Source organism: Pleurodeles waltl, chromosome 12 (genome assembly GCF_031143425.1).
Source record: "Pleurodeles waltl isolate 20211129_DDA chromosome 12, aPleWal1.hap1.20221129, whole genome shotgun sequence".
Classification (NCBI taxonomy): Eukaryota; Metazoa; Chordata; class Amphibia; order Caudata; family Salamandridae; genus Pleurodeles; species Pleurodeles waltl.
Genome location: NC_090451.1, coordinates 524953760 through 525097938, shown reverse-complemented (window position 1 = coordinate 525097938; position 144179 = coordinate 524953760). Strand labels below are relative to the sequence as shown.

General features: G+C 44.0%; 1 pseudogene; it reads left to right on the top strand.

The window, feature by feature from the left end:
- Window positions 1-39886: 39886 nt before the first annotated feature.
- On the top strand, window positions 39887-119078 carry LOC138267145 (sodium-coupled neutral amino acid transporter 7-like; annotated as a pseudogene).
- Window positions 119079-144179: the final 25101 nt, after the last annotated feature.

Here is a 144179-nt window from a genome sequence, read left to right as displayed (position 1 = left end):
CTTTTCAAGTTATTGACAAATAGCTGTTTTAAAAGTGGACACTTAGTGCAATTTTCACTGTTCCTAGGGGAGGTAAGTTTTGGTTAGTTTTACCAGGTAAGTAAGACACTTACAGGGTTCAGTTCTTGGTCCAAGGTAGCCCACCGTTGGGGGTTCAGAGCAAAGTGTGGCTCAATGGTTAGAGTGGCAGACCCTGAAGCAGAGATCTGGCTCAAGACCAGGGTTCAAGTCCCGCTTCGGCAGGTCTTGGGCTCAATTCCCCTTGACCAGATAATTCTCGCCTCGGTGCCTAATCTAATTCATGGGTCCCACTCTGCAACTCTGGGCAATAGCTTGCTTAATCTCCACAACGGCCCCAACAGCGCTTGGATGCCTGGCTTCACCCTGGGGGTGCTCAGGAGTGGGCGCCTCACAGGGAAAAGCCAGGAGGGGTTCCATAGCGGTATGAGTACAGCGCCTTGAGACCCTAACGGGTGAGTAGTGCGCTATACAAGTGCTAATTTACATTTACATTTACCCCAAAGTCACCACACCAGCAGCTCAGGGCCGGTCAGGTGCAGAGTTCAAAGTGGTGCCCAAAACACATAGGCTAGAATGGAGAGAAGGGGGTGCCCCGGTTCCGGTCTGCTTGCAGGTAAGTACCCGCGTCTTCGGAGGGCAGACCAGGGGGGTTTTGTAGGGCACCGGGGGGGACACAAGCCCACACAGAAATTTCACCCTCAGCAGCGCGGGGGCGGCCGGGTGCAGTGTAGAAACAAGCGTCGGGTTGGTAATGGAAGTCAATGGGAGATCTAGGGATCTCTTCAGCGCTGCAGGCAGGCAAGGGGGGGGTTCCTCGGGGAAACCTCCACTTGGTCAAGGGAGAGGGACTCCTGGGGGTCACTCCTCCAGTGAAAGTCCGGTCCTTCAGGTCCTGGGGGCTGCGGGTGCAGGGTCTCTCCCAGGTGTCGGGACTTAGGATTCAAAGAGTCGCGGTCAGGGGAAGCCTCGGGATTCCCTCTGCAGGCGGCGCTGTGGGGGCTCAGGGGGGACAGGTTTTTGTACTCACAGTCTTAGAGTAGTCCTGGGGTCCCTCCTGAGGTGTTGGATCGCCACCAGCCGAGTCGGGGTCGCCAGGTGCAGTGTTGCAAGTCTCACGCTTCTTGCGGGGAGTTTGCAGGGTTCTTTAAAGCTGCTGGAAACAAAGTTGCAGCTTTTCTTGGAGCAGGTCCGCTGTCCTCGGGAGTTTCTTGTCTTTTCGAAGCAGGGGCAGTCCTCAGAGGATGTCGAGGTCGCTGGTCCCTTTGGAAGGCGTCGCTGGAGCAGGATCTTTGGAAGGCAGGAGACAGGCCGGTGAGTTTCTGGAGCCAAGGCAGTTGTCGTCTTCTGGTCTTCCTCTGCAGGGGTTTTCAGCTAGGCAGTCCTTCTTCTTGTAGTTGCAGGAATCTAATTTTCTAGGGTTCAGGGTAGCCCTTAAATACTAAATTTAAGGGCGTGTTTAGGTCTGGGGGGTTAGTAGCCAATGGCTACTAGCCCTGAGGGTGGGTACACCCTCTTTGTGCCTCCTCCCAAGGGGAGGGGGTCACAATCCTAACCCTATTGGGGGAATCCTCCATCTGCAAGATGGAGGATTTCTAAAAGTTAGAGTCACCTCAGCTCAGGACACCTTAGGGGCTGTCCTGACTGGCCAGTGACTCCTCCTTGTTGCTTTCTTTGTTCCCTCCAGCCTTGCCGCCAAAAGTGGGGGCCGTGGCCGGAGGGGGCGGGCAACTCCACTAAGCTGGAGTGCCCTGCTGGGCTGTGACAAAGGGGTGAGCCTTTGAGGCTCACCGCCAGGTGTCACAGCTCCTGCCTGGGGGAGGTGTTAGCATCTCCACCCAGTGCAGGCTTTGTTACTGGCCTCAGAGTGACAAAGGCACTCTCCCCATGGGGCCAGCAACATGTCTCTAGTGTGGCAGGCTGCTGGAACTAGTCAGCCTACACAGACAGTCGGCTAAGTTTCAGGGGGCACCTCTAAGGTGCCCTCTGGGGTGTATTTTGCAATAAAATGTACACTGGCATCAGTGTGCATTTATTGTGCTGAGAAGTTTGATACCAAACTTCCCAGTTTTCAGTGTAGCCATTATGGTGCTGTGGAGTTCGTGTTTGACAGACTCCCAGACCATATACTCTTATGGCTACCCTGCACTTACAATGTCTAAGGTTTTGTTTAGACACTGTAGGGGTACCATGCTCATGCACTGGTACCCTCACCTATGGTATAGTGCACCCTGCCTTAGGGCTGAAAGGCCTGCTAGAGGGGTGTCTTACCTATACTGCATAGGCAGTGAGAGGCTGGCATGGCACCCTGAGGGGAGTGCCATGTCGACTTACTCGTTTTGTCCTCACTAGCACACACAAGCTGGCAAGCAGTGTGTCTGTGCTGAGTGAGAGGTCTCCAGGGTGGCATAAGACATGCTGCAGCCCTTAGAGACCTTCCTTGGCATCAGGGCCCTTGGTACTAGAAGTACCAGTTACAAGGGACTTATCTGGATGCCAGGGTCTGCCAATTGTGGATACAAAAGTACAGGTTAGGGAAAGAACACTGGTGCTGGGGCCTGGTTAGCAGGCCTCAGCACACTTTCAATTGTAAACATAGCATCAGCAAAGGCAAAAAGTCAGGGGGCAACCATGCCAAGGAGGCATTTCCTTACAGCGAGCAAATGTCATCTGTGGCGGGCAGGAGGGCAGTCTCCTTGCTGTGATTGCTCCTGAAGCCTGAATAGGAGGTGTCCTGGATGTTGTTGTCCTCAATGTGCTTACAGAGCTGAGTGTTGATGGCCTTTTTGATGACTTTGGCTGGGAACTGCAGCAAAGAGATGGGGTGGTAATTCTTGAGGTCCTGGGGGTCGGACGTGAGTTTCTGCAAGTGCGGGCGGATCTCAATGTGCTTCCAGTTCTCTGGGAAGGTGGCTGTCTCTATGGACCAGTTGAGGGTGTGTCGGAACTAGGTGCGATGGATGTGTTGGCCTTGTTGAAAATGTGGTGAGGACAGTGGTACGTGGGTGGTCCAGAGTGGATGCTAGTCATGATGTTGCAGGTCTAGTCTATTGTAAGGTGGTCCAGCGATGCAGGGTCTGTGGTAGTTTGATGGGTCGGATCTGGGTGATTGTTGGAGGGCTTGAAGGGTCTTGGGATCCGAAGCTGTTGTATATGTCTTTGATTTTCCGGTGGAAGAATTTGGCTAGCCTGTCGCAGAGATCTTGAGATGGAAGTATGCTTGCCGCTTCTGAGTGGGGATTGGCAAACTCTTTGACCATGGCAAAGAGTTCTTTGGTGTTGTGAGCGGTGGTGCTGATATGGTCCTGCAGGGTGGCTTTCCTTGTGATTCTGATGAGGTGGTGGTGGGATTTGGTGGCAGCTTTGAAAGCCTAGAAATCTTCCAGGGACTTGCTGTTCCTCCATCTTTCCTCTAGCCATCTGCCAGTGCACCTGGAGTCCTGGAGTGCGGGGGCGAACCAGCTGGCCTTCTTTTGGTGGTGTTTTGCTATGGTTTCACGGAGAGGTGCTAGGGAGTTGGTGCATTCGGAGATCCATTGGTGGAAGTTCCATGCTGAGATGTTGGCATCTGCGGTGGGGGGCGGAGGGGATTTGCTAAGGGTGTTGGAGAGCTGTTCCTCAGTGATCAGGTCCCATTTTTTGCTTGGAGTTCGGAGAATGTGGAGGAGGATGGTCGGTGAGGTGATGGTGAAATGGATGCAGTGGTGGTCAGTCCAGTGAAGTCTGGAGGTGTTGTCGATGGTGATGTTGTTGCTGGTGGAGAAGATGGCGTTGAGTGTGTGTCTAGCGGTGTGTGCTGATGAGGTGACTAGTTGCTTTAGTCTTATTGTGGTGAGGTTGTCGAGCAGGGAGGCGGTGTTGTTGCAGTTGTCAATATGGTAGTTTAGGTCACTGAGGAGGAAGTAGTTCAAGGAGGCGAGAGCGTGAGGAGAGATGATATGGACGATGGAGCCACTGAAGGCTGGACAGGGTCCGGGAGGCCTGTGGATGAGAGTGCCACGAAAGGTTGACTTGGATGTGGATTGTATCTGGAAGTGGAGGTGCTTCATGAGGGGGGAGTGTTCTTCTTCATTGGATGTCAAGTGGAGGGAGGATTTGTGTACGATAGCCAGGCTGCCACCTGGGCGAGAAGGTCAGTCTTTTCAGGGCAGTTTGTAGTCACTGGTGATGGTGATGGCGATGTTCAGTGAAGTTGCTGGGTTTGTCCAAGTTTCAGTGAGGAAGGAGATGTCCTGGCAGGTGGAGTCCAGTAGGTCCCAGAGTTCGGTGGTGTGTTTGTGGAGGGAACAACTGTTGAGGAGGATGCAGCTAAGACGCTCCGTGTTGGTGTTTGATGGCTCAGTGACGGGAGGGTCCAATGCTTGCTGCAGGGTGAGGGTGTGGTGGCAGTGGAGGCAGGAGAATGGTCATGGGATTTTATGGGTGATGTGTGATGGCACGCGATGTATCGTCTTGTGTTCAGCGCATGGAGAGACTCCTCGTTGTAGCGATGGAAGGTCATAAGACCAGGGTTCGTGGCACGAGGCACAGTCCAGGCGTGGTCCACCCAGACGGACAGCCTTTAGCACGCCAGCAGTGCAACCGCCATTAAGAAGCAGAGTGAGGTGGGGGTTCAGTCAGCTGGGAGGTGGGAGGGTGGGAACGCGCTTCACACAGAGGGGGTGAGGGGGGAGGGAAGCAGGGGCAGCAGCGGCACGGGAAGCATGGGGAGAGTGAAAGCCTGAAGAAGAGAGAAAGAGACAAGAAAGAAAGAAAAGAATAAATAAAGATGACAGAAAATTTCAAAAAGTGAAAGAGACAGCAAGATACTTACATGCAGATGTCCACCAGGTCACCAGGGATGAGGCGTAGGTGGGAGCATGCGGGTGTAGGTGGGCCTCAAACTGAGAGTGAGGCAGGCTCTCAGTTTGAAATGGCAGCAGCAACAGGTGGAGCTAGCAGAGGAGAGCGAGCAGACGCTGACCAGGAGGTCAAAGAAGTCGCTATTGTACTCAATGTAACAGCACTCTGTGCCACTTTACTCTACTCTGCACCACTAAGCTCTATGTCACTTTACTCTGCACCACTCTATGCCACTGCACTCCACTCCAAGCCACTGCACTCTATGCCACTCTACTAAATATCACAGCACTCTATGATGGTCTACTCTGCAACTCTGCACTGTCTGCTGCTAAACTCTATGTAACTGCACTCTACGCTTTGGCACTGTATGCCACTCTACTTTATTCTGCACCACTCCATGTCGCTCTACTCTAAATCACTACACTCTACTACAGTGCACTAAACACCACTTTACTCACAACCAATGTAATCTATGCCTCTCCTCACTATACTCTACAACTCTCTATGCCGCTGCAAGCAATGTCACTGCACGCTAAGCCACTCTATTCTACTCTGCACTACTGTACCCCATGCACCTGATCTCTGAATCACTGTACTCTGTACCTGTCTACTTTGTGCCATGCTACTCTACGCCACTGCATTCTGCAACACTGTACTTTGCAAGACTGCACTGTCCGATACTGAACTCAATGCCGCTCTACTCTGCATCCCTCCACTCTAAGTTACTGCATGTTATGCCGCTCTACACTATTGCGCTCTGTCACTGCACAATACACCACCCTATTTTACTCTGCAACACTGAACTCTAAGCCACTGCCCAGTGCACTGCTCTACGCTGCACTACTTTACTCTGCGCCAATTTATTCTGTGCCACTTTACTCTGCGACACTGCACTGCATTTTACAACCCTCTACTCTCCAAGACTGCACTATGTCACTGAACTCAATCCCATTCTACTCTGTACCACTGTACTCTATGCCACTGCACACTATGCCACTCTACACCATTGTGCACTGTCATGCCACTCTATTCTAGTTTGCACCACTGTACTCTACGCCACTGTTCTCTGCAGCACTCTGTGCAACTGCACGCTGTGCCCCTGCACTTTCTGCCATTGCATTATACACCACTGCAATCTTCTCTGCACCATTCTTCTGGACACTGCTCCACACCACTCTTCTCTACGTCACTGCATCCTATGCCAATGCACTCTACACTACTTTACTCAAAACCAATGCACTTTGCCACTACACTCCATGCCAATCTACTCTGCACCACTGTACTTTATACCACTTCACTTTAGGCATTCTAGACCACTTTAAAACATTTCACTCTATGATACTCCACTCTCTGCTGCTCTACTCGGTTAAACTCTACTCCACTTCATGACACTCTATGCCACTTCAAGCTACCACATACCACTCCACTCTATGCCATTCTACAACACCACTTTACTTTATTATGCTCTTTGCAACTCCCTCTATGCCAACCCATGCCATTTTACTCTATTCTATGACACATTACTTCACTCCACTCCAATCATGACACTCTATGCACACTCAACTATACTCAATGCTGCTTCACTCTACAACTCTTTACTTCACTTTGCCATTACACTCTTCTACACTACTCCACTCTATGGCACTCCACTCTGTGACAATCTACTCCGCTCTACACCACTCTACTCTACAACACATTACTTAACTCTAAGCAACACCCTCTACGCCACTCCACAATAGTCTATGCCACTCCACTCTACGCCACTCAACTTCACTCTATGGCCATTGACTCTATGACACTTTATTCCTGTCACACCACTCCAAAACACTCCATGCCAATCTATATCAATCCACTCTACTCCACTGTACGACACTCACTCCACGCCACTATATAAGCTGGTGTGCGACATGGCTAAAACATTGATAAAGCCAATAGCGCTTGCATAGGTGCAACCTATTGGTTTTGCCAATGCTTGCTTTTTTTGAGGAAGCAGAGGGTGTATTAGGATGAGTTGCCATGTTACAATGTGGCAAGGAATTTGGCTTGAGACAAAGGACTAGTTTGCAGATTTGATTCATTTGGAGGCACTAGTTATAAGGAATAAGAATTCTCAATTGGTTCTTGCAGGGCATGCTGATAAGAAGGTCTTGAAAAGTAGGGCAAAGATGGGCTTTTGGCTGCTGGGTGTTGCACAAGTGTTTTGCAAAAGAGGTGAGAGATTGTGTAGGCTGAGGACTGAGTGACCAGTGCAAAAGGGCAATGGGTTACCCAGTGAGTGATAAAAATTTCAGAAAAGCTATGGGAGATTATTGCATTGGATAGTTTACGACATTTAGACCTAATATGGCTTTGTAAACATAGATTATTGCTCAGAATCGCCTGATGTGAAATTTGAGATCTGGGTCAGACCTTGCATAATGATTGACTTAATAAGAGGAAGAGCTTGTTTATACATGTGGGATAGTCGGTAGCTATAGTCACGGGCGATGGGTGCAATTGGTATCTAGTGAAATGAAAGAGCAAAGAAATTTGAAGGAAGTATTTTTATTTCATTTCGTACAAGGGAGGCCACTGAAAAAGGTTGCTTGTAATTTGTAAAGGTCGTAATGCAATACCCAACATAGTTGCAATGGAAGATTGTCATTTAAGGTGAAGTACAGTAGGATAGCTTTCCAAAAGTTGAACCGCTGAGTAAAGATGAATCAAAACATGCAGTAGAATAGGTGTGATATAGACAATAACAGGTTTCTAAATGTCTTATCCTGTAGAAGTATTAGCGGGTGTGAGGCATTACTGTAGTCGAGTGATGGTAATTTTTGGAATGTGCCAAACTGGGTAAAAACTTTCGAAATTAAAAAAAATTGTAACGCAATCGTTTTTTGAAAGTCCACTTGTGAAATGCTGAATCTAGGCAGCAATTTAACATTCAACGCTAAAGGGCTTTATTTTAAATTGAAATCCCCTGCAATCACAATTAAATTTCCTGGAAATAATCACATAACTTTAGTTAAATCGCTTTCGAAGAGTAATAGCTTTTGTTACATTAGCCACAATGATCGAATTTACTTTGGCCAGTGCTTAATTTGTGCTTGTTGTTTCCCGTGCTGAGCACCGGCACTTATTTTTGAGGGACGGCGCTTATTTTTCTACCTCAAGCATTTACTGCGAGCAAAATACACATATGGGAAAGATGGAGGAAAGGAAAAACGAAAAAACGTCACAAAGGGAGAAAGCAGAAAGCTGCAAGAGTGAGCGGAATGGGCAGAGAGTGGCTTCAAATGGATTGAAGAGGCCCGAGATGGCTTCTGGATTACGCTGCCTCACTACTCCGTGCTCGCACATTTAATTGCAGCAGCCGCGTGTTTAAGAGGAGGGCTTTGAGCACCGGCACGTCTTTATTTACAAATTAGGCACTGCTTTGGCCTTATTTTCGTACAGTTGAATATGTCTATTTAAAATTCAGTTGCACTTTGAAGGCAAAATGGTTTTATCTCCTGCTGTTCTTGCTGAGGCTGCGGTTAATTATTCCTCAGAGACACGACCTGAAGGGTTACAGATGCGGACTTTCGAGCCTGTAAAAATCCTTTTAATACCATGATTTCTCTGCACTAGCAGTCTCCAAAAAATAAGGCAACGAGGGTACATGCGGGTAGACTCGTCTATCCATTATTTTCAAAGCCCATGAGGTTGGCCCACCACAGAAAAATGTTAAACTTGTCCCGGTGTGATTTTCAGGCACTGGGGCACATTCGGTAGCGCCGGCATTTTGTCTGCTTTCCTTTCAAGCAGCAGCGTGCAGGGGGGAGGGGAGCTATCCGGTTACAGCTGTGCCCATAACAAAGGCCGAAGTCAAGGGGCCATCAAGCTGGGAGCTATCTGGAGCTCACGCCAAGCAGCAAATGCAATGGAGGGAAAGAAAAGGCTCAGCTTGGTATTATTTCACAACTATTTAAGAGAAGCACGCTTTTGATGCTTTTGACTTTGCACAGTCCCTGTATAAACGAGATATGCATGCATTGTAAAAATGTCGTGCCAGAGCACTTTACATCACGCACACATTCTACGTTAACAATAAAGCATATAAATGTGGAAAACGATGTACAGAATTTGTTACATAAAACAGTAAGAATCTCAAGGTGTAGGAGCCACAAGTCCTTCATAGCTCACTGTGCTTATGAGAAGGATTATAATTTATGAACTGCAGATAACAAAGGGATCTCTGTGTTAAGGAAAGTAACTCTTTCACCCAGCTACATAACATAAAAATCTGTCATCTGCATGGTACATGATATGCTTTGCAGAAGACACATTAACCCTCTGTGCTTCTTTGATTCAAAACTGGCTCTAGACCAAACATAGATCTCTCCAGCAAATACATTAACCTCCAGAGTTATGTTACCATTGTTATTATTCTGTGAAATTTAGTTGGTACACAAAGATCTCTTCAGCCAGTTGCCTTAACCCCATAAGACATTTTAAAATGCAGAATTTGTAACCAATTAAGCAGAAGAGATTTACTGCCACATTTTTTCTTTCTGGCAGAGTGTTACCACATAAATGTATTGAGGTAGGCCTACATTTTGAGTCACTTTTTTTGCATAACCCAACACAAAATCTAATTTGTTAAATATTATAATGCTCTCAAATGTATTCATGATAAACCTGATAAACATATGTATGAGGTCTTAGGATCTGATGTCACCTCGTGTGATGTCACTTCCTGTGAGGTCATGGGTTTGTGATGCCACTTCGTGTGATTCCATTGTGCGATGTCACATGCTGTGATGTCACGCAAGGCGATGTCACACGCCATGATGTTATTTGCATGCTGCCTAACTTGGCAAGCTCCCACACTTATTTTTTAGGACTTTTGCCCTGCCTATAAACATATAATTCTATTATCATACAAAACCTTTTTAAGGCTGTTTGACTATAACATTCTTTTTCGACCCTGGATAGTCCAACAAATCGTTATGACATTTTGCGGGGAAACCGTGCCCTAGTCTGCCTTGCTTGATAACGAACTAACTCTAAGAGGTTCGTTGTTTCCCAGACACGGAAAGCGCTTCTCACTCAAGAATACAACAATCTGGGGGCATGGCTTTTACAGAGAACGTACTGGCTGGCAGCTTAGAAGCGGGGCTGGGCCCTCTGGGCCCTCCCCTTCCCCCCTCCCATTGATTTTCCACAATTATATCAGCGGAACTACTGAAAAAGTCTCTCTCAAAACTAGGACTACGATACGTGAATAACGTCCAACTGCTCCAGTGGGCTCTTTCCGATGAAAGAAACACTTTTACTGTCTGAATCTAGTACCATCGTTGCTTGGAAATGCCCCAGAGACCGAATCCATCCAAAATGATGGTGCGGATACACACAACAGCCTATATCCAGACTCTACAACAACTGTACAACCCTGTCATTGCAACCATCCATGCACCGTCAAAGACCAGACCAAAACAGCAAGATGCTTTCTGGCTATTGTGACCAGACGTCCCGGATTTCCCCGGACAGTCCCGGTTTTTAGAGGACTGTCCCGGTGTCCCGAAGCTTCTCTTAATTTTAAATAAATGTCCCGGTTTTGGGGACAACGATCAGATCATCTGGGGAAGCATAAGTTAAAGAGGGCTACAAAGTATGAAATAATTAAAGTATTTTATCCCCTGTGACAGGTGGGTGGAGGCGGGTTGAGGGTGCAGGGTGGGAGGTCAAGACATAGCTAATTTTATATATGTAGTCTTGTAAATGTGTGTGCGTATATGTGTGTGTGTCTGTGTGTGTGTGTGTATATATATGTATACACACCCACACACACACACACGTATAGGCACACATTCTCAAAGCTACGAAAAGAAGTGACAGTCCAGATATAAAAGTGACAGTAATGTCTTTAGTCCTTCTTTTATGTCTGACCTGTCCCGGATTTTGCTCCTCAAAATCTGGTCACCCTATTTCTGGCCCCTGATGTGAAATGAGTAACACTGTTGCTTACGTTCATTGCATGCCACAACAAGAATCTGAAGCTTTGCACAGCACTGCTCACAGGAACAGGAAATAAAGACATTGATACTTCCCAGCCTCATGTCCACAATTAAATTACAAGCATTGGCAAATCCAATAGGTCTTACCTGTTCAAGAGCTATAGGTTTTGGCAATGTGTTTTGCCATGTTGTACACCAGTGAGGCCGCTGTTCAGCATGGGTACAATTTAGTGGTGTAGAGTGTTGTAGTCGATTTGTTTGAATGTCTTAGAGTGGAGTAGAAGGAGTAGAGTGTCAGAGTTTAGTAGAGCGGAGCAGAGTTCAGTGGTTCAGTGGCAGAGAGTGTCGTAGAGTGGAGTGGGATAGGTTGGAGTGGATTGAGGTAGTGGGCTGGATTGGGTTGGAGTAGAATGGGGTGGTTTTGATTGGGATGGGATGGGGTGGATTAGATTGGACTGGAGTGCGGTGAATTGTATTTGAACTGGGTGCACTGGGTTGGGCTGGGCTGGATGGACTGGAGTGGGGAAGACTAAACGGGGTGGGTGAATAGAATTGGGATAGAGTGGGTGGATTGGAGCGAGTGGGCTGTATTGAAGTGGGGTGGATTGGATTGGGGTGGGGTGGGCTGGATTGGATTGAGGTGGGGTGTGTTGGATTGGTCTGGGGTGGATTAAATTGGGGAGTATTGGAGTGGGGCGGATTGCATGGAGGTGGGGTGGATTAGAGTGCGGTGGGGAGGATAGATTGGATTGGTATGGGGTGGACTGAATTGGAATGGGTGGGGTGGATTGGATTGGGCTGAGTGGATTGTAGTGGGGTGGACTGGAGTTGAGTGGATTGAATTTGATTGAGGCAGATTTGAGTGGTGTAGGCTGGATGGATTGGATTGGAGTGTGATGGATTGAACTGGGATGGGGTGGGGTACAGTGGGTTGAATTGGAGTGGAGTGAGGTGGATTGGAGTGGGGTCAAGTGAAGTGTAGTGAAATGGGGTTGGGTGGATTGGGGTGGCGTGGACTGGAGGGGTGGTTTGAGGTGGGATGGATTGGGGTGGGGTGGGGTGGCATGGGGTGAATTGCATTGAGGTGAAGGTGGATTGGATTGATGTGAGGTGAACCGGACTGCAGTGGGGTGGACTTGAGTGGGGTGTATCAGATTGGGGTGGAGTGGAGTTAACTGGCATGATGAGGATTGGATTAAGTGGGGTGGATTGGTTTGAGTAAGGTGGATTAGGGTGTGGTGGGCTGGTTTGGATTGAGTGTGGAGGATTGGATTGAGGTGGCCTGGGGTGGGTTGGACTGGACTGGATTGGGGTGGGTGGATTGGGTTGGAGTGGATTGGATTGAATTGGGTTGGATTGGAGTGGATTGGATTGGACTGGACTGGGTGGATTGGATCGGAGTGGGGTGGGATGGACTGGATTGGCATGGGGAGGATTGGATTGGTGTGGGGTGGATTGATTGGACAGGGGTGAACTCAGTAGATTAAAGTGGTCTGTAGTGAGATGAATTGGACTGGAATAGGGTGAATTCATGTGGACTGGAATGGACTGGAGTAGGGTGGATTAAAGTGGATTGTATTGGAGTAGGTGGATTGTATTGGAGTGAGGTGGATTGGGTAGTGGTGGACTTGAGTGGGGTGGGGTGGATTGGACTGTATTTGCGTGGGGTGGGCTGGGTTGTATTGGAGTGGGGTGGATTGGATTGGAGTGGGGTGGATTGGACTGAGTGGGGTGGATTGGATTGGGGTGAGGTGTATTGAACTGGAGTGGGGTAGATTGGAATGGGCTGGATTGGGGTGATTTGGATTGGTGGGGGTGAATTGGATTGGTGTGAGGTGGGCAGGATCATAGTGGGGCGGATTGTGGTGGATTCGAGTGGGGTGAATTGGGATGGAGTGGGATGGATTGGATTGGTGTGAGTTTAGGTGAGGTGGATTGGACTGGGGTCAAGTGAAGTGTAGTGAAATGGGGATGGGTGGATTGGGGTGGAGTGGACTGGAGAGGTGGTTTGAGGTGGGACAGATTGGGGTGGGGTGAGTTGGCGTGGGGTGGCATGGGGTGGATTGCATTGAGGTGAAGGTGGATTAGATTGATGTGAGGTGAACTGGGCTGCAGTGGGGTGGACGTGAGTGGGGTGTATCAGATTGGGGTGTATCAGATTGGGGTGGATTGGAGTTAACTGGCATGAGGAGGATTGGATTAAGTGGGGTGGATTGGTTTGAGTAAGGTGGATTAGGGTGTGATGGGCTGGTTTGGATTGAGTGTGAAGGATTGGACTGAGGTGGCCTGGGGTGGGATGGACTGGATTGGGGTGGGTGGATTGGGTTGGAGTGGATTGGATTGAATTGGGTTGGATTGGAGTGGATTGGATTGGACTGGACTGGGTGGATTGGATTGGATTGGAGTGGGGTGGGGTGGACTCGACTGGCGTGGGGAGGATTGGATTGGTGTGGGGTGGATTGATTGGACAGGGATGAACTCAGTAGATTAAAGTGGTCTGTAGTGGGATGAATTGGACTGGAATAGGGTGAATTCATGTGGACTGGAATGGACTGGAGAAGGGTGGAATAAAGTGGATTGGAGTAGGTGGATTGGATTGGAGTGAGGTGTATTGGGTAGTGGTGGACTTGATTGGGGTGGGGTGGATTGGACTGGATTTGAGTGGGGTGGGCTGGGTTGTATTGGAGAGGGGTGGATTGGAGTGGGGTGGATTGGATTGGAGTGGGGTGGGGTGGATTGGAATGGAGTGGGGTGGATTGGATTAGGGTGAGGTGTATTGAACTGGAGTGGGGTAGATTGGAATGGGCTGGATTGGGGTGAATTGGATTGGTGGGGGTGAATTGGATTGGTGTGGGGTGGGCAGGATCATAGTGGGGCGGATTGTGGTGGATTGGAGTGGTGTGAATTGGGATGGAGTGGGATGGATTGGATTGGGGTGAGTTAAAGTGAGGTGGATTGGATTGGATTAGATTGGAGTAGGGAGGATTGTTTTGGATTTAAGTGGGTTGTTTGGGATTGTAGTGGTGCAGGTTGGAGTGGGGCACTGGATTGAGTGGGGTGGATTGGATTGAGTAGGGTAGGGTAGATTAGGGTGTAGTTGGCTGGACTGGAATGAGCGTGGTGGATTGAATTGGGGTGGATAGGGGGTGGGGTGGGGTGGGGTTGATTGGAGTGGGGAGGATTGGATTGGTGTGGGGTGGGGTGGATTGATTGGACAGGGGTGTACTGAGTAGATTAAGGTGGTCAGTAGTGGGATGGATTGGACTGGAGTAGGTTGGATTAATGTGGACTGGACTGGAATGGGGTGGATTACAGTGGATTGTATTGGAGTGGGTGGATTGGAGTGAGGTGAATTGGTTAGTGGTGGACCTGATTGGAGTGTGGTGGATTGGATTGTTTTGGATTGGAGAAGGGTGGATTGGATTGAGGGGGGTGGGGTGGGGTCGGTTGGGTTGGGCTGGATTGGAGTAGGGTGGGATGGGTTGGATTGGAGTGGGGTAAAGTGGATTGGACTGGAGAGGAGTGAATTGGACTGGAGTATCCTGGAGTGGTGTGGGGTGAACTGGATAAGGGTGAGGTGTATTGGACTGGACTAGGCAGATTGAAATGGACTGAAAAGGGGTGGATTGGATTGGTTGGGGTGTATTGTTTTGGATTGGAATTGGTTGTTTGGGATTCTAGTGGGGTTTTGTTGGAGTGGGACAGGTTGTTTTGGATTAAAGTGGGGCAGATTGAAGTGGGGCACATTGAAATGGACTGGTGTGGGGCAGGTTGTTTTGGACTGAAGTGGGGCATACTGAACCAGGGCAGATTGTTTTGGATTGGAGTGGTGCAGACTCCTTTGGACTGGAGCAGATTAGAGTGGGGCATATTGTTTTGGACTGGAGTGGGGCAGATTGTGTTGTATTGGAGTTGGGCATATTGTTTTGGATTGGAGTAGTGCAGATCGTTTTTGACTAGAGTAGGGCAAATTGGTGTGGGGCAGATTAGAATGGGGTGGGTTGGGAGGATTGGAGTGGGGTGGGTTGGAGTGGATTAGATTGGGGTGAGTGGTTTGGGCTGGAGTGGGGTGGATTGTTGTGGAATAAAATGGGGTGGATTGGGGTGGATTGTAGTGGGACGAATTGGAGGGGGTGGATTGAGGTGTACTGCACGACTATGTTAAAGTATCAACTCAGAAATTACACATAATAAAGAAACAATGTCGCCTTCCAATATTTAGAACAAGTTAATCATAATCTTTTGAAAAGAGCGCCCACAAGCAAAAACAAAAGAAAACATGACTGAAACGTGAGAAAAGACAACTTGGCAAAATAAAAGTAAGGTAGCTTTAATAAATACAACTTTGCAATTTTATTTGTTCTCTTGTGCATGTTTTTGCCAGCCACAAGCCTTCTGTTTGCAGGGCACTAGAATTTAAAAAGAACAAAATAGTACCTCGATCACGTCGGGAACAGCGGGCAGGCACTAATCAACTTGAATCAATCAGTACTTGGTTCCTGCTCAACAGAGAAACACGCAAATGATGCTAGGCATGCCTTGACGAATTGCGAGGCTGTAAAGAAGAGTGCCATGTAAACCAGCAATAGTGAGCGATAGACGGGCTCTAAGCCCTTTATTGTACACAACAGAGTCTCGCAAGCGACACGCATGTACTAGCACACACACTCCCAGGCTCCACCTTAAAAAGCGTTGAACATTTATCCACTTCACCTTACAGCGAAAAATTACCTATACACCTTCAAACTTATCCATTAGACATATCAGACCCAACCATTTTAACCCACTGAAGTGCCAAATGGTGACACCACCAAGGACGCTTACTTTATGCTCCCCGAAGAATGTCTCAAATCGCTATTCCTAGGCAGAGAATCGCACACCTGTGGCCCAAGTGCGGCCTGCAGCAAATTACATCACTCCTCAGGCTAAAATTAAACCATTAACTGCACTGGAATGCTGGTCAGCCTCACATGGTTTTTTGATCACTTAACAGACTTCAGTGCACTCCAAATCTCCATTGACTACAAAAATTAGAGTATTTGGAAATCAACGAAGAAAGACTATTAGCATATCAGTTCTTACTGCTGTAGGCACGCCCAAGTGATAGAATTCAAAGTCACCAAAGCACAAAATGGCAACCTGTCCAAGTCCATACATTTGCCATGCAACATGGCTGAAACTAAAGGAATAAAATACTGACACAGCCAGCATTGACCGAGTAATATTGTTTTTTTTTCTCCATTAAGCCATGCTGCACAGCAACCTGTGTTGCTGTGCAATATGTCTAAAAAAATTACGCCAAATAGGTCTTGAGTATGCAAGTGGTATTTGGCTTTGTTAATGTTTTTGTGGTAGATGGAAGGGTTGGATGGGGCAGCAGGAAGTGTGGTGAGGGGACAGTACCATAGCAGACAGTGGGAGGAGGGCAAGCAACATGGGGGAGGTGCAGGAAAGGAGGGAGAAAGCAGCAACACAATGGACTGTGGGAGGAGGACAAGGGGACAAGCAACACAAAGGAGTTGGGGAGGGAGGGGACAGCAACAGAACAAACAGTGGGAGAAGCACAGGGGGCAAGCAACTTGAGGGAGGTGCGGAGAAAGAGGAGCAACAATACAACTGAGAGCGGGAAGAGGGTCAGGGTCAAGCAACATGAAGGAAGGGTGGGTGAGTGAGTGTAGGAAAATAGCTCCATTTTGCAGTTACCCCGCCCTTTTTGCCTGATACTGATGCTGACTTGACTGAGAAGTGTGCTGGGACCCTGCTAACCAGGCCCCAGCACCAGTGTTGTTTCACTACAAATGTACCATTGTTCCACAATTGGCACACCCCTGGCACACAGATAAGTCCCTTGTAAAAGGTACCAGTGGTACCAAGGGCCCTGTGACCCGAGAAGGTCCTTAAGGGCTGCAGCATGTGTCGTGCCACCCTAAGGGACCCTTCACCTAACACATGCACACTGCCATTGCAGATTGTGTGTGTTGGTGGGGAGAAAAAGGCAAAGTCGACATGGCATCCCTCTCAGGATGCCATGCACACAAAATACTGCCTGTGGCATAGGTAAGTCACCCCACTAGCAGGCCTTACAGCCCTAAGGCAGGGTTCACTATACCACAGGTGAGGGCATAGCTGCATGAGCAATATGCCCCTACAGAGTCTAAGTCTATTCTTAGACATTGTAAGTACAGTGTGGCCATATTGAGTATATGGTCTGGGAAGTTGTCAAAACGAACTCCACAGCTATATAATGGCTACACTGAATACTGGGAAGTTTGGTATCTAACTTCTCAGAATAATAAACCCACACTGATGCCAGTGTTGGGTTTATTACAAAATGCACACAGAAGGCATCTTAGAAGATGTCCCCTGTATTTTACCCAATCCTTCAGTGCAGGACTGACAGGTCTGTGCCAGCCTGCCACTGAGACAAGTTTCTGCCCCCCTGGGGTGAGAGCCTTTGTGCTCTCTGAGGACAGAAACAAAGCCTGCACTGGGTGGAGGTGCTTCTCACCTCCCCCTGCAGGAACTGTAACACATGGCGGTGGGCCTCAAAGGCTCATGCCTTTTTTTACAGCGCCCCAGGGCATCCGAGCTAGTGGAGATGCCAGCCCCTCCGGCCACTGCCCCCACTTTTGGTGGCAAGGCTGGAGGAGATAATGAGAAAAACAAGGAGGAGCCACCCACCAGTCAGGACAGCCCCTAAGGTGCCCTGAGCTGACGTGACTCCTCCCTTTAGAAATCCTCCATATTGGTTTTGGAGGATTCCCCCAATAGGAATAGGGATGTGCCCCCCTCCCCTCAGGGAGGAGGCACAAGGAGGGTGTAACCACCCTCAAGGACAGTAGCCATTGGCTACTGCCCCCAGACCTAAACACACCCCTCAATTTAGTATTTAAGGGCGACCCAGAACCCAGGAAATCAGATTCCTGCAACCTACAATAAGAAGAAGGACTGCTGACCTTAAAGCCCCGCAGATGCGACGGACACACCAACTGACTTGGCCCCAGCCCTACCGGCCTGTCTCTAGACTCAAAGAACCTGCACAGCAACGCATCCGACAGGGACCAACGACCTCTGAACCCTTAGAGGACTGCCCTGAACCGAAGGACCAAGAAACTCCAGAGAACAGAGGCACTGTTCAAGAACAGCAACAACTTTGCAACGTTTTAGCAACTTTCAAAGACCTCACTCTTCCCGCCGGAAGCGTGAGACTTCACCCTCTGCACCCGATGCCCCTGGCTCGAGTTCCAGAGAACTAACACCGCAGAGAGGACTCCCAGGTGACTGCAACTCCGTGAGTAACCTGAGACGACCCCCCTGCACCCCCACAGCGACGCATGCAGAGAGGATCCAGAGGCTCCACCTGACCGTGACTGCCTGGAACAACGAACCCGATGCCTGGACCAAGCACTGCACCCGCAGCCCCCAGGATCAAAAGGAACCGAACTCCAGCGCAGGAGCGACCTTCAGGCGACCCTCTGCCTAGCCCAGTTGGTGGCTGGCCCGAGAAGCCCCCTGTGCCCTGTCTGCACCGCTAGAGTGACCCCCAGGTCCCTCCATGGACTTCTATTGAAAACCCGACACCTGCTAAGAACACTGCACCCAGCCGCCCCTGTGCCGCTGAGGGGGTGTTTTGTGTGCCTACTTGTGTGTCCCCCAGTACTTTACAAAACCCCGTGGTCTGCCCTCTGAAGACGCAGGTACTTACCTGTTGGCAGACTGGAACCGGAGCACCCCTGTCCTCCATAGTCCTCTATGTGTTTTGGGCCCTCCTTTGACCTCTGCACCTGACCGGCCCTGTGTTGATGGTGTGGTGACTTTGGGGTTGCCTTGAACCCCCAATGGTAGGCTTCCTATGCCCAGGAAACTGAACTTATAAGTGCCTTACTTACCTGAAAAACTAACCAATACTTCCCTCCCACAGGAACTGTTGGTTTTTGCACTGTGTCCACTTTTAAAATATCTTATTGCCATTTTAACTAAAACTGTATATGTCACTGCTCTAATTCAAAGTTCCTTACTTACCTGTGTGGAGTACCTTGCATTTTATGTATTTACTTCAAATCTTGAATCTTGTGGTTCTAAAATAAATTAAGAAAATATATTTTTCTATATAAAAACTATTGGCCTGGAGTTAAGTCTTTGAGTATGTGTGCCTCATTTATTGCCTGTGTGTGTACAACAAATGCTTAACACTACCCTCTGATAAGCCTACTGCTCGACCACACTACCACAAAATAGAGCATTAGTATTATCTAATTTTGCCACCATCAACCTCTAAGGGGAACCCTTGGACTCTGTGCACACTATCTCTCACTTTGAGATAGTATATACAGAGCCAACTTCCTACAGTAAGGAAGTTAAGGGCAAGAGCACAGTTGGTCGGAAAGGGGAGGGGTATGGAAGGGAGGGGGACAGACACATGCACTCTAGTGGAATGCACTCTAGTAAAGTGCATTAAAAAACGTAAAAGAACAAGGACCTGCAGGACCGCATGGCCAGTGTAAGGATACTGGCCGCAGACAAGAAGCTGAGCAAGGTACATGCTCCACGACAGGGACAAACACTGGAAGAACCTAGAGGAAGCAGGAGGCACTGACCAATAAGGAGTAAGGGAATGAGAGTGATGTCAAAGCTAGCCAGTGGTAAGTAACGGGTGGGGTCTAACCTTGTTGTCAGTTATTTTAACATTTTACACTGGCAGTGCATGCACAGTCTGAGTTGAATCATACTGTGTCTGCTATTAACTTCTCCAAATAATTTGAACTAGAAGGCGCCAACTGAGTCCTCGCCACAGAATTCTAGGCACAATTACAGCTAGAGTGATTATATAGATTGTATGTAAGCCTTTATGATTTCAACTGACCAAAAGAATATTGGATGTTTTAAGGAAGAACAACCACATTACCTGGAATTGTACAATGATCTACATATTCCAGGATTACTCTAAAAAGACAGTGGAAAAGGCTTCTGAGCTTTACAATTAAAATTCAAAGTAATTAATCTACAGTTTCCGTTTGAAAGTCCAACATGATTTTGCCTCACCACAGGTGACGAAACTCACCTGTTTTCTGACCATGTGTAAACATGTGATTCGAGGAAAGGATAGAGTCAGAGATTGACACTTCCTCAATTAAAACTCCAGCTAAATGCACAACAACCCAAAAAACATCTCTAGTCACATGGCTCATGCCCTGTAAACTTTTCATACCTTTGCTTAAATCGGCATCAGGCCGTTTGCGACCAGGAAAAGGCTTTTCCCCATGAAACAATCCTATTCTGCGATTCGGTAACCTGTTACCAACTCACAGAATAGGTCTGCGAGTCACTATTAGGAAAGGGTGTACCAAGGGTGTCCCTATCTCATAGCTAGTCGCAGGGAGGTGTAAGAATTGTTTTGCAAGCGTGAATGCACTGCAAAACAATCGCAGTTACCACCAACCTCAAGTTGGTGGTAACCCATTCGCAAATGGGAAGGGGTCCCCAGGGACTCCTTCCCCTTTGTGAAATGAAGATTAAATATTTTTTCAGAGCAGGTGGTGGTCCTATGGACCATTGCCTACTCTGAAAAAATGAAAAGAAAACTTTAATTTTTTTTGTTTGAAATGCATCCTGTTTCCCTTTATGGGAAACGGGCTGAATTAAAAAAAGACTGCTTAATTTAAAAGCAGTCACAGACATGCTCGTCTGCTGTCCCCAACAGCCCACCATCCCTGTGAGTGTGGCTATTTCCAACGGGGTCGCGACCTACCTCATGAATATTGATGAGGTAGGTCTTTGCGCCCCTATTGGGAATCGCTAAATGTGTCTAAGACACATTTGTACATTTGACTTTGTGAGTCTCTAATTGTGACTCGCAAAAAGTTGCAATCAGAGACTGGCAAAAGGAAATGGACATACATCTTGCCCATTGCCCCTCAAAAACAACTGAATAAGGGAGAAGACCGTGCTCTCCTTCAAATAAACAAAAAAACAGTTTGCTCAAATTGTAAAAAAAGCTAACTTCAGCGTAGTTGACCACATCACTAACGAAAAAGTGCATTTGATTATCTCTAAGTTCAACAAGGGCGGAAAATTACTTTTATACAGCAAACATATGTGGTCCAAATGGTGATGATCCTGCGTTTTGGCATAACCTTTCACATAGGCTTCAAGAAATACCGAGTACAACCATGCTCTTACTGGGGTATGATTTCAATCTCTCAATGGATACCTTGTTACACAGAAACTCCTTATACCACATCCCAAAAAAACAATTACATTTAACCTCAAGGATGTTTGAAGAGTGCAAAGCCCAGACACATGATTCCTTTTCAAGAATTGACTACATCCTTATATCAGGCAACTATATAAAACAGTTGACCAAACATCAGTTCTAACAAAATGTTTATCTGATCATTCATGTATTATCACTAACTGGATTTCCCCTGAAAACTGAGCGCAAACAATGGAGACTTAACGACAAAATCATATCACATTCTGACAATGTTGAGATAATAAAACTATCCACCTTGAACTATTTTAACGAAAACTCTAACCCGGGTCTCTCCCCCATTACTAGATGGGAAGCCTGCAAGGGAAATATTAGAGGACTACTAATAAGTATCAGATCTAAAACTAACAAAAAAATAAAATAACGATCTTTCAAAGTTAGGGAAAGAAATTAAAAGCCTTGAAACCCAAAATATGAAATTTAAGATACCACTACTTTAAATTCACTCACAAATAGAAAACGATGAATACAACTTTGAGTTGCTATGAGGGGCCAGGGCTACTATGCCCACAAACCCTTTTCTGCAAGCGGATGAGTACTGTAGCCCCTGCCCTACATAGCACACTGTTTTATCATGCGGCAATGGACTCTGAGTTTCTATGAGCCAACAACTGCCAGGCCCACAAATCCTTTGCTGCAGGAGGGACAGGAGGAGGGGCACTGTAGCCCCATCACTAAATAGCACAGTGTGTTATCCCATGGCACAGGACACTGAGTTGCTGTGAAGGGCCAGGAACTACTGGGCCCACAAAGCCTTTGCTGGAGGAGGAGGAGCACTGTAGCCCCAATGCTACATAGCGTTCTGCTTTCTCCTGTGTTGCGGGACACGCTCGGGTGAAGAGCGTGCCCATCCGCAACTGTTCGAGACTGGGCTACCCGTCTTGGCCCAAGGTCTTTTGCGTCACTGAGAGTCCCTATAGCAAGGAGGTAGCCCATTAAAGAATTGCTTTTGGTGTGACTATGGGAAAAGGAAAGGCTTTGTCATCCAAAAGTAATGAACAATTTCTGCTTAAAGATGGAAGCCAAGATTACTGATATAGTAAATCAGTCACTCACTAACATAAACCTACCTTTTATATGAGCCAAGTGTAATGAGGATGTAGGCAGACCTAACCACCCTGAGGCATTGCCCTTTGTCCCACCGGTTATGCAAGATCCTGTCATTGAAAATGTGGAGAGAAGTCCAATACATGAGGCCCTTGTGAATTCACCAAAACCTGTTTCCAAGAGGGTTCAGCATACTTTTTCACCGTATGATTGTCACCCCTCTAACTTCTCGAGAGATGTAAAAGGAAAACTTAAATTATCTATATTGTAAAGACGCCCTGCACCTGCCGCTAGAATGCATGCCCTATGTTGTTGTTCTGGAGGGTGTTCCCCTGGTTTGTGCAGGATCAAAGGAGGATGGGCCGACACTAAAACGTAAGGTAGTGCATTTGCTAGGGTCAAAATTGAGAGGTTGTGATGATCTTTATGAAGAAATTCTTCTAGTCAGAAGGGTGGGCTGGATTGGCCTAAATAAGAAGGGAATTAAGGGGGGTTGTGCTGTTATTTTTAAAGATCAGATGCTCATAAGGCACGTACTACATCGTTTCAGCCATTTGATCTTGAATCAGTATAGGATCCAGGCCCTTCCACTGGGGTACTATTATAGGCCAAACCCCTGATAAATACCATTCTCACACTTTCTGAGAGGGGGAAAAATATACAGATGGGAACGCAAAGCTGTTTTAAGGTGCCTGAAGGAACTGTTTTGAGCCTTCGAACGAGTATAATGCTAATGAGTGACTTATGTCTCTTTATCGATTCCTTTCTCAGACTCAGAGGTTAAAGTGGGTGGGATCGGAGGGGCACGATGTGACCCTATTTTTTTAATTTATGAAAAAACGTTCACCCTACTTTTTATGAAAAGACAACCATCCCGGGACAGTAAACTTCAATTGTGCAAATGCTTCAGCTTAAGTTTCAATCAGGGAGTTTTCTGTGCTATGAGATCGAGGGAAGGGGTAAAAGCTTAACAAGGAAAATGCCTTTTTGCCAGTGTGCCCCCTCGCCTGAAAGAAATGTAAATTAGCACAACTGGTTAATCTGCAAATGTAAAGGGAGTTCGGGAGCAGGTACTGGTTGAATTGATTGAATCACATGAGCTTTGTGATGACAAAGGTTTATTCTTTCGGACTGTCAGTGCAAAGGAGTTACCAGCTGAGCTGTGCAGTGTGTGCTTTTCAGGGCAGTTATGTAAAAATAAATCATTATGTACTGTCTGGGTGTTAGAAATGGGGTCTCTAGTTGGCAGAGGTATACACCCTTGTCCAAGTATGGACCTCAATCCTAGTCAGGGTAAATCACATACAATCCAAATTATCCTGTGCTTTTCTCTGGTAGCTTGGCACTTGGCACTGAGCAGTCAGGCTTAACTTAGAAGGCAATGTGTAAAGTAGTTGTGCAATAAATCATGCAATAACACAGTGAAAAAACCACAAAAATACACCACACAGGTTTAGAAAAATATAAGATATTTATCTGAGCAAACTAAGATAAAAAAGAACAAGATTTGATAAGCACAATTTGAAATATCACTTTTGCAAAGATAAGAAGAGACTTAAGTCTTTAGAAATCAACAAATGCCTCTTGTGAGCACAAAGTAACCGGTATGCGTCAAAATTACACGCACGAAGACCCCAGTGGAGGAGATGTGTGGAAAAAGGAAGGTGTGCGTCAGATTTTCCGATGCGGCAGAGAAGATGCGTCGATTCTTCCCACGCTGCAAGGGCTTTGCGTCAATTTCTGGCATGCATTCTTGGATTCTCACTGTGATGTGGGGTCTTTTGACACCCAGCGATGATGCATGGAAATCCTAGGGGTACAGGACGAAGTCACAGGAGCTGCGTTGATCCAGTGTGGCGATACAACAGAGTTTCTGTCGCATGGCAGACTCTGTGTCGATTCCTCAAGCAGGAAGTCAGGCTGCATAGTTCCAGTTCGGCGATGCGATGATTCTTTCATAACTGGGCTGGCTTTGCATTGATTCCGGCAGGCTGTGCATCGATTTTCACCACACAAGGAGTTTCCTTGAAGAGTAGAAGTCTTTTTGGCCCCGAGGAACAGGAACAGGATACAAACTCAATCCAAGCCCTTGGAGAGCACGTCTCAGCAGAGTCAGAGGCCAGCAAGGCAGCAGGGCAACATCAAGGCAGCCGTCCTTCACAGCAAAGCAGTCCAGGTGAGTCCTTTGGGCAGCCAGGTAGCTCCTCTTTGTAGGTTGCAGGATCTGTTTCACAGTGTCTGTCCCAGTGTCTGAGTTGAGTTGGCAGCGTCAGGACCCCCGTTATATACCCAAAAGTGACTTTGAAGTGGGGGAGACTTCAAAGAGTGGTTTTGAAGTGCACAAGGACCCCTTTCAGTACAGGTCTGACTGTCAGGGTCCCAGTAGGAGGTTTTCAGGCCATTGTGTAAGGGCAGGCCACTAGCCTTGTGTCAGGCCCCTCCACCCTTCCAGCCCACGAAGACCCATTCAGTATGCAGATGAGTGCAGATGTGGCTGAGTATCCTGTGTTTGTGGTTGTCTGGGTGAAATGCACAAGGGAGCTGTCAACCAGCCCAGATGTGGATTGGAGACAGGCTATAAGGCATTGATGGATTTTAAGTGCAGAGAAATGCTCACTTTCTAAAAGTGGCATTTCTAAAATAGTAATATAAAATCCAACCTCACCAATAATCAGGATTTTGTATTACCATTCTGGCCATATTAAACATGACCTGTTTACCCTCTTCTAATCAGAATATACCACTCAAACAGTATATGAGCGTAGCCTTAATGTTAGCCTTTGAAAGGAGCAGGCCTCACAGTAGTGGAAAACAAATTTAGGAGTTTTCCACTACCAGAGCATATAAAACACACATGTACATGTCCTGCCTTTCACCTACACAGTACCCTGCCCTATGGGTTACCTAGGACCTATCTTAGGTGTAACTTATATGTAGAAAAAGGGGAGTTGAAGGCTTGGCAAGTACTTTTAAATGCCAGATCGAAGTGGCAGTGAAACTGCACACACAGGCCTTGCAAGGGCAGGTCTGAGTCATGGTTAAGGGGCTAATTATGTAGGTGGCACAATCAGTGCTGCAGGCCCATTAGTAGCATTAATTTACAGACCCTTGGCACATGTAGTGCATTTTACTAGGGACTTACAAGTAGATTAAATATGCGAATTGGGTATGAGCCAATGTTACCATGGTTTGGGGAGAAAGCATTTGCCCTTTAGCACTGATTATCAGTGGTAAAGTGGGCAGAGTTCTAAAGCCAGCAAAAATGAGGTCAGAAAAAGAGAAGGATGAAGGCAAAACGTTTGGGGGTGACCCTGTAGAGAGGCCACTTCCAACACTGGACATTACTAAAACCTATATTTTGGAAGCACCATTTTATCTGAAACCTTTTTGCACATTTAGTAGCAGTCTGTCCTTATCCATGTGTAATGCAAGTTTAACAAAATGACTTACACATTCTCAGTGCTTTCTGTCACAGGCTGGGCCCTCGTAGCACTAACAATACACAAGCCAGTATTCTTCATTGCACCAACCAAGATTTTATTCTGTCGCTTTCTGTTTACACACAGACCTCTCAGTGCATTAACTAATAGAGGTTTCATAATACAAAATAGTGCACTTACCACTTATTAACTTAACTTTTTGAAATGTATTTTTCATTTAAGCCGTGACTTATTTTATATGTAGCTACCTGAAGGAGAATATTTAGGTTGTTTTTTTTGCCACACCATTGACCCCGCCCCCACACTCATTGACCCCGCCCCATTGCATGCAACATCACAGTTCCCATACCTTTTTTAGGTTGAGCATAGCAGCGCGCAAGTGCTGCTGTCCGGTGTCTTGGTATCTATGTGGGCTTTTAACCACACCCACCTCACTCCCATTACTTTCACTCGTTTGCGGCCTTGCCTTTCAAAAATCTTTAGCTATTATTGGTAAATGCTTTACGTTTGTCCCTCCTTTGGGCGGTTTTGTTACCGCCTTGGGGGCCGACCCTGTTACATGGATAATTGCATGTTTGCCGATATGTTTAACTGCAAGCGAATTCCTTTTTCTTTTTGTGTCTCTCCTTCGCGCTCACGCTCATGGTGGCTGTGGTGCTTTCAATCGGCTCACTTATGTCAACTGTTTTACTTTTCATTTTCAATCTATGTGGCAAGAAAAGTCCATTTAGGAATTTACAACACCAATAGCTCTAACTCAAGCAAACGCAAGACCCGTTATAAATGCTTGTTTTAATGCACTTTGACTGCTGCTCAGGCTGACATGGAGACTGGCGTCCCGCCCACAAGTGTTCATCCAGCCAAGAACATGGTGGACTTACCCCGTGCCGCTCAATTCCCATATCCGATAAGGAATTGAGTCTTGTTACGTGAAACATTGCAGGTGCCCACTCAAAAATCTCAAATACAGATTGGTTATCCTTTGTTAGCAATTACAATATCATTTGCGGCCAAGAAACGTGGATGAGGCAGAACTTTTATAATGATAGATTAAACCTTTTTTCAACACACTATTCCTTCCAATACTGGCAGGGCAAGGGGATTCTTGGCAACATTTGTTTCTGAAAAATCCAACCAATTAGAAGAGAGGAAGTCTGTACTTGGCTTCATTGACCAGAAAAACAATGACCTAGCTCATTTTAAACACTCTGCATATGGAGATGCTTTAAATAGACTGATATTGAGTACAACCTAATTTTTTACAAATTGAATAATTGAAAGGGAGGGAAATCAAATTCTACATTTTATAGAAACTCCAAATGGAGTGCAATTGATTTAAGTTTGGTTTCAAGTGACCTTTCCCTTTTGCTCACTGAGTTTAAAATTATTAGCAAATTAATTAGTGACCTTAATCCCTTTGTTGCTTCTTAGAAGGTAAATGTAAGACTACTGATTCCCCAAGAAATTTCGGTTTGTGTGATTGGGGATTCTATGAATAAGAGCCTAAGGATAAAATGGGATAAATTTTCACCCAGATGGTTTTACTCGAAAATGAAGCATTGCTGTAGGAAGTTGGCTCTGTATATACTATTTCAAAGTAAGAAATAGCGTGCACAGAGTCCAAGGGTTCCCCTTAGAGGTAAGATAGTGGCAAAAGTATTTAATTCTAATGCTCTATTTTGTGGTAGTGTGGCCGAGCAGTAGGCTTATCAGAGGGTAGTGTTAAGCATTTGTTGTACACACACAGGCAATAAATGAGGAACACACACTCAAAGACTTACTCCAGGCCAATAGGTTTTTATATTGAAAAATATATTTTCTTAATTTATTTTAAGAACCACAGGTTCAAGATTTACAGTTAATACTTTAAATGTAAGGTACTTCACTTAGATACTTTAGGAACTTTGAATGAAAACAATATCATGTACAGTCTTTGTAAAAATGGCAATAAGCTATTTTCAAAGTGGACACAGTGCAAAAATCCACAGTGCCGGGGGAGGTAAGTAAAGGTTAGATTAGGAGGTAAGTAAAACACTTACAAGTCTCAGTCCTGGGGCATAGGCAGCCCACCGTTGGGGGTTCAAGGCAACCCCAAAGTTACCACACCAGCAGCTCAGTGCTGGTCAGGTGCAGAGGTCAAAGAGGTGCCCAAAACACATAGGCGCCTATGGAGAACAGGGGTGCTCCGGTTCCAGTCTGCCAGCAGGTAAGTACTTGCGTCCTCAGGGGCAGACCAGGGGGGTTTTGTAGAGCACTGGGGGGACACAAGTAGGCACACAAGACACACCCTCAGCGGCACAGGAGCGGCCGGGTGCAGTGTGCAAAGCAGGCGTCGGGTTTCAGGTAGGAAACAATGGAGGGACCCGGGGTCACTCTAGCGGTGCAGGCAGGCACAGAGAGGGCTTCTTGGGACAGCCACCACCTGGGCTAGGCAGAGGGTCACCTGGGGCTCACTCCTGCATCGAAGTTCGGTTCCTTCAGGTCCTGGGGGCTGCGGGTGCAGTGCTTGTTCCAGGCGTCGGGTCCCTTGTTACAGGCAGTCGCGGTCAGGGGGAGCCTCTGGATTCTCTCTGCAAGCGTTGCTGTGGGGGCTCAGGAGGGTCGTCTCCAGTTACTCACGGGCTCGCAGTCGCCGGGGAGTCCTTCCTGAGGTGTTTGTTCTCTGGATCTCGAGCCAGGGATGTCGGGTGCAGAGTGGGAAGTCTCACGCTTTCGGCGGGAAACGTGCAGTCTTTGAAAGTTGCTTCTTTGTTGCAAAGAAGTAGCTGGTTTTGAACAGGGCCGCTGTTCACAGGAGTTTCTTGGTCCTTTAGGCCAGGGAAGTCCTCTGAGGCTTCAGAGGTCGCTGCTCCCTGTCGGATGCATCGCTGGAGCAGGTTTTCGAAGTTGGAGATAGGCCAGTAGGGCTGGGGCCAAAGCAGTTGTCGTCTTCCTCCTTCTCTGCAGGCTTGTAGGTCAGCAGTCCTTCTTGTTTCTTCAGGTTGCAGGAATCTGATTTCCTGGGATCTGGGGAGCCCCTAAATACTGAATTTAGGGATGTGTTTTAGGTCTGGGAGGGCAGTAGCCAATGGCTAATGTCCTTGAGGGTGGCAACACCCTCTTTGTGCCTCCTCCCTGTGGGGAGGCGGGCACATCCCTAATCCTATTGAGGGAATCCTCCAAACTCAAGATGGAGGATTTCTCAAGGCAGTGGTCACCTCAGCTCAGGACATCTTCGGGGCTGTCCTGACTGGTGGGTTACTCCTCCTTGTTTTTCTCATTATCTCCTCCAGCCTTGCCGCCAAAAGTGGGGGCAGTGGCGGGAGGGGCGGGCATCTCCACTAGCTGGGAAGCCCTGGGGCGCTGTAAAAAAAGGGGTGAGCCTTTGAGGCTCACTGCCAGGTGTTACAGTTCCTGCAGGGGGAGGTGAGAAGCACGTCCACCCAGACAGGCTTTGTTTCTGGCCACAGAGTGACAAAGGCACTCTCCCCATGTGGCCAGCAACATGTCTGGTGTGTGGCAGGCTGGCAGAAACTGGTCAGCCTACACTAGAGGTCGGGTAGGTATTCAGGGGGCATCTTTAAGATGCCCTCTGTGTGTATGTTACAATAAATTGCACACTGGCATCAGTGTGCATTTATTGTGCTGATACCAAACTTCCCAGTTTTCAGTTTTCAGTGTAGCCATTATGGAACTGTGGCGTTCGTGTTTGACAAACTCTCAGACCATATACTCTTATGGCTACCCTGCACTTACAATGTCTAAGGTTTTGCTTAGACACTGTAGGGGCATAGTTCTCATGCACATATGCCATCACCTGTGGTATAGTGCACCCTGCCTTAGGGCTGTAAGGCCTGCTAGAGGGCTGACTTACCTATGCCACAGGCAGTGTGAGGTTGGCTTGGCACTCTGAGGGGAGTGCCATGTCGACTTAGTCATTTTCTCCCCACCAGCACACAAAAGCTGTGAAGCAGTGTGCATGTGCTGAGTGAGGGGTCACCAGGGTGGCATAAGACATGCTGCAGCCCTTAGAGACCTTCCCTGGCATCAGGGCCCTTGGTACCAGGGGTACCAGTTACAAGGGACTTACCTGAGTGCCAGGGTTGTGCCAATTGTGGAGACAAAGGTACAGTTTAGGAAAAGAACACTGGTGCTGGGGCCTGGTTAGCAGGGTCCCAGCACACTTTCAAATCATAACTTAGCATCAGCAAAGGCCAAAAGTTAGGGGATAACCATGCCAAGGAGGCATTTCCTTACAATTGCAAATTTGGAATCTTTGTTATCTTGTGTCAACGGCGGTCAGTAATTTTACCAGGGAGTGTGTGTGTGTGTGTGTGTGGGGGGGGGGGGGTGGGGGGGGGCGGGCGGGGGACATGCACACAAACACACTCACTCACACCCATGCATTCACACACACAGACACATTCACGCCACTCACTCGCCAATACATTCATACAAACAGGCAAGCATGCATGCACCAAAAATACATAAAACTTACCTTCACAGCAGCTCTCCAGGAGGGAAGCCTTGAAGGTCCTAGGAGGGATGGGACTGCTGCCTTACCTCACTAGATGACATAAGGTCAGCTAGTGAGGAAAGGCAGCAGTCCCTAACTTGTCACAGAGTGTGATAAGGTCAGTCAGACTGCTGACCACACCCCACTCTGTGACGGGGTGCACTGATTCACACTTCACCCTGGGCACTTCAGGGCTTAAAATTGAAGCACCCAAGTCTGAGGCAATCAGTGACGCTCCACCTCATCACGAAGGGGAGGGTCTCGAGACACTTTTATCAGGCTGAAGAGGTGACACCCACAGGGCTCTGAAATCCTCAGCCTGACAGAGTTCAGCTCAGGCGCCAGTAGCATGCACATTTAGCACATGCGTAGCTTCTGGTTGCCTGACCTGAACAAGAAGGTCTATCTGGCTGACCACTGTTCAGCCTGACAGACACTCTTCTTGCCGGGAAAAAGGTGGGGGCCGTGAATCCTCAGTCCATATGGACGTGCCACGGTTGTCTTTTTTATCTCTTGAGACTTACCCATGCTGTATACGAGATGGTTTTAAATCATTATGTTCCCAGTTTCTGACATGTTAGGTTCCTATCTAGTGCCATTCAAGGTTCAGCCATGTTGATGGCTTAATGCAGCATGTTCAGCGGCCATCATCACCTATGCTAACGCATACAACAGCAGCTAGAGAACCAATATGGGCACCCACCAACTATGCTACGTCAGGCAACACAGCACCCATCACAGTTTTGTACATGCATAGGCTTGAGATAAGGAAACATAAACTATAACTAATAACAAAAAAAATAATTGTGACCAGTGACAGATGCCCAGTGAACCTTGTATATCTGCTAATGCGCATCTGTGCAGGTATGGGCAGGTAAGGGAGAGTCCCTAGATCCCCAAAGCATAGGGGACATTAAGGCCCATATTTATACTTTTTTAGTGCTACATTTGCGCCGCTTTTTGATGCAAAAGCGGTGCAAACTTACAAAATACAACTGTATTTTGTAAGTTTGTGCCGATTTTGCGTCAAAAAGCGGCGCAAATGCGGTGCTAAAAAAGTATAAATATGGGCCTAAATTCTACCCCATACGCTCTTTACTATAACTAACTTTATTCCAACATTGGAAATATCATCCTTAAAGTCTGCTAAGAATATTTGAGCAATTCACATCTCCCCACTATATCAAATGAAGACAGACTTACCTTCAACACGTCATTCACACAAGATCAAATCTAGGTCACAATCCAAAATTTTTAATTGGGTAAAACTCCAGGTCTTGATGGGTTTTTGAACAATTTTGTAAAACATTTAGAACTATGTTAAATAACATCTTCACCACGTACATATGCAGTGCACTGAAACTGGTATTACTAATGCCACCCCAAATGGGGTATTGATAGCTGTGATCCCTAAAGAGGGCAAAGATCTGTTGTAGGCAAAAAACATCAGGCCAATATCTTTTATAAACATCGATTGTAAAATCTATGAAAAAATGTTGGTAACCAGACTTGATTCTATCATTCCAAAACTAATAAGCCAATCCCAGGTGGGCTTTGTGAAGAACTGGGCCTGAACTGACAGTGCTAGAATTCTGTGTCACGCTATTGATAAGGCTAGACTTTGCTCTTTTCCTACACGCGTTATTATATTGGATGTGGACAAAGCATTCAACAAAGTTTCATGGATAGTTTAAGAGCCGCCCGTCTCTGATTTAATCTCGGTGATAGCTTCATTAAAATGCTAATACCCCTATACTCTGATACAAAGCCAGTGTCAGAACATGCAGAACCATGCAGATCCCTTCAGCCTTAAAGAAGGCACAAGTCAGGGGGGTGCCGTCTAACCACTATTACTATACATTAACCACAATGACTAGATCCATGATATAAGCTTCAATAATACCATGGGGAAGGTTGCAGCCTTTGCCAATGACATTATAAGTCACAGAAAATGCATCTCCTTCGATCAGTGCCTTTATGGATTCAATAGAATCATACTCCATTGTACTGGGGTGTAAATTAAACAGAGATAAATTAGAAGTCAAATAATTAAATAATCTAGGTTTCAAATGCAGGAACGTACACTCTTTTTGGCATGGTTACCCCCGCTTTTTGCCTGCTATAAGTGTCCTCACACTTCTAACCAGGACCCCAGTGATTGTGCTCTCTCCCTCTAAATGTGGTTCCCTAAGACCTTTGTGCACCCCACGATTGGCATACAGGTGTCCCCTTATAAGTCTTTAGTATATGGTACTTAGGGGTCTCCCATGGGCTGCAGCATGTATTATGCCACCCATAGGAGCCCATGCAAAATGTGTCCGCAGGCCTGCCATTGCAGCCCGCGTGAAAAGGTGCATGCAACCTTTCACCAAAGGTCACTACACCAGGTCACTATAAGTCACCCATTTGGTATGCCCTCCTAGCCCAGAAGGCAGGGTGCAGGTACTTGTGTGTGAGGGCACCCCTACATGAGCAGAGGTGCCCCTACGAACTCCAGTTCCATTACACTGGACTTTGCAAGTGCAGGAAAGCCATTTTACCAGTGTACTGGACACAGGTCCTGTGTCCAGCTACATAATGGTAACTCCAAACCTGGGCATGTTTGGTATCAAACATGTTGGAATCATACCCCAATGCTGTTGTCAGTATTGGTTGTATGTATAATTCTATGCACTCTGGGGGCTCCTTAGAGGACCCCCAGCATTGCTCCTACTAGTTTCTAGGGTTTTCTAGTCAGCCCACGCTACTGCCATCCATCAGAGAGTTGCCTGCCCTCCTGCTGCTTGACCAGCTCAGGCAGGGGAAGGCAGGACAAAGGTTTTCCTGTGGGAGAGGGAGGCGACACCCTCTCTCTTGGAAATAGGTTACAAAACTTGGGAGGGGTAGCCTCCCCAAGCCACCGGTTTGCTTTGAAGGGCACATTTGGTGCCCTCCTTCCATAAACCGGTTTGCACCAGTCCAGGGGCCCCTGAAACTGAACAAAAAAAGGGGAGTGGCCACTCTCCTGTCCATCACCACCCCAGAGGTGGTGCCCAGAGCTCCTCCAGGTGGCCATTTGATTCTACCATCTTGAAACCAAGATGTGCAGAACACCCTGGGAGCTTCTGAGTGGCCAGGTCTGGTAGGTGATGTCAGAGGGCCCTCCTGATAGGTGGTCACCTTTCAAGGTGGCCAAACCCCCTTTTAGGGCCATTTAGGGACTCCCTTGAGGGTGGGTCCCCAGATTCGACATGGAAAACTCCACCAGGACTCCTCAGGATCATTTGCTTCTACTTCTGGCCACTGTAACTGGATTCTTCAGGAACCGACAAGACTGCAACTCCGGTGACGACTTCACTTTGCAACATTCTTCCTCCGGTTCCTTCCAGCAACTGCAACATTTCCCCAGCTGTGCGTCCCCTGAGGTTGGCGAGACTTTAGCCTGCACCAAGAAGCAAAAAGGAATCTCCCTTGGAGTGAAGGAGTCACTCCCCTGCATCTCCAGGCACCTATAGCAATGATGTCCGGCTGCGTGGATCTGCATTCCTCTAGAACTGCGTGGATACTGCATCACAGCTGGTGGTCTGGAGTGGTCCCCTTGGTCCTTTCTGATAGCTGTCCAACATGGGAAATGGTGAGCCCTTGCCTCTCTTTGCAGGACAGTATCCCTGTGCACTGCAACTCTTGCAGCTACCAAGGCTTGTTGTCTCCTGCTCCAAGGGATCTTCAGGCTCCAAGTAGCTTCAGCCCCCAGCACCTCATCCTCCCAAGCACAGTCTCCTCTCTGCTGTTCCACCGACGTGGGATTCCTCTCAAGGTGTGCTGATTGAGCCTCACTGCTACTTACTGTTCCTGCTGCCAGTGGGTTGCCTGTGGGGGCTGCGACTGCTTCCGTTTGCTCTCCTACTGCTGAGGGTCAGCCAGGACACCCTTTCAAGTGTCGAGTCTCCCGGACCTTGATGGTCCTCTTCAGCCTTGCAACTCTTCTTTTGCTCCTCTTGCATTTGCTAAGGCTTGTTTGTGATTCTCTAACACCACTGACCATCTGCGACGCGACGACCAACGGGACTCCAGCTGCACAACTCCGAGGACTTCTCTACAGCTCTTGAGCTCCACAGCTGGTCTTCTTCCTCCCCGCCAACCTGGTTCTTCATCCACAGACCAGCCACTCCATCGTGGACTGGACTCTGGCCCATTCTTTTACAGGTCCTCTTGTTTCAGAATCCACCTGTGGTTTCTTCTAGACTGGTCCTGTTCTTGCACAGTCCCTTTTCTAAGTTCTCTTGTTAGTCCTTTGGAAGACCTGGTACTTACCTCTGCTCTCCTGGTCGATGGGGTCACTCAGGTACTCACCTCTTGGGGTTCCTATCTCTTCCAGCTCCCCTCTAACACCTCGATATCCTTGGGTGGTGGACTTCACTTTGCATTCCACTTTCTTAGCATATGGTTTGGATGTCCCCTAGGGCCCTAAGTATGTTCTACAGTTTTGCCAGTGCTTGTTGTTTTCTATGCTAATCTCTGATTGCTATTGAGTATATATATATATATATATATATATATATATATATATATATATATATATATACAGTGTATACTTACCTCCAGTTGTGGGGACTGCTTATAAGTAATCTAGTGTTGTGTTACTGTAATAAAGTACCTTTACTTTTGTAACACTGTGTGGTTCTTTCATTTGTGATAAAGTTGCTGTGTGACTATTGTGGTATTGCATACGCTTTGCATGTACCCATGTATTGAATTTACAGACAGTCTTGTAGACACAATCAGATATAATGAAAACATAACACTCCAATCAGATGTATTGGAGGCATGGTTCCAAAAATTCCTGTCTTGTTGGGGTAGGGTAGAAACTCTAAAAGCGATGGGCACGATGGGCATGAGCATGGGGGAGCCCTGGGCTGGCAAAATTGCTTTGGGTATGCCCGAGACACAAGGGCAGGTATAAAGAGCACAAGAAGAGAACAATCAGCAAGAGAAAGACCATGTGCACCATGCATCAAATGCCCAGAGCAGGAGAATCTGGACAGGGGCCCTGATGATAGCAACAGGCGACAGAAGGTAAAGTCATGAAAAGCTCATGGGAGAGCAAGCAGCAGTCCAGTTTATACCACATAGCTGCACTAATCCTACCCTACCTGGTCTGTAGCTTCTCTTGAGCCTCTCGAACCAGGGTGTGCGAGCCTCAGGGAACATGCAAAGGCAGACTGCTATCATTGCAACCAACCTGCAGTATTCAATAGCACCACAGCAACGTTGTGGGCTGTCATGGACTTTTGGCCAAACCCAAACCTCAAGATTTTTCTCTCTCAGTGAGGTTTCAGATTTCTATGTAGCTTACTGAGTGACTGTGACTGGAATGTTCCACAGCTCTGCCTCTGCCTACTGTGTGCTTGTCTGTTGGAAAAAATAAACATGAAAACTTATTGCCCCTGACATAAACCAACATGTCTCGGGTATTGGACAATATGATTTCCGCACACCAATACTCAGTTTTTGCTGTCACCTACAGAGTAGGGAAGAATAGAAGCTCCAGGTTTGACACAGTTAGGATTCTCAAACAAATGTGGAGTCTCCTCCCTCTTTTCCTCTGTCTCTCCCATGATATAAGCACATTTGCAATCCTGAAGAAAATCATGAAAATGGTGGAAAAGGTAATAGAGAGTCTATTAATAGCAGGCTGCGAATTAGGAACACTGGGTGGTCATGGCAACACGGCAGTTCTCACTGGTCATTAGTGTCTGTATCTATTTTACCCTAAATGGGCCCACGTGTGAAAGGAACAAAAATACAAAAAACTCTACATGGAAATATCCAGAATGAAAAAAAAATATGCTGTAGTAAATGTCTAGGTTCTACAAAACATTCCTCAGAAATTCTGAACAGCAAGGCCTTAAATTCTGAACAACATCTTAGTGGCTACAGTGCGCTTAAAGGTGTACAGAACTGCCTAAAATGGCTGCCTAATGCACTGGTCCACTGGAACCTAAACCTACTAAGAACAAGCACTGGCTAAGCCAATAGGTCTCAGCAATGCCCGAGCTGTGATCTATTGGTGTTGTCAGTGTGAATGTCTTTTAACCATATTTGGTCCCCTAACTGATGTGACTGTGTTAGCGTGTTAAAGATAGTGTGTTAGTGTTAATATAAGTGTGGCAGTGCTCACAAGCAAAAACAAAAGAAAACATGAGTGCAAAGTGAGAAAGGAAAACTTGGCAAATCTATAGAAAATAAATCAGTCATGCTGTCGGCAAGGGCTAAAAACAGGAAGTGGCATGATGCATACATGCCATGGACAAATGGGGCGAAAGAATAGGAGAGCAACAATGGAACCAGCAAATGGGAAGCCTGTATGCGGATGATGCCCACAAAGTCTATACAACATCTCTTTCCTGGCACATAAACAATGATCACTGTTATACACTTTCAGAACATTTTAAGCTGACAAAATTCCTCTTGCCATATGATTCTGTATGGACATTTACTCAGTGAGACACACTGGCTCAAATTTTGATGCATGTTCAGTGGGGCAACTCTTTTAGCATTTGACTCTCAGTTTCTACATTGGTACATGCATTAATTTCTGTTTTCGAGAAATAATATAAATACTGTAAATTATAGCAGACCCTGACGTACTGCAATATGTATTTATTGCATTATTTATTTGTTTGTTTATTAAATCCTATCTCTTTTAACCAATATATTTGCTAAATGTGTTGTTATAAACTCTATTTGGACCACTTAAAAATTATTTTCTTTGGCAGTAGAGTGCAGCAGCCCATACAACCGAAGGAAGACAGTCTTGCTCACTATGCTTGGCCACATGGAGCAACAATTCATTAAATGTTTTTCCACAAGGGCAAAATGTTGTTCCTAGTACAGGCAGGTGTGTACACAAGGGTAGAAAGATGCCAGCACAATCTTACATTTGTGCAAAGCAGGAATGAGTCTTTTGTGTCTCTATTTTACAGATCAGTATTTTGTAATTTTCCTCTGCCACCAAAATAACAACTGTAGCATCTCGATTAGTACCACAATAATACCATATCACTCAGCCCGAAGCCTTCCCTGCAACCAAGTTTACTATTGCATCATTATAGCGGCATGAGAAAAATATCACCATCAGAACACCTGCCATTAGTGTGATAATGCCTCCGACAACCCCTGCTTGTTTCTTTTACTCAGAGAAAGGAGTAGGACGTCCGCCAGAATGATTGCATATTTGGATTTTTTGTTGCATGATAATTGATAGTTTATATTGGCCTGTTCATCTAAAGATAGCGTGAAGACTGAAATGGTATACTTTTAATGGGTGCTGGCTAATAATGCAGTCAACAGTCCTACTCTCCAGCTGATTGAGAGGCTGGACAGAGCCAGAGGGCCTGAAACGCACAGATCAATGGAGTGGTAATGAACTGCGTATTTCAACTTACAAACCAACAGCGTCAATCTAGTGTCCTGAAGCTAAGAAAAAGGAAGCAATGGGAGCCTTTCAGACAAGTCAAAATCCTTTGTGGCAACTTTCAGTAACATCAATGCATAGCGGCAAAGGCCCCAAAGCTCTTGTGTCAGCTACTGGTATTGCAAAAAACCTGTTGACACTGCAGAGGCCAAGCACACCCTTCCATTGACACAAAAACATAAACCCTTTGTGGCAACTTTCAGTAACATCTATACACAGCAGCAAAGGCCTCAAAACACTCATTTCAAATACTGGTACTGCAAGAAACTCGTCAACACCGCAGGGGCTAGGCATGCACTTCCATTGACACAGAAACACAATTTAAAACAAGCAGAGCTCAAAGCTAAAACATGAGCACTCATGTAAAGTCCTCTTAACCAAATAAACAAGCTGCAAGGGTGGAGGGGGGCACGGAACAAGTGCCGCCTGAAAACAGCATCTGACATTTGATCTTGGTCTTTGAATGCTCAGCAGATGTGACCAGATAAGAACGAAATTTCCATGCCTGTTTACAGAAACGGAGTGGAGCTCAGAATGAGGGGAAACAGGACGGATCGTGTGAACTGCTTTTCAACAAAATAAAAGTGGTTCCTAAAACAGATGCTAAAATGTAAACAATGGCTTGATATAGTAATTGGTCCATGCGCTTGGTGAGGGCTAAATACAGGAAGAGGCATGGCGCATGCATGTCATGGACAACTGTGGAGAAAGAATGGGAGAACGACGATGGAGCCAGCAAATGGGAAGTCTTTGGGTGTGCTGAAGCCCACAAAATATGTACAACATGTCTTGAAGAGACAGCACAAGTGTTGATTAACCGAGACCTACAAAATGTTGATTGGCTGCTTTGAGATCCACCCCAGATCATGGAATCAGAGGGTCTTGAAACTGGGTCTATAGTAGAGGACTTTGGGGCTCGCTCTTGCATTCTTCAGTATTGTGGCTGCCCCCTCATCACAAGGAAGTAAGTGTAAATTTTAAAAAGTGAGCTAAAGTAGTTTGCTACCAGTGAACAGAGTTGTTTGCAAATGGGAGACTCAAAGTCTGGTTCAGAATTACACATCCTTTTGCCTCATTTTACTATGGTAGATGTTGCAGTTTCGCTCTTGAGATATTTTATTCAGTTCTGAAGACCACAACTAGAATATTGTGTTCAGTTCAGAAGACCATGCCTAAAGCATTGTGTCCATTTCTGCAGACCTCAGCTTGAGTAATATACAGTTTTAGGAGTCTACATCAGGAGTACGCAGTTTTGTGGGGGCTTTTTGAATACTGTATCTAGGACAGTTGGGAACGTCTGAGTACTCTATTAGGTTCTGAAGGCTTCATATATAGGTTTAGGACCAGTACTGGAGGTCACAATGCAAGGCATGTTAACCAGAAATTGTTTACCTTGAAATGCAAAGAATTTAGGTAGTCTGGAAGGAGGGGTGATAAAGACATTTGCAGACATAAGGGTCAAAAATTGAGTAAAGGAACAGAACATTTTCCAACAACAGGGTGGTTGTAGAACAAAGGGATATGAGATAGGAATTGTTGTTTGGGGTCAAAGGTTAGGCTCAAGAGGAGGTCAGTGCAGCTCTACCCAGGGAGCAGGATTAGTGCATGGAACAACCGCCAGCGGTGGGGTAAAGCCAGTAACAGACCTCATCCAAGCATGATGTAGTTGTTGTTGATACAGTGTACATTTGAGGCTAGATTGTGGATAGCTGCTTATGATACATCTGGGATTAGCAGTAGTTCCAGTAATGGGCAACAAGGAGCCTTGCAGCTTGGGGTTTTAATTAAGGAGCTTTGAGGGATAGGGTAGTAGTGTGGGATATATGGAATCTCTTTGTGAGATGGGGATAGGAGATTGCTTTCAGAGCTGGATAGGCTCAGTAATGCATAACTCACAGAGTCTTGAAATTAACCTTGAGGAAGCCACAAAGCTGTGGCAAAATGATGCTCACGGGTACTTTGAAAAACCCTGAAGTACTGCAATATTTCTTTAGAACTCCTTGTGAAACCTATGGTTTATTAATTGTGATGGCTGGGAAATCTTTGTTGAAAATATTGTGCCGCATTTCTCTCAAAACCCTCCAAGGAAGCATCAGGGCTTGACATTACGACTACACAGGCAGCAGCATTTAGCTCCTAGCCTGGCTGTAGATATGAGAGTTAAACTGGTCTGAGGATAAAGATTTGTCATGTTTAAAGTAATGCAGTGTTACCTTCCTCAGATATGTAATGGCCGTATGTTTTTTTCCTCACAGCTCTATTCTTTCCAATAACCAGAGCACAATCCAAGCTGGCAGAGGTGTAAGTAGAGGTTGGCTTTAGTCCACGAAATACAACATGCTGAAAATCCTCAGATATTCCAGCTGCTCATTCCGTAGCAAGACTAACCCCTGTTTAAGAGGGACCAAGGCCCAAGGTGACTCCTATGAGACGTTAGAGGAGGAAAGGCCCCTGAATCGCAAAAATGTTACTCACTGCACGTACAGTGACACTGACTGGAGTGCAGATGTAGATGGGCAGGCCCACTTCCTGCAGAGCCTGTGTGTGGAGACCAATCCCAAGGTTTGCCGGGAACAGAGATCTACCTCTTTACTGGGTGCTGTCTTTATTGTGGTGAATGCAGTCTTGGGGGCTTGACTGCTCAACTTTCCAGCTCGTTCTGTACCGCAGACGGTGTGGTGGCAGGCATCGCCCTGCAGATGGTGAGTAGAAGTCATTTGGGAAAAGTTGCATTACACCAGGATACATGCTGCTACTTAGCATAACTCTTGAAACAAAGTGGTTATATGATTGTGTTAGTTGGTTGAACTGGTATTACCTTTGGATGTTCTGCTACTGCTGAATGTTCTTCTTTAGGTCTCACCTACCACACACCATAAGCTGTCTGGTTGCAAAAGATCTATTGTGAATTTACAATGGGATTACATCCCGTCCATTGCTTACAATTGGTTGGCTTTATTTTCCCTCTCATTTGCTTACTTCTTATTCAATACCTTGCCTTTTTATGTTTAACCCTCACCACACCAGCCCCCACCTGGCCATAGTCTTGCTATCCTATATGGAGTGACCCCCTTCCACTTCTCTCATTAGGGGAACTACTTTTTTCCTTTCATTCAGCACTCCATGAGAGTGCATGTGCTGTTGCGTGCTGCTTCTCCCCAAATATATGCCCCCACTGTGCTGTGTTGTTTCCCACCCCTTCTAACATGCATTTAACAGTATAGAAACCGGGTTATTGTTTATGGGGTATGGCTGTGGAGCAGAGTTTAAAGGTTATTTTAGATTTATCTTCTACAATCAACATAGTGTATGAAAGCACAAGCTTTGGCACACAAAGGTGTTTATGGCACTTGGGAAAGGGACATCTGTTGCAGTCGGTGAGCTGGCATCTTTGGAGGCCCACACATCTTCTACCTGAGCTACTATTGAGGATCAAATGGCTGAATTCAGTGGAAAGTAAATTAGGTCTTGGCAAGTGTTTCTCTTCACATTCTGGTAGTTAGCTTATTCTTTTTAAATTCTGTTAAGAGTTTCCCGAGTGAAAAGTCTGGAAAATAAATTATGCCATTTATGAAGACTGAAAGCATTGAATTCAGTGTATGTTGTTGAGATATCATAAGAGATGTTTGCTTTTCCTCAAGCATTCTAGTCTTTTTAAACAATACTATACTTATTGGCTTTGTCAGTACCTGCTTTTATGTTCATCTTAATGGTTATTCCAATTATTTTCAAGAAGGAGCAACTCGGGTATGCTGTGGTGGAATATAGGCTTAGTGATCAGAGCCATAAAAAATGTATGCAAGTGTCACTGATAACAGACTTTAGTTGTTGTATCATGCAATGTGGCAGCTACTATTCAAATTGTTTGCTCTGATCACAAAAGGTCCTACCTTCACTGAAGGAATTTATTGGGTGTAAATAACTTTGTTGCCTCGCCAAAGTAAGTCAATAATTTTAAATAGATTCACTGAGTCAGATCTCCTTCATGACCCATTGGAACTTATTGTGCAAGACCCTCTAATTGCTTCAGTGTAATGTTAACATCAATATCGTAAAAGCCAGCATACAAGGAAGAAGAGATGGGAAAGGAATTAATGTTGATTTAAAAGTTGTTGTTTCATTGGGAAGTTTTTATTGTGTTGATGTTTGATATTTGGTATAATAATAGGGTTTGCGGGTGTACCTTTAACCTCACCTTCTGGGACTAAGAAAATAAACTTAGTTGCACCAATTCATGTATTTTGGTTTTCCAGCAGTTGATTGAGTTTTCACTGTGACACTAACAATTGGTTGAGATTTGTCCGTGCTACATTCTGTTTTTTTTTTTTGTTAAATTATGCAACGTTCACCATATAAAGGATAGATTCTAGTGAAACCTAAATCTTGTGCAGCAATGGATAGTATCTGAGCGGAACACCTACTTTTCATGTCAAAAACAGCAAAGCACACCGATATGCACACATATATGTTACCCATGACCCACATGTGAGGATAGACAAAGATACCAATCATAGGGGGGACTTTGAAGGACTTTTATTTATAATTTGCATAAACTTTTGTACTCTATAATTGAACTGCTTTATGTTACTGTTTTAATGTTTGACATGTCCCAGTTTGGACTTACAGTGCCCCACTCTGAAGTGTCCCAGGCCGGTTGAGCCATGTGCATTAGATGCTAGTATGCTGGACTTCCCTCCCAGGATCAGGCTCTTAAGATGGTCGCTGAGTTTTTCTTTGTTGCCCTGACAATGGGAGTTAGCATGATGCCGACCCAGTTGTTTAGGACGTGGAAGGATCTTTCAATCCTACACTTTCAATATGGGAGTTTTGTTCCTTTCTAGATGGCTGCTCCCTCAATTGAATAGCAGATGCGCACGCGGATACCCCTTAACATATTTCTGGACAGTTAGATGCTACGCGCCACTTGTGGATGGAAGGGTGTTTCCCTATCGGTGTTTTATAACCGAGCAAAGACGTATCAGTGATTGCCGACTGGTTGGGCACCCGTCAGTAGCATAAGGGAGGAGACAAAGTTCCTTGAGGAAGATGCAGAGGTTTCCTGCATCTTGTTAAATCACTGGCTATTTCGGTAAGAAATGAGCATGGCTCCACTAACGGCTCTTCACCTGAATTCAACTTAATATTTATCTTTCCATTGATATCTCTGAGTCATTCACAGGTTTTTGGCCCAACATTTACCTCTTGTTGAGTGAGTATTTTTGCATCATTTCAGTCTGGCTACTTTGAAGAGAGGAGTAGGTATTCTGTATTTGATATCTTGGCCTGTTTTTGTAGTCACTTCCTGAGTGTTTTTCGTGACACAGCATGGGTAGATAGCGCATAGTGTTTAGGCGGTCTGACCTGGGGCAATCCACTTCCAGTGGTGGCACTGTTTTCCCAAACATTTTCCCAAACGTTTTTTTTTCAAATTTGTCACCTGGGTGAGCACTAATGGAGTATTCTACGTTGTTTTTATTGCATATAATTGTGTTTTTAATCATTAGGTTCTCTTTCCCTATATATCCTGAGGAGGCCCTTAAGTATTTGTGCCAAAAGGCATAGACATCTGTTGGAGGAGTTGGAACATAAATTATAATGGAAAATAAGGATTGGTGGATGTGGTCATGCATTACACATCCTAGGAGTGATATTCCCTATGTTTCTTGTCACCATCCTCCAACTACAACTACCTCAACCCATTCGGACTGGCATCAATATTGTGAAATACAGCCTACAAGTAAAAAGAGATGGGAAAGGAACCAATGTTGATCTAAAAGTTGTTGCTTCAATGGGAAGTTTTTATTGTGTTGATGGTTGATATTTGGTATAATAATAATAGGGTTTGCGGGTGTACCTTTAACCTCACCTTCTGGGACGAAGAAAATAAACTTAATAAGCATTTGGTTGAGATTTGTCTCTGCTACATCCTGTTTTTCTTGTTATACGATGCAACGTTCACCATGGATAAAGGATAGATTCTAGTGAAACCTAACTCTTGTGCCGCTATGGATAGTATCCGAGCTGAACACCTACTTTCCCTGTCAAAAATAGCAAGGCACAAAGATATGCACACATATATGTTACCCATGGCCCGCATGTGAGGATAGGCAAAGATACCAATGATGGGGGGCCTGAACTTTACAGGGCACAAGTTCACCCAGAGACCTTGCTCTGCTATAGAAAATGGTGGGATGATATGCTGCGCTCACTTCACCGTCCTGTTGATGCCTCAGGCTAATACATACCAATTGTTTCTACTTCTTGAGCTCTTTATTAGCTTAGGAGTATATGCGAAAGAGGGTGCAAAATGTGGTTTTATGAATGTGGAGATGCGGCTGCATGTTGCAAAGATACCACCAGAGTGCCCTTGCTGACCAATTCACTTATTCACACATGAAAAATACCAAGACGATCACCTCATGACCACTTCTTCTGCAGGGCACAAAGCACTTCACTCATGGACAAAGTGATTATTTAGTGCCTCCACTACACATGGTAAACCTCATCAGCCCCTGGATGGGGAGCAGTCAGGACGCCTAAGCATGTAGCTCTCAGCAAAGTCAAAGTAACAGCCACCTTGTTGCCTGGTCTATTCATTCATAGCAAATAGCCCGACATCCATGGCACCAACGACTTCTTTCTAAGAAAGGAAGCTTTGTAAGGGGAGCATGCAGAGCCCTTACTGGGGGCACAGCTATATGGTGGGCTATCTCGTTATCTTGTAGCCAGGTCTTTTGGGGAAGACAAGGGCGTAATAAAGCTGGGACTTGCTCCACTATTGTGGACCAGGTCTGTAGTTCCGATGCTTGCATGAAGACACCTTTTACTTGCCTGTGTGCTGTCTTACAGCGTTTTTTGAAGGTGCTTATGGATGGATGGCTGGCTCTGCTTGAAAGAGCCATCACTCTGAAATATGATGGCCAGTAGGATGATTCAGTGAGTTAAGTGCTTTCTATTTGCATCTGTGCATGATGTGCATGTCATGAGTTTGACCAACTGTTCTAGACAGGTGTGCTCAGGTACCAGCACCTAACCCAGCATGTTCACATTTGCACACAGCATCAACTAAGCTAAGCTAACCCTTTCATGACATTGATATTCCTGTGTTGATTACATCCTGCATATTGCACCAACTATTTATATGAGTAACACTAACACCCATTATCTTCTGTTCCATTTTATGGTTCTTTCACCTTTGTCCCTTCATTCCTAATCTTTATAGATTGTTCCAGTGCTTTCCACTGCTTTGGGCAACAGCTGCGGATAGTAGCAGCTCCTTCAGGGTATTTGTTGTTTGGACGTCAGATACCTTTATCTTGTGCCAGAGTAATTGGGGCATTGACTTTCAAACTGTCTAAGGTCCGAAAGTCCTTGGCTAATGAAACCATTATTCATCTCAAACTTTTCATTGAAAAGCCTTCACCAAGGTAGAAGACCAGTGTGGAAAAAGTAATTGTATTTAAAATTAAGCATGTGGGTAAAATGGAATGGAATCGTCAATGATGGTCACTTGAGAGCCATGATTGAAACAGGCAGTTTTGACTGGTAACAAGTGCCACCAGCAGCCCTTGCTTCTAGCGGGAGGCAAGAATCTGGCAGAGCAGGCTAAGAACAAGGAGCCACTGTTGGGAAATGAAAGTGATGAGCAAGAGTCGATGACTAGGCTTCCAAAATTGCATTCTTCTTTTACAGTGCTTTGGGATATGCTTTAGCGTAGTCTGGAGGAAGTAGCTGTGTTGGGACGGAAAAGTGCCTTGCATGGTGATGGACGTGCATCGCTGCCCTGAGAGTCCCGACTACAATGATGTCTGGATCCCTGGTGCTGATTTCTTGTTTTCATGGCAAAGCAGTGATCATGCACATCTCAGGAAGAAGATGGGGATAATAAGAGAATAATAAAGAGTAGGGTTGGGGACCTTGGGTAACCTTTTGATGAGTATATAACTGTAGCTGACATCCAGGTGTAACCTCTAGTCACTCCCATGGCCTGTGTTGTGGGGCTTTCAGATTTGGATTTGTTCCTGCTGTGACAGACTGCGTTCTGGGAAGGGAAAACAGAGGAGTGGGCACTTTAAAAGGAAACCAACCCCCCAACACAAATTTTAAAGACTCAGACCCTAGATCACATTTGGTGCTTGAAAATGCATATAAGAAGGGGAGCTCAAGGCCACCAAAAGTGTCAACTGTCAAGCAGCCAGTCGGCCTGTATGTTGCGAAGGAGTGCTGAATAACCTCTGCCTGTGACCAGGAATGGGAACTAAGATCTGCTAGTCCCTCAGCTGGGTGAGGGAACATTACCCAGGGAAATGATTACAATTTGTGTATTTCCTTGCCGGGTGCCCACATGGGTGGTCACCGAGGTTTTGTGTTCAGGAGCAGATGATGTTGAGGCGGAGTGAAGCCTCTCCAGTCTTTGTGTGAAGTAGGGTGAACGTGCTATGGACGTTCTCTATGAGAAACCTCCCTCTTGAGTACTGCTGAACAAAAGACTAAAATACGGGCCTGCGGGAGCTATTGACTGATGACACTTGAATGACTACATTCCGAAATCCACATTCTCAAGCTACATTTCCTTAACTTTAGCATCACTTGCCATGTGCATTTGTAGACTATTGTTGATATAGTTTCAGGAATATGGCGTGTGCAAGGTGCATTTTTTAACAAATTGCTTTTGGTGCATTGAAACCAATCCAATGTATATCAAAACTAACAGAATAGTGTTTGCTTTTTATCTCTTTTTTAAAGTTTTTTATGATTAAAAACTCACAGTGAAGCACTTATATTTTGCTATAGAACCAATGTCCCTTCAATTAATACTTCTGTAGCTGCTTGCCCGTGGTCCTCCTGGCATACAATGAGATTAAACTAATGGAAATGTTTTCACAGTCTTTTGTCGTGTTTTTACCCGGAATCATTTTATATGGAGGCGTAGCATAGACTCAATATATTTTTGAACAGCTGTAATGTAAAATTTTTGCATTAGGACAAAAACATTGAATACTTGTTCCTTACTAATGTTATTAATCTTTGTGTTTTCATTGAATGTATGGACAAGTTTAACTATACACGTTTTAACACTTTTATTTGTAAGGATATTTGCTGCAAACCATTCATTAACCAAAGATCTTTACATTAAAAGGCCTTGAAGATGCTGTGACCCAAAAGCTTAAGAGTGAACCATAGCACACCTGATAAGTTCCCAGTAGTTCACCATTGACCGTAGTGATCAATGTTAAGTTAAAATCTAGCACTGAGGAGACCCAAACACGTTTGGGGTTGATTCTTAGGTCCAGAAACTGTCTGGCGCTTCAGATTTTCATTATGCCTCTCTATTCAGTGTGCACCACATTTTAGTTATGTGTTATGGAGACCTTTTCTTTTTTAAACAAAACAAAAAACTGTCTGGGCTTTCCAGTTAATATGTATTATATAAATTGTCACAGTTTCCCAGTGTCTTACCTGGCTCTGCATTCTTGAATAAGCTTAGGATGCTCAGTCCTGTTATTCTGAATGAGTCCAGACTTTAAAAGGTGTAGTTGATCATCCCGCTTGAGTGCGACAGTAATGTGGCGCTAGGCCAGTGATAAACAATATTAATTGTCAAAATATTTCCTAACTAACCTTCGACTGCTCTAGGATCCCAAGACGACCCTTTGGATCAGATAGCATCAATAGAAGAGGTATTCCTTGTGGACACTACTGCACTTACATTTCACATGCTTCAGAGACCAAGCTTTACCAATACACCTTCTTCTTCCCGCCTATCTCATCCCCACATATAAGGGCCCTCTTTTTGCTATCCCGCGTACACTCTGATTTCAGAGAAAGTACTTGTGTAAACAAGGAGACAGATCTGATCTTGGAATGACAGAGGATGAATTTACAGGGGATACAGTGATCTACAGATTCTAAGTTACCCGCCAAGATCTGAATTTACAAAGAAAACCAAAAGATTCTCAAAGAAGGATGTGGCTTATGCAAAAAAATAGTCAAGTTAATTTCCTCTTTGGCAATTTAAAGGTATGTTGATCACTTGAGGTAAAGAGATTACTTGACTGTGGTTCTCTAAGATACTATTGTACACAGTAACGTGTTTGCAAACTTTGATGACACTGTCTATCTACAGTAGCACCGAAGGCCTCTGGTGGTCACATAGTGCACAAACAGCCCTCTAGCTACAGCTATTCAATGCAGTACTCTAGGGAAGTGGAGCTGATATCACAAAGCAACACCATAGAGCCACAGGAGGATAAAGAATCGCCTAACATGGAAGCTAGTCATGTTCCTTTTTGGCCTCCAGTGTGCATTAGACAGGGGACTGTACTGGATATCTCTATTTCCTCCTAGAACAAGAAACACTAGGCACCAGGGGTGAGACATCAGGCTAACAAACTTTGTCCTTTTGCAGTGTATGTTGGTCTTCATCATCAGTGGCTTGATCTTACTGGTGTATTGCTCCCAGGCCAGCAATGAGCGCACCTATCAGGAGGTGGCGTGGGTGGTGTGCAGCAAGGTGGCTGGTGTCCTTAGCAAGATTGCTATTGCTGTCTACACCTTCGGCACCTGCATAACCTTTCTCATCATCGTAGGAGACCAGGAGGATAAGAGTAAGTAAGGGGGAGGAGCGGAATCTCAGGCACAGTCTATCTATTCAAACTTGGGGAAATTCACAGTGATGCTCCATGTAATTCCATAGCCGTCAAACGAGTTGGTGTTACTGTTTCTCAACGTTTCTCTTTTTCTCCGGTCATTGCAGCTTTTGCGAAGACTGAGACGGGATCCTCTGAAGGCAGTCATTGGTACACCCACCGCAAGTTCACCATCAGTGTTTCCGCCATCTTGGTAGTCTTGCCCTGGTCAATCCCTAAAGAGATTGGCTTCCAGAAGTATGCCAGGTGAGAGGATGACAAATATTCTTAGAGGATGTTGGTGATACGGTGAGCTGGTCAGATAGGGGTGTGCAGCCTTGCATTATCCTCTGTTACTTTGCTGGTGCTCTTCAGTCCCTTCTTGCAGGTTGCACTGGTACTTCAGTACACTGCCAGTGCGCGTGATTCCTCTGCAGCAGAATCCACTGACAATGCAGTCCTGATATATAAAACGCTTGTAGTTCCATCAGTGAGATCTTTTTATAACGCGCCCAGCGAGCATCAGCCTTTATTTGCAGTAGGTCTGATATTATTTTCTATTCCTGAGATACTCAGATGAATGTCAGTGCTTACCAGTCATAGCAGCATCACCTTCCATACTGACGTAAAATACAGCAATCCCCAAAGTGCTGCCAGTGCACTTCAGTACTGCCTTTGCTGCAACTGTGATGACATGTTTCAGTACTACGATCCCCAGAGCTCTGCCAGTATACCGTAGGTTTGACCTGCAGCACTCCAAATATTTTATTCCAGTACTGGGATCTGGAGATACCCGCCAATGCATGTGTCCTACTGTTAGTATGCATCTTACACATCAGAGAAGGGTTACCTGCAGAGCATACAGCCAAGTTTCATCAATGCACTTTAAATCTTAGCCTCTCTGGGCTTGGACGTTCTAGACTCATTGGCTCTTTCCTTCTGTCTCTTACTTACCGTGCCCTGAGGGTGATTGGCACCTGGTACGTCACCGTCATTATCATCATCAAATACTTCTGGCCCAATGAAGCCGTATCTCCAGGACTCATTCCTACAAGGTATTTGTGTGTGCCTGTGTCATCTCCTCAGGGCCTGCCCCTTTGTTGGCATATTTGTGCTTTTCTTTTGGCTTTTCACCGATGCATTTCTGCGCTGACATGAGCCTTGCTCACATTTTGTGCATTAGTCGGTCTTCCTTCACAAGTGCAACACAGCATGTAAGCAGTGAAAAGGGACTACATGTGAGTACAACATCAACAACATAGACTAAGAGAAGTAATAGTTCCTAAATCATAAGCAACGTGTTCTGAAAAAACGAACGTGGGTCCTCGTAAATGAATCACTCTAAAACATTAATATCTTATACCACAAATTTGTATGTCGGATGTTGCAATTATAATACATTAAAGCCACACATATATAGACCACAGTGTAATAATATTATTACAATCATAGAATGATATATAAAACACATTGGTGCTGTACCTTTTGAAATAAATGCACTTTGAAGTCACTGGATTACCTATGTCCCTTGAGTTTACTATTGGGAAATTAAGATAATGCAGCCTCCCGTACATGAGAACGTGGTACCCAACCAGTGGGGCACCAGCTTAATGCAGGCTCGGTATGATCATATTAAATGTGATTTACAGGAAGTAGGGATGATGGGGTATTAACTGCACATCGAGCCCCTTCCGTGTTGCTTATATTGTGTATTAGATTCAAATATTATAGGCTTAAACCACAAAGCTTCCCCATTACAAAAGGAGATTGGTAGATTCCAGATGCGAGGTACTGTGCCTGTCATTACCAACCTCTATGAAATATTATCACTATTAGGTTGGTAGCATTCCGTAAATAATGTATTACATGAACACATTAGTAACATCATCGACTAGATATAGGGTTTCATACAAAATGTATATTTGACCGAAATAAATCCACAAAATATCTATAATTGCAGGTTCCACATGAACAACTGTTTCAAGAATCCGAGCAAGTTATGCATAGGTTCACAAATCTAATTTCTCTTATTACAATCTTTATGATTCCCGATTGCTCTACAGGCTTCAAAGAGCTCTGAAGGAAACGAAACACGCCAGCTGTGTTTTTAGAAGCTGTGTTTGGAGAAACATCTCACTAATTTGTAGAAACTTTCCACTACGGCTAACAGTTAAATCAATTTGCGACCAGGAATAAAGACCTGTAATACAACCTTTTAAACTAATTATACATGGATTACTCTGCATAGCTTGATTGGATACTTCAAACAGTTCGTTTGGCACCTGTGCTTGTGCATGTATTTATTTCTCTCAAAAAGAAATGTGTTATCTTGTGTATGTCTGGACTGACATGTTTATATAATACACCATTTGGGCGCTAATGGATGCTGTTGAAAGCCCTCTGCTTGGAAATAACAGATGACTGGAAATGAGAGAAGGGTATTTGAGAAATCAGAGATCAAGCCCCTCACTTGGCTGATTGAGCATCGGGGGAAACTGAGGCGGGGGACCTTTGTAACAAAATGGGTTCTGTCCATTTAATCCACCCAGAATTTTCGCTTTTAGTTTACCTGGTTTTGGACTTTTTAAAATTGGGTGAGTCTCAACCGGTGTCTCTTCCACCGTTAACACACAGTGGATTGATTGCTCAAGTTTACCACCAATGTCCGCCTTTTAAGATAATGCTGCTGGGATACAGCAAGTGTTGGGCATGCCTGGCATGTGGACACAAGCGTGCTCCTGTGCTGCCACAGTCCTGCAGGGCTATGACCATTTTGGAGGCAGGGGCTGTACCGGCTATAAAACCGCTCGTGACCCAGGAGAAAGTTGCTTGTGGTTCTAGCTCTCTAGCAGGCTCTCAACGTCCTGTGACTCACCTTGGCATCTTCCTTACCTTTTGGTTCCTCGACATCCTGGAGTGTGCCGGCATCCTCTGCAGCATCTTCTCTGCGTAGCGGTGGCTCCATTGCTGTGGGGGTAGGTTATCTGTATTCTCAAACTTAGCAAACCTGTGAAAGACAAAAGGAGAAATGAGCAACTATTGGGTAACGCACTGCGCTGCACTCACGAGTAATTATGACATGTGATTTTCTGGAATTCCTGGAAACTTGCACTTCTCGTGGACTCTTCTACTCTAAGTTAAACCTGTGTTTGCATGACAAAAGGACATCATATTATGTGCACATATTGGTAATTACTACAAAAATAGGCAGACTAGTGTATGCAATTTTTGAGTGATAAAGACATGTTCAGTTATTACACAAGCATGATATAATGCTATTTTTTCTGATATGCTGGAAGGTTATTTTTCATGTTCTAATATTCTTTTCTCTCCATGTCTACTGCATATATACTTGCATATTGTGCCTACTTGCCTGTTGTTATTTTAGATTAGTTTCTTCAAGTCATTCTGTGACTACTCATAACGTAGGTAGGTGTGAGTGCTATTCAAGAACATTTACATGAAGAGTGAATAGTGATGGTGGAAATGTGATTACAGATATAATTTGTATCCCTTAGTGGGTGTAATCAATTCCAGAGATCTCTACTTTGGCTCCTAAAAGGTTCTTCTATCCAGGTGTAATGATATTTGTATTTTGACCACTGACTTCTGGTCGCACCACTTTGTACTTGACTTAGCTGTCCACAGTCACACTAGTGATCATCAGTTACAGACTCCATTTTGTATTCAGCTTAGCCTTAGCTTCACTGCTTCACTGCCATGTTAAGGGTACGAATAGTTTTCCGTACAAACATGTTATGCAAAGCGTTTTCTATTTCTGCGTGTTCTCTTTCTCACCGAAGAGCTAGGACATATTATCACAGAATTGCTAGAACATAATATGGAGGAGTAAGTCAGTCAGCACGATAAGGATGGTACAGCAGGGAACGGCTTAGGCTTGGGAAAGACACCTTGGGAACCTGGCCACTTCCAGCCTGTTTCTTCCAACACTGACCTAAAATAGCCAGCATTTTTTAATACTTCTTGAGCCAGCGGGGGTGGGGGGGTTTCCAGAAACCTCTTTCTTAGTTTTTTTAAGATATAAAAGAGACCCTGATTGACAGTAGGAGATTCAGAGACCTCAATCAGGATTTAGACGTTGAATGCCTGATATATATTTCCCGTGAGGGTAGAGATCTCTCTTTCTCACAGTCAAATGGGGTCATCGGCTTGCTGGCAGGAGAAAGATGAAGCACCAGACAGGCCCTACAGTGATGCATTTTTATTAATTATTTGCTTTGCATTGTGTATGAATATATATACATATATCAATATAAGTGTTTGTATCCTTGCATGTATATATTTGCTGTTTATAGATTGAAGATTCTTTATACTTGGTCTTACTTCATTGTTGCACATCTTAAAAGTACACTTTTTGCTATTTAAGCCTTCCTTCACGAGCCTTGCGAAAAGCTATGATAAATGTCTTCTTCAGATTAAGAAGTGCATTCCAGAGAATCTTTTCAACTCCTTTCAGTGTGTATATTTTGGCTCAGTCAAAAGTAAGGCAAAACACCAGGACATTTAACAGGTGGGAGAAAGGGGAACTTCAAGTAGAGTAGGTGCATTATAGGATTGAAGCATAATAGAGAAAACTTGACTTAATACTTGATTAAGGATCCCTATTTCATTTATTATTTATAATATAGGCACTGAATCGGAGACCACCAAGTTTGGCAGAAATACCCCTATAAATCTTCCGAAGACAGGAGCAGTGTTTGTTTCTCATCCATTCCCCTCTCCCCCATTGGACTGGCTTGGTAGCTTGGTAGTTGGGCTCTCCTCATCTACAGGGGAGTGTGGACTATACATTGCTTCTTCCTACCTCTCTTGGAGAAATTCAGGTGAGATCTTGACAGCAAGGGTAAGGGCCACTTGGTTGGTTACATGTGAGCACATGTGCACACATGTCAGGACTTGAACAATCTACTCGACCACTCACATTGGCGAGTCTTATTTGATCAAGTCGAGCTATTTTTAATACTTACTCATCCCTTATGGCGAGTTGACACTAAACAGGTGTTCTGTTCAGTTGAAAAGTGGAGGGGCAATAAAAGATGCCTTTAAATCTTGTTCTTATGTCACATTTACTTTTTGTTCACAGACAGAGGTCAAAAGTTAGTTTTTCTTACATTTAATTTTCCTTCTGACTGCAGAGTTCCAGGACTTTGTAAGGTGAACTATGTGACCTGCTGCTTAGAATGTGAAATAAAAGGATATAGGGTGTCAGGTTTTTCCTAACACACAATATTTAAATGACTAAGTCAACTGTGCAAACATTTCAAAATATATTTCAGTAGTTGTGAAAGTCCTTTTTTATATTTCTGTGTGATGAAAAAATATACTAGGATGAAAACAATCAGAATACTTAACATGTTAATGTGCAAAGGATATGTTTTCTGAAACCTAATTTTCACAGATTGTTAATACACTATATAGTTTTATCAGTAAAGCTGCAAGTTAGTGGAGAGGTTTTTGGACATTTCTTGGAAAGCTACTGTGTGTAGATGACAATATGTTACCACATCATTGTTTAGTAATATATTTATTATGATTGAGTGTTCAAACAAACTGAGAAACACTCCTGTCCTGATGGCTATGATGTTAGTAAACTAAAAGAAGTCCTAGGTTATGTGGGCTAGATTCTTGTGATGCATGAAGCAAACTTAATCTACTTAATCAAGCAAAAGAGGCTTTTTTTGTACTGCAGAAATGCTGAGCTCACATATTTGAAGGTGCAATCATATGTGAAAATTAAGAAAAAGGCGACTTTGTAAACTATTTGCCAAGGATCACACAATTTGAGACCCGTTTGCGGGTCAAGTACATTACAGTTAGGTCGAGTAGATTACTTAAGTGACTCAACCTGCAGGTCTAGTAACATTTTTATGATTTTTCGAGCCCTGCGTGTGTACATCTGTAAAGGCTGCACATGTGAGACTACCATTGTGCGCAGCCCTGTAATTACACACAGGTAGCCTGGCACAGAGGGGACTCTGCAGGGTTAGATATGGACCTGGGGTATGCCTTATATCAATTGACACTCATAGGGAAAGTAAGTATGGTTAAATGTTTTGTCTGAGATGACACTTCATTATCAGCATGGGGTAAATCTGCCTTAGTGTGCAGTTTCACTTTCCTTTGGCCTACAAAGTCCAGTGAGGTATCAAACTGGGGTAAAAGGTATGTGCCAAGTTCAAATCTACAAGTTCCATAGAGGGTATCCGTACACCTTATGTATCATCCAGAAGTGTCATATTTCTCTGGCTCAGGATCTGAGCCCAGGTCTTTTGTCACCATGCTGGGCCAGGTTAAATAAATTGCTCTTCAACAGAAGGAACAACGGCCTCCCCACACAAAGCAAATAACAGTGCTTCACTCAATTCCTGAGGAGGAAGGAGTGGGGAAGAAAATCATCACCTAATAATTTGCTGTCACGCTGTACCAGGGTTGCGGCAATCCTGGCCCACAGAACAAAAGAAGTAGCCCAGACGTCTGGAGCCAAGAAAGAAGGGAACTCCTCTTTGAAGTTGCGATGGGAAAGTCCCTGGCAGTGGTCAACGACAGATGTGACCAGTGACTCCTGTGTGGCGCTTTCATGAACTGTCCAATCATGCTGTGCAGGAGGATTGGGACAGGGGTGGAACGGTAATGTTGCACTCTGGGATGAGCCAGGGGTGCCTGGCTTCTATAACTTTCCACCTCCACTTAAAAAGTCTTGCACAAGAGGAAGAGGGTGTCTTTTATAGGAACTGGACACTGGGACTGGACAGCGACACACATGGACAACTGGAAGGAGGTATCCCCTGATGCCCTCTTGGACTAAGGACTCTTACTACGGTTGGACCCCAGGACCAGTGGGTCTCTCTCCAGGACCAGGAAATCTGGTCCCCCTAATCCCTCTAAGGACAAGTTGGGGGAAGAACTGGACATCTGCGCCCAGGAGGAGAGCTGCACCAGAGGACACAAAAAGGCTGGCACAGGGAGCCAGTGGAACCAGCTCCCTGCATAGTGTGGAGCCTTAGTGGCCTATGGAAAAGGCTCAAAGTGGCTAGGGCTCGCCACTAGGCGCAGAATGAGCCCAAGATCACGCAAAATGGGCAAGCATGGCCCAAGATATTCAAGGGAGAAGAAATTGACCTTTGACCCCCCCCCCCCCTCCCCAAGCTGGAATGGAGTGCATAGAGATTTGCTGCCCGAAGCCAACACATCCCCACTTTGGCCCCGGGCGGGGGGGTTGATGCAAGGAGCCTTTTTAAATTAATAACCCTAAAATGGGCATAGGGCTCCCCTCCCCAGAGTTCTGGAGGCCATTGATCCCACAGCCTCAGCTAGTTTATGGATATGGGGTCCCAAGACCCCATCTCCGGGCCCCAAGCCTCAAAGGAATCAGAGGAGAGCCATTGTGCCCTCACCCTCAAAAAAGAAGAAGGGCCGCAATGCCTTTGCCTGAGAGGAGAAGGACAGGCCCAGGACCTCATTTCCAGGCCCTAAGGATCTGCCAGATGTGGTGGGTCTGCCCCTACTCCTCATGCCTGTGTATGTGGGGAGCGGGACAGCCACCACGAAGGAAAACTCCCTGCCAGGGCTGTTTGGGGGGGCTGGCTGGGCCAACCAGAAGTCGGCTGCCCATGCTACCCCCCACAAATGAGGCATGTGGGGTGCCTGGTTGGGGCCGGGCACCCCTTAGGACCAAAAAAAAAAAAAGAAAGCTGCGCGGCAACACAAAGAAATGTGGCCGACGTAGTTCATTAGGGATTCCCTCTCCCTGTAAGGGAGCGCCCCATAATGTCCTGTAGCGGTGAAAGTGACGTTTTTTACTGCTTGCGGCGGACAGCGTGGAGGGGTCTGCAGGGGTGCTCAGCTCCTCCCAAGGAGAGTTAGAAAAGGCACTGACCCTAAGTTGACATGGTCAAACAACATTTTTAAGCTCTCCCCAGGTTGGAGCTTCAGTTGTGTATCCGGTAGGGCAGCACCATCTAGGGATTGAATCTATGGCTACATTCTATGTGGTCCAAAGTTGTTTAAAAAAGATACAGATACCTGCTTTATGTATGTACAGTGCTTTATTTACATATTTTATTCACAGTGCTTCAATTAAAGTGGTTATATTGATGACAGTAATGATTATTCCTGAAAGGTTGCAGTGTTTTATAAATTCTATTGCGTGCATATGGTTTCAATGCTTTATGATTTACACTGACTGCAGATGGATTATGGTTACTCAAGGCAGTGATAGAATGACTACACTAATGCTATAGTCATATTTCCCTATACTTAATCCACAACTAATACTTTTGGATCTCAAAGTAACTTGCTACTTGCCGAAAGCGCTTTGACGCCTCATTAGGGGTACTAAATGCTACATAAATGCAGCTACATTTACATATCATGACATGCTTCTCGTCTTCAAATGTGGTAATGTTCACCTGATTTAAAGTGATCCCCTCCTATATGTTTATGTGCTCTATTGTACAGGGAGGAGGGTGTTGTGGTGTTTGGGGTCACAACCCTTTAAGAATCAAATGTAATGTTACACAAAGGGATTTCCACCACCATATGTAAATATTTGTAAATTACTGCATAGTATTAAGTAGTGTGTGTAATAAATGTATTTTTCGGAAGCTCCCCCCACTCCTCAGGCCGTCTGGCTACACCTACCCCCTCATGACGACTAGCGTACTACTTAGCACAAGGCCCTCCCCTGCCCTCGGAGTAGATGCCCGACCCCTCCCCAGACCCTGCCCTAAACCTGCCGGCACACATCTCAGCTGTAGTTCGTAACCCCCACTGCAGTGACTCCCCGGCACCCCCACTCGCTACCACCATCTACTTGTAACCCTGTTCACTCACGCTTACACCATTGTACATACTTGACTCAGCCCCCATTCAATGTAGAAGAGTTATATCCACTAGATAACAACATGCTGGAACTGCACTCCCCTAAATGCATCTAGCACAAACTGCATGTGATCCTCCAAGAGACACAAAAAAGGGGTCCCTGGAAAATCAGAAGAAAAGAGATAAACATCTACCCAGACTATACGAATATGATACAGAAACAACAGGCAGCATTTGCCGCAGTCAAAAAAGTCCTCCGTCACAATGGCATAAAGTACACACTGCTATACCTGGCAAAACATTGGATCGAACATGAGAGAAAAACACACTTCGTGGGAACATCTCCAGAGGCCTGAGAATGGAAAGAGATGCAGGGTCTTCGCCATGCCAATGGACTTGGAAAAGAGAGTGCCAAGGCTTCAACTGCGGGCGGGTAAAAAGAAACGCAGAGGATCAGGGGCCCGGGCGGGACCTGCCACTGTGCCATTACAGGAAGAAATCAAGGCTGCGCAAATTAAGGCTGTCCGGGACCTCAGGGGGACAACCGAGATTCGGTTGAGTGACAGATGGAGGGAACTAGCGGTGGACACCAGAGGAACTGGAACAGAACAATCGGGGTTTGGAACGGAATCTGAGACGAATCTGCCGCCTCAGGAGACCCCAATGACAGCAGACCTGCTGGGCTAACAGATACTTTTTCAAAACACTAATCAGCAATACTACGACCATGCCCCAGTGGGAACGGGCAGAGAGGGGGCAGGGGAGGGCATCAGGGAGACCTCCGGGCCTCCTGTGTCTTGTCCTATCTCTCCCCTCATACACCCCTTGGAGATGGGATGGCAGAAAACGAACAATGGACAGCGAAAGACAAACTACGATGCTGGCAATGATCCACGCCTTGGAAAGACATACAATGAGGAACAAGGATCTCCAATTAGGAGTTTGGGTAAACACATACCGTGAATTGAGGGGGTGGTTAGTTCTACAATCACAGCACAGTAAGGTAGGATGGGGAGGTAGTTGGGAGGAAAGGTTTACAGTTCAATTCAAACTAAGGGGGAACACGAATTCGAGTCAGTACAAAGGATATGGGGAATAAACGGGAGGACAATCCCATAAATAAAAACAAACTACCCTCGATAACACCATTACCATGGATAACGAGAAACTATCCATCCACTCATGGAATGAAAATGGACTAGGAAATAAACATAAATAGAGCCTAGTACATAAAGCCGTACCTAGATACAAATCAGACATGATATTTATGCAAGAAACCCATCTTGTAGATACACAACATAAAGCTATGGAGAGGGGTAAATACAAATTAGTGGGACACACGCAATTTACATCCGGCTCCAGAGGGGCAATGATACTTATTAAAAAAGGCCTTCCATTTCACACCACACGCACGTGGGCAGACCCACACGGTTGTTACATAATAATACTAGGGACATATTAAAATATGCCTATACTATTAGTTAATGTATACCTACCCCTAGGTCTGCAAGGAGCGGTGCTGCAAAAATTGGTACAATACTCACAACCTCTCCACCGGCATCAAAACTAATGGGAGGTGATTTAACAATGGTGATGAATGCGGAACTGGACAGAGCTAGTAAATCGAGGACAGGATGTCCAACAAGAGGGAAATTTAAGGGCTTTACACATGCAATGGGCCTATGTGATGGGTGGAGATCTCTCCACGGACAGGAAAAGGGATACTCATATTATTCAGCTGTCCACGACACTCACTCTCGATTGAACTATTTTTTAATCACGGCAGACATGCTACCAAGAATTAAAATGGTGGAATATCAGGCTAGGGGGATTAGTGATCATGCCTCACTACAGATGACAGTGTCTCTGGGACCCGACCACCAGAAAAAGGATGGCGGATGCAAACGTGGCGACTACAAAATGTGAAGGTGGTCGAGGACCTAGAACAAGTCACTCAGCACTATTTCCTGAGAATGAGGGGTCAGTACAAAGCCCGGTAGTCCTATGGGAGGCCTATAAAGCCACTGTTAGAGGTGAGATTATAGCAGGAGAAGTCAGAGAAAGACAGCAAAGAGAGAAAAGAATGGTAACACTAGAAACTGAACTCATAACTCTGGAACGGAGATACGCAACACAACCAACACAAGATATTAAAAAACAGATGAAACAAAAAAGGGAGGAATACAATATAGTAACCCGACACAAAGTACGACAACAATACCTATTACAAAGTAAATGGCTATATGAGGCTGGGAACAAAGCAGGTAAACTGTTAGCATGGTTGGGAAAAAATGAACAAAGTGATTCCCTTATCGGGGAAATTTGGACAGCAAAAGGGGAGCCTACAAGGGATCCCAAAGAGATAATGGAGGAAATGGCAGCCCAAATGGAGGATTTTTATAAATCCCGCATAACTATTCCAGAGGCAGAAATAGATAGCTTTATAACTGATTGCCCCATGACACATCTATCCCTGCAGCAAACTGCGGATCTAGAAGAAGAGATCACCGAAGTTGGCAGCACTAGGTCAGCTACAGAAAGGGAAATCACCAGTGCCCAATGGTTTCCCAGTCAAGTTTTTTCAGAAGCTCGTAAAGAGGCAGATACCACACCTGCATGCGGCATTATATAAAGCTGTTGAAGTCGGTGAACTTCCACCCGATATGAGAACAGTGATGATTATCCTCCTACCTAAACCAAACAAACCCAGAGACCGGGGGATTCCTACCACCCGATCCCATTGTTAAATGTTGATGTCAAAATACTGGCAAAGACACTGGCAATCAGACTGAGTAAGGTGATGACGACCCTGATCCATCCGGATCAAACTGGGTTTATACCTGGCCGCTCTACAGCCCTGAATCTCTGAAGGCTTCATAACAACCTGGCCTTAATAACACATTCGACTAAAGGAAGAGCAATCCTCTCCCTAGATGCCAATAAGGCATTTGATTCAGTAGAATGGAGATATATGTTCGGCATACTGGCCAAGATGCGGTTCGGCCCGAAATTCGGGAGATGGGTTGCGTTATTATATAAAAGACCAACCACAAAAATGAGGGTAAATGGATACACATCGCAGGAGTTCGACCTTCACGGGGGGACCAGGCAGGGGAGCCCTCTGTCGCCGATGCTCCTTGTGTTGGCAATCAAGGGACTATCCAACTGGATAAGAATAGACCCACTGATTAGAGGATGGCCCACCAATAGCAATAGTAAATTTAACCCTGCATTCAGCCCAGCAACCAAAACGGTCATACAAACTTGGAAAAGACTCACCAGAGAAATGGGATGGACCACACGCTTGACCCACAAAACACCTCTGTGGGAAGGAACCAAACTACCCAAGATAAATACCGTAACAGGTTATAAGGTTGGGACAGTATTGGGATAACGTATTTAGCTGACATGTGGCACGCAAATGGGGTGGCACCCTTTTCGCACCTCAAAAAAGAATACCAAATGTCAGACACACAATGGTTACAAACAGGTGGTCCTGAAACGTAGCATCCCCGTAGAAGAAGAAACACAGGAAAACACCCCACTAGAATTGAGACTTCTAGAGGGGGAGAGACAAAAGAAGCTATTATCACAGACTTACGGTACAATTAGGAGACATACACAACCCTCACTATCTAATTTATGGGAGCGATGGAAAAGAGACTGTAAGGAATTGGAGGAGAAGGATTACATGGAGGCATTAATCTTCCCGTCTGAAGTGGCTATTCCAGCATCCCTCAAACTAATACAAATTAAAATACTACATAGGGTATATTATATGAGGTCTCTGCTCTTTAAGATAGGCAGGGTAGCAAATTATAAATGCCTACGGGGATGTGGGAGTGAGGGAGCATTTTACCACATGTTATGGACCTGTCCCGGATCGCTAGATTCTGGGAGGAAGGTGGGAGGACCCTGGAACATGTAACAGAGACTAACATCGAAATGGTGCCGGAGTCAATGACACTGGGGGTATGGGGCCACACCGATCACACAAGATATCAAAAACTACTTATCAATTTAGGTAGCATGATTGCAAAAAGAGACATAGCTAGGAGATGGGGATCCGGTATAGCACCAGGCCACGATGAATGGTGGGAGAGTATGGATAGATGCTGAATACTGGAAAGAGAAATATACAGAGATAGAGGCAATGAAAAAAAAACAAGAAGATATGGGGGAACTGGGAGATGGGATAGGCCATAGCAGACCCTGAGGGACAACTTGATATCAGAACTAGTGATGGAAGGTGAGAAGAGAGCTAGGACAACACCATGGAGATAAAAGGAGGCTCAGAAAGAATAGAGAGGGTACGACAGGAAAGTTATGTATTCCCAACAAAATACAGGTCAGAGAAGGGGAAATCTTATGATGAGAAATGTACCGTAAGAGGGGGGGGAGGGGAAGTTATCCAGTGAATATTACTATTATGTAGTCACTATAGTTGATATGTTGCTTGAGATGTAAGCAAAATATTATTGCAGTTCATTGTATTACACACGAAAATAGCAATAAAATGTGTTTTTTTTTTTTTATGAATAAATAAATGTACTTTTCCTTTTCTAAAGTAAAATCACAGAAAGGACAATCATTTATTGAGTGTTATTATTGCGTTCTGGTGAATGGTGATTACTAGCCAACACAACCTTAACTGAGTAGGCCTTGGACTGCTCTGCTTTGCTACCCTGAGAGAGTCAAGTGCCACCGTGGGATCTTTAGTTCCCAGTTAAGAGGATCATTCTGGAGCTATTCAGGCCTCACAAAGAAGTGTGGCACAATGGTTAGAGCAGCAGACCCTAAAGCAGAGAGCTGGCCCAGGACCAGGGTTCAATTCCCACCTCAGTGCATCTTGGGCTCAATTCCCTTGGACCAGATCATTCTTGCCTTGGTGCCTAGTCTAATTAACAGGTGTGACTCTGGGCAATAGCTTGCTTAATCTCCACAACAGCCCTCACAGCACTTAGATGCCTGGCTTCACCCTGGGGCTGTCCAGGAGTGGGTGCCTCACAGGGAAAAGCCAGGAGGGGTTTCACAGCGGTATGTGTACAGCGCCTTGAGACCCTAACGGGTGAGTAGTGCGCTATACAAGTGCAAAGTTTTACTGTTTTTTTGTTTTACAAATAATGGCCCATTTTCTTACAAACTTGAATACCAGACATGGTAAATGTGGAGTGTTTCAACTCTGTATCCTGGAACTATATTGTACTGATTAGATCAGGCAGCAGGGGCTTTGTAAACATGATACTTTTCTATTTGAAGCAGTGGTGCTGGAACAATACTCAGAGTGCTGGTTATCAATATTAGATCACTGAAGTCATAGGGATTGTGACTAAAACAAGGGACAAACAAAGAACACATATCACAAATAAGTCACTCCCATTCCTTAGGAGAGTGGGAAGGATGTGGTATATAGCCGGTGGTGCTTTTTGGAGCACAATGTTGAAAATATATTACTAAAGCAGTGGTATTGAATTCCTATTGCCCAACACCTTGGACATATTGTTTGGAGACAAGGACATCAGGATTTCATATATATTTTGTCCTTTTTAACAAGTAGGCACAACACCCTGCTGCACAAACCAATTGAATGCTAGTTCGAAGCGCCACATTATGGATCTGTGGAAGAGCATTGTTTGCAGTTGAAGTAAGGTTTGTATCCATATGTACATGCTGTTAGAACGTGTATTTATGGATCGTTAATGCTAAGTCTTTATTAATAGAATGAGAGCTGTGAGCTCAGCTTGCACTACCGACAGTGGTTAGAGTATACAAATGTGTAAACACTTTGCAGAATCTAACAATTTGAGGCTGCCTTTAATGCTCTCCGAATGCTCTTTGATTAAATGCAAATACAAACAGAAGCCTGAAAGTAAGATTGATTTTCTGCTTTCAGAATGACATGTACACAAAAATAGCAGAAGAAAAATGATTTGCTTAAGTATGCAATTTTAGGTAGCATTTCTTTGAGGCATCCTATAGTAAAATGTGTTTGATACATGCTGGTATTTCCAAACATGTTGATAATGGGAAATTAGTATAACAGCAGTTCTGGCAAGATTATGGGAAACATGAAAATAAACAAGCATTGGCAAAGACAACTGATCTGGTGGTGTTTGCCAGCCTTTTGGTTTTCATAAAAATGTTATTGTTGTGGGAGCTTCAGGCTAACAGCAAAAATGTTTTTTGGTCTCAAAAAGGACACAATGCCAAAGTAGTACCTGGAACTGAAGGAAACTATTTTGTTTGATGGTGTGCTCCTTGTGAAAGAGCAGAATGCTGTCACTCACAGTGAAGATACATACATATATTGGATGGGGAGCTTATATGGGGAAGCTCCAGATGTGAGGGGTGTTAAGACCAGAAGGAGACCGTACAACACATAAACTTACTTGAGCTAAAACAGTGTTCCTAGCCTTATAGGCTTCTTAGAAGCAGCTGTGGGGAGAAATCAGTACATATTCAGGTGGACAACACAGCAACAATGTTCTACCTCAGCAAACAAGGAATGTCAAAATCCATTGCCCTTTCGAGGCTACCACAAGAGATATGGTAACGGGCCATAAACAGAGAGATGACCATAATGATGATACATCTACCAGGAATAGAGAATGTAGAGGTGGACAAGCTTAGCAGACAGGCATCCACCTCACGTGACTAGGAGCTGAATAAGACATTAATTGAAAAGGTATTCAGAAGGTGAGGGACACCAGAAATAAACCTGTTCGCAACACCAGAAAACACAAAGTGCCACTCTTTTGTATCCTGACATCCACACTGACACCCCATAGGGAATATACCGCCAATAGATTGGTCAGGGAGGTTTGCTTACACTTTTCCCCGATCTCACTGCTACCAATAGCAATCAACAAATGCAAACAGTTGCAGGTGATTTTAATACTCATCTCTCCACAGTGTGCAAGACAGATCTGGTTTTCAGATCTAATAGAGATGGCACACATCAATGTGAGAGACTAGCAGCGTTACAAGACCTGCTCTCCATGCAAGAGGCGAAGGTTCTCCACCAGGAACCAGGCATACTGAATCTAGCAGCATGACTCCTGAAGACATAGTGTTTGGACACTTAGGACTTCCTCAGGGAAGAAAGACGACAGACAGGAAGTGCTACACAGCCAAGTGAGAAAGATACACAAAGTGGTGCCAGAGATCTGGCCACGTTCAGGACAGGAAACAAGACACTACAGTATTCAGAAACCTCACACACCTGCTAGACAGCAAGCTAACCTATGCGTGACTAAAGGTGCATCTGGTGGCGATGGCGGCCTATACAAGAGATACATAGAAAGAAGCTTCATAACTACACCAATGATCAAAAGATTTCTAGAAAGGGCCAAAAGAATAGCCCCACCAAGGAGTGCACCAACACCTACATGGAGCCTAAATGCGGTGCTGACTCAAGTGATGGAAGAACCATTTGAATCACTCCACAAGGCCACCCTAAAATTCATTACACTTAAACAGCCTTTCTAATTGCAATGACATCACTCCCTAAAGTAAAAGAGTTGAAAGGACTCACCATTCAGGAACCATATGTGCAAATATAGAAGGACATAGTAGTATTGAAGACCATCCATGCTTACTCCCAAAGGTCATATCCTACTTTAATATAAACCAGACAATCCAAATACAGAGTTTGTCCATGAGCCAAAGTCTTAGGCACAAAGAGCACTGCATACATGGATGCCTGATGACCGATAATGTATTATATGGAGAAAACAAAGTCAATAAGGAAAGGAAAAGAGCTCTTCATGTCACTCCATCCATCACAAGGTGGATTACTGAAACAATAGAGATGTGTCACAAGGGAGTCACCGTACAGCTAGAGACTTAGCCAAGAGCACGTTTGCCACAAAAGAAAGGGGGCGGCTACAATAGCCTTCTTGACAAATATTCAGTTAAACGACATATGAACGGCAGCCACATGGTCGTCAGTACACACGTTCACAAAGCACTACTTCATCAAGGTGCAGGTGAACAGAGAGGCAGAAGTGGGACAGAGTACTGAAACATTTGCTTAAAAAGCGCAACCTTGTTTCCAGCACAGTCTCTACAGTGGAAAGAAATGCTGCAAAATCAAAGCACAGCATTTGAATCCAGAAAACGTTGACTCTGCAAAACAAAATGGTTACTTACCTGTAGAGGTAGTTTTGCAGCTTGAACAATTTTCTGGATTCACATCCGACCCACCTGCTTCCCCAGGAAATGAGGCAAGCAAAGGTTAACAAGGGACATAAGGAATACACAGCAAAGAAGAAACCCACAAGACACCAAATAAACAGATGATCGCTGGGGTCGCTGGGGGCGGGGGAAGAATCTGAACATGGCAACCACGCATTGAGATGTCCAGGAGAGGCGTCTGACGTCAGGAGTGGTTGGACTAAGCACAAAATGCTGAGTTTTTGCCCAACCAAAAAAAAAAGGGCGAGATAAGGGAACAATATAGAAGAGGAGAGTTCCAGACCCAGCCACTGGATAGCGGAATAATGAACAGCACATGAAACCAGAAAATTCTTCAAGCTGAAAAACTACTCCTACAGGTAAGTAACCATTTCATTATTTGCTGTAGATGCATTTTTAACCCTCAAAGAGTTGTATTAACATAGCAAACTGGCATGAGCACTTCTGCTTTGTTACCATTCAATTGTTTTTTTTCTACATTTTTGTTGCATTCCCAAAGTTTATTTTTCCCTCAATCTGTTCAAAACTATACATACATTGCAGCCTGACAGGAAGTTGTGAAAAAACTGCAAACACAAGTAAAATCAGAGCATGCCTCTTCTGTGTTCCGTTTAGCCTGGTGGGCTAGTCTGCCTTTCAGAGCGGTCTGGTCGTCGTAGTGTTGTTGATCTCTCCTAGACCATCAATTTCCGCTCCCTTTCAAGTTCCTTGCTTCCTTCTCATACGTCTGGGCATTTTCCTGCCCAGCAACAAACTCACTTCACCTTGTCCACTTTAGCCTTGCAGTCTGGAAGCCATAGTACTCATTGTCCCGTATCTTTTTCAGTGTCAGCAGTTTTCAACTTACTCAGTGGAATGAAGTTCCACATTATCCGGGTCTATCGTAAGTAGGATGACCAGATCTCCTGGATTTCTGCCGATAGTCCCCATGTTTCAGGGTTTGTCCTCACAGTTTTAAAATGATAGTAATGCTTGTCCCAGTTTTGAAAGTGAGGGTTATAGGAGCCCGAACATGAGTTAAATGTGCATGCTCGCATTTCCCTCTCTTTACAGATTATATAACATATGTGCTACTGTGCTGCCTCGCCTGTCTCATGCAGCACAGTAGGTATTAAAGAGAGATGATCCATGTGGAAAGGCACGTCAGCCAAAGACCAGGCTCATGGCCATCCTTTGGACTTAATAACAGAATGGCTGAGGGAAAGGGGTTATTTCTAGGCCTTGGTGAAATGTTAATTACACCATAGTAATCGGAGTACTTTTGATAATTTTGTATTACTGTTGTGCCTCGAAATTACCAAATAATATATGATTACACCATCTGGCATAATTTAAAGTAATTTGGGGGGAAGTGCCCACCTCGAGCAGCGAGTGGCTGCTGCTGTTCATGCTTTGTTGCATTTAGTGCTATTTTCTTTGAACAATTATCCTTGGGTTCATTTTGTACACAAGTGTATGTTTATGCTAAGAAAACACAGCTACATTCTGGGTTATGCTCCTCACATAATTCTGCATAATCTTGTGTAATTTTGCATAATGTTCACCCTTAGTTATTTCATAAAACTTTATTTTGCAGTGTTTTCATCATTTAGCTTTTAACTAAACAGGGCTCAATTGTATTCTTAAATTAAGTCTGGACAAAAGGGCCTGGTAGTTTTCTTTTGGGCTCCTTGTAAAGAAAATGTGAACAATTCCAACTAGGATGCCATATGTATTTTCTTATCATCTTGACTTGCAGAAGCATAAACGAAACCTTAGCCAGTCCTGGTTTGATTATAATTTATTTTGGGTGCTTGGACTTTGGTTTATACCATTTCGAAAGCAGGACTACCTGTCCCAGAATGCATCCTAAAGAATACAGTGAGTGAGAGTGGAAATGTGTAACATCAAATTCCAATTATCTTGTTCTCTGGACTTCCAAAACCTTCCCAAATATGGCATAGTGTGTGTTGGGTCTTTATAGTTATGGTTAAAGCGTGGAATTGTGGGTTCTGGGGTTCCGTGGACAATGGAACCTGGAATGGAGAGAAGGAGTAAGTTGGGTTTTGCTGTGAAGAGGGTGAGGCGGCTACTTCTCTCGTCCTGCTGTGTTACAGAGACTGAAAAATACACTCATCAGACCTTGTCTGGGTTCTTTTTCTAGTGTAAAACCTCTGAATCACTGGTCTTTTTATTTACTTCCTATATCTAGCTTGGCTTATAAGACTGTGGATGTGCAGTATAGACCTTTGTGTTTGTGTTCTCTACCACAGTTGTCCTTCCATGTCCAGGGTCTGGCTAACTTTTCGTCCTACTTCTATGTCCAAGGGTTGTCTGGGTATTTAAGTCTTGCCTAGGCAGAGCTTGGGCTGTCTCTTTGTTGTATTAAGTCTATGGGCTTTGAACACGGCCAGCACTTTTGGTTGGTCGTTTAGCCTGCCCTTTGAAATTCCTTTGCTCTGGTTCATAAATAATGTACATCTGTCCCGCCTTTAGGTGCTTTGCTCCCTTCAGCGAATTTTACTCATTGATCCTTTTGGGTGGCCATCTCTGGTCATTGCTGCCTCCTTGCTCGTACCCTCTCCCTCCAGTCATTGCTGCTGTCCTTCCTGTGCTGATGCTTGTTTTGAAAGGGAGTTTCCTTGCACTGCTCTTTGTTGGTCATCTCTGGACATCTATTGCCTCCTTGCTCACACCCCCTCCATTCTGTCATTGCTGCTGTCCTTCCTGCAACGCTGCTTGTTTTGAAAGGGAGTGCAGATGTAAATATACTACTCGTAACTTATCTCTGTGAATACCTAAAAGTCGTAAACTTAGACTTTTGGTCTAAACTTAACATAAGTCTAAGATTACCCTTGTGAATCAGGTCCAAGGACTTAATAAACAGGTAATTTATTTGTGCTTCGCGTGTAGCCCCAATCCATAGCCTCAATCCACATAGAGTCTCAATCCTTGCGCTGCCTGTGGCTCGCACTGCCACCTTCACATTCAGTGCCAAAGATTTTTAATCCATCACATTAACACCTCACTTGCTGAAAACCATGACTTTAACAAATGGCTCTTACCCTCTCTTTCCGCCCATTTCCTTTATTTGTTCCCCTATGAAATAGATCCAAAAAAGAAACACTTTTGCCGCAAATGTATTTTTCTGACATTTTTCTATTCCAAAGTGCAGCCTCGGGACGGAGCGAAAAAAAAAGTTTCAGAATACGAACAATAAATAAAAAAACAAAATAAAGCAAGACAGAGTGGTCGCAAAGTGGCCAGATTGGTTTAATTCGCACCCACACACATTAGCGCCACTTTACAGAGTTTGCCAGTGAAGTGCTTCTTTTGTTTTCTTGTCTTTCTTTGAAAAACATTGTTTTCCCCGGGGGAGGAAGTGCACCATTCCTATAGGTACTCCAATACTTGGTTGATGCGTACACTGGAAAAAGTTTAATGTCATCCTTATCAGCTGTTTTCCTTTGCTGAGAGTTTAAATGCGTTACAACATCCTGCTTGCTTAATGTTACCTGCTTTTCTGCACATGCTTGAAATACTAAACACCTTCATGCTGCACACTCTAATGCTTTTGTTAACGCGTCCCTTTATGTTAATTTATACACATTAGGACTCGTTTTAGGCCGATGAATCTTTGGACCCAGTGGTGAGACTCCGTAAGACGAGATAACTGATCAATATACCAATCAATACATTGATAACATTTTCAACATATAACACCACGATATATTTCACTTTACACATTAGTTAAACCTTTTGACGCAACCATTACCTTTCAGTCATGAATAACCATACCTTATTGAAGTTTTGTGAATTTTATTCCCTATTGATTACAATCTAATAAATTAATCAAGAACAAAGACATAATCATAATTGCGACATTAATGCAAAGATCTCCAACGGAGGATAGTAACATGAAAGATTTAACAAATCTAATGCGTAAAGCCTCGCAAGTATTTAGTTCAGCATAACCTCAAGTCAGTCACGTCAATTTTGTCTGTCAAGATGAATGCCTCATCTACCCACTAATTAGCATCGGCATGTTGGGCTTCATGCAAAAACAATTTAGAACACCAATTTGGAAAACATCTAGCTAAGGTCTCTAATCAAAATTATACAGCAGTTGGTACCTAGAAAGAAAAGGCAAAATAGATTTCATTAATGATAGTTACCCTCCTCGAGATAGGTCAGCATACAGGATCAGTCTTCGTCTCCAGGACATCAGTTAGATCACCGTCAGTCTATCTAAGTTAAAGGCAAGGGACACTCTCCCCTTAAGGGGGAAAAGTGCAACGGGGCAGTCTATGGGCAAGGATGGTTCATTAAGTCTCAAGTCACCAAACAGAGTGACAGAGTTTCCGGATGCAATCGATATCATTCCCTACCTAGGTCTCTCGAGTCTCCTGTGTCATGGGTTTTTATCCCTTTTTGAGGATACCTTCCCCCAAAATTCTATTGGTCAGTCACTATACCCCACTATTGGTAACCAATTAAATTATACATTAAGTAATGCATTTGTCATTTCTCGATATTTCTCTAAAACCTAATTGGTCTTCATAATTGACGTTTTTCGTAGGTGGCATATCCGGGGTTACTTCATTTCCTTGGCACACACTTCGGGTCAAGAGTTCTCTTCTCCTCGCTTTATTGTCCTTGAAAGTGTCCATGTTTGTTGCAAAGCCTATAAAATTTATAATAAAGCTACTAGCATGCGGATGAGAGAGTTGGGCATTGTTGCGACTAAGTAAGAAGAAAGAACAATCGCTGGGTCATGGTCTTTTGCAAGTCAGCACACTGGAGAAACAGAAAAATATGCTTCAATATGAGAGTTACACAGCTAATTCTCGACTCACGCTAACTTAAGATATACGAGTTCTAATGAATGCGGTTTTATACGTGTTAATGTGCTCAGTTGTAAATGATTATTTCTTCTAGTTAACATTAGTTTACACAGGTGAACAATTCTCCACGTTTATTAATACATTTCAATTATTAATGCAGCATTGTTAAACATAAGCATTTCACGTCTATAACATGTAATATTTAAACTACGCTCTCTCAGTCCCTCCTCTGATGACGCTCGTCATCACACAATCTTTTGATCTTAATTTTTCACCTTGCGAATGATACGCATTTCAACATCTTGCCCTTTATGTGAGCTTTCCCATATTTCATTGAACATTTTCTCTCTTTCACTTTCTTCATTTCTTCTGGTTCTTTTAGTCCAATTTCTTTTTATTTTATCATTAATTTTACATGCCCCCCCATAATCCTAATAAACAAACTAAGACAATTAATAGACCCAACATGATTTTTGCAAGTACTCCATTCCAAATGTTGGTAAACCAGCTTCCCACTCGGGCAATTCCTTTTCCAAATTTCTCCCAAACACCAGGTTCTTTCAGATCCTTTAAATCTGTGCTATCTCTAGTAAGGTTAGTAAGCATGCTTCTAATTTTCTTACTGTTATCGGGTATATATGAACAACAATGTCGTTCATTAAGCATTTTGCAAACTCCTCCACTCTTTGTTAAAAGAATGTCTAAAGCAAGCCGATTTTGAAGAGTCATAGCTCTTTCTGCAGCAAGTTCAGTATCCATCAGAAGTATAGCTCCTGTAAAATTTGTCAGCATGTTATCCACAACAGTAGACAACTTTTGAATTTTCATAGAATTCAAGATAACCCCTACTGATGGGATTATAGCTCCAAATATGTCACCAATGACAGCCGCCACTGATTCTCGCTTTTGTCTAGTATGTAGTATTTCAGACGTTTTAGGTATTTGCTTTAAGTCATCAATCTGGTATATCTTTGGGAATACTATTCCCAAATAACATGTCCCATACCATCCCTTAGGGAGACGGTAATATGCATTTAACCCACAGATGTAATAGATTCCAGGAATCGCTGGGTCTTGTCCATTTACTCTGAAACAGAAACACATGTCTACATTCACTCGTACCTACAAATAGATTGTCTTGATCAGATTTTGGCCTATATATACATAGTCTACCTACATGTAATGCATCTATAGCTAATTTGCCTTGTGTTTTAATTGCCGTGTAAGCATAATCATTTGCATAAGTACGTTTTTCTAAGCCTCTTTCTAACCTTTCCTTCAATGCCTTGCGTCTATCATCTGTGTGATCTAAAAAGCTTTTCTCTACAGGAGACAATAAGCAAGTCAGATTAGTGCGATGTGCATAAGCAGTTCCAAATGTAAGTGTTGGCTCAAAGAATCCTCTAACTATTTTAATATCATCATATCATAATATTTAATATCATGCTCTTTAGCTAACTTATTTAAGAACTCAATCACAGGCACAAAAGAAAACACAACATCCAAGTTTGAATAAAAGTATTGCACATGCTCCTGATTATAGAATCTTGTTAATAGCAAGCTGCAACTAATTCCATAAGTAAGAGGGAGGCTATGATAAGTAACTCCCTCCTGCACACATGAAGGAATTTTAGTACATACATAACAATCTTTCGCATCCATAGTTTCCACATATTTGTTTAGTAAGCGATAGAAGACATTAGTAGAAAGTTCCCCTTTTGCGTTAGTTCCCTCATGCAAGTGTCTTGCGTCTTGCTCAAACCTCTCCCATGGTGATAGTTTAGAAGTGGTAGTTTCAGGTTTTGAAGTTGCGTTAATAGTCTCTTTCTCCCTCCATGGCATTCCCACAATCACTCCTACAATCATTATTGCACATACAACACCTATTATAAGACCTAACCAACCACACACTTTACTTCCTTTGCTACTATAAGCCATGTTTGTATAGAATCAGAATAGTAGATCAACAATCAACTCAAGAAGGTAAACTCTTTCTGCGTATTTTACAGCGTCTTCACTCACTCCAGGACCCTTTTCGTCAATTCAGGTTAGCAGCTTGTCGTAATCAGGTTTTCTTAAAGTCAAATCCGGTTTAATGTCATTTTCCAGTAGTTTTCTAAAGTCTCTTTCTCTTTTCAGCTTTCACGATTTCAATTCTATCCAAATTTTCTTGCAGACCACCTTCAGGTACCATAGTATTGGCCTGGCACCTCTCGATCAAAGCAGAATGCTAAGAATTCTTGTTGCCATTCGGAGGTTGTAGCATATGCCCATTCAGGACCTGTGTATCTTCGGTTTGCTATTCTCTTTCTTTTTAATTTTCGTTCACCTTGTTGTTCTCCTTCACTTAGATCATCTACCTGGAAAGTATCACTTTCTTCTATTATTGTCTCGTTTGCTATTTCCCTTATTCTGAGATGTGGCTTGTCTGGCCAATTATCACCTCTGTGTGTTTTGTTTCAGTGTTTTCTTTCAGGACGTTGAACAGCACCCTCCTCTTGTGATATGGTGTTTTCTCTTGACGGACTTGCAACTGGTTCAACTTCTCCATCTCTATCGTCTTCCGGTTCTACACTGTACTCAGGCTCTGAATTGTATTTGTCTGCTTCTGGGAGAACCTCTCCTTGTCTTAGTTCTCCTGCTGCCTCAACTGAGATAGGCTCTCTGTCACCTCTCTCGAACTCACTGTCAGCTTGAGGGACAAGGCTGTTCTCAGTGGGCTCTCCCGCAGTCTCAGATCTTTCTTGACTGATCTCTAACTCTGAGACTTCTCCTCCTGAAGTTGCCGTACCGGAATCTTCAAGTTCCTCTTCAACAGGACACGTTACCTTCTTTGTGTGACTGGCATGTATCCAGTTGGGAACCCCGGCACACTTCACAGCAGTAGTGGTTGTCAATATTACTTGATATGGCCCTTTCCAACGTGGCTCAATACACGATTTCCTCACGTGCTTCTTGACAACCACCCAATCTCCAGCTTGCAAAGAATGTCCTGGTTCGCCGATTGGTGGCAATGTGTTAGCTTCCACCTGGTGAGAGAAAGAGCGAATCACGTCAGCCAAGCCTTTGCAGTAGTCCAACACCATATCATCTGTAATATTCAGTAGTGCATTTGCAGGTACTGCTGGTAACCTCATTGCTCTACCCATGAGGATTTCATGGGGGGACAGTCCCATTTTCTTATCTGGCGTGTTTCTCATAGACATCAGTACTAGAGGTAATGCATCTGGCCATTTCATGTTTGTTGCTGCACACATTTTTGCTATTCTTGATTTTAAGGTATCATTCATCTGCTCAACCAGTCCTGATGCTTCAGGGCGATAGCTACAATGCAACTTCTGCTCAATGTTGAGTGCGGCACACAAGAGTTTAATCACCTCATTGTCGAAGTGTCTTCCCCTATCTGATTCTATAGAAACCGGAAACCCGAACCTTGGTATTAACTCTCTTAGTAGTAGTTTTGCAACTGTAAGACTGTCATTCCTACGTGTGGGGTATGCCTCAATCCAATGACTGAAAACACACACAATTACCAACACGTACTTCAATCCTCCACAAACAGGCATTTCAATGAAATCCATTTGCATTTTGTTAAATGGACCTCCAGCTCTTCCAATGTGGCTCAAAGTTACCACCTTTTCCAGTTCATCTGTTGACAGATGATGCACCTGTGACAAGTAATTTCTGCGGCATGTCTAAATTTTGGATTGAACCAATCAATTTTAAAAGATCTGATCATGGCATCTCTTCCCAAATGTGCCTGCCCATGATATAATCGGGCAAATTGTGACAATAGACTATTTGGCAGAACCAATTTTCCTTCCTCTGAAACCCACATATCATCTGCTCTTTGTACACACTGCATTTTCTGCCAGGAACGTTTTTCTTCTTTGCTAGCACGGCTTTGTAAAGTCTTTAATTCGTCTAGGGTATCAACCACTCGTAATGCTAGGCTTAAGGTTGTGTCGTTCTCAGGTTGTAACAATTCCCACTGCTCTTTAAATGATATACAGTTTAATGCACAAAATCTTGCAACTTGATCTGCGTAACCATTCCCCATTGACACAAAGTCTTGTGATCTGGTGTGAGCACTGCACTTCACCACGGCAATTTCAAGAGGTAACTGAATCGAATGTAACAAATCTCTTATTTGTTCTCCATTTTTTACTGGTGAACCAGAGGATGTCATGAAACCCCTCTGTGACCAGAGTTGGCCAAAATCATGCACAATTCCAAATCCATATCTGCTGTCAGTATAGATTGTGACTTTCAAATTCACAGCAGCGTGGCAGGCTTTTGTAAGAGCTATTAATTCTGCCACCTGTGCAGAAAACACTTTCTCGAGCCAAGAGGCCTCGACTATGCCAGATATGGTACATACTGCGTAACCAGCTCTCAATGTTCCTGTTGAATCTTTTAAACAGGACCCATCAACGAACATAATGCAGTCGTTTTCTTTTAACTGGGTATCCTGTATATCTGGGCGAGGTTTGGTACAGAGCTCAGTCACCTCAAGACAATCATGCTCAAATTCTTCCCCATCTTTGATTTCTGTATTCTCATTGGGAAGTAGAGTTGCCGGGTTCAGCACAGTGCATCTTTTTAGCGTAACATTTGGTGACCCCAGAATAATCGTCTCGTATTTGGTAAGTCGTGCATTTGTCATGTGTTGCGTCTTAGTTCGGGTCAACAGAATTTCGACAGAATGTGGAACCAATACTGTCAAAGGGTATCCCATGACTATGCCCTCACATTGTGAAAGGCTTTGACCAACTGATGCGACTGCTAGCAAACAACCCGGTAAGGCTGCTGCGACAGGGTCCAAAGTAGCTGAAAAATATGCTACAGGGCGATTTACATCTCCGTGGACCTGTGTTAAAACAGACAAAGAACAAGCATCACGTTCATGACAGAACAACAGAAAAGGTTTCTCATAATCAGGCATTCCTAGTGCTGGAGCCCTGCACATGTACTCCTTCAGCTCTAAGAATGACTCAAGCTCTTCTTTTGTCAAAATGATTGTGTATGGTTCATCCTTGACCTCTTTTCCTGTCAATTTTATTAAGGGTTTTGAAATGATCGAGAAATTGGGTATCCACTGGCGACAATAACCCACCATTCCCAGAAACATCCTGACATCTCTCTTTGTTGTTGGGGGGTTCATTTGTAAAACAGCTGTTATTCTTTCTTTTGATATTCTTCTGGACCCTTTCTCAATCAGATGCCCCAAATATTTCACTTTTTTTTTACAGTATTTCAACTTCTTAGGTGACACCTTATGTCCATTCTTCCCCAAGTGATTCAACAATGCAATGGTATCATATTTACAGCTGTCTCTGGTTCTGGATGCGATCAACAAATCATCAATGTACTGCACAAGAGTCGAATTAAAAGGCAGCACAAGAGGTTCCAAATCCTTCTTCAATATCTGATTGAAGATGGATGGTGACTCAGAAAACCCCTGAGGAATTCTGCACCAGCTGTACACCTTATCCAGGAATTTGAAACTGAACAAAAATTGGCTATCTTCGTGCAGAGGTATTAAGAAAAATGCTTGTGATAGGTCTACTACAGTAAACCATTCAGCATCACAAGGAACCTGGAACATTATTACCGCTGGGTTAGGTACCAAAGGGCAGCATTTTATCACAATTTCGTTTATTTTTCTCAAATCCTGCACAATTCGAACCTTTCCACAGGGCTTCTTTAAACCCATAATAGGTGAGTTACATGGGCTGCTCAGAACTTCTTTCAAAACTCCCTGTCTAAGAAAATCTGCAATTATCTGTGTCACTTCGATGAGGACATCCTGAGTCATGTGGTATTGTGGTACTTGTGGGAACACTGCATTCGGCTTTATTTGCACCTTGACTGGCCCTACTCCCTTGATTAATCCAACCTCTTTTCCAGTCAAATCCCACACTTTCTCTGTTACAGACCCTTGTAGGTCAGCAGGTAGATCGATCAAAGTAAACACTGGGAATAGAGTAATTAGAGGGTAATCTTCATTCATCTCTCCTCCTTCTATGAATTGACCCTCATCTCCTTCATCATCACTATTTGTCTGAACTTCTATTCCATCGTTGGAACAGGTAATCGAACATTTGGTCTTACATAGTAAGTCCCTTCCTAGTAAGGACACTGGACTTGAATCGCATACAACAAATCTATGCAGGCCTTGGAAATTTCCAATTTCAACCTGCACTGGGTCAGTAATTGGATTTGTCAGGTACTGGTTAGCCACACCAACCACTCGTATGGTGCGCCCTGAAAGAGGTAATCTCGGTACTTCTACACTGCGAACTGTAGAGCGTGTAGCTCCTGTGTCAACCAAAAATGAAACCTTATAGCCCATTACTTTTCCCTCTACATATGGGCCTCTTTGATCTACCTCTAAAGATGCTGCAAGCCTACATTCTTCACTGTCTGAGCTGTCGTCTGACCATTCTTCATTCATGTCACTTTCACCTTGTAATGGGAATTGTTGTACAGTGTTGTTTTGGTTTGTTACCTGGCCTGTGACCTGCTGAGGAAGCGTCACCTGTTGCTGTCCCATCGGAGCTAGGGGTAACTGCATTTGCTGTCTAGGCACCATAGGGATCTGCTGTTGCGTCGGTTGTACTGACACTGTTTGGAAACGCGGCATTTGCATTTGCTGCATAGGTTGTACCCCTGGCATTTGCACCAAATTATTCTGAAAATTCGGGTTCTGGTGTCTCATTCTTGGACCTCGTGGATTTTGTAGTGTACCGGCATTGATGCTCTGCTGAACTGTACCACCCTGCACCATATTCGGACAATCCCGTTTCCAATGCCCCATGCCCCCGCACGCATGACAATGTGACATCTTCTTCATTACCTGGCCGTCATTTTGAATAACAACATTATTCATGTCAGAATTACGGTTCACAAAACCTCGCTCTCTGCCTCTCGGTTGTGCCTGAAACACACCATTCATTTGCGGTTGTTGCTGTATCATTTGCTGAACACTATTTCCCTGAATTCCAGCTTGTGCAGCCCTTATCTGCATCACCATCACTTTCTCCTTCAACTTTTTCTGCTTCAACTCAATTTCATCACTACAGTATTTCGCATACTGCAACACTTCATCAATCGGTTTAGCTTGCCAACAAATCAAATGATTTTTAATCATCTGGCTGACCTCCGGTCTCAGCCATTCGACGAATCTAAACACAAGATGATTCATGTCCTTTGGTTCGATGGTCTCAGTACCACTGTAATGTTTGAACGCTTTCAACAATCTCTCATAATACGCATGTATTGATTCTTTAACCTCTTGAGAGGTCCGGTCAATTTTCTGCCAATCAGTCACCTTCGGCGACACCTTTTGTTTCAAATACTCAATCACTTTATGATAATATTTCATCACCTCTTCAGAAGGTGCTCCAGTCGCCTTATCCCTTGCCGGCTCTTTCGTGGGCCAATCTACCCCTCGCTTACACTCGAGCCACAAATCTGGCGGAACAATGATCTCAAATAAAGTATTCAAGTCTTCCCAAAGACACTTCGCAAGCTTCACGAATCTATCTGTCTGTTGATACCACTCGATCGGTTTTTCTCTTAACCTAGGATAATCATTTGTAAAGGACAAAATGTCTCCCCTGGACCAAGGCACATGGACTAAGACACCACCAGCTGTTTCTCTCATAGGTAGGATTTTTACCGCGTCTAAATTCGGTGTGGCTATTACTTCATTAGACCCTGGGCTATCTTTTTTCCCCTTATCTCTTTTCTTTGCCCACCGGCCTTCCCATTTCTCTAGTGCTCCCCAAATTTGCGCACTTTGCAACAACTCTTTCAAGTGTGTCTTCATGCCTGCAGATCTCATGTGTTCAAAATCTAATCTGTAACTTCTCTTTAGATGTTTAGTGTTTCCGATATCGATGTTATATTTGTCTGCCAGGTTTGCTAATCTCTGATGTATTTTTCCCACCTCCTTTGTGATCTTGGGACATAGGTATCTCAATTCTGCCTCAGTGTATGATTCCAACCTATTCACTCCCATAGGTCCTTCCACCAATTTAGCAGCTTCTGTCCCTAATCGTACGATATTCAGATATTCATCTTGTTTTTCCTTTTCAGGATCGATTGTGGTCACTGTAGTCTTTTGTGAAGCACAAGTTTTCTCTAACCACTCATTTAACTGTTGTACTGTAAACCCCTGCAGTGAAATGTTCCCTGCATGTATCATTGGAGTGTGGGAGGTATTCGTACTCATAGTTTGGGGAGTTAAAACTCCCAAACCTGCCTGATGCATCGCTTCAAGAGGTGCCCCGACTGGACTAAGATCCATCAGGGGTCTCGATAGCTCATTTACTTGTTCTCCAGGAGCCATTATCTGTGGAGTTCCCTTAGGCCCTCCTCTTATCGCTTCCTGTGTCATCACTCCTTGATCGCACACCCCTGTTTTACCTTGCGCATATAACGGTACTGGGGGACCAACAGTAATAGGTAGTGATATAGCAGCAGGTGTCTGGCCTGGACCCAGACTCCTTGGGGCAGCAACACCATAGGTCTGCTCCAGCGTACCCGGAACAGGTACTAACGGTGGTCCTGCTACAGGGTTATACCCCGGTATCAGCTGTGGTGGTTGAGACACCAGTTTCAGAGTTGACTCAATTTGTATTAACCTTGGCTTTGTGTATATCGGGTCTGGCGGCACCACCAAGTTTGTAGTAGTTTCAAGCACTGGGACATCAAGGTAAATTCTCTTTATCTGCGGTGGAGGCTGCAACTGTATCGGTAAGTCTGGTGCAGTGGGTTCACTGTCACCACTCTGTATCGAGGCTGTATCACTAGTCTGTAACGTATCAGTAACTCCCTTCTCTTGCGTCTGGTTCCCAGGATCCAAGCTAGTACTCGGAACACTGTCACTCACCGCATACGGTGGCGGTCGATCATGTAACAATCTATCCATAAATGCCTCATCATCCGAATCATCTTCTTCTTCCCAGGACCTTTTGCTCTCTTTAATTTTACCTGAATCTTTGTTGGTTTTACAAGAAGGTTTCCTTCCCTGTGTCTCTTCTCCCTGTGTTATGGCTGGAAACAGCTTTAACCCATCTACTATTCCTCGTCTCCACATTTTATTCTCATTGTCCCATCTAGCTTCTGCGTAGGATTTCTCTGCTCTTGTCAATCTTCTGTGAAATCTTTCTTGCCTATGTTTAAGAGCCATCAGGTCCCAAATCGCCAAAGCCTCGTATTGTGCCGGTCTCGGAGGTGGTTTCTGCGTACTTAACATCCACCTCAGATTTTCTAATACCTTTGGATTGAATGTCCTGTGCTCTGGAAACGCTAGACACCCCTCTTTCTCTGTTAATTTGCGCCATTGTTTCATCCATAAACAAGGTGCAACACCCTTCTCCTCCATAACTGTATAAGCTGGAGTACCCTCAGGTGGTGTAGGTTCCCCATCGGTTGCTACAATATATACATCTCCTTTCCAAGCGCTTTTGAATGCCTTAACAAAATTCATTTTTGCAATTCTTTTATTTCGTATTTAATCAGAAAACGGCTTAATTCCCAGGACACTCTTCACCTACCCTTTTCTCAACCTATTGCCTTTCACGGACGGCAGCCAATCCGTGCGCGACCCCTCTCGACATCTGACCTATCCCAGCGCGGCACCACTGACGTCACACTCACACACACTGCGGCTCACAAAGTCTTGCGGCTTGTCCACACCTCACTAACTCCTTACAATTCATACAAACTAATGCGAATTATTGCAAGCACCTTAAAATGACAACACAAATCTGCTGGTTTACTACAGGAACGATAACGCATTCTCTTCAGAACTTTACAGAGATTTCACTTGAAGCCTCGGCCGCTACTTTCTCCTTCTCAGTTCCCACATACGCAAGCAGAATTCGACCTGCAAATCCTACTCTCGACTTGTCAATGACTCCTTCTAGTGCACTTTAGAATTTGTCAAATCTCCATCGAAGGTTTCACACATGCATTATAACTCGAACTTGACTTGTCAACCACGCCCGATTGACCTATTAAACCGCACAGATTACAACATAAACCATATTTACCATCATACTCCGGAGTCTTAGACCTCAATAGGTCCGTATACAACAACCAACCACGTGGATAATTTTGAGCAATAAGCACTGCATTCACATGAAGTACTCTGACTTCCCTACTCTCATACTGTGGAGTACGCCCACTCCTTCTAATCAACACTTAATTTGTCCTAGACACATGCACATTTCCACAACCACCTGCAAGATGCATAAGATTTAATAAGCGCAAAGACCCTAACCACGCATACTATGGCGCCGAGAACATTCCCAACTCATTTAGGCAGGCTCCGAGATCCAGGGAAAGCCATGGCGAACCTAGCCACTCATCATCTCTCTAAATTGCATTATCGCAGAAAACAAATTAAACAATGAAAACTCCGTCCTAGGGCCCCCAAGGGCCAAACCGTCGCTCTGCTACCAGAACTGTTAACGAGTCCCTTTATGTTAATTTATACACATTAGGACTCGTTTTAGGCCGATTAATCTTTGGACGCAGTGGTGAGACACCGTAAGACGAGATAACTGATCAATATACCAATAAATACATTGATAACATTTTCAACATATAACACCACGATATATTTCACTTTATACATTAGTTAAACCTTTCGACGCAACCATGACCTTTCAGTCATGAATAACCACACCTTATTGAAGTTTTGTGAATTTTATTCCCTATTGATTACAATCTAATAAATTAATCAAGAACAAAGACATAATCATAATTGCGACATTAATGCAAAGATCTCCAACAGAGGATAGTAACATGAAAGATTTAACAAATCTAATGCGTAAAGCCTCGCAAGTATTTAGTTCAGCATAACCTCAAGTCAGTCACGTCAATTTTGTCAGTCAAGATGAATGCCTCATCTACACACTAATTAGCATCGGCATGTTGGGCTTCATGCAAAAACAATTTAGAACACCAATTTGGAAAACATCTAGCTAAGGTCTCTAATCAAAATTATACAGCAGTTGGTACCTAGAAAGAAAAGGCAAAATAGATTTCATTAATGATAGTTACCCTCCTCGAGATAGGTCAGCATACAGGATCAGTCTTCGTCTCCAGGACATCAGTTAGATCACCGTCAGTCTATCTAAGTTAAAGGCAAGGGACACTCTCCCCTTAAGGGGGAAAAGTGCAACGGGGCAGTCTATGGGCAAGGATGGTTCATTAAGTCTCAAGTCACCAAACAGAGTGACAGAGTTTCTGGATACAATCGATATCATTCCCTACCTAGGTCTCTCGAGTCTCCCGTGTCATGGGTTTTAATCCCTTTTTGAGGATACCTTCCCCCAAAATTCTATTGGTCAGTCACTATACCCCACTATTGGTAACCAATTAAATTATACATTAAGTAATGCATTTGTCATTTCTCGATATTTCTCTAAAACCTAATTGGTCTTCATAATTGACATTTTTCGTAGGTGGCATATCCGGGGTTACTTCATTTCCTTGGCACACACTTCGGGTCAAGAGTTCTCTTCTCCTCGCTTTATTGTCCTTGAAAGTGTCCATGTTTGTTGCAAAGCCTATAAAATTTATAATAAAGCTACTAGCATGCGGATGAGAGAGTTGGGCATTGTTGCGACTAAGTAAGAAGAAAGAACAATCGCTGGGTCATGGTCTTTTGCAAGTCAGCACACTGGAGAAACAGAAAAATATGCTTCAATATGAGAGTTACACAGCTAATTCTCGACTCACGCTAACTTAAGATATACGAGTTCTAATGAATGCGGTTTTATACGTGTTAATGTGCTCAGTTGTAAATGATTATTTCTTCTAGTTAACATTAGTTTACACAGGTGAACAATTCTCCACGTTTATTAATACATTTCAATTATTAATGCAGCATTGTTAAACATAAGCATTTCACGTCTATAACATGTAATATTTAAACTACGCTCTCTCACTTTAAAACACAAAGATAAGTTTTAGGCACTGATTCAACAATGCTGAAAAACTAAATAAAGCAAGAATGGTCGCAAAGTGTCCAGATTGATTTTAGTTACACCCACACACATTAGCGCCACTTTACAGAGTTTGCCCATAAAGCGCTACTTTCGATTTCCCATCTTTCTTTCAACATTGTTTTCCGCAGGTGGGGAATTACACTATTTCTGGAAGTACCATTCCTGGAAGTACTGCAGTATCTGCGCTTCATTTTCTTCATTTGGTGGATTTCAGTCCAGACCTCCCTGCCTCCAAATGACAGAGGGCTGCTGCTTTTTATTAAGATATTTCAGCACTTTCTTTCGGCTGACGGACGGAACACCGTGGAATGCGTATGACTTTTCGCACCTCCTCTTTGCTTTTTAATCCGAATTTGGCAGCAGCTATCTGGGCTTCCTTTCTTTCTGACCTCTGAATGACAGAGGGTTTTTGGCCGATGCATTTTGTTATTTTTACAAAAAAAATATTGCCTTATTTGAGCGATTTTGTTCAGCTGTTTCGTGTAAAAGGTGGATAGATACTATTCCTGCAAATCACACAGTGCATATGAAATATAACAGTGGCTGTCTGCGCTTTCTTTCTTGTCTGTTGTGAATTTCCTCTACACCTCTTTGCCTCTAAATGAGATAGGGCAGTGGTTCCCAACCTTTCAACTTCTGTGGACCCCCACTTTATAATTACTGGAATCCGGGGACCTCCACTGAATTATTATTGGAAACCAGAGACCCCTCACTGAGTCATTACTGAAAGCTGAGGACCTAATCTGTTAATAATAATTAATTTTCTAAGCAGTCGCGGACCCCCAGTGGTCCCCGGACCACAGGTTGGGAACCACTGAGATAGGGCTTTGGGCAAAGCGTTTTCTTGACATATACTTTTTGGGAAAATAATGTCATATTTATGCGCTTTTGACCTAATTAGTAACAGTTGTTTGAGTTTCCTTTACTCTCCTTGGCTCTGCATAGCGCTTTTACTAAACTAACAACTGGAACACCGCAGACAGTGTATGATTTCCGGCAGCTACGCTTTCCCTTTGGTTTTAAATTGAAATTGTATTACGCCTTGGCCATATATTACAAAAAGCTCCTGCCTTGGCATATCGCTTTTGTTAGGCTAATCCACGAAATACCGCAGATTAAATATGATCCCGTTGCATTCTTGGAACGGTGTAGACGTCTCTTTTTGTTGGTGCATTTAATGTGTTTCACAAATAAACCTGCATGAAATAGGTTGTTATGTTGTATGGACCTACTTTAGTGTTCTAGTTATATGCAGGGCCACTGGAATTATGTAGCACAGAGGACCAAATTATGAGGCAGGGTTGACCAATTTATGTGGCAAGAAAAGTCCAGTTATCCATTTACATTGCCAAAAGCTCTAATGCAAGCAAATGTGAGACCGAAAGCATGGCAAATGCTTGTTGATTTTGTAATTCTGGTCACTCTCTTAGTAACACACAAAGAAGTTTGTGTGCGTCAGTCCTTTTTCTATGTTCATTAAAAGGCCCAGGCATTTAGCATAGCGGAGACTTGTAAATTTCGAATTCCGAAGCATGTTTCCATCCCAGCGCCCAACGCTCTCACTTTCCATTTTGATCACAATTGTACATACATTGCGGTCCGAGGGGCCCGCTCAATTGGGAAGAGAAACAAACTGCAAACACACAATAAGAAAAGCAGGCCAAGCCTCTTCTTTTCATTACAAGCCGATGCACTGCCCCGGCCTTTTCTTCATACAGGTAGATAGATATTTGCTGTTAGGGGCCATTTATGCCTGGTTTGTTTTCTAGGAGAAACAATCTGGTGTGATGTCGACGTGTGTTCCAACACATTGCCTTTCAGTGAGAAAGCTATTGCCACCGCCTTTTTAGGTCGAGCGTGCAAACTCTCTGGGCTGTTTTAATCTCTAAGTGGGCTTTTAACCACGCCCACAACACGTTCATCACTATCACTGGTTCATGGGCTTGCCTTTCAAAAATCCTTTGTTATCATTGGCAAATTTACGTTTGTCCCTCCTTGGGGCAGTTTTGTGACCGGTTTGGCCACTGACCCTGTTATAAGGATAATTGCACTTTTGCCAATAGGTTTGACTGCAAGCAAACTTATTTTTCCTTTTGTGTCTCTCCTTCAGAGCTCATGCCAACTGTTTAACTTTTCATTTTCAATTTATGTGGCAAGAAAAAGACCAGTTAGGAATTTACAACGTTAATAGCTCTAACTTGTTCTCTTAATTTTCAGCAGGAGGTACAGGGGCTAGTTCTTTGGGAGAAACGGCTCAATGTTTTGCAACCGCAAGTTGAGGATACCTGTGCATGTTTTAACAGGAGCTGTTTCAGCAACCCGCGTTGAAGAGCAATGTGTTTTCAAGTATTTCCCCCTATTTGCTGGTGGCATCTCTTTGGAATAGTACCTACATTTGCTTCTCTATTAGAGAGTTGGGTATACATGAATGTGGTAGCAACACTGCTGCTCCATCGATGATAGTGTTTTTATAAAGGGGTAGTTATGATGATAAGGAATGAGACTTTTGAGAGCTTTTGTCACATACTATGTACTTCAGATGTGTCATCATCTCACTGATCTCACCCGTCTCTGCACCATGTCAATAGCTAAAGCAAGTATTGGTAAAGTCACTAGATTGCATCTTTGGGACCTATTGGCTTTGCCAGGGTCAAATTGGTAAGTTAGGGCGATGGGACAGTGCCTAAGGGTGACCTGTAGGATGTTATTTTTAGGGCCTTTGTCAACTGGCCCACAGCATGCCACTTGCTTTATTCCTCCCCTGCCAGGCAATCGCTCTTCAGGGTATGATGGGCAAGGGAGGGGTTGAGACTGAGATGCAGCCATGCTGGGAGCCAGGTGTTGCTCTGGCCTTTTGGCAATTCTCACCTCGCCCCCCTGTGAGAGAGGCCATGCCCAGATGTTGTCTCTTTTCTCTAACCTTCCCTCTTCGCTGGGCCATTACATTCAGGGCATGGTTGTATGTATGGCCTTGCTGAGGGAGAAATGGCAGGCAGGTGATTTCGTGACCATTGGGTCATTTTCACCTAGGCCCAAAGGAGAAGCAGCTATGTGCTTTTTTTAAGCCCTCCCCTGCCAGGCGACTGCCCTGAAGCTATGGTGTGCTGGAAAGAGATGACTTGGGCCAGGTGATTTTGTGGCCTTTGGTCCAGACCTTCCTGTTGCTGGAGCCATAGCAGCTCTGTGCTTCACCTGCCTCTCTCCCCTGTCACATTTCCCTAAAAATTAGTCCAATGAGACTAAGCAAATAGTATTTCAGGAAAGGACACTATCCAGGAAAGTTGGACACTTTTTCTTTGGGACTGCCTGGGCCTAATTATGATCCCAATCCGACCCTGGGCTTTGCCAATGGGTTTAGCTTTTCTGTATATCATCCCTGATAGTGGGTACCAAGGATAAAGAAGAGAAACAAAAAATGAAGGCACTACGATGCGGTGGCCACGCCGTTTTGTAGTCCCCGATTCAATTCCAGTGCCCAAAGATTTCACTTTTCCAGTTTGATCAGAATTGTACATATATTGTGTGTGCCTACAAAATTATGCCTGTTTTTATTATTTACAGACTTACGTTAGTCAGTAAAAAAAAAAGAAATTAAATGAGTTTTTTGGTTTGGGGGAAACACCACAAAGGATGTGGATGGAGAAACAACACAAAGGGTGCATGGACAAAAAAGGAGACGAGTATGTGGAAAGTAACTTGAAGGGTGGGAGGAACTGAAATCAACACACAGGACGAGGGTGTGGGGAGAAACAGTGGGCAAAAAGAGCAATGTGGAGTGGTCATGGAGAAGCACATGGGCGAGAACGAAACGCCAGGGGATGGGGCGGTGGAGTACTCAAGGGGAAGTAGACTGTAGAGGGGGTGGGGAAGAAGAACATGGGCAACAGAGCAACACGAATTGTGGCCAAGGGAAAAAAGTACACAAAGGAGACCGCTGGAAAACACATTCACTCTTATATTACTTAACCAAAAGAAAAAAAACGTTGTGTCTGAAAGGCAAGCACTGGAAAGAAACCAGTAATGCAGCCATGCTCCGGAGAAAGGGCAAGCACAAGAAGAGTAAGGAAAGCCTACACAAGCTAACCAATAAAAAGCTAGCGATTGAGAGTGACAGTAAATCCAACTAATGGTAAGCAGTGGGCGAGCTCTAAACCCACTGTACCAGGGGCGGCTCCTTCGCTATGGTGAAGGTGTGTTGCCCCACTGGTTGTGGCAGAAGGAGAAAAATAAAACAATTGTTTTCTATTGTTTTATTTTTCTGCTTCTGGCACAGCAGTGCAAGGAGGGGTGGGGAGGTGTGAGGGGGGAAGAGGAGAGAGTGCATAAGTGCACATGTGTGTTTGGCCGGCCGCTCAGTGACTGCCGCGCATAGTGACTGCCGCTCAGACCAATCCTGACGCTGCTTACTTGCTATGTATAACATGTAAGCAGCGTCAGGATTGCCAGGGAGCCTATGATGGTGTCCCAGCAGTGAATGCTGGGACACCAGAAGAGGATCGAGGCGGCAGGTAGCAGCGGCGGCAACGGAAAGAGGTAAGTTATTATTATTATTTTTTTAATTCCCTACCATGTACCGTCCGCCCCCTCACCCCTCCCCTTGAGATTTGCGGGGGCCGCTGCTGCACTGTATGCTGACAATAGAGCTTTCACCAAAAGATGGCTTGTTTATTCAGAGGGAATAATAACAGGTTTTCAGACTTCTTTTAAAAAAAAAATTATGTAAGCAGCACTTGTACTGCACCATGGTGTATGGTGGCAACTTTATGAAGTCATGTGCACTACGCAAAGCTCCGAGACTACATCTCCGGGCTAGAGTGACCTGGTTCTGGGCCAGCATGGGACATGTTCAACTACTAGATCGTGAACTTAACCTTCTGCTCCTTTGGGCTTTAGGGAGGCAGTCACCATGGCTACCAAACAGAGGCACTGAATGTCTTCACAACTCCCTCACACCAGTCTCTTGCACAACCTTGCACTGCATTGACAATGCTTTGATGATAGCTGCAGACTGTTTTACTGGTCGTAGTGACTAGATGAACCATTGAGTTTTACTATAGAAAGTATAGTGCTAACTCTTGTGGAACTTGGTTTACAGCTCCCTGAAATCTCAGTCATTTTTTGTGCGCAGGAGAATGAGGCTCTTTTCAAGCCTCTTGGAGAGGACTATTGCGTGAACAAGATCTCAGGAATTGTACATATCCGTTTGTTGAAAGAATCATTTTAAAATCCCAGTTGTAGCATCATTTGAAACAGCAATTCTTGTATTGTTCCAAATTAATGGCACTTCTGTCCTTGACACCACATTTTGCCATCTAACGGGATGTCTGCTGTAGAGACTGTACAAGCCTAAACAATTGATGACCCTGTCCTCACTTCTGAGATAAGACTGAGTGGTAGAGCTTTCATTCTGCAGAAAGATCATACAAGATCAGGCCCAAGCCTTGGTTAAAGTTTCAGGATAGAGCACTTCATCCAGGGACAAGGGAAAAGGGGACTATGTGTATTGTGCATGGTTCCACTTAAATATCCTGAAATTCAACCTTAAACACAGGTCTCTCCAGTAGTACATACCCCACTGTGTGCATCTCCCAACACAATTTTAGCTGCATGTACTCAACCATGCACACCATTTGGGCACTCATTCAATACAGTAGATTTGTTTTAGCTGATTTGTAGACAGTGGGGGCTGTCTGCACGTCGCTCTACCAGGTTTGTTTTTACCAGTTTGCTTGATACCAGATACGCACTGCACAAGGTACTGAACACCCGTTTGACCCTCTCTAGGACTCATTTTTACCTAGAGCTTGTGTGTCTGTATGTGACGTATGTTCCCCAGCCACTTCACCATCACCTCGGTATCGCTCCAGGGCACAGACTTAATGGTAATAAAGAAATAAAGATGCATTTATGTTGTCAGTGATGTCGCCAGTGGAAGAGACATGGCGGTGTGGCAGGTTTGAATTAAATCATACCAGAGATTATGGTTGTGTGTACTCTGTTACTTAATTTCCAGCTGCTCATATACCCGTGCAATGATTAAATTCAACTAACTATGGAATAAGAAGGTAACTCAGACAGCTGCTATGAAAAATCTGTCATTTGCTTCCTACAAAGAACTAGTGAGATCCTCCCACTTTTAACTTCAGGTTCTCCAGGCGACCTGTCCTTGCCTTTCTCAGGCAACTCACTGCCTAACCATGTAATCTCCAGGCTCAACTGCTGTGATAATTTATATCTAGGACTTCCAAAATCCTTGCTGCATCAGCCAACTACATGCCCAAGGGATATATCTGCTCGGGCCAGACTAACTTTTCAGCACTCCAGCACCTCTGAAACTTCAGTCCTCAGGCTAAGCTCTTCATGCTTGTTCCTTTCGCCAGGTATGGGCAGGTGATAGGACGTTTGAATACAGGCAGGGCATCTAAAGGCTGCTCACCTTTCCTTCTGGATAAAATTAAAAATCATGTTATTTTCAGACTCGCGACTGGATTTGCAGAACTGTGACTGTCGTATGTATCCTGTTCATCACCATTAAGCCTTCTCCTAAGTGCAATTTCTCGAAATAAAATAAACAGTATGAACTGTTACTGAATTTTTTTTTTCATTTTCACAGCCCGGCCTCCTGGATGTCTGTGTTTAACACCATGCTCACTATCTGCTTTGGATTCCAGGTACATCTCTTTCATCATTTATCACTTCACTCTGGTTGTTGATTGGTGGTGTGCTTTTGTTTGGGGGGTTTGAAATAGCATGTCTGTATGTCATTTAACTTTGTATTGCATGACTTTCCCATCTACTTCCTTTCTTATCTCTTTAGAGCTCCTTGTTTCTTCCTCTCCTCTTTCCCCTCAATTTGTCACTTACTCTCTACCTCTTACTCACTGCATTCACACATTTTCTCCAAATCTCAATGCTGGTCCTCTTTTCCTCTTGCCACTCTTTGTCTTGGCAGTGTCATGTGAGCAGTGTGCCGGTATTTAACAGCATGAAGCGCCCTGAGGTGAAGAGATGGAGCTGTGTCATGACCTCTGCCATGGTTATTGCACTGCTTGTACACACTGGAACATGTGAGATGCTCTCAGTACAATACTTGCGAGTTGTGTTTCATTATTCCCCAAAGTGCAAGTGTTTATGCATTTTCTCATAGCCGTCACCTTTACTTCAGTCTTAAAGTCAGCACTCCTATAACTTCCTTTGACTACCCATAAGCTTGTGTGCATCACCTTCTGCACTCTAGACTCCTGATAGCACATATCAATTGTAATTTGCCAGAATATCAGCATTTTGTCATTGTTAAGCGCAAGTCAACATTTTTGGTTGTAGACAAGAGCCATTTGACATCAAATTAAAAGCGGGTTTCCTCTGCTTCACAGTAGTTGGTCGTTTAGTCTGAAACAGTTGTGTCTCATTCCAGCAAGTGATCATTACTTCAACAGTAGGTTGAAGAAAACTTGCACAATGGTCATCTAGAGTTCAAATCCTATCTTTTACACATCGTAATCTCTGGTCTGTTGGTGGACCAAATATCTGTTGGTCTATGCTGCAGTGTTATCAGTGGAGTAGATCGCTAGGCGACGGCTTCTTAAACCCATAGATAGAGTCATTGGCAGAAGGCTGTGATGGGTTTGTCCGATGGAACAAGATTAATCTACTATAAGCTAAGCTTAGTAATGTGAATGGAGCTAAAAGGCTCACAGTGGTAACAACCTTGGGCAACAAAAACCAAATGGGGGGTGACGTCAATTAACAATTTGAGAAAAAGTGTCTTGTTATGTTGGGAGCTTGTACGGCACTTAAGCGACCCTTGGACCATTCAAGGAGCGCTGGAGGGAGAAGAAAAGTGAGGATGGGACAGTATATAGGCAAGACGAGTAGAGGAAAGGAATGAATATTATGCTATGTTATAGTGTTTGCTGGTGTATTGTTTAGGAAACCCTTAGGCTGCTTTGAGAGGAAAAGAGCAGACGCAAGAGAAGGCTGGAACTTAAGTGTAAGCACTTAGATGCATATAGAAAATGACCTATATGTGTTATTTTATGTGGATTCTGCCACCTTCTGGCTGGCACAGTTAATAAGAAAGATAAAATAAGGCGGGTGACATTTTCTGAGGGGGGATTAGACATAGTCAATGGTCTCTGGACCATAAACAGAGTAGAACAGATGTGTTTTCAATGTTCTCTTGAACTTCATATGGTCATTGCAGAAAAGGGATGGAAAGGGATTTCAGAATTTTGAACTAGGGTAGTGAAGTGAACTGGCCCAAAAATGCCTGCACTTCCTTTGACAAAGTTTGAAAGTCCAAACCTTCAGTGTCTTGCCATCAGTGTATGGTAGCAGAACACCTACCTACAGAAACCTTTATTTGTTCGTCATGAGGTGTTGAAATCAATTTGTTTATATAAAAGTTTGATGGTGAAGGAGACTTGAATAACTGTCTTTAAGCTGAAGGTAAAGTGGAAGCATGGGTTTGGCCACATTGCACTTTATTCACGCTTTGGCAGGGAGTCCTGGATTGATTATGTTGCAGACGGCAAACCTGTGACATGATTACAGTGAGAATAAGTTGAGTCGTTTGGGGTGTCGTTGAGAAGTAGAAAAAAACTAGGACAAACCTCACGTGGTCTAAAGTTTTAATTTTGGCGGGAAGGACCAGTCGTTGCAAAAATGTTTACTACCTTTCCACGCTCTTACATACTTTCCACAACCAGAAAAGAGCAATGTGAGAACTTAGGGCCAGATGTAGCAAAAAAGCAATTTGTGACTTGCAAATTGCGAGTCCCTGCGACTCGCAATTTGCATTCGCAAATTGCTATGCAGTACGGTGTCTCAGACACCGACTGCAACTCGCAATGGGGTCGCAATGACCCACCTCATGAATATTCATGAGGTGGGTCGCAAATTGCGGCCCCATTGCGAGTATAGGCACTCGCTAACATGGAGGCCTGCTTACGTCAGCAGACCTCCATGTTAGCGACCTGCTTTTAAATAAAGCAGTTTTTTTTTTTGAAGTGTAGCCCGTTTTCCTTAAGGGAAAACGAGCTGCACTTCAAAAAAAACCGAAACCTTTAGTTTCGTTTTTTTTTCAGGGCAGGGAGTGGTCCCTTGGACCACTCCCTGCCCTGAAAAAATATTTTGGGGTCCAGTCACAAACTGGAAGGGGTCCCATGGGGACCCCTTCCAATTTGCGATTGGGTTACCATCCACTTGAAGTGGATGGTAACTGCGATGCCATTTGCGACCGCATATGCGGTCGCAAATGGTATTGCATCCCAATGCGACTCGCAAATAGGAAGGGAACACCCCTTCCTATTTGCGAGTCGGAAATGCATATTGCGAGTCAGTAACGACTCGCAATATGCATTTCTGAATTGCAAACCCACGTTTGCGAGTCGCAAACGGGTTGCTACATCTGGCCCCTAGCTACTCTTTACCCCTCTTTTTACTTCTATGGAGAGGTCAGAGCAAAAGATTCCCTATCCTAATCGTGCTCCACAGCTCATTCAGATGACTGTGGTGTTTTTGTAGCTGGCCCTCTCTCAGATTGGTGTTAGCTTCTTCTTGGAAATATCTGCTAGACCAGGACTTTCTCCTTGTCTTTACTCGCTTCAGTTACCTTATAGTAGCAGTTGTCAGCAGGGTCAAGCTTGTGCCAAAGACCAAGAAGTACCTGGTTGAAACGTGTTGGCTTCTCTCTGCTACTGATTTATTTATAAATCACCAAACTCCTCACATGCAGAAAAGCAGCCTTTGGGGCAAGGAATATACATATAGACGTGTGTGTGCGCGTTTCAACAAGTATTAAATCAAACTTGCCAGTGAAATCTTCCGGAGTGCGTTTTTTTCTCTCCTTTGGCGAACAGTGAGTGAGTATCATTGTCTTAACCCTAACAATAGCACTAGCAGAGTGCTCCGCTTTTTAGACCGCATCGCTTTTGAACTATATTAAGGGGTAGCACCGGGTATTTGTGAGAATAAGGTGACAATTAACAACTGTCTGCAAGCTGGCGAGGAGATCGAATCCCCTGCGTTTGTACTATTACATGGAAGACGAAGAGACCGGAGGTCGTTGACTTCCAATGCGCCTTGCGCTACATTGCAATTGGAGGGCCAGCCTCATCAAGGAATCTGGTGAGCATATGCCCTCTCAACCTATAGTTCACAGTACCGATGCGGCCCTTAAATTCAGTACAGGGTCCGGAGATTTGGCAAATTAATGTAAATATTATTAGTGCATTGAGGCTAAGAAAAACATGTAATGGATTGCAGTGAGAAACATTGCAGGCATATAATTATATGCACAAACGCTTGACGCTGTACAATACAAATCATACAATGAACAATACTTACAGTGGCATCGTGAGGATTAACAATGCATAATATGAATTGATTAATCAAAGTTACCTCCAAGTGTTCAAACAGGATTCATGCTGCTTGCCATGTAATTATGTTCATAAGACAATTAAGTTCCCAGGTGTGGAACATGAAACTATAGATCCCAGAATGCCTTCGTGCACTTAAATGGCAGGCTACGGACAACAGCGTGGAGATGCAGACTGAAACCACTTGAAAAAGACGAGATGTCGAAACGCATCAACGCGTTGTGGTGTCTGGTTAATGTTGCCTTGTTATTGCTGCCTTATTATTAAATCAAACTTGCCAGTGAAATCTTCGGGAGCGCAGTGTTTTCTCTCCTTTGGCGAACATTGAATTAGGGTTGTGGTCTTAACCCTAACACTAGTACCAGCAGTCAGAGTGCTCTGCTTTTTAGACCGCATTGCTTATATATATATATATATATAACCTAGTGACGGTCACCACTAGATAGTTATAGTTAGGACCTAGTTTCTATAGAAAAAGTAATTTTTACTTGCCTATATCTTTGACGTCGGTTGACGAATCTTCACAAAATTTTCTAAAAGAATTTGTCATTCACGTGAGCTGCTGTCTGGAAAGATTCGGGGTGATCCATCAAACAGGGGCTGAGAAAAAGGGGGCGTCCCAAAACGCTTTTTCCCCCATTCATTTTTCCATAGGTATTCTGAACAATAGCGCCCGAACCACTAAATGGAATTACACCAAATTTGGCTTAAAGTTAGCTCTTAACTTTTTAGTTATTTGGTATAAATCAGTTCAGTAGTTGTTGAGAAATTAAAGAAAATCCAAATTTGTATATTTTGGGATGCAAAGTGTGAAAGTGAATCTTTTCTTTCTTAACCCAGGTACGCTTACAACAAGGAAGAACAGCAGTCGGAGGTAACTGAAATATAAAAAGATTTATTGCGCTCAAGCGGGTACACCACCTTACAGCTCTAATGTGGCTATGAGAGAAGTGGACAACTTACACAGTCACAGGTGGCATTATATATATGGTTGTGCTGGAACAAGAGTGGGTGGGAGTAGGTATGAAGGATTAGCAACTGCCAAAGATGATTAATGATCTCAGGACAGTATCATGAACTGGTCAGGGCCAGTTCCTCTGTAGATGTGTATACGTGGCATACAGAGCACAAATATAAGATTACTCACTAAATTCCATCAATCATCAGTATTTCTATGGAAAACACAATAAAGCAGAACTGAGTATAACTTGTGACAAATTATAAACATAGATATGCCTGTAGTTACAGAGTCAGGCGCTCACATCATTAATCATCTGGATATGGAACAAAAGGTCACATTTCTTGTGTCAACAATATTCTGTTACCATGAGCAGTCTTTTGTTAGGAAAGTTAAACAACTGAGTCATTGACCTTGTGTCAACGTGCCCTGCTCTAGTTGCACGCTATCAGGAAAAGAACAAACATATGCTCTGGGGTCATTTAATATATCAGCATTTCTTTGTGCGGATAGAGCAGATTTTATATGTGCTGAGGTGGCAAACTAGAAAAGGGCTAACACAAAATGGCGACTGGGAAACACAAAATGGAGGAGCTTTCGTCCATTCATAAACCGTATTTCCACAATTGACCCATTGGACGCAAGGTCCAACATTTTGGTGCATCTTCTAGTGCACATGCTCATAAATAGGCCGGCTGTTACTATAGTGGGCATCATTGCGCTCATTCACATAATCAGCATCAGCATCGGGACGCCCGGGACATCTGGTTTGGGGTCAAGGGCAACAAGTTTTTATGTTTACTTTGTCCTTGGGACAAGTAGGCCCAACCCCCTGCAGCACAAACCCTTTGGCTGCCTGTTTACAGAGAGTGGAACTCTCTGCAGTTGAGGTAATGTGTTTCCAAAAGAGAAAGCTGTTCGAACTTGTATTTATGGTTCATTATTTGAAAGCGTTCATTATTAGGGTGAGTGCTGTAAATAAATGTTTTAAGGTCACACTTCACTACGGACGTTGGTTCCAGTACAACAACAAAAAAAAACGTGTACACACATGTTTGAAAAGTTTAGACTAAGAGGCTAAGTATAATGCTCCCAGAATGCTGTCTGGTTATATGCAAATTGTCATTTAGTAAAATGTGCTGATGCATGCTAGTATTTCCCCAAAAATTTCTAATGGAAAATCAGTGTAACCATTTTCAACACGATTATGGGAAGCATGAAAAACAAACACTGACAAAGCCAACTGATCTGACATATTTTTATAAGTCTTTTAGTTTCATCAATGCGTGTCTTGTTTTGACATGGCTTTTGTAATACTTTATTGTTGTGGGAGCTACCAGGCCCTCAACATTGTAACAAACACTGGCAAAACCCCCTAAAAGGTTTTTGAACTCTAAAAGCACACGTTGCCACCAGCGGCATAACAAAGGCCCGCAGCCGACCTCCAGGGGGCCCCTTCAGCACAGCACCTGCCCTGAGTGAGTCTGGAGAGGGGGCTCCTCCATGTTCTTTGCAAAGGGGCACCCTCCAGTTTCGTTACGTCACTGATTGCCACTGTAGTTCCCGACACTGAACAAAACTACTTTGTGTGGCAATATGCTCCTTGTGGAAGAGCAGAATGCGATCACTCACAGTAAAGCCAGCCGAAAGAGAGAGAAATAGAAGTTTAATAAAAACAAAATGTCTTCGTTAACACCAGACCTAATTAGGGACCAAGACCCACATGTAGGTAGCTTTTTGCATGTCGCAAACAGCGACTTTCGCTGTTTGCGACGTGCAAAAAGCACATTGCGATGCACAAGCCCAGTTTTGCGATTCAGTTACCTGGTTACCGAATCACAAAACGGGTTTGCGACTCGCAATTAGTAAGGGGTGTTCCCTTCCTAATTGCGACTCGCAGTGCAATGTAGGATTGTTTTGTGACCGCGAACGCGGGCGCAAACCAATCGCAGTTTGCACCCATTTCAAATGGGTGCAAACACTTTCGCAAAAGGGAAGGGATCCCCATGGGACCACTTCCCCATTGTGAATGTCACTGCAAACATTTTCTCAGAGCAGGCAGTGGTCCTGCGGACCACTGCCCGCTCTGAAAAAATGAAACGAAAACGTTTCATTTTTCGTTTTTGTTATGTATCTCGTTTTCCTTTAAAGAAAACGGGCTGCATTACAAAAAAAAAAAAAACTGCTTTATTGAAAAGCAGTCACAGACATGGTGGTCTGCTGTCTCCAGCAGGCCACCACTCGCGAAGGGGTCGCAAATTGCGACCCACCTCATGATTATTCATGAGGTGGGCATTTGCGAAGCCCTTGCGAATCACAGATGGTGTCAAGGACACCATCCTACATTCGGATTTGCGACTCGCAATTTGCAGGTCACAAATCTGAACCTACCTACATGTGGCCCCAAATTCTTTAAGAAAGTCACAAAAGTGCACCCATGGTATATGTCGTACCCCTGTAAAATATTTGTGAACTGTATTTTAGCATGGGTAAATACGATGTGTAGATTTGCTCATGTGAAAATCTATTGAGCATTTGCAAGTTCATTTTCCCTCTAACCACTTTCTTCCCAACCCTGGAAGAAGTTCTAATTCTGCCATTGTCAGGAGTAAATGTCCAACCTTTCTTATTATGGGAAAATTTTAGAGAGAAGCTGGTAAAAATCTTTAAAACATGCAGGTTAGTAGGTTTGCAGACTCAAAGGCATTCCAGCCCTGGAACTATTGCTTACTGCTTCCTCCAGCCCCAGTATGCAGATCTGCAGAAAGGTGGCAAAATAAGGAAATTGCTACAGTAGGGATTGAAACTGCAAGTATTCAAGCCCTACTATGGTAGTAGCCCTGGCATAATCAGAGAGGCTATTAATTGCGGCCATAATTTGTCGCCACACTACATGGCACCAAAGGGACAAGTAGATCTTTTTACAGGACAAGTAGATTTGAGATGCAACCTGTCCCCTGGACAAGTAGATATTTTAATAAATTCCACACCCCTGCACTTGATGGGGCGTTATCCGAAATGTCGATATCCATCAATTGCTGCGTTATAACATCCCTCATAATAAGAGCATTAGTTAGAGTCACTGGGGGCATCGGGGGTGGTTTCAACAGACGCCCCAAACACTGACAACACATGGGTAGGCAATTAATGAGAATACAGCACCCAACCACGATAAGGAAGATAGTCACTAGGAACATCCCTATTTTCCAGCCCCATGCAGATAACGTGTCCCAAAAGGAGCCAGCAGGGTCCCATGAGCCCACCTCACTATGGGCCTGTGTTCCTATACCATACAGTCTTTTGACAGCTTCCCTCACTGATGTGGAGGAGTCAGGTATATATGTATCTATATAACAAAAGTATACTGTTCCAAAAGTGTCTGCCTACGCTAGTTATCTCAGGCGGGTGATGTCATTAGGAGTACCCTCAAGCATCAATTCCGACTCTAGGCATCATCATCGGGCTGACTCCTCGCCGGACCGGCACTGCAATATCCGACGGGCCACCACTCAAAAGGTGGTAGGCTCTTTGACCGAAAATGGTGTTACTGATCAAGTAGAATCAGTAAAATGTGATAATGTAAGGTGAAAAAAGGAGAGTAAGAGGTGTATTAAAATTGGCTCTGGACACCAAATGTCTTTAATACTATATGTAGGAGTCAGGCCAAGATTAAAAATGAATCAAGGAGTCCAAAGGGGAGTAATGTGCCCTATACTCCTTAACATAAAGTGAGGAAAGAAGGAGAAATACTCAATCCTAACACTAGGAGGTCATGTCTAGAACCATCCGGTTCTGAAGGGAAACTAATCTGACGGCCTTGAGTTCGACTGTGATGTTCTCAATAATCCCAGCTGTCTCCTCTATAGTTTCTTCTAAGAGACTGGATAATCTGCGAATATTCCTGGAATTTATGGCAGGGCCATATCATGGAACAAACGCCTTCAGCACATCACCAGCTATCTCAGACACCGTGTCTCCTTGGTCAACACTCCGCCTACCCCTTATAGTCTTAAACGCTCTATTTACTTCCTGGGTATTTTTGACAGACATAGCGGGTGTTACAAGTCCTAGATGACAACGACCACCCCAATTCACTGGTAACCAAGTATAGGCTCTGGAACCACAAATGAAATAAACTGAGTCACCGACATAAAGTGGGACAGATATTTCCTGAGAAATCACCTCAAAAGTCATATTGCAATTTGTACTATTCCCCATATTGGCAGTACCGTTGCTCCTAATACATATACTCCCAAGCACCTCAAGCTGCCTTATTTTTAGAAAGGGTATTTTCATGGTGTCCCTATCAAGCGGAGGTGTACTGTCATTATTTACCAAGAATAGTGGGGTAAATATATTAGAAAAGGGGAACGTTGCATTAGGCAAGATAACTTCAGTGCAATTCCCTGACTCAAGGATGTCACTATGATAACGGTTGTACAGGGAGACTGTCGATGTCTTAGTGCTAGAGCGGGATTTGACTAATTTACTGAAGACCCCTATTAGCTCTAATTTCAGCACGACAATGTGTAATGCATAGCAAGATGCTTCGAATGGCAGGGGTACTTGGAGAAGGGGTATTCCTTCATCTACATAGGCTGGAAATTGCATGCATATCCAGCAATTATTTTTATCTATTATTTTATGGGTCTGATGAAGTAGGGTAAGAAAAGAGTTATGACGCATTTCCTCCCTGTGATCCATATCCTCAGGTGCTACCGTAACTGAAAGGATAATATCTGAGGGAAACTTAGAGGGAAGTGGGGCTTCATTTTTTATAGGGAGGTAGAGCTCTAGAAGATATAACAGTCCGATAACCAAAGACATTACACAGAATAGAAAACATAATATGCCTATTTTGGAGTGCCAAGGCCCTTTCTTATTCAGTTTTAGGGTAGAATATGTATCCTCCATGTCTACCAAAGGAATGTGGTTTGTCGTTCTTCCAAATAGTAATACCATTCGATATATACAATTTCACATATGCAGCAGTTCAACAGTGTTCGTTATAGGCCTCACTGTTACAGGCTCTACAATTGGTATTCTTTGGCAAAATTCAACCTTGCGCCCTCTCCTCGTATGGGTCTTTGGGCTTGGGAGGTATTTCGTTTATGCTCCTTTTATATCTTCGCCGGCAGTGTCCTTATTTTACTAACCTCACTGCACAAGTTAGTCCTTTAAAGATGGCACTGTTCAGTGCGTGGCAGTTTGGTGCTTGCTCCGTCCTAAGCACTCTTCAATTTCCTTGGGCGTAAATTGTATCTTGATACTGTTTGTTTATTGTCAATCTTTGCAGGAGTGCAGTCACCAGTCCTTTGGTCAGAATGGTCCTCTTCCGGGGGCAACTCTTGCCAGAACTGTGGTGGTCTCTTCACATTTGACAAATGAATCCAATTTTTGTGTCCATCACATCGAACTGCTGTTTGTGTGACTAACAAAACTTGGGATGGCTTCTTCCATCTGGGCTGTAGGCTGTTCTTTCTCACAAAGTTTTTGGTCAGGACCCAGTCCCCAGGCTTGATGTCATGTACGTCTCCTTCCAAAGGTGGGGACCAAGTGTCTCTGACCTGTTGGCGAATGGTAGACAAGGCAGAAGTTAGTTCTTTACAATAATCCAGTAAAGCAGAATGCCTCAATTCTTGCAACTTTGGTGGAGAGGCAAACCCATACACATTTGCTGGTCTCCCCATAACAAGCTCATAGGGAGAGAGACGGTTTTTGGAAGTAACAGTTGTTCTCATGGAGAACAAAGCTAGGGGTAAAGCATCCACCCAACTGAGAGTGCTGGATGCACATATTTTTTGCACTTTATTTTTTAATGTAGCGTTGCAGTGCTCTACAAGTCCTGCTGCTTTTGGGTGATAAACTGAATGGAATTTTTGTTTAAGGCCCAGTCCGTGGCATACTAGGTCCATTATTTTATTTGAAAAATGTACTCCATTATCACTCCACAGACTTCTTGGCAAGCCGTAGCGGGGGAAGTACTCTTTTAACAACATCTTGTCTGTGCTTAATGCAGTGTTATCTTTCAAAGGGAATGCCTCCACCCAATTACTAAAACTACATATAATAACCAAAACATATCTTTTGCCATTGGAAGGGGGCATTTCTATGTAATCCATCTGAAGGCATTCAAAGGGGTATTCTGGTAATCTGAAATGGCCAGGTGGTACTTGTATCCCTTTCCCCACATTATGCAGAGCACATGTCATACAATGCTTTGAAAGTTTTACAGCTGTCTTTCTTAGGCTTTTGTTTTCCCATATCTTTTCAATTGTATTTGTCATCCCATCAGCCCCCAGATGTGCGGGACCGTGAACCATCTGAAGCATGGGTAGGAGGAAACTATCGGGCAAGATCCATTTTGTCCCAAGTGTATTAATCCAAGCCCCAAGGTGTGTGTTAAAGTAATGTCCTTCTTTTACCCATTCCTTTCTTTCATCTTCGCTTGCTAATCCCTGAATGTCCTTTATCTCTTTGTAAGGATCAATTTCATCTTTTTTCTCTTCATCTGCACTTGACACTGCATAAGTTAAGGTGTACTCTTTTAAAGCAGTGTGTCTTGCCGTTTCATCTGCAAAGGCATTTCCCTGACCTACATCATCTGTGATTTTCTTGTGTGCACTACACTTCATAATAGCCAACTTTGTTGGCAATGCAATAGAATTTAATAGTCTGGTAATCAAGGTGCCATGCTGTATTTTGGCACCACCAGATGTAATGAACCCTCTCTCGGCCCATAGTCTCCCGAAGTTGTGAGCCACCCCCAGGCATACTGGCTATCGGTGTAGATGTTTACTACTAATTTCTCTGAAAGCTCACATGCTCTAGTTAGAGCAATTAGCTCGGCTGCCTGTGCAGACATTTGTTGTATTTTACATGTCTCAACCACCGTTGCGTTGGTTGTGATTGCATAGGCTGCAGAGGTAGTTCCATCTGGTCTCTTTAGGCAAGAGCCATCCACAAATAGTGTACCATCAACTGTGGGCATAGGTTCATCTACCAAATCCACTCGACCTTTCGTTTCATTTTCAGTAACAATCACACAATCATGTTGTACTTCATCCTGCTCCGAAGGGAGAGGCATCAGAGTAGCTGGATTTATCGTATTACATCGTTGTAAGGTCACGTTAGTGGCCATTAGTATCAGCTCATAATGAGTCAACCTAGCATTAGTTAAATGCTGAGTTTTGGTTTTGTTTAATAGTATGTCCACTGAATGAGGTACGTGAACCATAACTGGATGTCCAAGGACAATAGAATCTGCCTGTTTTACTGCAGCAGCCGCAGCGGCAATATTTTTGAGGCAGTTTGGTAGGCCTCTTGCTACCGGATCCAATGTTGAGGAAAAATAGGCACATGGTCTATTCTTCTCTCCATTTTTCTGGGTTAGTACAGCCATTGCGTACCCTTCCTTTTCATACACAAACAATGCAAAGTCTTTGGTGTAGTCTGGTGTGCCCAAAGCAGGTGCGTTGCATAAGGCAGTCTTTAAAGCCATGAAGCTATTGTGATGCTCTTTCTCCCAAGGGACGGGATCTTTCACATCTTTGTGGGTTAAGGACAGTAATGGTTTGGCCAGGTAAGAAAAAGTTGGTACCCATTGTCTACAAAACGAGACCATTCCCAGAAATGCGCGCACATCTCTTTGAGTTCTAGGTCTGGGAATGCTCTGCACCGCTTGTATTCTGTCAGATGATAATCTCCTCCCTCCTTTCGACAGGAGATGACCTAAATACGTCACCTCCTGTCGACAATACTGCAATTTAGCTGGCGAAACCTTATGTCCATGCAGAGCGAGGAATGTTAAAACAGCATGCGAAGCCTGCTTACAGATGTCCTCCGTTTCAGCTGTTATTAGCAAGTCATCCACATATTGTAATAATACTGTACCAGGTGGCATTACACAATTATCTAATTGTCTTTTTAATGCTTCGCTATAGATGCTCAGACTTTCTGTATAGCCCTGAGGAACTCTGCAAAATTGGTACGATCTTCCTTGGAAACTGAAACTGAATAAGTATTGACTATCTTGGTGTATTGGAATGCTAAAGAAGGCGTTTTTTAGATCTATTACAGTGAACCACTGGGCTGAAGGTGGTACAGATGAAAACATAGCAGTAATGTCAGGTACAACTGGGTATTGGGGTTCCACTATTTTATTAATGGCTCGTAAATCAACAACCATTCTATATTTGACCCTTCCTGTTCCATCATCACGTTTAACCACAGGTAAAATGTGGCTATTACATAGGCTACTTTTCACTTCCTTTATTATCTGTCGTTGCAGCAAGTCTGATATGACAATTTTTAGTCCCTCCTCAACCTTCTTTTGAAATCTTATATTGGGGAATACGAGGCAATCTAGCATTTTTTTTTACTTGAATATGTACTGGGTCAATATCCATTTTTCCTACATCATTTGGTCCATGTGCCCATAGTTTTGGATCTATGTCATGAAGTTCAGGTGGCATGTTATTTTTGTCTAAAACCATGTATTGTCTAGATAGGCTTTTTTGCTTAGGTATTTTCTTACAAGTGAGGTAGACACCATCTGCTGTACAATATATAGTTGCATGCATCATTTTCAAAGCCTTCAGACCTAGTAAATTAAGTGAACATTTTTCAGTTAGTACAAATGGCATACTCCCTGTTAAGGGACCTATTGTGAAGTCCAATGGTCGTGAAATGGGGCTTGTGACAACAGCATTAGAAAATCCCACAGGAGCATGGGGGAGCAAGCGGTGGGAAATGGATGTATTAGTGGCACCAGTATCTAAAAGAAATACGCTTTTTTCACCTTCAACTACCATTTTTACATATGGCCCTGAAGAATCCACTGGTATCTGCACTCGCTCCCTGTCCTCTCCTGGGCATCCCTATTGTGTCCAATCGTGAAATTCATCATCTTGTGCGTAATCCTGTGAAAAATACGCATTATTTCTTTTATCAAAATAATTAAATTTTTCTGCGTAGTTGTAATTTCTCTGTTGTCCCCTACCTCTCCCTCTGTCTGCATGGCGTGTTGTATTCCCTCTGTAAGTATTTGTATTATTTCTCATAGCCTGACCTTGGCCCTGTAACAAAGGGCACTCGTTCTTCCAATGTCCCTCCTGATAGCAATTGGCACATGTATTGTATCCTAACCCTGCTCTCTGCTGCGTTAGAGCTGAAACAGCTCGACCAGCCCCTCTACTACGTCCACCTCACCTCTGAAAATTCGTACGTTCTAGTGACCTTCCTCTGTCAGGAAAAGCTTGCTGCATTAATGCTTTTGTCTTTAACTCTTTTATTTGCTTATCCGTTTTCCCTTTCTCAGCATTTCTCTTATTCTCATAATAGCAGGCCATTGTCAATAGTTCAGCTGGATCTTTAGCAGTCCATGTACTTTCGTATGTTTTTATACTATCTGATAAATCAGGCAACATATTATTCACAAATTGATTTGCAAAAATGCGCTTTCCTTGTACAGTTTGAATATCTTGTCCACTATATCCTTTGAAAACCCCCTCCATTCTACTAAAAAATCAGTCACTTCTTCTCCCTCCTTCTGTCGACATGCAGTCAATTTATCCCAATCCACCTTTTCTCTGGGCAATATTTCCTGCATTCGTGTTATAATAAGCCCTGGTGAATTCTTTAATGCTTGTGGCACAACCCCTCCTGGTTGTCTAGCAGCGTCCCGATTTACTATATTTTGCCAGTTAATGGCTGCACAATCTACATCTCTTACTTGACGCCATATATCTTGAGGTACCAAAAAATCAAACAAAAAATCAATGTCCTTTAATATCATAGGTGTTAAATTAATAGCGGATTCTAGTTGTTCGTAAAATAATCTTGGATTCTTCCTGGGATCAGGCAACTCTTTTTTCATAGCCAGCAAATCAGCTCTACTCCAAGGAGTATGAACATATTGGGGAATAGGTGGATGGGGTACACCCCTAGGATCTGGAATTGGATGTATCTCTCTCATAGGGAAGGCTGAGGTATTATCATTCATTTCTGGGCCATAATGCTGGTGGAGGTGTTTATTGGTGGCCTCACACGCAATATCATCTAGCTCCTTTTGATAAAGGTAACAATTATTAAATGCAGTGTCACATTGTGTGAGCGTTAATGTGGAATGGTCGCTATCTTTCCATAATTTATTCAACCTGTCCGTCATATCGAAACTGATGTTACCGACCTCTGATAAAATATTACAGTGATCAAACAGTCGTTCCACCATAGTATTAATGACAACATTTTTAACTCTTATTTCTTGCATTCCTTCAAACGTTTCCTTGGCTTCTCTTCTAGTTATATCTCCTAGGTCCATCCATTTTCTTGTCATTTTTTTAATGGTATATTTTCCTGAGTGACCTAGTCTGGTTTATCTGACATATTTATTTGGTGACGAACTATCCCTAGTTAGTGAGCAATAGTAAGGGGAATCCGTCCAGTGGTGTGTTCTTGGTGGATTTATTGCGGGGGAATTATATTGCGTGGTGCATTGTGTCATTGTGCTTAAAGATACTGGTAGGGGAGCGGAAGGTGTTGTTATGGTATAGCCTAGAGGTCCTAGAGTACCCTGTCTATTAGTGACCGGAGTGTTTATCTGTTGAATTTGTGTACCAGGAGTGGTTACCTGTTGAGTCGGTACAACAGGAGTCACTTATTGGGGAACCTGTACAACAGGAGGGATCACCTGCTGAGCTTGCTGAGCATTAACATTTGCTTGTTGACCCGCAGGTCCTGGACCTGGGGGTGCAGATATTTGAACAATATTATACGGAGGTGGTTTATCTAACAACTCCTCCAATACCTCATCGGCTGGCGGGCACTTTCTTTTCTCTACCGCAACAAAACATTTTTCTGTTTTCATCCTAAATTCTCTGTCGTGCTGTTCAATATTTTCATTTATCTGCATATTATTATATTCTGCTACCTTGGCCATAGGTGTTTTATTTTGTTCTCTTTCCCTATCTTTTTTTTGCTTCATATTCCGTGTTCTGGTGGATTTTTCCCATGTTTGAAATACCTCGAACATAGCAGGTCGAACTTTTCGTTCCATCATACATTGCTGTAGATACTGTAATTTAGCTAATTCGAAGGTACCATCAATAGGAAACTGTCATTCCTTATCCTTTTTTGTGTACTCATGCCATATTTTATTGTATAAGTTCACATTTACTCCTTTCTTTATCATTAATGTCCAACCAGGACTATCTTCAACAGGAGTGGGGACACTTTCGTCCAACCTATAACCTGAACGTATACAACAAAATGTTTTAGAAATGCATTTCTTCATTGTTCCTATTATTTCTAGTTATAACTATTCCTTTACCACAGTCTTTAACAGACTTAATTGACCAAAACCTGTAACAATAATATGCAACAGAACAATCTCACCAATCTGTGGTGTTCCTTGTGGTCCTTGGATCGTCTGACTGTTGGTCTTCGGACAACACGTCTGTTTCAGAAGGGATCAGCTCGTGGACCTCTGCCGGGGAATCCTGTGTCGAGAGGCCTGTCGGGACTTCAGATGGCAGCTGCTGCGGAGAAACGCTGTCTCCTTCGTGCAGGGGCCCCCACGATCATTCGGTCCTCAGTCGCACCTTCCAACCACGGACTTAACTAGCCGTTGGATGTCCCACGGAGAGGTCCCACCAGAGTCGCCAATTTGTGAAAGTGGATCTTTTCTTTCTTCACCCAGGTACGCTTACAACAAGGAAGACCAGCAGTCGGAGGTAACTAAAATATAAAAAGATTTATTGCGCTCAAGCGGGTACACCACCTCATAGCTCTAATGTGGCTATGAGAGAAGTGGACAACTTACACAGTCACAGGTGGCCTTATATATATGGTTGTGCTGGAACAAGAGTGGGTGGGAGTAGGTATGAAGGATTAGCAACTGCCAAAGATGATTAATGATCTCAGGACAGTATCATGAACTGGTCAGGGCCAGTTCCTCTGTAGATGTGTATACGTGGCATACAGAGCACAAATATAAGATTACTCACTAAATTCCATCAATCATCAGTATTTCTATGGAAAACACAATAAAGCAGAACTGAGAATAACTTGTGACAAATTATAAACATAGATATGCCTGTGGTTACAGAGTCCGGCGCTCACATCATTAATCATCTGGATATGGAACAAAAGGTCACATTTCTTGTGTCAACAATATTCTGTTACCATGAGCAGTCTTTTGTTAGGAAAGTTAAACAACTGAGTCATTGACCTTGTGTCAGCGTGCCCTGCTCTAGTTGCACGCTATCAGGAAAAGAACAAACATATGCTCTGGGGTCATTTAATATATCAGCATTTCTTTGTGCGGATGGAGCAGATTTTATATGTGCTGAGGTGGCAAACTAGAAAAGGGCTAACACAAAAATGGCGACTGGGAAACACAAAATGGAGGAGCTTTCGTCCATTCATAAACCGTATTTCCACAAAAGGCTCCGTGAACTCTTCCGATCTTGTGCTGATTGGCTGCCAACACCTCAACAAGGAAGTGTTGCCAGCCATCTTGGTACTCGGCTTTAGCCGAGTCCCAGAAAAAAAACATTAAAAAAAAGAAAAGGGGCCAGGGTAGGCCTTAGACCTGGTGCTGGGGTCCCAGAGGGACCCAACCAGAGCTAAAAAGCATTGAAATTATTATTTTTTTACCAGGAATCGCAGCAGATCCGGAGAAAATAAATAAATAAATAAAAAAGCAGAGGCTGAGGCCCTGGGTGGGCCAAGTCCGCTTCCCCTGCAGTCCCGGTGACCACCACCTTCCCAGGGCTTTTAACAAAGGAAACACAGGGGAGCAGCCCAGCACCCATCCTGCAGCCCCCGGGACCACCATCACCCAAGGACTTAATTCAAATTCAATGCGGTGGGGTCATGTACCCCCCTGCAGCCGAAGGTACCGCCCCCTGCCCAGGGCTTAAATCAAATGCAATGCAATGACCAACCTGCTGTCCTGGGGACCAGCATCTCCCTCTGTGTGCCAATGATGGCACTGGGGGCCGCTACCTCCCCCCCCCCCACCAGGGGCGGCTCCTGCTATGTCCCGGGTTACCCACATAGATTTCAGATGTCATCAGTGATGTAATATGTGAGGTTGCAAGCTTCCCAGTTTTTAAACAATAGTATTTTTCAGTAACATTCCTAGATTTTTTGCACGTAAGTGAAAACTTTACTACCTTCCTAACATATAACTGCAATTTCATTTTTGTTTTTTTAGTAAATGACATTTTTAGGTAAGCTATGGCCTCAGAACTACAACATCTAATTACCCTTTGTTATATTTAGTGAAAAAATATATATTTTGTATTTTTTCAGTAAAAAAAAACAAAGGTTAAAGTTATGTTCTAGTTAAGTTAGGTTGTAACTCCTCAGCTTACGTTAAAAAAAAACAGAAATTCACTTGAAAAAGATAAAAGTGATGCTATAGTTAAGTGTTGGAAGCAGACACTAGCTAACATTAAAAACTCAAAAAAACACTGAAAAACACCAGTTACAGTTTAGTAAAAAAAACTATAACTTGTATCTCTATCAGGCACTGCGTATGACCTGACATACTACATCACATGCAACATGTTAACCTTTTTTTTTTAAACAAAGGACCAGAATGTGGGTTGGATGTCTGTGCATGTATAAGTGCAGGGCCTGGCTGAAGGCCAGCACATAACAGAGACTCAGGTTATAGGTATTGTTACTAAATATAACTGGCGTATTTAGGTATTTTTCATTTAAAACAATATATGTATTTTCACTCAAAATACCAAAGGTTAAATTTACCTTATAGTTAGGTCTTGTATCATCATATTACTAAAGTTTGAAAAACAAACAAAAACACTGAAATTCATCAGTTATTATTTAGTGAACTAACTATAACTTGCACCTTGCCTTGCTCTGCTTATGACCTCACATATTACATCACTTATGAAATGATTAATGTCATCATTAATGACGTCATTGAGGGCCTAATGCAATCATTGTGACACCTTCTTATAGGTTTTGTGGCCTTGAAGTAATTCAACACACTACAGAGGTGGAAACACTTCTATTCATGTTATTGGGATTACCCACTTAAACACTTCACATGACAGCCCGTTTAAGTCAAGCGGTGGCATACGTTTGTCACAGAAAGGACACTTTCTTCCAAACCCTATTGACTACACTCCATAGTTTAGTAAGATGCACCACACACGTTCCTGTGATGGGCATTGTGGTATACTACCTTAGAGCCATGCTTACACACCAGTGAGAAATAAACCATCTCCAAGTGGGGTACTTCTACATCCTACATTATTCAACAATCTCCAATGCCTCAAAACCTTCAGTGAAGATCTGGAAATAAACATCCACACTTTATAAACCTCTGCTCTATACAGAATTTGTGCAGAGCACTAGCTTGCAAATATATAACATGGGCACGTACTCAGATATCTGCTGGTGGATAAAGTATTGTGAACAGAAGGTTTAGCCTTTCTCACACATTTTTCGAAATAGGCTAAACTGTAACTCGTGGATTGGATTTTTTTTTTAAAGTTAGGTTACAAATTACAAGACCTATCTTGGATCTATTACGTCACTTTTACTTTTGTTTTTTTTTCAGTGAATTGAAGAGTTTTTAAAAAAAAGTAAAGTAATGTCTTGTCTTATTACCCTACCAAACTTTAACTTTCGTTTTTTTTAAGTGAATTTCTGTTTTTTTTTTCATATTCACCCAACTCCATCAGTGAGAATAGCCTTTGGCCAAGCCTAGCAAGGGATTGACCGCAGGACTTGTGTCCTGGCCCTGCGCCCACACCTAGCCAAGTGACCAATCCCCAGCCGCTAACAACTTTGGGCACTTCAAGGTCCCATGGATCAGTGCAAGCTTCACCTTTTAACACTTGCACAGTCCTGCAGTACCCCTCTGTACACCCACCGGACCACACAGGAGGGCCATGGTGAGTCCCGCAGCACCTCACTGGTAGGCATCGTCGTTCGGCTCCAAGTGGCATTGTGGGCGGCATCCGCCCCAGCACGCTGACATCATTCCTTTCTTTCCGTGCCAGTCAGCACAGATCCGGGAAGAGCTGCCCCTTCATCATTTTTTAACTACACTTTTTTCGACCTTTGTACTTTTCCCTCCTCCTTTTTGTGGCAGGATGTCATCTAGGAAGGCCTGCAGCGCCTGTTACCAATCGATGTCAGTTGCAGGCCCACACCTTGTATGCTTCTGGTGGATCGAGCAGTCGTTGAGTCTGAGATCGTTGTCGCACTTGGGTAAGTCACATCACCACAGAAGAAGAAGAAGTCGAAGAGATCTTCAACTTCTCCATGTTCATTGGCCAACAAGATGAGGGAGCGTCCACATTCGAGGTCTAGCTGTACAGTACAGCCTGTGTCTGGGCCATCTCCGTGCCTTTCTGAGTTTCCAGGAGCTGGAGCGACCCTGCCCAATTAAAAGCGTTTCATGAGGCTATGCGCCTCATATTTGGGCAGCCCATCCCGTCTGGTGTGCCTTCAGGCCCTGAGGGATTGGCAGGGGACCCTTCTGATTCCGCACCTGCAGCTGCAGCCCCATCACCAGTCGGGCCCCTAGGATTGGGTCCTGATGTTTATGGTCCCGGCTCCGTCCCCATTCTAATCCCCGACTCTAACAGGGAGCTGGAGGGGCATCGCCGATGCCGACTCCAGCACCGACTGGAGCCATGTATTCCAGGCAGGAGCCTGAGCTCTATTCTTATGGTCTAGGACTCTGGGAGGAATGAGAGGGGTTGCTGGACCCTGACAAATACCAGCCTTTTGACACCTTGGACTGGTGTAACGATCTGAATGAAGCCAGTGGACTGCACACTTCTCCAGATACTGGCATGCTTTCTCCCCCTACCGTGGCTCTGGAGGTGGAAGTGTCCTCGTCCTTCACAATAGTACTGAGGAGGCGAGCTGAGATCCTGGACCTCATTTTGCCCTCAGTGGCAGCCAAGATGAATGTCGCGACAAAAGTGCTTCAACCAGGAGTGTCCCCATCAGAACGACTTCTCCATTTTAATGAGGCATTTACTGATGTTCTACCTGGGACTTGATCCAAGCCCAACACAGGCTCTCCTGTGAACAGGACAATTGCCAGCTGCCACCGCCCCACTCCAGGGTACCCAAACTTCCTCACACAACATCCCACCCCGGACAGCTTGGTGGTCCAAGCCTCTACCTCCCATGTAAATTTTGGCACAGTCCTAATCGCACCTCTGGATCTGGAATCCAAGAACCTGGAAACCTTAGGGAAGAAGTTGTTTTCTTCCACCACCCTGGCACTGAGGTGAGTGAATGCTGCATGCCTTTTGGGCCGCTATTCCAACACTCTGTGGAATATGGTTGCACAGGTGCTTCCAATGGTCCAGGAGGAGGCACGAGACGTGCTCTCCCAGGCTGTTGCCGATGGGAGGGATGCAGCTAAGTTCTCAATTCGATGTGGGCTTGACATGAACAACTTACTGGGCAGTGCGGTTTCCTCAGTGGGGGCCTTACAGTACCATGCGTGGTTGAAGATGACTGGCTTTTCTGTGGATGTGCTGGTATCGCTCATGGACATTTCCTTTGATGGCTCCCATCTCATCGAAGACAAGGTGGATTCAGCGCTGGAACACTTTAAAGATAGCAGGGCTACGGACAGATCCTTAGACCTTTCCATGGCCCCTCGCCACCCCCAACTGGCCTTTCGGTCCTTTCGTAACCACAGAAGGGGCCTCCAGCTGCATTTATACGGACCCAACCTCTGCACCGCGCATGCTTCCCAGCCTGTGCGTGGCCAAGGATGTGGAACCCACAGACCTCATAGGTCGGGCAGCTAGTGCACAGGTCAGTCAAACCCTCCTAATTTGCCTTCAAACCATCATGGGCATCCAGTGGGTGTCAGGATTCAACTTCATCTGCCCCACTGGTGGTTCATAACATCAGACTGGTGGGTTTTGCATATTGTCCAAATGGGCTACTCCCTCCCCTTCATGACTACCACTTCCCCATGACACTAACTTGTGACAGGCTGATGGAGGAATATCTGTCACTTCTCCACCAGGAAGTGTCGGCTCTCTTGGACAAGACAGCCATAGAGAGGGTGCTGAAGCCAGAAGTAGGTCCTAGTTGCTACTCCCATTTATGTCTGGTGCCCATTAAGAACGGAGGCTTTCATACTATACTAGACCTGTGCTCTTTCTATTTCTTCCTCAAGAAGGAGAAGTTCAAAATGCTCACACTAGCTCAGGTCTTGTCTGCCCTTGATCAGGGAGACTGGATGGTCGTATTAGACTTGCAGGATGCATACTTTCATATTCCTGTCCTGCCTGCCCACGGGCATTACTCGAAGTTCACGATGGGCCACGAGCACTTTTAATTTGCTGTGCTTCCCTTTAGCCTTACCAGCACCCCTCGAGTGTTCACTAAAGTGATGCTGGTGGTTGCAGCTCATCTGAGGAGATCGGGGTGTCAGCCTTTCCCTATCTCGAAGACTGGCTGTTGAATGCAGGTTCACTCCAGGCTGTGGTCTCCCACCTCCAGACTACAGTGGACCTCTTGAATTCACTTAGGTTCACTATAAACATGCCAAAGTCACACCTGAGTCCCTCTCACATACTCCCTTTCATCTGAGCTTTTCTGGACACGGTGCAGTTTCAGGCTTATCCTCTCGAACGGCAAGTCCAGGATATTCAAGCTATGATACTAATGTTTCAGCCTCTATCCTATTTCAGATAAACTGATTCTGAGGCTGCTGGGACTCATGGCCTCCGGTATCCTGATGGTGACACATGTCCACTGGCATATGCAGGCTCTGTAGTGGGACCTGAAGTTCCAGTGGGAGCAGCATCAGGAGAATCCCTCCAGATCTCAGAGAGAACTGCAAAATATCTGCAGTGATGATTAACGAACCACGAGTGAGTCAGCGGCAGACCCCTCTCCCTTCCCCAACTAGATCTGGCAGTAGTGACAGATGCATTACTCCTGGGATTTGGCAGCCAGCTGGGAGAGGTGGAGATTAAAAGACTCTGGTCTCTGATTGAATCCGTGCTCCATATCAACCTGTTGGAGCTTGCAGCAATCTGATTGGCATTGAAAGGCCTTTCTACTCTTCATCAAGAGAAGGCTAGTACAGGTGTTCACGGACAGCACCACCACCATGTGGTACTGCAACAAACAGGGCTACGTGGGGCTGTGGACTCTTTGTCAAGAGGCCCTTCATCTATGGACCTGGATGGATTGTCAGGGCATATCCCTGGTGGTTCAACACCTAGCGGGCTCTTGAATGCCAGAGCAGACAAACTTAGTTGAAGATGCTTAGTGGATCACAAATGGCGTCACCATCCGAAGGTGCTGGAAGGTCTCTTTCAGCAGTAGGAAGAGCCTTTGTTAGATCTGAAGGCAGCTCTCCCTCTGAGAAGCTTTTTGTCTCGAGTGGAGTTCAGGGTACGCTGTTCCACCCATACCACTCCCGCCTAGAGTTCTCAAGATAATCAGGAATGAATGGGCTCAAGACAGTCTTATGACTCCGGACTCGGCAAGGAGAGTTTGGTATTTCGAGCTGTTGAGCATGGCCATCGATCCTCTAATCAGACGGCCCCTTTGGAAGGATCTTGTGTTGCAGCAGCACAGGAAGATTCTCCACCCGAACCTGTCCACTCTGTTCCTTCTTGCGTGGAGATTGAGCGGTGACAGCTAACAGATTTCGACCTTCCTCCTGAGGTCTGTGACATTATCTTTGCAGCCAGGCGTCCCTCCACCAAGATGTTATACACTTGCCATTGGGAAAAATTTGTGGCATAGTGTACAGACATATAAATCAATCCCCTTTCTGCTCCCCTTTCTTAGGTTTTCCTTTTCATTCTTCCCCTTGCCTTGCAGGGATCTATTCTGGGCACTCTCAAGGGCTATCTCAGCTTTTTTGTGGTTGCCTGATAAGCCATCCCTCTTCAAATCCCCTATTGTAAATAGGTTCTTGAAAGGTTTGCAACATTTGTTTCCTTCTTCCCCTTTCATTATTCATCCAGTGGGACCCCAGTCTTTTCCTCACTTTTCTTATATGTGCTCCCTTTGAGTCTTTGCACAATTGTACACTCGGGCTCCTTACTATCAATACTGCATTTCTCATGGCTAAAACATCTGTCTGGAGGGTCAGTGAGCTTCACGTTGTGTCATCCAAGCCTCCCTACTGAAACATCTACTCAGATAAACTGGTGCATCATACAAGGGCCTCCTTTCTTCCAAAAGTGATCCCTCCCTTTCATGTAGGCCAATCAATCACCTTCCTACTTTTTATGCTCTGCCTCATCCCTCCAAGGAATAGGAGCAACTCCTTCGTCTCGACCAAAAAGGAGCATTGTTGTTCTACCCTGATTGCACACAAGAGTTCCGGGGGGGACGACCAACTGTTTGTGGGGTATGTCAGAGTGAAGAAACAAAGGACTCTGCAGAAGTCGACCATCTCCAGAAGGATCGTCCTCTGTATCAAGATCTGCTATGCATTGGCTAAATAGCAACCCTCTGAGGGCTTGCACGCTCATTCCATCAGACCACAGGCTGCAACCACTGCATTAGCACGTGGAGTTCCAGTCCTAGACATCTTCCAGGCAGCAACGTGGGCCTCATTGCACACAGCACTACTGCCTAGACAATGAGATCCGTCTAGATGGACGTTTTGCCTGTTTGGTCCTGCAGGACTTCCTCATCTCAAATTAGTCCACAGACCCACCTCTGAGGATGGTATTGCTAGGGTATCTATTCTAAGGTAAGGAATCTGCGGCTAGAAGCCTTTATTAGATGAACAAGCTACTTACTTATGGTAACATCTTATCTGGTAGAGATTCTATCTAGCCACAGATTCCTAACCAACCCACCCATCCTTCCCACTCTGCACACAGATTTCTAGGGACAGGGCTTTACTCTTTCGGGGTACTAGTTTTCCACACCTGTGGTCAGTGTTCTTCGTGGCCCCACTTCTGGCATGGAATGTCATGAAAAGAAACTGATGTCAGCAAGCTGGAGAGGCGCTCATATAGGCACCACGCACGTAACTTCTGGTGCAGAAGATTCCGACAACGCAATATGGAGCCAAACAATGCCACCTACCGCATGTAGGGGTAAGGCTCACTAAAAATCTCCAGATCCAGTCTGACACCTGGGGATAATTCTAAGGTAAGGAATCTGCGGATAGATAGAGTCTCTACCAGACAAGGCATTACCAAAGGTAAGTAAGTAACTTGCTTGTCTGTCCTCGATCATGCAGCACCAAATCCAACAAGAGGGGAAGGGACCGACCAATCTCAGGGGGCCTGGTCAAGGAAGCTATCACTATATTTCACTATAGTTAGAAGCTTACTTTCCCTAAAACGTTTGAAATTATATACACCAAATCATAAAAAGCAGGATTTCTGAGTAAAGATTTATTTTCTGTCCAATTTAATGTAATTTTGTTCAGTCGTTTTTTTTCTGTATCTCTTCCCAAAATTCCTGTGGGAAATATACTTTATGATCCCCGCACCCTTTTCTCAAACCACATCAGATGGATCCAGGGATGTGGAATTCCTATCGCCCGACGCCCGGGACATCTTGTTTGGGGTCAAGGGCAACAAGTTTTTATGTTTACTTTGTCCTTGGGACAAGTAGGCCCAACCCTCTGCAGCACAAAACTTTTAGCTACCTGTTTACAGAGAGTGGAACTCTCTGCAGTTGAGGTAATGTGTTTCCAAAAGGTAATGCTGTTCGAACTTGTATTTATGGTTCATTATTTGAAAACCTTCATTATTAGGGTGAGTGCTGTAAATAAATGTTTTAAGGTCACACTTCACTACTGGTTGGTTCCAGTACAAAAAAAAAAAAAACAAGTGTATACACATGTTTGAAAAGTTTAGGCTATGAGGCTAAGTATAATGCTCCCAGAATGCTCTCTGATTAGATGCAAATGAAGTGTCATTTAGTAAAATGTTTTGATGCATGCTAGTACCTTCTGGATCAAATGATGTTGAAGCACTTGCAGAGTTGTCTAGCTCCACATCACGAGCCAGCTCTGCCTGTGCAAGCCTTTGCTCAGGTGTCTCTACATGCCTGTTGTACTCAAGCTATATTGTTTCTTTCTGCTTTTCTGGCTAAACTATTCCCTGCAAACTTTACAATGATATACTCTACACAAACCTTCTTGGCAACTAGCCTCATTTAAAAAAATTGTCACACCAAGGATTCATTGGGTGGTTGAGCTGGTGCAGAAGCCCATGGCTGTTCATCTGAATCAGATGATGGAATTTTTCTCCTTAAAGCCAAACATGAATGGAGAGCAAGCCAAATATGTCTACTCTCACCAAAGTCCAATAGTGAAATAAACCAAAAAGGATTTAATCTACTTCTTCTAAATAAAGATATCCTTATGAACCAATCAGGATTCTTTCTTAGGATATGCTTCCTCTGCAGGACCTCTCGCCAGAGTGTCTCACTGGCGTCTCGCAGGACCGTAAGAAAATACTTCCTTTATATCTTAAACAACGTAAGTAATGTTCTATTTTGTTCACAATTATAGTAAAACACTGTCATTAACTTTATTCTAAATGTATAATGGTCTAAGTGGCTCGCGAGAACCAAATAGAAAGTACATTTCCCTTAGACCCCACACAGGGGATTGTGCATCTGGCTCTCACAAGCGTCTTGTGAGAACCATCACTTTTAAAAAACAAATTATATCCAGTCATGTTTTATGACCTAGTCTGCAGAGATCTGATTGGCTTTAACCATGAAGTGTTGGCAGCCATTTTACGATTCGGCTTCAGTCCAGTCCCAAAAACAAAATGCAACAAAAAAAAAGAAAAGGGGACAGCGCACGAATACCCTAACCCCCCCTAGTCTTGTTCCTGGGGTCCCCATTCGACCACCTCCAGGGCAAAAAAGCATTTTTTAATTCACAACATGTCACTGTGAATTAAATAAAAAAAACAAGCACAGTCTCCCATTCATGTTACAACTATAACCCCTGGCTGGGCCAGGCCCCAGGGGCATGTTGATTATATTTAGAAAAATGAAGGGGGGGTGCACTGGGCACACCTCCAAGGGCTTAAAAATGCCCCAGGGACCACAACCTCTCTGGGGATAAAACCATGATTAAGAGGTGGCCGCGCGGACCGCCAAGATCTGGGGACCACCACCTCCACAGGACTATAAACAAAAATTGTATGGGTGGCCGTAGCAGACTCCTCTGGGCCCCAGGAACTCCATCTTCCTGGGGCTAAAATAAACATTAAATAGGGGGCCCCGGGGACTACCACCTCCCCAGGGCCATTTACTTTTTAAAAAATAATTGAGGGGCTACATGGCCCCTCCCAAGTCATTTATAGCCCGGGGACCAGCCCCTCCCCAATGCAGGCCTATGCAGATTAAAGGAGGGGGCCACAAGACACCCCTCCTGGAGCCATTGTAGCCCTAGGGACTGCACTTCCCAGGGCCGGCTCCTGCTATCTCCCGAGGTGCCCACTCTCAGGAGATAGCTGTTTGCTTTTGCTTGGCAGGAGCTGTGACAGCTTCTGCCAAGCAAAAGCAAATAATCTGCTTCCAACAAGCAGGAGTTGTCAAAATGCTACAGTTTCCTGGAAGCTTAGTTTTCATCTCTTTCCCTGCTCGCAGACATGGGTCGTTATAGGGGGTTGGCTGCAGACCCTGTAGTCATCCCCAGCCGTTCACAGCCGAAGGCTATGTGTGGCGCAGGGTTGGGTAGTTATAGGGGGTTGGGCGCAGGGCATGGCCTGTTGCGGCCAGCCCCCCACTGCGCACGGCCTACAGCCGTGCACAGCGGTTGTTGGATTAACATAAGTAAAGTAACATAAAGTAAATAAAATGACTTTACATTAGAAACACATAGAAATTCACTGAAAAAACAAAAGTTACAGGGACGTTATAGTTAGGTTCACATTTTACTCACACAAAACCACAGAAATTCAGCTGTTACAGTTATTTCAAGTAACTAAAAGTCATGCTCTAAAGTAACTATCACTTGTGCCCTCACCATGCACTGCTAATCACCTCAGATATTACAGCACTCATGACATCTTTTATAACATCACTGATAATATCACTGTAACATTTGCAGCAACATTATTGATGAGAAAACTGTGCATTGTGGGGGTGCGAGTTATATATATATATATATATATATATATATATATATATATATATAATGCAATTACATAGATTTTTTAAAATATTTTTGTTATTTTGTGGGGAGGGGCACCGTGGATATATCAGCACAAGTTGCAACCATTTTTCTTTTTCATAGTATATTAGCTCACTGGTGGGCAATTAAAGAGTTATCATGTGGCTATAAAACATAATGCAATAAACATTCAAACAGTAAAACCATTGATTAACTTAACCCATGTTTCAAAAGAGTTGAACTGATTTGCACTTTGATACTCAGGTGCAGAGTAATGGATCATTACCACAAAACGTGTTTGACCAGGTTGAACAGTAGGTAATTTTTTAAACCAGCATTACAGAATAGTTTTTGTTTTGATTCTTGAATTTTCTTGAACATGAATAGCAACAAAATAAATAACTGTATTACTGGAATGCCTATAATTGTAGTGGCAAGCGATTGAGATATTACTTTTAAACCCACAAATGAGTACCAGTCAATCACATACGAGGATAATGCCTCGGGTATCCCACATCCTATCAGAAAAATATATAGATATTCGTTCTAGTGCAGTCCAACAGATAGCTTTATTAACTATCAAATGGTTTATGCAAATGCAATGGAAGAACTACATCTGATAGTACTAGATATACATTAAATAATGGCAAATGTGAAAGTAGAATTTAGTACGTTATGGGCATTGTGTCCAGATGGAATCTAGTGAGGGATATGATGGTTAAAGTGTGATCCGAAGGTGATCACAACTTCCTTGTCTTATACTTTAATCATAATGCTTTTGTGTCATTGGCTCCCTTTGAAAAGAGTTGTGACATTTTGAAAAGGTTGCTAATATGTGTTGTAGGCTAGAATGGAATTCTGTTGAAGATGAGGATTTTTTGCCAGTGATCACAGATTTTAACACGGACTGGTGGAACAAATGGGCCCCGCTGAGATGAATCCCTGCAACTGCATTATAATGCACAAAGCAGTCTTTCAGGAAATACCCTGGGCCCCAACTAAACCTATAACTAGTAGCAAGGGAGTGAGAGCAAGAGGTTATTTGTGTACAACAATGACTGTAGGTTTGTAAAGAGTTATCTTTTGAAGGCAACACAAAGCTGGAACCCTAAAGGTCATTGAGTCATTCGGAAGCCTATACAAAAGACTCCTAGAGGGAGCAAAGTGGGAGAATAAGGACATGTCCAATTGTCTGGTTTAATCGGTGCTGTTACAGCCAATGACTAAAGGCTTTTATGGAACATTGTGACACACAAAAGTAAGGTTGGATCCGTTAAACATGATGTACGTGTAACACAAGATCGATAGTTCCAACATTCCTGTGTTCAGTATTATGGTGAAGGTGACCTTAGTAATGAGGGTACAATTTGTGAGATACCTAGTCCTGGAAACATGCCTCTGCAGCCCTTCGCCTTTTGGGATATGATGTTGGTAATTAACAAAAAAAAGTGGAGAAGGCCCTCGTCCTGATAAGTGTCTAGTGGAACTATACAAGCAAGAAACAGTGTTTTGGGGGATTACATTTTTGTGTTAGTAACATAATCTTAAAAGGGGCTGTGATGCCATAATCATGATCCGGTGCAGAAATAGTGACATCATATGAAAAAGGATACAGAAAAACCCAGAAAATGACCATCCTATAAGCCCCCTTGGCAGCATTCTAGAAATATTTTAGGGGTCATCATGGCTAGCCTAGAATCTTGAGTTAAGGGGGAAAAATCTTGTTCTCAGAGTGAAGCGGGTTTTGGGAAAAAAGATTTGTACAGTGGACCAGGCATTTATTTTAAATTGTTTTTAGAACAATATACCATATTTAGGGCGACATCCGTAAATGTAGGTAATATTTTCTTTTGACAATATAACCATATTCCGCCTCTGGAATTTTTCAAGGAAGACTTACCACCATTCTATTATTTATGGATATGGTCCTGTCTTGTGTTGCAGCCGTAGCTAAAATTAGACCCCTTATATATTGGGTAAGAGTTTTGGAGACCTCAAATTTGATACACTATAGAGATTGCCTTTGTGAAGCATTGGGTCATTTGGGGGTCGATGCCATGCGTGATTTAAGCATGTTTAAGACTGAACTGAGGACATAGGTGTGGTGGGTGGTAGGCGGTACGGAGGACTCTGAGCCGTATTTTAGTAAGAGTGTTTATTTTATGAGGTTGAAAATAAGAAGTAACGGAAATAAATGGGGTAACGAAAGCTTGATAGCTGTACTCCAGCGTATTTCTTCTTTAACGTCTCTTTTCTTTGTCTTTGATAGGTTCCTGGTTGACGGCGCTGGTTCGCGTGAACTCCCAGATGGAACCGAAAAAAGGAAAAAGGAATGAAAACAAAGGTAAGTGGGTTGCGGGGATAATTGCGTGGGTCTAGAATTCAGACATACAGGGGAAAGAGATATAAAATCTGAGATAGAGAAAGAGAGGATATATAGAGATAGACCCGGCTGTGAGAGGGTGGGAGGATTTAGACGCACGTGTGGTAAAATAACTCTCTCTGTGCTTTCCCCAAGTGCTCTACTAGTTCCCAGACACAGTTTCTCTCCCTCTCTCTGGTGTCCCCTTTCTTAAATGCCCTCCTCGGTCCCCTCCCCTCGTCTCGGCCTGCTCTCCCCTGTGCCCTCGTATTTAAAAAGGCTTGTGGTGTCCTTGGAACAAGGACCGTACCTTGTGAAGCCACGACCCTCCAGGGCTGTGGCGGAAAATGCTCCTCTCTGGGACTCTGGTCTTCTTTGCTGACTCCCTGCCGGTTCCTGGAATCTCGTCTGGTTCGTCTTCCTCTTCTTCCGTCGGTGTACGCGGCGTCTTGCAGTCTTTCTCCGTAGGTGTAGTTCTCAGGGAAAACTCCTCCTCTCCGTACATGGAGTCCATCATTTCTTTTAACGCCGGGACCCGGAAATCCGGGTTCCAGGAGTCAGTCGGCGTTCCCATGTCTCCATGGGAACGCGAGATTCCTCCGGCCGAGGCGCGTGAAAGGCGCCAATCGGAGGAGCTGGAAGGCGAGGTCGAGGAGACCCGCCTACACTCCCCATCCCATGATCGGGACTGGTAGAGGACCGAAGACTCGGGAAACCGGGAAAGAAAATTGGCAGGACCCTGCTGGGCACCCGGAATGTGGCGGACCTGGAAAGTAAAAGGTTGAAGCTCCAGAAACCAACGTAATACCCTAGTATTCGTGTCTTTATGTGAGGCTAACCAGGTCAACGGGGCATGGTCGGTATATAGGATGAAAGGTCTGCCCAATAGATAATACTGTAAACTCTCCACGCCCCACTTAATAGCCAGACACTCCTTCTCAATAACGGGGTTGTGGCATTCTCTGGGAAGTAGTTTTCTACTGATACATACTATGGGATGTTCGTGACCCTCATTGTCGGGTTGAGTAAGGACAGCACCTAAACCGACGTTGGAAGCGTCCGTATATAAGTGAAAGGTCTTGGAAAAGTCTGGACACCTAAGAACGGGTTCGGTCGTGAGGGATCGTTTGAGGCGGTTAAAGCTGAGGAATTGAGAATCTGTGAATATGGGCAATTTGGTGGGATAGTGTTTTTTTAGGAGATCAGTGAGAGGGGTGGCAATCGTGGAGTACTAGGGAATAAACCTGCGATAGTATCCCACCAGACCTAAAAAGAATCGAAGTTCTTTCTTGGTTTTGGGTACTGGCACTTGCAATATAGCCTCAATCTTGTCTTTCTGGGGCTGTAGAATCCCGTTACCTATAAAGTAACCGAGATAGGCGATGTGTGTGTTTCCTAGGACACATTTTTTTGGGTTGTCCGTAAGGCCGGCCTCATATAAGGTGTAGAAAACCTTCTGGAGATGTTGTAGATGGTCAGTCCAGGTGTCACTGAAGATTACAATGTCATCTAAGTAAGCCACTGCAAACGCTTGGAACGGTTTTAAAAGCCGATCCATTAAGCGTTGAAATGCAGAGGGAGCCCCATGAAGACCAAAGGGAAGAACAGTAAAATGATAAAGGCCTGACTGTGTTGAAAAGGCTGTTTTCTCTTTGTCGGAAGGGGCGAGTGGGATCTGCCAGTAACCTTTCGTTAGGTCCAGGGTGGACATATATCGGGCATTTCCCAGTTTCTCCAGTAAATCATCCACTCGTGGAATGGGATATGTGTCAAAAAGAGATATGTTGTTTAGCTTACGGAAGTCGATACAAAACCGAACAGATCCATCCGGTTTAGGAACTAGAACCACCGGGGAGCACCAGGGGCTTGTGGATGGTTCGATAACTTTTAAGGCTAGCATTTTCTTTACTTCTTCTTCAATTAGATGCTTTCGTGCTTCGGGGATTCGGTAGGGTCGTAGGCGAATGGTTTGGCCCTCTGGTGTTCTAATACGGTTTTGGATTAATGTAGTTCTACCTGGTGTACCAGAAAAAAACTGTGAATGATTATGTATCAGGGTTGATAGTTGGGTTTTTTCTGCTTTGGTAAGAGAGCTGTTTATTCGTGGACCTTCCCGTTGTTCTTCGCTATTGGTGGGATAGAGGTCCATATCGAAAGCAGTGGTTGGGGTTATTAAAAACCCGGTAGCAGAGGGGTTGGGAGTGTCCTCTGGTTCCTCCCACTTCTTCAGTAAATTAACGTGGTATATTTGGGTCCTTTTTGGGTGCTGATTTAATTCGATCAGATATGTGACGGGGGAAACCACTTTTATCACTCTGTATGGCCCCTGCCATCTAGCTAACAGCTTGTTTTCGGAGGTGGGTCGCATTATTAGGACTTGGTCATTAGGTTGGAAGGACCGTAGTTTGGTCCCCTGATCATAATATGCCTTTTGGTTCGCCTGAGTCTTCTCTAGATGTTTCCGTACATCTTCCCATACTACCTGTAATTGTGATTTTAATTTACTGACGTACTCTAATAGGGGGTTTTCTTCATCTCCTTCTTCTTCCCACATTTCTGCGGCCATATCAAGTAAATTACGGGGTTGCCTCCCAAACACTAGTTCGAAGGGACTATGTCCCGTGGAGGCTTGTTCATGAGTCCGGATAGCATAGAGGACCAGCGGTAGTTTCTGGTCCCAGTCCTTTCCAGAGTCTTCAACTGTTTTCCTCAGCAGGGTTTTGATGGTGCAGTTATAGCGTTCCACTAAACCATCAGTTTGGGGGTGATGTACTGCGGTTTTTATCTGTGTGATCCCTAGGATTTTACAGATCTGTTTCATAAGGGCCGACATAAAAGGAGTGCCTTGGTCTGTTAGTATCTCCTGGGGAAGTCCTACCCTAGAGAAGAAGGTTATCATGGCTTGGGCTACCAATTTCGTGGTCATACGAGGTAAGGGAATTGCTTCCGGATATCTGGTAGCGTAGTCTACCAAGACTAGTATATAAGTGAGTCCCTTTGATGATGGCAAGAGTGGTCCGACTAGATCCATACCAACACGACAAAATGGAATCTCAATAATGGGCAGGGGTTGTAATGGGGCTTTTCTCAGAGCTCCTGGGTCTATTAACTGACACTGAGGACACTGTGTGCAGTATTTTCTGATTTGAGCGTAAACCCCTTGCCAATAGAATCACCTTAACAGATATTCCTCAGTCTTTTCCCGACCGTAATGTCCTCCCCCTGGCTGGTTATGGGCTAAGAATAGGACCCGATTCCGATAGGGTTCGGGTACCACCAGTTGTTTCTTCTCTCCGTTTGTGGACGTGGTGATTCTATAGAGAAGGTTCCTATGTATTGAAAAGTAAGGACCCACCTCATTTGTAGATCCAGTTTTGGCATTTTTCCATGCGTGACATAGAGTGGGATGCTCTCGCTGGCTAGCTCGGAAAGAGATAGTGGTGTTGACTGTACTGGCTACTAGTTTCTCTGGGTTTTGTCCGGACCTTGAGATTTGATATTTTTGCTTCTCTTGTTTTTTCTGCCTTATTGTCAGCTTTATGCGAGCTGGGGATTCTTCAATATGACTGCTAGAAAACGGTGCTTCTGACCACCAATCAGATGACGATACGGGGAACCTTGTTTTATCTAAGAGATCGGGGAACCTGATATAGTCTGTACCTATGACACAGTCTTCTACCAATCGGTCCATAATTCCTACTGGAAGAAAATCTTGGTGCTCTCCCCACTCTATTCTTACCATCCCCAGTGGATAATTCTCTTTATCCCCATGAATACAACAGATAGTAACCCACTGGTTCGGGGTCCTGTCCGTTTGACTCAACAAGTCTCTGCGTATTACTGACTGACTACAGCCCGAGTCGATCAGTGCTTCTATTGGGGTTCCGTTTACTTTTATAGTCTGTTTGAACTTAAGGTTTCATCTACCCGTACACAATACTCTACCCCTGGTGACCCCAATTTCCATGGGTTCTACCCTGTCGCCTTTTCTTGGGCACATCCTTGCAATGTGGCCACACTCCCCGCAGCTAAAACAATGGGGTTGTTGCATGGGGTTTGCCTCCCCGTTTCTATGGGTCCCTGGTTCTTCTGGAGGTCGTCGTGGAGAATATTTGAGGGATCCCACGGGAGGCTTGGTATTGTTCCTGGGGCCTAGAGTCTTAATGTCAATAGACCTGTGATAGGCGCAGGCCAGGTCTACCGCCAGTTCAGTATCTATTTTGGGGTGTTGTCTTATCCAACTCCTCGTGCTGCCTGGGAGGGAATCTAGGTATTGTTCTAGAATAACAGCTTTAATTACATCTTCTTGGTCTGTTCCTAACGGCCCCAGCCATTTCAGCCCAAGATCCTTAACCCTGAAGTAGAAGGTACGGGGGTCCTCGCTCTGTCCCCATTTCACCTTCCTGAACTTCGTCCTATAGTACTCTGCGTCATGTCCCACCCTTTCTAGTATACTACTCTTAATATCCTTGTAAGGGGTAGGACCCCCGGGATTAGCGACCTGGTGTGCTGTTTGGAGGATGCCTGTCAGGAGAGGAGCAATATATTGACCCCAGAGTTCTTCCGGCCATTGGGCCGAGGATGCCACACGTTCGAAGTTTGTGAAGAACGAGTCAGGGTCCTCACCTTCTTGGAACTTTTGTAGGACAGAGCTCGAGACATTAGGATGTACTTTGCTGGTTGCGATGGTATCAGTTAATTTCTGGAGCGCAGTCTCATGCACCAGCTAATTATTAGCCATGATGGTGGCTTGGCTCTTTAATGCCGTTTGTAGGTCCTCTAGGTCCTCTTTTGCTTCCCTTTGATGAGCCTCCCACACCAGTTGAAGGTGTTGCTGACCTTCCGCCAATTGCTTAATCATATCCTCCAGCGTAGGTTTCTCCCCAATCCCGTTTGCCTCTATGTACGACTCAATCCCACTTCAGACACCACTGTGGTGGGGTGGTAGGCGGTACGGAGGACTCTGAGCCGTATTTTAGTAAGAGTGTTTATTTTATGAGGTTGAAAATAAGTAACAGAAATAAATGGGGTAACGAAAGTTTGATAGTTGTACTCCAGCGTATTTCTTCTTTAACGTCTCTTTTCTTTGTCTTTGATAGGTTCCTGGTTGACGGCGCTGGTTCGCGTGAACTCCCAGATGGAACCGAAAAAAGGAAAAAGGAACGAAAACAAAGGTAAGTGGGTTGCGGGGATAATTGCGTAGGTCTAGAATTCAGACGTACAGGGGAAAGAGATATAAAATCCAAGATAGAGAAAGAGAGGATATATAGAGATAGACCCGGCTGTGAGAGGGTGGGAGGATTAGACGCACGTGTGGTAAAATAACTCTCTCCGTGCTTTCCCCAAGTGCTCTACTAGTTCCCAGACACAGTCTCTCTCTCTCTCTGGTGTCCCCTTTCTTAAATGCCCTCCTCGGTCCCCTCCCCTCTTGTCTCGGCCCCCTCTACCCTGTACCCTCATATTTAAAAAGGCTTGTGGTGTCCTTGGAACAAGGACCGTACGTTGTGAAGCCACGACCCTCCGGGCCGTGGCGGAAATTGATCCTCTCCAGCACTCTGGTCTTCTCTGCAGACTCCCTGCCGGTTCCTGGAATCTCGTCTGGTTCGTCTTCCTCTTATTCCGTCGGTGTATGCGGCGTCTTGCGGTCTTTCTCCATAGGTGTAGTTCTCAGAGAGAACTCCTCCTCCCCGTACATGGAGTCCGTTGTTTCTTTTAATGCCGGGACCCGGAAATCCAGGTTCTAGGCGTCAGTCGGCGTTCCCATGTCTCCATGGGAACGTGATTCCTCTGGCCGAGGCGCACGAAAGGCGCCAGTCGGAGGAGCTGGAAGGCGAGGTCGAGGAGAACCACCTACAATAGGTCTGCCTGAGCTTTGGTATAGTCCTTCCTCCATTTCTGCTGGTGTATAGATCCCGTCTAGTTGAAGACATTCACAAAAAAGTGCAAGAGAGGACATCTACACATTTTGATCAAGAAAGTATAGGCCCATATTTAAAGCCTATCTGGATGAACACGAACCTCTGATTGCAAAAACGGTGTATTTAAAGTTTCGGTTTGACAACTTACCCTTCAATGATATTGTGCATAACTGAAGTACTTAGGCTGAGAAGGGTAGGTTTTGACATGACTGCTCAAATCAGATTGATGATGACTATCAGTTTTAGATTTAGCTTAGCAGCACACAAGCGCTGCTTTTCAACATGTTGTAATCTATTCTGTGGACTTTAACCACGCCCATCTCAAGCCCATCACTTTCATTCGTTCTTGGGCCTGCCTTTCAAAAACCCTTTGATGTTGTTGGTAACTGCTTTATGTTTGGCCCACCTTCAGGCTGTTTTGTTACTGCCATGGAAACTGACCTTGTTACACGGATTAATGAATGATCGGCCATGTACCTTTGTCTGCTGCACTATTTTTTTTTCTTTTGCCTCGCACTTCATATTCATGGTGGTATGTTCTTTCTACCTTTTCCTTGTTTTCGAACACCTTGCTTTTTCTTTGCGATGTCTGAGGGGTCATTTTTTCATTTTTATATAGCGCAAACTCAATACAAAGGTATTACAGTGCTTTAAATTAGCACTGGTTACATTACACAAGAACACACTCATTTTTGGTAGCAAGGGAAGATTAAGTGATTTGCCCAGAATCACACGATGTTGTGCCAGCGCCAAGACTCAAAATATGTTCCCCAGCTTCAAAGTCAGAAGCTCTGGCCCTTATGCCACATCCTCCTCACTAGGGTTCTTTCTCTGGTGCGTGTTGGGACAGTCTGTGAATGACTCGTTTTTTAGGACAAGCGTAAGTGTATGACCTCTTGTATACTTTTAAGTATACTTCTTCTGTGGGCTTAAAGCCATTTCATTTGTTCATTTTAGTGTAATTTACAATTCCTTGCTTGCTAGTAGTTAGTCCTGCATTTTTGCCCCTCCTTGTTCCTCCCACGGACCAAATACTCTATCATTCCGCTTTGTCAATTTATCTGGTCTTCAGGGGGCTATTTTTTTAGTGTCAGTCAGTCAGTCAAAATAACTTTATTCGGCGATTAGCCATTAAAGTATAGATGCATACATAAAAATCATCATAAAATACAGTACTTATGACATTCATTAAAAGTAAGTCTATTAAATCTAAGCTTACCACCCAAGCCTACTAAAACAGTAAGATAATAAATACTTATAAAAACGTATATAATAATAAGACAATATAGTAATAGGACAATGCCTAATTTCTCTTAATAAATAGTCACATTACCAGTTCATATCGATTTCTAATGGTGATAGCGGATTTAATAAAACTAAGAATAGAAATGCAGATTTGTTTGGATGAGAGGCTTTGAATGCCAATCAATCCTTCTTTGTAGGAAGAAGTGCGCAAGTTGCGCAAAATGGGTAATAAAAAGGATTTGATTGGGACTGAATAAAGTTTACAACATAAGATAAAGTGGCAAGTGCTTTGTTTTAAAAAATTGTCACAAGGGCATGGGGGTAGTGTTTTTTCCCACACACATTTTATCGGGAACGCCACTCTAAAATGGATCAGATTAAATCTAAAAGATACGAGTAAAGAGTATAAAGAAGGGGTCGGGAACCAAACAAAATAAGGTTCTAACAAGCCTGATGATAGAATTTGTATATATGAATTAAAAGAGCTCAATTTCTCTGCCACTTGGTATCTAAGATTCATAGCATGCTCTTTATGTCGAAGTTTAACAATTTATTTCGCATTAGCTGGCAGGAGCTCTGGTTTAAAATACATATACTCCAAATCCAAGTTTCGGAAGCCATTGTGAACAAAATTTAGCCATGGAATTTTGTTACAGTTTGATAATGAGAAACAATCTTTTACACAATCGTGTGTTAAAGTAGCCGCCGGATTTGACCATACTTTTATCCATAGCAAAAGTGGGGCAATATCTATCAAATCTGTAATGTAGCGGATTCCCAGTTCCTCATGGCATAAAATGTTCGCTATGTTCTTAGGTACCATAAGTAACCGATGAAGGAATTTATTCTCTAAAAGCTGTAAAGTGCTTGGACTGGTATATCCCCAAAGGCCACCCCCATAAATCGCTGTCGAAACACATTTAGAGTTGTAGAGCATGAGGATCTGGTAGACCGGTCTATGCCCTAATCTGCGGGCAAAGCGAAAGATTGCCTCAACATTTCTTGCCAGTTGTTGAAGCTTAAAATTCAAATGGGATTTCCAAGACAGAGTGGAACTTAGATACAGACCTAGATAGCAAAAGTCTTTTACCTTTGTCAGGGTATTCCCCCCCATTCTAAAACATCTGGTACGAGTATTTTTAGGACCGCAGGTCATAACATGTGATTTTTTTAAATTAACTTTCAAATCCAGCTCTCGTGTGTGTGTTAAAAAAACAGATCCAAGAGAGTCTGTAGACCATTGGCCGTGCAGGCAATTAAAACAGCATCATCGGCATATAATAAAATTGGCAATTGTCTAAAACTCATCCTTGGGAAATCCTTACCATTTTGGACCAAACAATTATGCAAGCCATTTATGTACAGTAAAAACAGGAAAGGTGCCAGTGTGCAGCCCTGCCTAACACCTCGAGTGGAAACAAGGGGATTGGGACCTTTCACCGTGTTGTCCAAACTGAATTAAAATATGGAGGTCAGAGTATAAGCGTTTGATCAAAATTAACAAATCTTACTCAATCCCCATTGTATCCATTATATCCCACAGTTTTGCTCTGTTCACCATATCAAATGCACTAGACAGATCTATAAATGCTAAATGGATAGGTTCCCTTTTGGCAATTACATATTTACTGAGGATAAGATGTAAATTTAGGGCTTGGTCCACTGTGCCTAATCCAGGCCTAAACCCATATTGAATTGGCGATAAAATGTTTGACCTTACAAACCAATCCTTGAGCCGGGTCAGGATTACACTCCCCAGTATCTTTGCCGTGGAGTCTATTAAAGAAATGGGTCTATAGCAGAAGGGGTCAAGCCTGTTACCCTTTTTGAAAATCGGAACGATAATTGCCATTAACCATGAGGAGGGAATAGCGCTTTGAATAGCACTATTCAGAACGTTTGTGATTAATGGAACCCACAGATCAGGTAGAGATTTAAATAGATCCACCGGTATCCCATCAGGGCCAGGAGCTTTCCTTAGTTTCATTTTAGTTATTGCTGCACTGATCTTATGTGCCTCAAGTAAAATGCCGCTCTTAACTGGAATAGGAGTAGCCAAACGTGGGGGGCCACATACCTCCCCTCCGTCATTGGGATTATTTGCAGATTGAAATACAGATGAAAAATGGTCTACCCAAACCCCCTCTGGTATCAAACAGTCATCTTCCCTGTTTTCCTTTCCTGAAAAATATGGGTGATTAACCACCTTCCAAAATTGAGAGGGATCCCGTAGTTCCGTCGCTGCCATAAGGTCTTCCCAAGCGCTAGTGCGTATTTCATTCTTTTTCTCTTCTAGGACTGATTTATATCGGCCCCTGGCCTGTTTAATTAAATCCCGATTACATGGAATGGTTTTGATCGCTAACTTTAGATCTCTATGGGCAGCCGTACAAGCAGAGTTGAACCACCGTTGAGGTTTTACACCTTTGGGATGTTGGGCACACAACAATGCCTGAGAAATAGCACAGCTTAAAGATTCAAAGGCATTTATGAGGTGGAGTGGAGTGGGTTGCAGGGACAAGCAAGTGTTTATGTCAGCCTTGTTTTGAGTAATAAGGTTCGTATGGAAAGTGTTAGAGTTTACTCTCTCCCACCTTATGCGAGGGCCAGAATTTCTTTTGAACACCTCTTTCCCTTTATATGCAATCCTAGGTAAGATTACTCTAGTTTTAAAGGATCATTTTACACTCAAAGGGTTATGATCACTAGCACAGTGAGATTTAATTTTAAAATCCACTATTGAACGTGAAAGTGAGGAGTTAATCAGAATAAAATCAATAATGCTGCCGTTAATACTTCCAGTATAGGTGGGTGTTTCTCTTATCTGACTGTTTGACATATCCCTTGCAAAAGCAAGATCAAATTTATAAATAAGAGTGTTCAAGGCATTTCCTAAATTAGAGTGAATAAAATGAGTGAGTGACTCTCTGCCTTCTATAGCGGCACCACATAAATGAGGTAATTCATACTTGCATAACTGAACATTAAAATCTCCAACCCAGATCATATCAAATTCCCTGTCCTGAAGTTTCCCGGCTGAGTCTAGTTGGTCTGTAAGTTCTTCGAGACTTCCTGGCAGAGCAGCACTTGGAATATTATTATAAAAGTTTAAGAGTAAAATATATTTTCTTCCGGATATTGATAATAAAACTACCAAACAAAAAGCAGAGGACCAAATCAATGAAACCTCAATTTTTGGGAGTAATAATGACACAAGTACCAGAAGGCCGCCACTTGCTCTGCCTGCTCAAGATGGAGTAGCTGGCTGAGATACGGAGTAGTAGCCGTCTAAATGGAAGGGTGCCGTAAGCCAAGTTTCTTGAAAACAAATGATGTCAAATGTGGATATAAATTCCAGCCATTCCAAATTTTCAACTTTAGAACGCAACCCAGCAATATTCCAACTAATTAAGGATAACAATGTGTTACTTTGCTGGGGCTTTTTCCCAGACTCCTCGATTATAGCCGTGTCTGTTGTAAGATGTGGGAAGCTAACTGACTCGTCAGGCCCTATGGGTGATTTCAAAAGTGTATGCACTCCCATCAGCTCTAGTTCCTGTAAATATTCATTTGGGAGCCCCAAACCCTCCAATTGTCAATCAATTGCGTCAAGGGAAGAGTGATTTTGAGTAACCCCAGAGTCAAGAGTGGGGTTCTGTACAGGTGCCTTTGTTAGAATATTTTTACTATGGGAAGCCCTCATAGGAGGAAGTGGTAAAGTGGGCGGCCTGTAGAAAAAGCTTAATGGATAGACTTCCACCTTCCCCTTTTAGACTCGATGGTAGAGACGCCAACAAATGATTAACACAATGAGAATTTGCAAAATTAATCACTATGCAATCGCCTTCATATGCTTTTTTAGACAAGCCTAACCACTTCACCCTTCTAGCCATAATTATTCTATTATTTAAGTCATCTTGATGTCTACGTTTTTGGCTCATCCACTGTGCACATTTCCTTATTAGCGCATGAGTATCTTCTTTCTGAGTGCAATGGAGAGGTGGAACGTTTGCTAAAACTAAAACATATAGCAAGCTATCCGGAGGAAGCTGTAGAACCTCCTTTGTGCTAGTGGAAGATCTAGGTTTAGAAGCAGTTTCAGGCCTCGGTAAGTCAAACGCGCCACCAACCAGAGTAGACAGGGAATCAGTTAATAAGTCATCATGGGGATTGCGGGTAGGTATGCGATGGGACGGGAGTTGGTTGCAGTTCATTAGACGGTTCGCCTGCTGAAAAGCATTGAGATCAGACACCAATTTCGGAGTAGAGGGAGGGGAGTTTGAACTAGATTTTAGAGTGGGCTGCTGAGGCAGATATTTAAAAATTGTTTCTTGTAACTGCTCAAATTTGGAATCAATAAGTAATGTTAGCTTCTCCTCTAAAGCCAAAAAAAAAGGTTTTAGGATTGAGTGTAAGTTGGTCGAATGATTATCTCTTAGAATCCTGCGGTCTGAGCATAGATCGCCCAATATTGAGGTTTCCTTTGGGAAAGGGTCGGCCGGGATATCCGTTGGTGTGGAAATACGTTCCTTAATCTTCATTGGGTGTTTGAGTAACTTATTACACTTACGGAATCCTCCAGCTTTCCTTTTTTGGGGGGGAGGGGGAGTGTCAGCTAAATGTTCGTTGTTAGCTATATTAAAGGGCTGTAAAGAATGCGAAGCATTAACGTCATCTTCAGGCAGAGGCAAAATAAACTCACGGGGAGCAATTGGAGAGACTGCGGACTGTGTATAGGTCGTAGATTCTAAAGAGGTTCTTTGGGTCAAATTATTTGCCACCCCGATTCTTTCTTCCACTTGGACAATTTCAGTTTCAATGGCCCCAATAACTGAAGATAAGAAGCTAGTTATTGATGATTGGACGGGCATAGCGTGTGCTCCATCGGCCCCAGGTGTGGTGGTCTTTCTTTTACCCATCGTCTTGCAAGTAATAGTGGGGCAAAACGCCAATATAAGCCGATATGAGTAAAATACAGGAAAGTAGTGGCAGTGTGAAAATAGTAAATAGATCAGTGGAACTGCTCTCTTAGCGGATCTTGCTTAGATGCCAGTTACTTAGGACCTCCTGAGCCGTGGAACCCAAATAAGGGGGGTTATGGAAGAGCAATCACAGGAGAGAAAAATGCAGTACCTCTTAAGAGTCCGATGAGCCTGATCCAGAAGTCCCAAGTGAGTTCTTAGGGGGTGGCCCAGCCCAGCCTCTTCCGGGCGCTGACGGGCAAAGAACGGGCCCGCCTGGGCGCGTCCCGCGACAGCGGGAGTGCGATCCAAGTTTAAAGGGCTCCTGCCCTATGGTCCGCCTCCTGCCTCCTTCCGAAAACGCGCTTCCCGCGACAGCGGGAGCGCGATCCAAGTTTCAAGGGCTCCTGCCCTATGGTCCGCCTCCTGCCTCCTTCACACACTCATTTTTGGTAGCAAGGGAAGATTAAGTGATTTGCCCAGAATCACACGATGTTGTGCCAGCACCAAGACTCAAAACATGTTCCCCAGCTCCAAAGTCAGAAGCTCTGGCCCTTATGCCACATCCTCCTCACTAGGGTTCTTTCTCTGGTGCGTGTTGGGACAGTCTGTGAATAACTCGTTTTTTAGGACAAGCGTAAGTGTATGACCTCTTGTATACTTTTAAGTATACTTCTTCTGTGGGCTTAAAGCCATTTCATTTGTTCATTTTAGTGTCATTTAAAAATCCTTGCTTGCTAGTAGTTAGTCCTGCATTTTTGCCCCTCCTTGTTCCTCCCACGGACCAAATACTCTATCATTCCGCTTTGTCAATTTATCTGGTCTTCAGGGGGCTATTATTTTAGTGGTTTCAGCTCCTGTTACTGTTGCCTGTGTTTAGTTTTGATGCCTTAGCTGCTTACATTTTTACATAGGATTCCTCCCTCCAACCCCCTCTTAATGCCACAGTTGTTTGTGAGCACGGCGTGGTGGTAGCCTTCTTTCTCAGCAAGCTCACTTGACTCACGTTTACTTGCCACCTTGGCCTCGCACCGCCCTACCTCCCCTCCTGTTAAATGCATGCTCAGTCTACTGCTGAGGGACTTGAAATCCTACCACTGGTTTGTTATTTCTCCTGTGCTGACTGCAAGGGTTAACATACCCCGCCCACAGCACCCTTTTCTTTAGATGCCTTCTTGGGGGCAATGTGGCTTTCCTGCCCATGTGATCCATGAACCGAGGCTTGCTCATGCAATTAATGCATTAACGGTATGCCTTCGGGTCACTAGTCACTTTTCTGTTTCCACTAGCTGTACCACCCCGCCAACTCTTTCCTTGTTTGTGAACATGGCCCCTTGCTTCCTCACTCTAAGGGAACCATATTAAGGTATCATGACCGCATGGAGGGGGAACACTCTCTGACTCCGGAGATGCAGTTCAGGGATTTTGTGGTGCTGCATGAACCGGCGTTGCACACTGCAGGGATCCCCTACCTCTACTGGGAGAGCTTACACCACAAGCGGGCGAACGAGGTGGGTAAGAGTTACATATATTTTGTATTACTGAACAAGGAGAACAGGAAAATGTCCCCTGTAGAAGGTTCTTGACATTCCATTTCAGCATCTAATGAAATAATTACTTGCTAGTGTCATCGATTGACCCGTCAGTGGCAGTGTAAGCATGCGCATGTTCTAAGCTATGAAAGGTGAATGTTCTTCTTGGAAAATGACGTACATTTGTGCCTCCATATTTTACGGACATTTATGGATATGATAAACTAGAACTTGCTTTACCTACTGTATATTCATAACATGGACAACGTAAGTCGCCAAAAACCTGAGGGTGTTTGTTTCCAGGGTTTGCTTGTCTTTATTTTTACTTAGTGATATTTAGGATACATGACTTGTTATGTTTACTCCAATCTTACAAACATATGTTTAATGTATGGAAGTGTTTTAAGGTGGTAATACTATTTGTCAGCTCCAAAAAACGTCTTTATACTGAAAAAGGGCGTTCATCAAGTTATTGTTTGTCATTAAGTCACAGACTTTCAGCATTTCTTCTGATGAAAAATGTGCTCTGTGAAACAATTACATTTCCTTTTAGAAACTGAAATTTCCCCTCCGCCGCGGCACATTCCTGCTGAGACAGTTAAATAACAATAGCACTTCATCTTCAGTTCGAGGCGGCTCGCACTCTACTATCCCTCAAGAGGTCTGCCCTTTACAACCAAGCTGGGTTTAGCGAGATGTAGTCTGGCGTACACACTGTTTTACATTTTAAATAGTGACACTTTTCAAAAAACAAGTTGTGTCCTTTTTTATTTTGCCTGTAACTTCTCTGTGGTTGTCTTGTGTCCTTTTTTGGGGGGAATTGTGTTAGTCAGCAAGCAACATTGATGGTGTGGCAGTGAAAGTGGTATTCTATTGTAATTAGCATGGCACATTTAAATTAGGATGCTAAATGGCAACATTTTCATTTTTGGCTGCAGATAGAGGAAGAAGGTAAATGGAAGTGCTTTAGTTATATGCAGGGCCACTGAAATTATGTGGCAGGAAAGGACAAAATTATACGGTATGGTTGACCATTTTCTGTGGCAAGAAAAGTCCAATTATGCATTTACAACATCAACTGCTCTAACTTTTGCAAACGTGAGACCTATTGCACTGCAAATGCTTGTATTTATATAGCGCTTGGTTATACAGGTTCTACCATTGCATAGCGCTGCCAAGGTGGTACCATTCTTAACAAAATCTCTATAATTAATTTACATCAACCTTGCACGGATGAAGAGATAAAAAAGCTATGACAGGATCGTAATCTGTGAGATTCTCGTTCTGTCAAAACCTCTGCATTGGGTGCATTAACCAACTGACTTGAGTAGAGCTTAACACTAGGCGAGAGCATGTGCTCTTGATAACCTCCGGAGGGTCACCAACCAAGCACATAGGTTAGTTCTAGGGAAGAATATGGTGAAAGGTGTTGTCTCCAAAATGGTGGAAAAAGAGTCATGACTCCAGACCCAAGCACTTCACAGCCTCAAGCTTGATAGCAAAAAACCTTTGGATGTAAACTGGGCAACTTCAAATAGAGTTCAATTAGTAGAGGCGGCTATTTACGTATCCCTGTAGCGCAAAGAAGCTAACACAAGAGTGCCACAGTGAGAGGAGAAGTGTATCATAGTGCACAAAAGTGGACTAAACTCAATCACTTTCTGCTCTCAGAATCCACTGGTGTCTTGGCTCTGATGACAGTCCCCTCACAGCTACTGTGATCCTGCAGATGCCACTTCCGGGAGTGCTGTCTAAAACAGTGCTCGAATAGCTCTGCTTCCTGTTTGAGGAGGCCCCACTTCAAATACACCCCACAGTAGCTGTCACAGGGCAGAGTGCTTCCCCATCACCCTCTTCTGGACTCCTGTGTATAATGGTCCATTCATCATCTGTCACAGTCTAGTAATGTTTAGCCTGCTCTCCTCTCTTCCAGCCCCAGGCTTCATGTAACCACTTCACTAAGTTCCCATACTTCATTTGCTTATTTCTGATTGCCGTGGTTACCAAGTACATGGAAAATCAATGTCAAGAAAATATCTATCTCACCCTATCAAGTGGCCCTTTTCTCACTCCTGCTTCTACTGGTATTCGTATCGGTGCTTCACCACGCCTTCCTCTGTCTCTAGGAAAATACGTGTGTTTGTTTAAATGGGTACACACCCCAAGGACTACATCTGAAAGTCAATCCTGGACAGTAACAGTAAAGACTCCATGGGCAGGAAATGTTTTAAACAGGAGAACTGTTGTTTCGCACTCTGTGGCCACGAGGACCAGCCACTGCTTGTACTTTTGCAACCCAAATGTGTTGCTGTGACTTAAGTTTTTTTTATATAAGATAACAAAGAAAGACTACCAACAGATGTTATGACGAGTCCAGATTTCTTGCTGGAACAACATTGATAGGTTATTATAATATGGTCCGCACAGGGCCATGGTGGAAAGACCCTAGAAAAGGGTTCTGCAAAGTCGGTCCAGGAGTGCCGGGTCCATGCCAGATTTTTTGCATATCCACATTTAGAAAAATGTAGATTTCTGAAATATCTTTTTTCTAAATGTGGATATGCTAAAAACCTGGCATGGACCCAGCTCTCCAGGACCGACCTTGCAGAACCCTGAGTGGTACATCAAGTGGGTTTTTTACATAATTGCATCATGCATTTTGTTCACATTACAAATATTTTAAATTTGAGGTCCCAGCATTTAAGTGAAGGTAGTCTGAATATGGGCTAAGGTAGCCCACTGGCATAAGAAGTAACCAGCAAAGATCTGTGTAGAAAAGGATTAAATGTTTGCTTCCCAGAGAGGCTAACTCGGCCTTTCATCATCCAGGGTGATATCACCTGAGCCTTTGAATGGTTTATCACACTATCACTGCATGGAAGGGACCGGCTGTCACTGAACTAACACACTGATCCCAAACCACCACTATCCCAGTTAGTAAGAAGTTTCAGAACACCGTGGAAGGGTGCCACAGCTTCAGATGACGCCATACAGAAGGCAAAAGTGTAAAAAAATAACGGTGGGAAGATAATATATATGTTTTATCTTGTGCCTGTCCCTTGGTCCTTTCCTTTTGCTGGAGCCACGTCTTGTCATGGTTTTGTGTGTGATGCCATGCGATTCCTCAGGTTTTTGTATGTCAGCTGGAAACAGGAGAAGCTACTCAGGGAATGAGATGATAAAATCACACTGTTGGTGGGACAGGGCCACATACATGACTGATCACCTTTCTCCTGTAGTGATTTACATGGTAATACATGCTTCAACATGTGTATTTGCCTGCCTCCTGTGCAGTGCATCTGTGTCTTCTCTTCAGATCACCTATTATCAGGGCCACTGGAATTATGCAGCAAATGGCGGGCAAAAGTATGTGACAGAGGTGCCTGAATGATATGGCTTAAAAGTATAAATTATGCTGCTTAATGCTGCACATTCAGTGGTAACGTTATTTTGCTATTTTGTTATTTAACACATTAATACGGTCTGAGTAAATATTTTTCCTTATTAGTACGAGTTTAATGCAAGACCACAGCTACTAAAAAGTGACCAGATGGCCTCTGCAAAGGATCTCCCTCTCTGCAGAATATTCCAGAGTGACTGAACTGCATCATTCCGGTGGCCATTCCTCTTACTAACATGCACCAAGAGGAGACACTGCATGATTAATGTGGGCTACATAAATGATCGCTATAATTTTATTTTATTATTGTTGTTGCATTAGTTGTGTGATGGGGTTATGGAGAGGAATGCATCTTTGCGAGTGCACTAGGTATGCATGATGCAGTTTAGGTTTCCAACACAGTAGCTAATCTCTCTAAAATAATACTGGATTCCTTTTTATGACTTGTGAGGCACTGAGAATGTGTGGTTGGTGCAACATCCATTGATGCTTTACATACTTGGACACCACCACTCTCAGCATCACCACAACATTGTTCTAATTCAGAGCAGCGGTTCACAGCATCTTCAATACACACTAATATCCTTGTCACATGACCAGACTATTTCTGGGCATCTTCTCTGACTTTAAGAGAGGTCACAGCTGAGTCACTGCCTGAGAGGGACATCACTGTCTGAGCTTATTTTCATTGTATGTTCTGCGACTACACACAAGAAGTACACTAATGCTGTGTGTTTTATATTTGTTGCATTTGCGGATGCACAAGTTTCCTTTCAGATGGTATACGGTCTAACCAAGCCATTTGGTGTAATGAAGGTGCCTTATGAAGTCACCTAGTGGTTAGTTGAAATTATTGCCACTCTACCTTAAACACCTATATGGGGACTGCACCTTGGGCACAGTTTTGTTTTGCCCGAGGAGCTGAAATTTGCACCACTCCCTGGCCCAGCTATTCCAACAGAATGTCCATAAAATGGCTGAGCCAAATTAATTCTCACATGGTTTGTCCCAACCTGTAATGGCACAGACAAGCTAAAAATGATGGAGCAGAATGTGCCTCACCATGTCTCAGAACATATTACAATTCACACGGAGCTGCTTGCCAGCTGAAAAAGGTCTGTGTGATTTTTCATTTATGACTGTGCCACACAACCAAACTGTGTCAAAACCAAAAAGGGGACCAAGCATCAGTGTGATATAACACAAGGCACCACCACTGCAGTATTTAGTGCACGACAACTGACATGGACAGAGGCCACCCTTGTCTGGATCAATGCCCCAATCCTGGTCTGCAGGTATATTTTGAATGTAAACATTTTCCCAGCACCTAATTGGGCACCATGAGATTTACTTGTCAAATTATTAACTGGCAAGTAGGAAGTTGGGCTTATGTGCCCCACAGTACTCATTGTTGGATTCAAAGTCATTTGCATGTATAGGCTCAACTTACTTGTGTAAAAGGCTTGATTTACAAAAGTGGAATATGAATTTGAGCTTATAACTCAATGTACTTTTACACATACATAATACAACACCTGTATTATGTAACATTAGGTTGGAGTAAGTCTGCTCTAAGGGATGTGGAGTGTGCATTCCAAGGAGGGGGTGCCAAAAGAGTTTGTGCACAATGACAAATGTATGAATTTGTAACTACTCACAAACATTCTCAACCTGGAAAAGTTTAGAGACTTATTGTAGTTACACACCAGATTAAATCATTTCTCAGGAACAGAATGAGGGGGAACATCCCTAGAATTTATGGTTGTAGGAGATGTGGCTACCCCAGTGGAAAATGGGAGAAAAGGTTAGAAAAGATAAATGTCCTAGTAATCATTTTTTTCTCATATGAAATTGTTTTCCATGAGAAGTTATGTATGTGTAGCTGCTTACGATTGTGAGTACCTCTGTTTTTGACTGTTGAAGGCTCCCAGGATTACTCCTGGAATTCAGTGAGAATTCCAATATCAGAATCAAATATCTACCCCTTAATGAAGGAGTAAACTTACAACTGTAGGTTTTCTTAGTGAAGGTGGGCCCTTGTGACTGAAAACACCCACAAGTGTAAAACATAACTGGTGTGTAATAGTATTGCAGTAGGTCTGAAAATGTGTAAGGCACTATGCTCTCTAGGGGTTACACATGTGGCTGCACTGCATTACTTTTTGTCATTTTGTTTTCATCTTATTATGCCTTCTAAGGGCTGACTATATAGTTACATGGCCATTTTCTTACATATGGTATTTGTATCATGGTGTCCTCTACGGGCTGGTCTGAGCATTACAGTCAAGATACTACAATATTTGCAGCACTCTGAAACTTGCCCCATAATGCTTTGCAGGGCATTTCTTTTTTAAAACATTTTTACCCTTAATTCAGCCTGTGGTGGTCCTACGACAATTGGACCACCACCCAATCATTCACAAAAACACGATCTTTCTGTCTAAGACATCACTAGGTCCCCACACTAGGCGTGGGGAGACCAAAATAATAACCCCTCCCACCAGTCAGTGTCTTTTTAAGTTCTCTCATGGCTGGAACTTTGGTTTTACAGCTGGGAGTAGTTTGTGTTTTAAGAGCCTTGTTTGTAATATTATTCTATTAGGCCCCCAGGCCTGAAAATGTGTAATGCACTATGCTCTCTAGGGGCTAAATATATGGTTACACTGCATTATGTTCTGCCATTCTGTTTTCATGTAGTTATCCTCTCTAGAGACTAACTATATGGTTACATGACCATGTTTCTTACAAATGTTATTTTTATTGTGTTGCCCTCCAGTGACTATTCTGAGCATTACAGTCAAGGTACTACAATATTCGCTGCACTCTGAAACTCGCTCCATAAAGCTTTGTGAGGCACTACTTTTACAAAGCATTTTTGCCCATAACTCACCGCACTTACAATATGGCGCACCATGGCAGTCATGTCTACAATAGCATAATAATTTATGGCACTAATGTGTCACTTTGCTAAATTAGTGGCACAAATGATGGCGCTAATGCAACAAAGCACAGGGAGGTCCATTGTCTTCAATGTGAGAGTCATCTTAACGCCTGCCTCAGGCAGGCGTTAATAAGTACGCTAAAAATGGGGAAGTGAAATCTAGTCAATTTCACTGCGCTATTTTTCTGGGCCTCCCTACGAGGGAACGGCCCTACCTTGCATACATTATGCCTGGCGCATGCATAATGTGGCACAAGGGTTTACAAAGTGGCGCAATGCTTGCATTGCACCACTTTGTAAATATGGTGTGTGGGAAAAGCCACCTTAACGCCACATTCGCGTTGAAAAAAATACGCAAATGTGGCGCAAGGTGGCTCTAGGGGCATCATAAACATGCTATTTGGTGTTTGATGTTACCTGTTATTTACCAGCTGCATGGCAGAATAGACGAGGGCATAACAAATTTGAGTCATTTTTAACATTTGTAATGTTTATTTATATTTAAATAGCCTTTTTAAAACTTTGTTATGGTGTAGGAAAGATTTGTTGGAATCTTATTTTATGTATTTTAATTCTTAATTGTTTTACTGCCTTATAGTTTTATGGGTTACACCCGAAATACATGTGAATGAGCTGCAAAATAACATTATTACTTCTATATTAATTTCCAGCTGACATGGACTGTAACAGTTCTGAAAGACTGCAAAAAAAGTTTATATCTAAGAGTGTGGGGGCGTGCTGCTAGGAGGCTAAGCATAACCTAATAGGGTGGTACTCTGACTTGTTCACCTCTTTTTTTGTAAAATAAACATCCTTCACCACCTCATCTTAGCTGATGACCTTTATTTCATGGTGTTGAACTTAACAGCCTTTGTGCCAGTTAAAGCTTGTTTTAGCAGTGTAATGATGATCTATGCTATGGTGAAATGCAGATGAGTTTTACGCCTTCAGACATATGCTGCTGTATTACTGATTTTTCCTAGCTTACACTCTCATACCAGTATGCCTAAAGCATGTGGTCCAACAAGGTAAGAAATATGTGAAACCCCGACTCTTCGCATACTGCCTTTCTATTATGTTTTCGGCTTGAGTTAGGCAGGGTAGGTTCTGTGGTAACTGCTTGTACTGACTCATGTACACTAGCTGTGGGCCTCAGCAGCACTGTACCGAGCCTGCTTCTTTCCAGTCTCCTTACCAAGGGGTTGGTGATGTTCCAATGAGGGCTCCCCGGGACGGCACTTCTAGGTGTCCATCCCCGGGCAGCTTCGGGCGGTTGGTGAAGTCCAGGCCTGCAGTGCTTCCTGATTGGTTGCTCATATCTGTTTAGACTGTGAATATAACGGTAGTTTATATCCGTTATATTGAAGTGCGTCATTACAATGCTGTGACCAGATAGAGTAGGGTAAGAATAATTTTGGCCCCTTTGTTCTGTGGAGATATTTATTTATTTATTTTATGGCGGAGAAGGCAGCGGCTGTCAGGGAAGCCCTCAGGGTAATTTGTGATGCCAGAAGGGATGACCTTACCCAACCAGGCATTTTGTCGCAAGCCTGGGTTGGATTTGAGCGTCCCAGGCGAGCTGCAGCTGAGAGGGTTGGCAGTGGCAGTTTCAGCCTGCTCACCACCTCAGCAACGATTAAATAAAAATACAAATGCTAGGTGTCTAGGGAAATATAAACGAAAAGTCAAAAAAGAAACTGCACTTACATTGCCGATCGCCATGTCTTTTGTTGACTCCCATGACATTGTGGCTAAATGAAGCCGCGCGTGTGTGCTAGCTTCTTCAGAGGAGAAGGCTATTAAAAGAAGGCGGGCCTCGGAGGAAGGCGAGGGCGAAATGGGCGGTGGCTCCCAGCTTTCTGGAACAGTCCCACCCGTTGAAACAGAGCAGAACGAAAGGCGGCCGGAGAAGCATAGGTTGCCAAGCAATCTGTCTGAACACATGGGCAAGTGAAAATACCTATTTTAGGACTTTAATAAAACGCTCTGAAGAAGTTATGACTGGGGCTGGTATAGAAAGGGAATTACTTCCCATGAAGTCAGTATGGGTGGAAAATGATTTACACAGCCTCAACAATGTGTCAGAGGACCTCTCAGAAAGGGTTTCTGTTTTAGCACCTAAGAAGGTGCATAGTAAATCATTTAAGAAAAGTGTATTTTCAACAAATAACATTGAAGATGAGGTGGAGGGAAGCCCCGTCAGAACTGCCACACAGTTGGAGGGGGGGCAGGCGTTTTGATGTACTGGAACACGACTTAGTATATAAAGAGAGCTTAGAGAGAGGCACAACAAAGGTCACAGTTCCTGTAGGTTTTTGTGGCTTACAGGATGTCAGTGGGAGCATGCTGCATAAGGTTGGCGGATGTAGCGGGGACCAGCCGGCCAAGTTTGGAGTGACGTGGGAGAACCGGCAAAAAGTGAGGGAGAGGTTCAGGGCAACCGTCCCGACAGCGGGGGAGCAAAAAACAACTTCTGAGGTACAAAAGAAAAATGTTGACTGGAAGAATTTCGATGGGGAACGTCCAGGGACAAGTTTTGGGTATGATGATACTGAGATATGTGAATTGGACTATGATGAAGAAAGTGAGGATCTGGAAGAAGGGGAGATACCAGATGAGCGCAACAAGGGGGATCGTCAAGACCGTTTTGAACAAAAAGGGGACAGAGGGGATGCCAAATACCTGTCCACAGGTTGTATTTTGCAGGTTTCTTAAGGAGGCTGAGCAATCAGGAATAGGTTGGGGTCTTAAGAAAGCACGAGGGAGTAATGATGGGTGCAATTTGGCGATGGACGCAAAGAATACATTTAAATACCGGTGAGACACAATGGTGGTGCAGTTGGGGGGGAGTGGAATAAATAACAAGGTTGGGCGTCATAATAAACAAAGTTTCAAAGGCTCTGTTGATGAAAGTGTGGGTACTGAACCAGAGGTAGTAGTAGAAACAGCGAGTACGCAGATTTCAGATATAAAGAATAAAGGGGTAACCAAAGACAAGAGTGAGGATGTAGGCGAGGTTCAAGCTGGGGAGAATAAAAAAGATAAAACAGATGAAGAAGTACCAAAGAGTAGATATGAAGGCTTAAAAAGATTGCCCTACATGGAGTTGTCCATGCCTTTGGGAGCGCATTTGAGCACAGGGAAAAAAGAGAAGATTTGGAAAGGAGAATTTATAGATGTGTATAAACTTTTACATAGAGAGATACAATCAAAAGAGGGTTCTAAAGAAGAAGCCTGGGAATTGGCAAGGAGAACTAGATTTCCCACTACTATTGAGACATGGACGTCAGCATTTTTGATATTCGCAAGTGTTTATTGCGAAACATTTCCTGAACGGGCGGTAGCTATATTCAAATACATTGATACAATCAGGAAAGCTAGCATAGAATTTGGCGGTTTTGCATGGATACACTATGATGAAGAATTCCGAGCACGGATGGTTTTATTGCCTGATAACCCATGGGGAGAGGTGGATAATGGGTTATGGGTCCAGTGGATGTATCCACAGAGGCTACCATCTGCAATGCATACTGCCAGTGGTCTGGCGGTGCAGTCTCGGCCTTTTCTTGGGAAACCCACCCCGGGAGGGGTGGGCGCGTGGGGACGGGGCCAAAATGTCAATTCCGGAGCATGCTGGGGTTTTAATAGGGGATACTGTCCGAGGAATCCATGCAGGTACAAACATGAATGCTCAAAGTGCGGAGGCAAACACGCGGTTTTGCAATGTTTTGGGGAGCAGGGAGGTTTTAATGCAGGTGGGCAAGGCAGGATTAGCTCAATTTGGACAGAAAGGCTTTTACTCCTATTAAGGTAGATGTTTTGAGTTACCGGTTAGAATTTTATCCCAACAGAGAAGAGGCAGTGAAGCTGGAATTGGGGTTTAGAGAAGGTTTTCGGTTAGGCTACCAGGGCCCAAGAACTAGGAGGTTTGCAGATAACCTGAACTCAGCAAAGCAGCATCACTGCATCATAAAAGAAAAACTGAACAATGAAGTTTCAGAGGGTAGAATGGCAGGTCCTTTACCTTATTGGCCTCTAGAGAGTTTGATCATATCCCCTTTAGGTGTTGTACCAAAAAAGAGCAAAGGAGAATTCAGGATGATTCATCATCTTTCATGGCCAGAAGGTTCATCTGTTAATGATTATATAGCAAGGAAGGATACAGCTGTCCGATTTGCATCAGTAGACATAGCTATGGAACTTGTGCGAACAGTAGGTCCTGGGTCGGAATTGGCAAAATGAGATGTTAAATCAGCTTTTCATTTATTGCCAGTACATCCTTTTGATTTTGCACTATTGGGTATTCAGTCTGAGAATCAGATTTATGTGGATAAGGTGCTACCAATGGGTTGTGCTATTTTTTGTAACCTCTTTGAATCCTTTAATACTTTTTTACAGTAGTGTTTTATTTATTCCACTGGAAGAGAGCTGATTACACACTATTTGGATAATTGTTTATTAGTTGGAGCAGCTGGAAGTGGGGAATGTGCAATAGCATTGGAACAGTTCCAAGAGATGGAAGGTGAACTGGATGTTCCTATAGCCCCAGAGAAAACGAAGGTCCAAGTACTTGCTTGGTTTATCTGGGTATTGAATTGGATACCGTAAAGATGGAGGCTAGACTTCCAAAGGCCAAAGTTCAGGAGATTTCAAAGGCTTTAGAAGAAGCGGTTGAGGCTAACAAATTGCAGTGCATCAGGTTCAACGTTTGCTAGGCCTTCTTAACTTCGCTTGTAAAGTGGTAAGAGCTGGTAGGTCTTTCTGCAGAAGACGTGGTTTTGCAATGTCAGGAGTTAGTATGCCACACCACAGAGTACGGATCACAGCCGGCTTAAGAGCAGACTTTGGAGTATGGTTGGCCTTTTTGAGGTGTTTTAATGGAAGAACGATGTGGTTACCAGACGAAGACTTTATTTGGACAGTCCAAATTCTTTCAGGTGCATCGGCTGCTAATGGTTTTGGAGTTTTTGGGGAGGGGAGGTGGTGTACGGAAGAGTGACCGGAAGCATGGTTACAAGACAAAAGAAGCATTGCCTTTTTTGAGTTTTTCCCTTTGTTAGTAGCCCTAGCAGTGTGGGGAAAAGATCTAGAGAACAAGACAGTTACTTTCAAGATGGATAACAAGACAGTAGTAGACTTGGTAAACGGACAAAGGGTCAAAGATAGGTTACTCTTAAAAATGCTGCAAAGATTCATGCTGGGTTGTTTGATGTTCAATATTGTATTCAGAGCAAAACATGTGCCAGGTGTGAACAATAATATAGTGGACAC